Here is a 144,179-nt window from a genome sequence, read left to right as displayed (position 1 = left end):
TTGGACAGGAGTATAAAGCTTGGTACTCCACATGACTCCAGACTTTTTGAATTGAGAAAGCTTCCTGGATAGGAAGCGAAACGTCTTCAACTACGGAAAACAAGTCCAGTTGCTTTGTTTTTTACTTTTTTTGGAATGGAGATGGTTAATGTTTCCATGGGGGTATTTGGGATATATGGGGGAGATGATCAGCTTTAACTACAGAAGGAGTTACAGAAGCCCACCAAAATGTGAAAAAGCCTGAAACAGCTCAGCAGAAGTCAGTGCCAAGACTGAGCTCTGAACCATCACTGCAGAGAATGGCTCAGTCACAAGACCATTCAAGAGAAACCTGGCAAAATGTGTGTCTCACGGTCATTGCTTGTGACCTGAGAGCAGTGCGCATGTGTACTGCCTAAAAGCCGCTGTCATGACCCGGCTCATGAGGACATAACGAAAAGGGAGATACGCTGTCTTTGAGGCAGATTTATGTTTTTATCAAATTAACATGTGTTTTAAACCCAAAAAAAAAACTAAATTAAAGTATGGCAGGATACCAACCCAAAACAAACTAAATAAGAACCAAGACTAATAAGTAACGCAACACCTAACTAATTTAAGAAAAGCAAAACCAGATAGACATAACCAAAACCAACCCAATAAAAATGCCAGGGCTGCCTGGGGAAAGAACACGCAGCCCCTGTCGTAAGGAGCAGCCAGATTTAAATAGACTGGGCACAATGGCCCAGGAGCTCTCAGTCAGCAGCTACCTCCATGACACACCCACTTCACCTCAGAAACAGGAAAACAATTACTCAGGGAAAGACAGGAATCGTCACACTGCCAGAACTAATAAAGTTTTCCAATGGACAGACGACAAGGTTTAACTGCTGCTTAAGGTATGTTTTAATTCCATGCCCAGCCGTGGTTATATTCAAAAGAGTCAACAGCCAAAACAGTGATCTGCTATCAGCCTTTTTTTTTCTTCTTCTGTGGTTTTGACAATTGCAAGCAGCCGTAATGTTATGCCTGTGCATTCATTTCTTCCCATCTCTGTCATGGTGCGCATGAGCAAGGGATTTCCTGGAAGAAAGGTTCCATTTTCCTGTTTACACAACAGAAACCAGGACGCTGTGCCGTTGTAAGAAAAACCTTTGGTGTTGTCGGGAAAATGAACAGTACAAATGCAACTTAACTGTCCGGTTTTCTTTTTTTTTCCCTGTGAAAACTGTTCTATTTTCACCAAAAAAACGTTGTGCAAACGAGGCTTTAACATAAGCAGATTTCCCTACCTTAAACTGGTAGCAGATTATACAGCATTTCCTTAAATCAGTTTTTTTTTTAAAGCAAATTAAAAGAAACACCTCAAGGTGGATATTAATTGATGAATTATTGACACATTGCAAAAAGAGATGACTGCTTTTTCTCATCCAAAAAGGTTCATCCAAATATTGTCCCACACTGTTTTAATTCAGTCATATTGGTGACATTTGAGCTTGAACAGGCTGTTTATGTCAGGTCTCAACATCTCAGCAAGATTAAGTCAGGACTTTGGCCAGGCTATTCAAAAATAATGTTCACTTAATCTTTTTAAGCCTTTCAGAGGTAGACATGGTGATGTGCTTTGGATCACTGTTCTGCTGCATAACCCATAAGTGTGCTTGAGTTTAAGCTTACGACATGCTCCTTCAGGATTTTCTGGTAATTTAAAGTAAGTTATCCAGTTCGTGAAACATCAAAGCAGCTTCAGACCATCTTACTAAAAATACCACGTTAGACTGTTATGATTTTACTTTTCCTAAATGCGTTAGTTTTCAATTAGATGTAAAAAGATGCACTCCTTTTAAAAAAATGCACCTTCATTTTTATTTTTCCATCAACAGAATATTTAGCAAAAAGTATCAAGATGTTTTCTTGCCAAATTTGAGAGGGACTTTTGTGTTCTTTTTAGTGGTCAGTGGTTTTGGCCTTGCATTCCATGGATGGATGGCCTTTTGCCCAGTCTCTCTCCTACTGTTGAATACTGAACACTGAACTTAACAGAGGCAAGAGTGCCTTGCAGAGCTTTAGGTGTTTTTCTTCTTCATTTAGTATTTTTTGCGACCTCTGGGATGCATTGTTGATGTGCTCTTTGGAGTGATTTTAGTAGACACTCCTGGAGAGGTTAAACACTATGGGGTGCTCTTTGTAAAGCTCCACCGTCAAAAATTAGTTGCAATATTTTGGGGTATTTAACTTATCATAAGGGGGGAAAAAAATTGGGGAGTTCATATTTCAAAGCATTATTTTTTCACCATGTCATTGATACATTTATAAATGTCCCCATTTCAAACAAATTAGCTAGCTATATTTAGTTTGCAAACAAAAAATTTCCTCAGCAAGTGAAATATTTAGTTTGCACGCTATAGCTTGCTGACTAGTTATTTAGTTTTGAAAAATTAACGCCATTTTTTTCTCTTAAGACAGGCTGATTAAGCGAAAATAGTTTTATTAATTTTCGACTGTGTAACTTTACAAACAACATCCCATACAACACTGTTTCATGGTTTCTTCATTTGTGAACAATGCCTATCATTGTTTTTTGCTTGAGTCGGAATACATTGCAAATGGCTTTGTAAACACTTTCCCAGATTGATAGATGTAAATTAATCTGAATTTCTTTAGATCAATGCTTGTTCTGATGCTTCTTTGTGAACTTTTGGCCAACTTAGTCATAAAAACTGGATTGTTTTTCCATTTCTGTCAGCACAGCTACATGTCAACTTTTCACCTGCAACACATTAGAAGAATCACTAAAAACTGTGCAATTTCCCTACCTCACTTCTGGCAGGCGGTGTGTTCATTGAAACTCCCAGCGGGGCTGCCGCTAAATAAAGGAGCTTAAACGAGGAGGTTCAACGGTTGCTTCAGGTGACTTTGAATTATAAAATGACGATTGTGATTTATAAACTAGTCGGCATCTGTCATGCTCTGCACGTTTGCAATCATTTCTACAGATTGCAGTCATGCTGCGCATGTGTCATGCGGGGGTTCCCCATTCTGGCTAGTTCTGTATCTCCTGCGTACATGACAACTAAGACTGGGACGTTTTTGAATTTTTCCACTCTGAAACCTTTGTCAAATTGTGCCGTTATCAGAGAAAACCAGCGCCATTGGGGTGTACACAAACAACAGATGCGCAACAAAACTTTTCCATTTTCACCAAGAAACATAGTTGTGTCCATATGGCCTTATATTGTCAGATAGGTTATATGTTAGGATTTCTTGATTCTACATGTTATGGGTTATAATCAGACATGGGTGTGGCTATTGAAAATGAACTAAAATAATTTTTTCAAAGAAGGGCAGTAGCTTTGGATAGCATATTTTGCTTTAGTATAAGAAATCTTCTGAAACACCACATTTTGTATTTACTCAGGATATTATTTTTTTATACATCAAAATTCATTTGATGAGCTGAAACACTGAAGTATGACAAAATAAAAAGCAAAAACAGAAGAAATCTGTCAGTGGCCAAACACTATTTCACAGACAAGGGAGATCAGTCAGTGGTACAACGTTCAATTGCAGATCAAAAGGTGGAACAATTATCTGGTATCAAATGAAAATAGAAAATTACCTACTTTATAAAAGGTGCTGAAAAGCTCCGGATTCACTTGAAGGGCTCTCTTCCTTTCTCCATCATAAACAAGCTTTGTTCCCACTGGAGTGTTTTTCTGGGTAATGGTGGCCTTCTCAAAACCATGGCACTTGGTGTTCAGCTGCAATCTGGGGGGACATAAATACTATGGCTCTCACAATGTATTTAACAAGATAAGGTTTCACATTTTAGATAAGATATACCTGGAGTGATGCGCTTATTTAGATTTTAAATTTGGGAGATTCTCATTTAAAGACATGTTTTCATTCCTTTTAAATAATTGATAAAGATGTTAGGAGTAGTTCTCATAAATTCTTTGCTCCGTTACCACATAAAGGGAAGTTAGGAGGTTATAATCATACCATACATCCCAGTTCCCCTTTTACAATCCTTGTTTCTATTCTACTTTCCTTCCCTGTCTGGGATTAATCTTTCTCTTATCTATAAAAAGAAAATCTAATTATAATTATGTCTTTAACATATCCAATATGTGGCCCCAATAGTTTCATTAATCTGACTCAAGCAGAGAAAAAGGATGCAGATTCAGTAGTAGTAGGGAATTTAATTTCTTACCTGAACTTTTGGAAACTGGTCTCTTCTTTCGTCCAGGCTTTTGAGTAGAGCTCTAACACTTTGTTTATAGTCTCCCTGTGATGGATAAACACATCCAGATACACAACAATGTCTGTATGCTGAGGATTCCTGACATGACTTGATTTGATTATGGTACAAACAAGGCAGTCACGAAAAGCAAAATACACTGCACAAGTTCGTTCTCACCTGCAGTCTTTGCATGAAGCAGAGGATTGAGGAGCACTTTTCTTAGGAGGGCTTGATCGCTTAGGTTGCACATTACTGTGAAAAAGGATAAGCTTTCATGAGACAAGAGCTTCATCAGTGCAGATCTGTTGTTGGTTTATATGGCATCTTCACGTATAAACTCTTAAAAATGCACTGCCTCACCAAAGTCTTCTTACTTCTTGAACTCTTAACTATATTTAGTCACGCTTCAACCACATAACTGTCTTTCGTGTGACAGGCTCATCCAAAGTGGTTGTTGAACAAAGTAAACGGGCATATGATAGGATCACCGAACAGTGGTATGCATTGGTATCAAGCACCTTTTACTCTGATGCCCTTTGAAAAAAAAAAAAACAATCCAGCACTATCAATTGCCTTGAGAAATCAGCTAATCTGTAAATATAGTGGACAAACAAAATCATAAAAGTCAAGAAAGATAGTTGACAGGTCATGAATGCAGTTTTGGAGAAGTATAAAGCAGGGTTAGGTTAAAAAAAAAACAATATGCCAAGCTTTAAACATCTCAGAAGACCCTGCTCAATACGTTCATCTGAAATTTGAAAGAGTATGGCACAACTACAAACCCACCGAAACCTGCCACCCACCGAAACCTGACAAGCCAAGCAAGGGGAGCAATAATCAGAGAAGCATATGGACTGATTGGCGGCTTCTCTGAGTCACGGAAACTCTGCAGGAGTTGCAGAGGCCCACAGTTCAGACGTGTGAATTTGTGGACATGGCAACTGTTAGTTGTGCACCCCACTGTTAAAAGAAAGCCATAGGAAGTCTTGTGTAGGAAACAAAAATGTGTAAGAGGCAGGGGCTTGTTGGGACCAAACCTGGACTCTTTGAAAGCTAGCATTCACAGCACTCCAGAAAACAACATCTCTACAGTGAAACGTGGAGGCGGCAGCATCATGCTGTAGGGGTTAGGGTTTTTATATTTTATTTTATTCAGCAAGGACAGCAAAGCTGGTCGAAGTTGATGGGGGGGGGGGGGGGTATAAATATACAGCACGATCATGGGGGGAAATGGCCCTGTCAAAGTCCATCCAATCTAATTGAGCTTGAGATGTTTTACATAGATATTTTGGCAAAAAATTCAAAGTGTTATTGTGCAGAACTGGTAGCGAAGTACTCCCAAAACTTTTTATACAAAGTATTACTTCAGGTACTATCAATACAAATGCATACCACACTACTTTGTTTAGGTTGATAACATTACATTTCAGTAAAATACAGTGAAGGTTGTGGTTGAAATGTGAAAGAAATTCTAGCAGCATGATGTGCTTGAACACTGTAAGGTAAATGCCAGTCTCCAAATTCTGATGCAGACATGCGGTTGTTAAGTCACGTCTCAGTTGGAGACTTCCTTTGGTCTGTGATGTTCACATGACTTCCTCTTCCTGTTTTTGAACCTGAACCAACTAATCACGACTGATTTAAGATTAGTTGTTTTTTCTACTCGGATGTTTAACCGGTTGCATGAACTGGGGTTTGTTTTATGCTGTTCTAAAGTTGTTGATTTCTTTGCTTTTGTTGTTGCTGCAATGAATCAAAATGTTTAGCAATGTTTATTTTTATCAATCACACAAAATGTTATCTAAAGTCTTTTGGTTTTACAAACCGTCGGGTGTTTGCACGCAGACTGCAATGAATGGAAGGGGGGTTTCTTATGCATGACAACAATCGTAAGATTCATTCATTTAGCCTACGCTGGGAGCCATCATTTTCTTAACAACTATTTCACTTCCACTACAACGCCTCTTGGACTTCTGCTGTCAAAACCCAGCAGCATTCCCTCTATTGCACATGATCAACATCCGCCTCGACCACTTCTATTTTTACGTTAAAGAGGAACTTACTTGTTTTCTTGCGTGTACCAGATGAAGCTGGTCAGGAAGCTCACAAACAGAAGGACAGTGATCATCAAAGTGAGGAGGGGCTTCAGGAGCTGTCCCCTCATACCTTCCTCACCCGTTGGCCGCCCCCACACACCCCCTCCTCCTGTTTCCCTTCTCCTTGGCAACTTCTGCTGTCCCTCACCGCTGCTATGATTTCAGATTTTCTTCTTCATGCCGGGTTTTCTCTGAGACTTTTTCTTTGTGTCTAGCCGTTCCTTCTAACACTTTCCCACAGGTCCGCTCTTCGTCTTCCTGTCTGTCTGGTGAGACTGAGGTTGTCTCTCAACTGTGAGAGGCACAAGTCGAAGCCTGCTCAGTCATTTTTTTCCCCCTCCCTTCCTCTTCTACAGACAAGTACACAGCCTTCTCTGTAGCTCAGCTTTTGCTTTCTCTCCTTCCCCTCCCTGGGTTCAGATGAGCTGTGTTGAAAATGCTCTTTTGTCCATCGTCTTCATCGCAAGTCCTTTTTCACGTCCAGCCCAAGCTTTTTGTCTTCTTCCCACATTTGCCCTCACAGACAAACTCAAGCAGCCCTACTTTCCACCATAGTCCCACAGGCAGAGCTCTGTCATTTCTCCGCCCCCATCCCAGAGCCTCAGCCTTCTCCCTCTGTTTGCCCCTCCCGCCCCCATCTGTCCTCCGCCCACACTCCCCAAAGCCCCCTCTCCCTTCCCCTGTTTTCACAAAGGGGAGGCAGGGCAGTAACATGAGTTCCCAGGACTGAATTAGTCCACGATTTGCTCCTTGGACTCCTAAATCTCACCTACACTTGCACAAGCCACCTTTACCCCAATGCCAAACTTTCCCAGCTGCATTATAACTCAGCATTTTTCTTTTTTTCATTGAAAAGGAAGGAATCCTTTTCAAGAAATGAGAGAACCATTAAGCTAGAGCTCTAACTTATTGGTTGCTGCAGAGCTCTGTAGCAGTGCTGGGAAAAAAAATAGTTAACTCTTGAAGGAGGAGGATCTTGGGAAATATTTCCCCCCACATGGACTGCATTTCACATAAAACTCCCACTAAAAGACAGAACTTCTAAGACTCCCCACATCTGTACCTGGTTATTAGAGCTGTAACAGCACAGCACTGTGAATAAGTGAATCATGTTTCATGCCTGCATCCTGAGTAAGCACCCCCCACACACACTGACAGCCACCCAAAACAGAGGTCTGATGGGTATGCATAACTGAAACTGCCCTCTTGCATTTGGTCCTTACAAAATCCTACAAATCTGATCCTTCGATTTCACTGAAAGTCTAATACATCCGCTGAGATCTCACTCAGACTGAATAAAATTTAAATTAGAGAGCGAGGGGAGGAAAAGGCATCGCCACTGATGGAAATACATTATTTGCATGACCTTTCATGCATCATGAGACACTGCCAGACATGTGAAAGTAAATCAGAGAAGCCTGTCATGCAAATGTTGACATAATAGACAGAATCTGGTCAAATGGAGCCAGCACTACTGAATATTTGTATTTAAAAAAAGGGTCTGAAAACCCTTTTGTTGCAGAAAGAATATCCTGATATAACATCTGATTTCAACTAATTACAATCTGCCATGTTGCTTTTCTCTCTCATGCTAACACACACACACACACACACACACTAGCAAGTGATTAGTGACAGCCCCATTAGCTTTTTAACTATAATAAACCCAAATAAGCTATTTTTCACGATGCCATTCATAATCTCGTAATGCAAAAGGCATCCGAGCATTGTTCGACTTTCTTGCATGTAGAAATCCCTTCGATACTCAAACTATGAGGAATGATGGACGGTTGTGTCATCAAGGCGAAGCTTTTTGTGTTTCATCTGTCATAGAGAGACAGAAAAGGTCAGAGCAAGATCTTGTACTTACTGAATTTGTCGAATCGGAGGGGAAATGCTTTAGACTAGACAAAATGTCCTTACATTTCATAGTATGCGGCTGGACAAGGGTGACAAAAAGCAAAACAAAAAAAATAAAAAAAAATCTATACATGTGCTTACCAAGTCTTAAAGTAGAACAAATGTATTTCTCCAAACAGACTGACTGGCCTTTGTTTTGTCTTAGTTCCTGGCTACACTGCTGTTGCATAAGCCCAAAGTTATCTGTCACACAGTTAAGCAGAAGTAATCAGAGAATCAACAAGCTGCTTGTGAAATAGGTTTGCTATCTTATGCTCACTGTCTGAGTGTCTGTTTGTAAAGAGGTTGTGAAAGAAGTACAGACGATAAACTTAGATCAAGTAGAATTTTGTGTAACTTAAGAGGAAGAGTAACCTTTTCAGAAAAGGAGAAGTTTTACAGAACCATATATTTTTTTATTCTTTCTACACGAGAAACATCACGTTAAAGTAACACTACTCTTAATACTCTACCCACCTCGATTTACTCCACTTAATTGAGAGCAAACATGTTTTAATAATAAATGCCCCAAGCACAAAAACACGCTATTTATTTTACAAGTTAGATTGATTGTTTTTACAAAAGTTGTAATGTGTCATTTTCTAGCCTGCCTTGCCATTTGGAGGTCAACTAAATATACAGGAATATATATGGCCACTAATATAGAGTAACTGTAAATATTAGTTTAAAAAAACATAGATTTGTGGAAAAACATAGATTTAAAATGTGTTATTTTGTAATTATAACTATTTTTTACTAATTTATGTTTTTATTCCTCAAAATACCAAAATTTGCTAATAATTTCATATTCTCGTCCATCTGATTACATAATTTTTGACCAATTAAATGAGATGTTATGATCAAAAAACCTTTAGTAATTGGTTACTAGTTACAAATACTAGTTTTTGTTACTGTAGTAACTTTTATCATGACTACTTTTTACTTCTACTTGAATAAAATGAGATTAAAGCAATGCTATTCTTAATGGAGTAAAAGTTTTGGCTTCTCCACCAACCTTTGTTTAGGGGGCATTTGAGCCACATTTGTTAAAGGGAACATATAATATAAAATCCACATTTTTATCCCTTAAATACATTTTGTTGTGTACTTGGAGGCTCTAGGTTTACCGCGGAGCTGCTAAACAAGATCATGGACTTATCAATTTCACAAATCTGTCATTTTATTTGTCTTTCGCACAATTTTGTTGTACAATTTTGTTATACTGTCAACATGTGGTGCAATCTCAAAGGAATGTTTCCAACACCTTGTTGAATCTATGCCACAATGAATTATGACACAAGTATTCCTCTGTTGTTGTACTAGCAATGTATACTCAGTAAAGTGGCCAGTGAGAACAGTAATCTAAAAGTATTTCATTCATCATTTTGATTGGTGCATATTTATTAAAGACACAAACTACAAACACCTTCACGAATTTCCGCAAAACCATACAGTTTTTGAAAGTCAAACAAACAAACAAAAAAAAAGGCTTTACCTTTCACATGATTGTCTTAGGAAGTCTATTTGTTTATTTGTTTCACTTTCACTGCTACCTACATATGGCTTGAAACCTCAAAAGTTAAATATAAACAAACATGGTTTACATATATGCAAAGTTAGCTGTACAAGGACATCAAAGCCTATGTTTCAGCATTAAGCTCTAGCTTTCAATTCCTGATAGTTGTTTGGGCTTTTTATGATGGTTTAATGTGTTTGGCCTTGTTTTACAGCCATATTGCTGTGATAGTCAAAAACATTCCAGACAACCAAGGTCAAGAAAAACTCACAAAAATGTATTCTGACTAAATAACTTTTTGTGTCATTGGATGGGATAACATGTCTCCAAAGGGTATTCAGCATCTCCATAAGGGCAGCTGCAAATAGATTTGTGAGAAAATTTAGCATTTTTATGCCATTCTCTGTGTCCAGCACAATAAAATCTGCTCCACAGTGAACTGTATCACAGGGTTTAACCTATGCTTTGGTAATTCTTTGGTTGTTCCTAAGCATCCCAATGACCTCTTGTCACAATATGGCATATCTGTCTTACATTTCTACATCGTTAGAAAATTACTTGTTTTATGTAAATAATGCTTCAGCATCACATTTCCACAGATGTGAAACTGTAGCATTTGAAATTTCATGTTCAGTTATTATTGTAACACAAGCTCCTTTCACATAATACTTCAAGGCCTTTTTTTGCCCTCACCGTGTGTTTTGTGAAATGACAACACCAAAGAATCATGTTGGACGAAAAGAGTAATAATGTTCAATGGGTTCCTTCCACAGTCTAAAAACATGTTAGGTTAATTGATCTGTCCAAATTGCCCTTAGGTGTGAATGTGTGTGCACATGATAGTTTACCCTGTTTCTTTATGGTGTCCTGTGACTGGCAACCTGTCCAGGATGTGCCCTGCCTCTTGCCTAATGGCCACTGGATATATATATACCAGCCACCCCGTGACCCTGCAGGGTTAAGTGGGTATAGATAATGGATGGAGAGTAAGATATACTATTTAAATGTGAAGCCTTTGTTCAGCCAAAAACAGGATTAGTACACTGAGTTTGCACCCCTCCATTAAAAAGAATGATATGGGGAGACTTCCGAAGCAGATTCTATGCAAAGTGCTTACACTGACGCCACTTCTGCCTTCCCGCGCTGCCTGCTATAATTTTTGTAACTCACAGCTGTGAGGTCTATTTAAAATATTTACCTTGAATAATTATGATTTGTGAATGGCCAAAGACAACTTTGATTCTGATAAAGTTCTTTATTCATGTCCGAATGGGCAATTATTTTTTATAGAGGGGTGTCTTTGCAGGTTCATGATTTAAATATTTTATGAAAGCACATATGGTTTGGTCAAAAGTCCAATGAGCTTTTTAGAGTAACTGGAAAGCTCCAATGATATACAGTATATTACTGGATCGGAGATCCGCTATTAGTGACGTGCCGGTCCTCAACGCCAAAGACAATGACAGCTGCTCTCCACTCTTGGTTCCAGCTCTCTGCCTTCACCTCTTGCCTCCAAGTTTCATTTGGGGGGTTTCGTTGGGAATAGATCCATCTCACTTTTACGACTTCCCAATCCACACCAGCTCAGGTAGAGCCAGGGTCAACATCATCAGGAGGAGGCTTCCTGCATGATTCTGTTCTTCCTGCTGCTGCTTCCTCCTCGTCACCGATTCCTGTTGGACCCACACCATTGCTAGATGCTGTCGAGTCGCCCAGCACTCCACCCAGTCCTGCTGGGCCTTGTCCATTACCGGCCATTGTTAAGTCACCTAGCACCCCTCCCATCTGCTCCTCTGATGCCATTTATGCTATATTGGAGGAGAAGATAAGATCATTTGTTCCCATTATTAAGAGGTTGTATATTCACCTGTATTAGAAGAGGAAATAAGAGATCTGCAGGAGGATTACAGGACTGCCTTAAAGGCATTTTATTCCCACCAGTCCTCACCAGGCATTCTTATATCTGCCACCAAGGGGCAGTCTGATACCAATATTCAAGCCACAGAGTCGGTTCATGTAATGGAGAATCCAGGAGACATCTCAGATCCTGTCCCCATCATGGAGGATGCCTCTGATCCTGTTCACGTCATGGAGGGTTCCTTGTACTCTGTCAAGCCTGCCAATTTTTGGGTTGGTTTTTGTTTTGAACTATTGCCCTCCTTCTGAGGCCCCTCCATCTGGCCTGTCTGGGTTGTTTTTGTTTTGGCTTTTGGACTTTTGCCTTCCTTCCAAGGCCCCCTCCACCTACCCTGTCTGGGTTGTTTTGTTTTGGGGTTTTTCCAGTGTTTTTGGACTTTTTGGGGTTTTTGGCCGCCTGGAATCCTACCCTAGGGGAGGGGGTTATTTCATGATTTGGGCTTTTGTTTATGTTTTTGGACTGATTATTTTCCACTTATCTCAGCCACTTCCAACTCACCACTCATTCACCATAATTATTCTCAATCCGTTCGACCTGGGATTCCATGTACTTATACCTTGACTCACTCACCACTCCCTGCCAGAATGTCTTTCCTCGCTGCCTGCAAGTGTTTTTACCCCAATGTTTTTGTCACTCAGCCTGTGGATCCTGTGGACCTGTTCTTACCCTGCCCTCGTTAGTTGGTTTAACTAGTGCTTGTGTGCACCGCCTGGTTAAGGTTGCTCCTGGGGATTCTGTGTCTCTCTCTGCCCATGCTGGGAACACGTCAGCTGCTTCTGGTCAAGTCTGTCTCTGTCTGCAACACCTGGTCAACTCAGCCTCTGCCTGCGTCTTCTGGTCAAGTCAGTCTCTGACTGAAAGTTCTGGTCAAATGTGTCAATGCCTACATCTTCTGGTCAGCCATTCCTGCCTGCTTGTCTCCTCTCCTTTTACAAGAAAGGTTTTAAAAGACAAAACACAGTGTCTGGTTTGATTCTCAGGTTCCCAGAGCTCCCAGTCAGTACAAACATAGTCAGGAGGAAGCATATTCTGACAGCGTGCACATCCATGTTAGCTTTGAGGATATCACTTCTACCTATTACCAGAAAGCAACTTAACAGTTATACATCACAGACTGAAATCATCTGAATTTGTACTTTGGAAAAGGCTTTTCAAAGACTTGCATACTACTGCAAAAGCTGCGCTAGTTTTCCAGTTACAAACACTGAAGTGCTTTACATTAGAGCCACGTCCACCTAATCACACTCAAAAACTCATGGAAATGTATACATTGATCAACTTGGGTTTAAGTCCCTTGTCTACGGGCACATCAACATGTGGCATGAGGAAGTAAGAATTAAACCCATGACTTTCATGCTGCAAAACAATCACTATACCCAGTGAGCCACAGCCACACTGACTTAAGCTAATGTTATGCCATGCAGAAATACTGTGGGTCTAAAATGAAAACAAATGAAAATAAAAGTCAGTCAAAATAGATTAATTGTAGAGGTAGCAATTTGTAATCAATTCACATTTGATTAGAAATTCTATTGGATCCAACAGTGAACGATTATAGTCGACAGGGCAGCACTTTGATGTAACAGCATTGAAGGAATTCTGGCTAAATAGCTCTGAGGTAAGGAAAGGCTGGTATATAAAACATGTCCGAACCTAAGATGGCGGAAGCTTCGGCAAAGCTAGCCGCTAGCAGTGTTAGTTCATGCAACAGTTAGCCTCTAAACCATTCTAACTTGGGTCCTCAAGGTGGCGATCGGCTATTTATAGCTAGTCAGTTAGCAGCGAGTGACTTCACAACAGCCTGCAGCTAAGGGGAGAGATGTGGGATCTTCCAGTTGAATCAAAGATGAATTAACGTTAAAGTCTAGACCTCTCTGATATACAACACAGAGATAAAGTGATGCTCTGACTTGGTCCTGCCAAGAATTCGATCACGGCATAATGGCATAACAAGTAGTTCACCGATCCAATTCTTCTCTGCGGAACCAGAGGAGCCGCTTGTTAAGACCAGTACAACCTCCAAGTCATTGAGAAGGTTAGTGGCTTTCATTTAGTGTCCATTTCATCCCACTGAGTGGGTCTTGGCCACCAACCGGTGTCTCCTCCTTTCAGTGGTTCCAGAGTGTCTGACTGAATTATTGTGTCTCCAGCATCTGGTGCATTACACAAAAGGAACTGACTCTGTCCTGGCTGTACATGTTCCACCCTTAATCACACTATGGAAATTTGCTGTTTAGAAATGGTCCCAAAATGTTTTCCCATTTGGTGTTAATCTTCAGTTCTCTTTTTGTCTTTACTGAGTTCCTTGGATTTTCCCATTTTTCTAAATATTGACAGTTATTGGAAGTCATTAGAACTTGGACTTGACATTCTAGCAATCCCATATTTATCTATCTATCTATCTATCTATCTATCTATCTATCTATCTATCTATCTATCTATCTATCTATCTATCTATCTATCTATCTATATATATATCTATATATATATATCTATATATATATATATATATATATATATATATATATATATATATATATATATATATATATATATATATATATATATATATATATATATATATAAACATAAATTCTCCATCTGTTGGCTCATCAGTTTAAAACTCTCTGTGCCTTACTCGCAATGTTGCAACCAGTAAGTTGCTTCACAGGAGGTGTGATGGAAGACACGGGCTTAAGGGGGACAGTAAGAGGGTCATGTGGCTGAGGAACAGCTGATCCCTCTGCATTCCACAGCTGCTTAGCATGAGGCCTGCAAGCCCGTGCCTGTTTGACCCATTGACACCCTGTATGGCTAAGAAACATTCCCAGTGAAGATTCAAAGCTGATAATTGTCACTAACAGACAAACCCACACTTGGTTGCAGAAAAACACCTTGTGTAAACTATGTAGACAGTCAGTGTTGCGCGTGTATATTTTATGCAATGGTTTTAATAGCCATGGGAACCTTCTTTCTGAAAGTACAGATTAACCTTTTTATTGTTTTGCATAGCTTTCATTGTGGTTGTTTAGCACAAACAAAAAGAATAAGTAGGCAACAGGTAAAGACACAAATTGTAAATGTTTAGATGTGTCAAAAATATTTTGACACATATTTCTTTTAAAATATTTAATTTTAAAAGAAAATGCAGACTCTATTGGTTAGGGCTTTTACAATTCTCAATTTTGCTCTTTTATTTATTTATTTATTCTTTATCTGACCTACTCACAACACAGAATACTGTACGTTTCAGGTACTCATACAAGCCTCAACCACTAGGTGGGGGAAAACCCTTGAACGCTATTCACTTTTTTTTTTACTACTCCTTTCTACTTTCTTACTACTATCACGCTTTACAGATTTAACACTTTAGTTTAAATTATTAAACATAAAAATGGTACATACTATATGTAGATTAGAATGTCAGGTGACTAGTGGTCACAGCACTGTTTTGGAGAGAAAGTTAAGTGAGAGATCATTGTTTCTCAACAAATAGGAATCCAAATTAAATGTTTATTGAGAACAAGCATGCTGGAAAGAAGAATCCCAAGCACTGTTTTTTTCTCCTTGTTTCGTTTTTTTTACCCCACTGTCATGTTCAGCTTCAGGGCAAGCAGAATGGTGCTCTGATGCTTTGGTGATGCCAAACACATTTGCTTCACCGAGGGAGGATGTTTATGTATATATATATATATATATATGCACTCAACCCTTGATTATTTATTTTATTGCTGTTAAGGTATTATGTGCAAACTGATGCCAAACCTGATAGGGGAGCGGGAAAGAGAGATAACAAGGACAGAGTAAGAGAAGGAGAAATATGACAGACATTTAAACAAAAATTTAAAAAAGCCAATAACCAGCTGCGAAAATCCCCTTACAGTCACCATGAGGAAACCGGCAGTTCTATTTCATTTCAGTGAACCTGTAACCATGTAATTATGTAACTTACATCCTGCCTCGGGTTAGGAGCATTATGCCAAATTAATCCCACCTGTGGGTGCACAATCCACAGTATATGAATGATGTGCATGCACATACACTCTTTCTTTCAGTTTGTGCCGTGGTCCTCACGTCTCGTTGCTGTTTGGGCTGCTGTTTTCCAAGCACCCCTTTACCATTATGTGAGTTGAATTCTGCTTTGTGGTTAGTTTTTTCCTCCCATTTAGACTGCTACAAATTTTGTGTAGCAGTTAGCCGACTGAGCTAATCTGCTGTTTGTAGCAGGGTATTGCAATGCGTTGAGGGTGTGCCCCCAGGCGTGGAGGTATTACTTTTCAGATTACTGTGGTTTGCTCTCCTTGTTGCCTTATATTTAGGTGTTTTGACAGCGTTATTTCTTTGTCAGTGGCCTTCTTTGCGTGTTTTGCCTCTATAGAAGGTCTGTTTATACTCCATCAGGATGGCCTCAGAGCCAGATGATGACCACATGGAGGGTGTTACAGAGCGCCCGGTGCCACCTGTTCACCTGTTGGATGGGACCTTGCAAGTGGGACCATCATTCACACTCCTTGTTGGGATGTCCCCTGATGGGAAGTTTGCTAATCCCCCTAAAGCCAGGCGTACACTGTACGAGTTTTTCAGTCGTGGTACTTCAGTGTTTCCCGCAGGAATTAGCTTATGCGAGGCGGACCGACTCGTCGAGCGGGGGGGGGGGGACGACACGTTTTCCGCGGACAGATTCGCGGAGCGGGGGTATCCATGTGTTTTTTGTGCCTCCTGCGAAGCCGCAGGAGGCACCGGGCGTTGGGGGAACGGAGGGGAGAGAGGAGGGACGAGACGCACCGGCGGCCGCGCGGCACGGCAGGTCGCCCCCCCGCCCCCCCCCCCGCCCGCGAGCGGAGGAGTGCCGAAACAGGCGGCCAGCGCGTTGCGCGGACCGGACAGCTCGCCCTCCCCAACACCGGCCGGAGGTTGCTTCAGGGACGCCCGCTCCCCTCCCTCCGCTGGCGGGGACGGAGAGGAGGGGAGGGCGCCCCCTCGTAGCTCTGCTTGAACAGCAGGATGCGCTCACGAAAACCTCACGACAGCCGACTGAATTTCAAACATGTTTGATTTTCACCGATCGTCCGATTCCTGATCGGGAGGTAGTCGTGAGAAGCCAGTCCCTCCTCCTCCCCCCCTCTACGATCAAGCTGAAATTTGGCGCGATTAAAAAAAATGCCCGCACGACTGAAGAATCGGCCCGAATAGGGCAAAAACTCGTACAGTGTACGCCCGGCTTAATGGGATGTGCAGAGCCACTGATGGCTTTGTGGCCAAGACCTATCTGTCCATTGCCATGGCTACGAGACTAGCAAACACTACTCAAAAAAAAATAAAGGGAACACTAAAATAACACATCCCTAATCTGAATGAAAGAACTATTCTTAATAAATAACTTGTTCTTTAGCTATTTGGTTTACCTCGGGAAACCAAAGCTTGGGACTTTAAATCATGGGGCTTTTAATGGAAAAGAGGATATAGTCTCTCCAGTGTGTCCTTGGCCACCCCCTGGGCCTCCTCCTGGTGGAACATGCCACAAACACCTCCTGAGTGAGGAGTCTATTAGGCATTCGACACAAATGTCCAAATCACCTCAGCTGACTCCTTGCAATACGGGAGCTGCTACTTCTAAATTTTGAAGCTCACCACCCTATCTCTGAGAGAATTCCAGCCACCCTGCCGAGAAAGCTAATTTCATAAACTTGTACCCAGGAGCTCATTCTTTTGGTCTCAATTTTCATGAGGGCAGGAATGTAGGCAGACCAGTAATTCCAGAGCTATGACTTTCGAATCAGCTCTTCTTCATCGCAACGGACCGGTGCAGTGTATGCGGCAGCACAGAATGGTGCCAATCTCCCACTCCATTCTCCACTCACTTGTGAACAAGACCCAGAGATACTTAAACTCCTGTCAGGAACACCCCACCCCCCTGTAGAGGGCATTACTTTTGTGTCCTAAAACACAAAAGTAATGTTTTAAAAATAAATATAAAACAGTAAAGACAGCTGCTTTACTGTCATACAAGCACAAAAAGTCCAAAGAAAATTGCTGACATTTTGACTGTGTTTTATACATGTGACAATCACATTTGTTTTTGATCTCTGTGTGGTTCAAGATTGAAGGTTTCTTCATTATTATGGGTAAATTTATTTTGCAGTTGTTTAAAACAGTCATACTTTATTATACAGTTCAAAACTTAGAAATGGGAGGAATATATGAGACATCTTTTTTCATAAAGCCATAAAACAGAAATAATCTAGATTTGCACAAATCAGTTACAAATATAAAAACACCACGAGGGTGGTAGTATCATTTCAGTTTGTTCCGTTCAGTAACAGCAGTCAGAACAAAGCTATTTTGAAAGCATGTGGTCCTACATCAAGGAACTAAGAATTTTCTTCCTGAGGGATGAAGCTGAAACTCCCGGTGAAGGGGATGTTTGTTGTTTTTTTTTTTTTTTTAACAGAAGTGGCTATCTGCTTTATCTGCCTGCTGTAAATGGATGTGACCAATTGTTGGGGCTCACCAATCAGTCTAGACAACAGTCTCTTTCACAGTTGTATAACCAAACGATGACCAGGGTACCCACGGGGTCTTAAAAGTATAACATTTCTATTATATTATAAAGGGCCTTAAAAGTATGACATTTTGAAGACAACGTATTAAACGTTTACAGAGGTCTTACATTTTTTGTCATTTTGTAGGACAATAAATGCCATAATGCCATAAATAACAGTCGTAAAATGTGTTGTTAGTGTCTGTGTGTACAATATTAGAATTGACGTGCCCAATGATATATTTGTTTTACAAAGTGCACGTCAGCCTGCTGTCTTTTGAGGGGTTTATGAGTATTGGGGAAACAACACAAAATGTCTCTAACCTTTCTAGTAAGTTAGCTTAGTGTGCTTCAGAACGGGCAAGTGCTGTTTTAACCCGAAGTGGCAGCAGAATCCTTAATACAAGTGGATTAAACTTAATCCTGGCAATGACCATGATGACAATAGTGTTTGTACCAAAAACACGTTGCTTGGTACATATCTTACATTAAAAAATAGTGTTAACTTGTTTTGTTTTTTTTATTCTTTGATAAGGTGTATTTTTTGTCTTTGCAGGGTTTGCTCAGGCGATTTACCAAGTGAGAAATTCTCCATTACATCACACCTCTACAAATGGTCCGGCTTGATGTCATTGACATTCACTCGAGAGCTGTTGGCATTTGAGCAGAGTCTATCATAAATGTATTTTGGAAAAAATCCTGTATGTGTGTCTCTATTGTGGAAATTACATGCCCAGTCTACTCACTGGGTCAGCTGGCACAATTGAGGAGGGAGAGGAAAACGTTTATTTAAGTTAGTGCCTATTTAAATCTTTAGCAGCTCCAGCGGCAGTGTAGACGCATTGTAGAGCTTTTGTTCCTCCAATTCAGAAAGGAATGCATGGAGGCTCTATCCAGAATGGTGAAGAAGATTCAAGAGAAGAGCCCCTTTACTTACCCGACTGTGAGACAGATGACATGTCTTAACCCACCCATGATGTATTCAAATCCAGATTTGTGCCAGGGCAAAATGAAGTGTGTAGTCAAAAAGTTTCTTCAAGACAAGCAGTTGCTGCTGTTACATAATTATTACATTAATAACATGTCAACGTTGAGAGGAGCCAGTTGAGGTGGCTTGGGCATCTGGTTAGGATGCCTCCTGGTGAGGTATTCTGGGCATGTCCCACTAGGTGGAGACCCAGAGGAAGACCCGAGACACACTGGAGGGACTATGCTTCTCAGCTGGCCTGGGAACGCCTTGGGGTTCCCCCGAAGGAGCTGACCCAAGTGGCTCGGGGGAGGGAAGTCTGGGCCTACTAAGGTAGGTATTTGTTAAAATGTTAAAACTCTTGATGGCTTGCTCTTTGAAAAAAATATATTTGTGCTTGTAAGGTTTCTCCTAAGATTATAATCATATATGTAGTCTTGTCAGTATTAACATAACAAACATCAATCATTGGGCCATGACATATTTTGGGAGTAAACTAACAACAACCAAAATCATCAGCATACTTTATGAAGAAGCTTTTGTTTTAACTGCTAGCGCAAAGCCTTGAGGTAACCTAGTGGAAGTGCATTTAAAATCTGAGAGACAATTGTTAACGCTCGCTCACTCACTCTGTCCAGTTTGTTAAAAAAAACTCAGAGTATGGCTGGATTTATTAGGAGTATTAACTAAAACAGACATTGTTCTGTTTGATTTTCCTGCCTGAAATTCAGAACTTATGAATTCAGAATACAAATGAAGCACATCAAAAACAACATGAGACAAAAATGTCCATAAAACAGGTTCTGCTGTCATTTCAGAGAAATGAATGTTAGTGCGGTAACTGATAACAATCAGAGACGAGTAACAGATAAGGATTGTGCAAACACGCAAATAAATCTCAGACATGAGGGTTTTTTTCCCTTTATGCAGAAAAAAAACGTTAATGAGAATCAATATGAGCGGTAAAACATTTGAACAATCTTCACTTAAAGATTTATTGTTGCAAATGTTGTTCAATTACACACTGTTTTAAAGTTATTTAATGTTTAATAAATAATTCTCTGTCTATTAGGTATTGTCTGGTGAATATCAGCCCAAGAGATGATATCAGGACAATAGTTTAAAGGGATGATTCAAGCACTGCCGTTCTTTTGACAGCAAACTCTCCACACATATAGAATAAATGAGTGACAACTTCTCTTCAAGTTCAAGAATTTATTAATGGAAATAAAACGAAAATCCAGAGAACATCACTACTGTTTATCTGAATTAACACTATATTTCAATCAACAAATTATCTCTACAAGGCTAGTGAAACGTAAGCAAAACTACTAAGCAAAATTAAAATAAAAAGAAGCTAAGGAACTTTGTAGACACAGAAAAAAAAAGTGATTGAACGTCATCAGCGACATCAGAATAATTCAGTGAATCCTAGTTCACTGCAGATCTGAGTTAAAGAACCAAAGTTCATCTTAAAGAATGTGAATTGAGGTAAAATTAGCTAAACTAATTCAGAACAACATTTGGTATGTGTTTCAACTCATTCACGATGCAAATCCTGAGTTAAACAAAACATTATTTGATGAAATAACATTTTAAAGAAGGATTTTCTGATTAAACTTCTAGAACGCTCAATTTTATTGATGCAATTATACCTCCGGGAGGCTAGGGGTCGCTGTAGCGATCGGTCGCTAAAATCGGTTGATCCTAGAGTTACACAAACAACCTTAATTCGACATTAATATTCCATATTGCAATAATGATCATAGCACTATTGAACGATGGTGAAGCAAACGAAACACACCTTATGTTTGAAACAAACTGTAGTCGTTTATCCGGGAGAGCGGAAGTTACCGGAAGTTAATAGCATTAGGCTAGCGGACATTCGGTGCTAACTTTAAAAAGCTTTGGCTTTATTCTGGTCGTAATGAGGGCTGGATAACACAAACATTAGTATCCCATCGATGTATGAAATCCTTGTGGAGATAACGTTTGCTATAACCTTAAAACACACTCAAATTACATCAGCAATGGCATGGTACGAAGAATGCTAGCAGGAGCTATGTCAGTTAGCTCCATGTGTTTTAAAAACACTGTGTAATGCATTACGTAAACCTTCTAAATAAACCATTTAGCTTTCCCTGTTTATTTCTCTGCCAAACCTGTCAGTGTCTCTGTGTCAGTTTGCTTTGCTTTGGGCGTTGAGATGGAAGCAGTGGAAGTAGAGAGGGTGAACTCAAGGGGAAAGCAAAAGGCATGCGGCTATGAGCTAGTCAGAGCGTGGAGATTGGACCAGGCTGCTCCAGGGTCCTTCATGTGGGTCTGTAACCCGGTTGCAACGGCAAGTTCAGCTCGGCTTTTGCTCTCCGCTTGGGAGAATGGGTCCTTTTGGCCATTCCGTCCGGAGTCAGCTTCCTGCAACAGCTGAGAAAAATAAACAAAGCTGGTCTTGGCATGGACAGATTCTTTACTCTGGTATCTGACGCAGAAGTTCAGACTGCAGACTTAGCTCGATACAGTCGGTGCTCCAAACCCAGCCGGGTCCTCGGCTCGCAGAGGACGAGTTTCCCCCCTGTGTTGCTCCAGGACCAACAGGCAAATGAGTTTCACAGAAAGCACATTTTACTCAGCTTGTGAGTCTTTGAGCCCCATGTGGCCCACATGGCTGACTGGTCCCTCAGCGCGGATCCTCTCCTTGAGAGTCCACAGGCAAGAAGTAAAGATAAGTGGGGTGTATCCTGGCTTCATAGTAGGGCACCCTGCTGTGAGAAGGTGTCTCTGCATGGATGTGTGAAATTCCTTTGCTTACAACCCATATTGATTTATCCTCAGGTTACATGTTGTTCCCAATTCAATCTGATTTTTGCCCATGGCCTGATGGCACAATACAAAGGAAAACATTGTGAACAGCAGCTAACTCCCAAGTTATCACATCACAATCACAAAATTTACATCAGACTGAATATTGCCTTTATTAATACACTACAACAGCACCGGTACATGTGTTCTACCAACTGCGGGGATACGTACAGCACAGACAAAGTACTTCATTAATATTTTACCTGCTTCACTATTTGTTTCTATTAATTTACAGTATTTGCAATAACGTTTGTAAATGTGCAGAAGTTAAATAGCGCATATTTTTGTTAGTGCAGTACCTTCTTCTCAACTAAGTTGCACTTTCCAATTGTTTAAACCTGTTAAATGCTATCTCAGGGAAAAGTGGCAAAAGAAGCTTCCCAGTACAGAGTACATAATTTGGGTCCAGCATGAGCCACTGGAAAAAGCAGGACCACACTGTGGCTGCAAGACAGGCCAAATCTCCACAAACCTCCATCACACCTCTCCATCTCCATGCTTTACAGCTGGTATGACATGTTTGTACATGTATGTTGTTTGATTATTGAAAATAGCACTGTACATTGTGTTGGTGTTTCATCAAGCTGCAGCTTTGGAAACTTACTGCATTGCCATGTTCATTATTTAAAAAGAATGGGCTTTTCTGGCAACTCACACAGTCAGAGACAATGTCTTTAAATTACACATGATTTACAAATCAAAATGTTCCACATCCACATGTAGCTAATATGCAAAGTCAGTTTTTTACACCTGCTTTACATGTGATTTCAACAAATACAACCTTACATGCGGTAAATTGTAACCACTTGTGAATTTGCACGATAACTTCATTTGTTGGATCTTTTTAAAATTCACTTTTTTTGTTTTAAAATGTTTTCATGGCTTCTCTCCCCCACTCTCTCGCTTGCTGAGGTTGGCAGATAAGTTTTTATCAGTCACTTCAAAAACAAAGAGATTGTGAAGAGATGACCGTGGTTTCTCCGTCATCACACCAAAACTCTGGAATTAACTACATTTCCATATTAGGCAGGCTGACTCACTTTTTGTTTTTAAATCTTTTCTTAAAACATATTTTTTCTCTGTGGCATTTAACCAGTTATGATTAAATTGAATTGAAATTTAATTTAATTGAAATTAAGCTTAAGTGTTTCAATGAAACACTTAGGCTTAATTCCAACTAAAAACTAAAATCGAACTAAAATCTAATTAGTATCTAAAGCCATGAAACCACTGGACGGCTACAATTATTTTATATTGGGACATATGCACCAGCAACCCCCGCGACCGCATTAGGGATTAAGCGGGTCAGAAAATGGATAGATGGATGGATGGATGTTCAGACATGTTTGTGTAACATACGAAAGCGGAGTTGGACACAGACAGCGCCTCAGCAGAGAGGAAGACCCGCCACCATTAGGTTAGAAAAAAACATTGTTCACTACGGATTATTTTGGTGTTTTTGTCTTATTAATCCTTTTCACAGACTCATGCCAGAGGGTTTGCATACATTGTACATGTACGTATATTATTACAAAACGAACGTTTACGTCTTGACTTAAGTATATATTCTAATTTTTTTATTTATATAATTATTTAAGTAGAACAATGACTAGTGCAGAATTAAGTTGTATTTACCGGAGATGAAGTGTAGACTGCAAATTCTGTCGTGGTATGACGGCTCCGACAGTTGATTAGGATTGTCTGCCTGCGTCCTTTTCATTGAAATTATCCATTTTTTTCCGTGTTTCTTCGTCCTTCGGTAAACGAAAGAAAAGTACATCCGACGATTTGGAATGCCTCTGTGTGCAACCGGGAGCACAACAAGTCGTAGGCATTGTTTAGATTCCAAAAATAAACTAAAAGCACGCTCTAATTCACCCGTTTTGTCACGATAGTAGACGAGAACAGTTCTGTTTTTTGCCTACCCGCGGGACCCGGATGTAGCGCGGATGTAACTTGTGACGTCACGCGTGAACTGGTCTACAACAGAACACTTTTTTCTTTGCCCCCTTTTTAAAATTTCAATCCCTTTAAGAACTATAGTTGGCATTTTGTTTCATTGGGGGTTTTGTTGCCAATTGTTATATAATCAAAGTTCATCTCATTTCAAGACAACAGTACATTATGGTAGTTTGGCTGCAAGCCTAGCAAAAAAAAAAAACAGTTCCTAGTTAGGAATGGTCAAGGTTCATTCCTTTTAAAAGGATTAAGCATAAAAGTCATTGGTAGAATCCTCGCAATCTCCCAGGTGTAGACGTAACACACCTTCTCTGTGCAGTTGCAGCAATGTGTTGAACTCAGATGGCATTGAGTGAACATGTGTATTTGGTTTCATGTCATCATAATAGTGATTAGTCAGATTTTTTATCTTGTATGGATGAACACTGAAGGGCCAAAATCCATAAAGATGCACATTGTCACAAAGCTCCAAAGCTAGGCTTGCCATTATGACTCCGGTGGTGAGTCGTCCTTCTTGCAACCCTTGTGAGCGCCAAAAGAGAGAGAGTTTATGGAGGTAGTCGGGGTTGATGAAGACAGGTTGGATGTCTGCTTGAAAGTCCTGAAGGGTGTAAAGAGTCCGCAAACATACATCAGTGTTCATGCCAAAAGAGAAAGCAGGGAGGAGTAGCAGCGAGCTGCCGTAGCTACTCAGCCTTTCCATTATCGGACTTCGACGTTCTGTTAGAGCCTCATACCTACAAATATTAATAGAATAAAAAAAAAAACACAACTTATATTTTAAGGTAACAGTTTAATCTCAATAATAATTTATGGTATCTACTCACTTGTTTAAGAAGATGGACGGATTTGCTGTCACAACGTCTGTCTTGGTACCAACATCTTTCTCATATCCATTTGTCAAAGGGGGTAGGTTGCACCTGAAGAATAAAAATAAATTGACATATTTGTTTTTTATTTCTAAACATTGGTTTTAACCCCGACAACTTTCTCACCTAATAACAAAATCAGCTGAATTTATCATTTTTCCACAGCTGCTGTTTGCTATGATCCCAGCGTTCCCGACGACGGCACACGTGTCCCATCTTTTGTTTGAGAAAGGATGCCCCTGGAATCATCACAACAGAAAGTTTGTCACTGACTTTATCGTTCACAATGCGTTAAGAAACTGTTTGTGGACCAGTTAGCGTCCACTTTACTGGGTCCACTGTCCTGGCTGTACCACTGTCCTCTCACCACACAATACGCACAGACTTCTCCACACAACAGTAGATGTCACGGCTCCACAAAACAAACACAACAAAAACAGTCACAAGTCACACCCAGACCTGTACAATTCAGACATTTATTTTTTCTCCATCTATGACCTGATTTAATTTGCAAAGCAACAACGCTGGTGAATCCCTAGGCTTTATTACCTAGAAAACGTTTTTGTTTATTTTTCTTACTTTAGAGTTGAATAATGTAACTTCTTTGGAAATGGTAAAACTAATTGTTTAAATACCATCATGGTGATTCCTGGAAAACTTATTATTTACTGAGGTAGTATATTTGAAAACCATTGGCTTAGGTCACTTTGTAGAATCGTGTGACTTCAGTGGAAGAAAAGAGCAGTTGTTTACTCTGTCTAATTGTGGGAGAGTAATGTTAAAAATCTACTTGAAATATCAATACATATACAAAATAAATGCCATACAAAGAATCCCAAGCTTGTCTAGGTAAAAAATACTGAACACTGTTATATTATATGCAAAGCCTGTTAATTATAACCAACACTTCTAGGCAGCTCTGTTTCTCAACTGTCAGTTTGTCAACTTGAACTAAAACGAATTCCTGATAGAGATTTTTGAAATGATATCTAGCCTGTTTGACTTGCATACAAAGTTTTGGAAGACTGACGTAACTTTTTTTTTTTTTCCTGAATCGCTGAGGGAAAGACTGATTTCTTTTTAGATTACAAAAGGGTGTAACTAAATTGAAACCATCAGACTGTGGGTTGTATGTTTGGAATTATGGAAAAGGTTTACTTGCTTTTATAACAGAATATTACGTTTAAAATCCACTGTCCAGTGCTTGTTCTTCCACTGTTTATTATTTTTACACAGAGCATTTGACTATGGCTCAAGAAATTCTCTGTGTTTTACAAGTTGTTAAAATATCCATACATACCAATACCTTTTTCATTTGAATTTAACTTCTTTTTGTTTTGTTTTAGGGCAAAAAAGAGGGCTTTAGAGAAACAGCTTTTGGTATACACTATATTATTATTATTGAAATATACAGTGTATTTTAGGTTTAATTAACAAGATTAAAATATTTTTGTATTTTTCACCTAACTGTTCTGAAAAAAGTGTAGCAGCGTTTTAACAAATTTGAATAAAAAAAAACAGATCATGGCACCCAAGGGTTAGAGGAATCGTATTACTAAATCTTGAGTTTCATCATGTAATGTTTAGATTTAAATTGTGAAGTGTTAGGTCTCTTTTCATTTCCTTTTATCTATAATAACATCTGATACAAACCAGGAGGTTTCCCATCTTAAATCTGTATTTTCCTATATCTGTCTAGCTCCTCTCACAAACATGCCAAAGTGGGATTAAAGCACCTTTGTGCTGTTGCTATGGGGCTCTGATCACCTGTCTATCATTAGAGGCCAGCCAGTTTTACAGGTTGCTCTTGCCATAGGCCATAACGACAGTCAGCTAGAGTGGAAACTGCTGAAGGGGGTGCTTCTGCAAATACTCAGTTACATCATAAATTAATAAATGAAATAAGAAATAGGTGTCCTTGTGCCTTGTATTAACAACTAAAGTATTACATTCACAAAATATTAACAAACTTTAGGCTTAACTATATAGTTTCTGAAGGTGCATGGTGACCTTTATAAAAGGTTACCATGTACTATCTAACAGCAGAAATGCCAAAAAAGTTAAACAAAAAAAAGTACAGAATGGTTTGTAGAAGGTATCTGACTACAGAGAGCAATGTGTATTATTTTATTTTATTAATTTATTTTTTACTGTATGAACTGCTGAACTTGATAGGATTTTTGTAATCTATGTAAACAGCGGACGGTCAGTCACAACAAGAAGTCTGGAAGATTTTAAGACTTTAACTATGCACCAAAGCATAATCTCTCCCAGGGCACCAAAGAGGCAAGAATTGCTTCTGTTGTCTCTCATGGAAGAACATTAAGGAAGAAAAAAAACACAATGATGTTTAAAAAAAAAGTGTTGCATTGTATGTTGTAAATACAAAACAACTTACCTTTGGAAACAAGTCGAAAATCTCTGGGGTCACATTAAAAGTCCTCTTTCTCTCGCCGGCATAAATGAGTATCGATCCCACTTTAGTGTTCGCCTGGGTTAGTATGGCCTCATCAAAACCGTTGACGTTGGCTTTTAGGTCCAACCTATGAAAACACACAAAAAAAAAATTATATTTTCTTTTTTGCGCACAGTATATTAACAACAAAGTTAATTTTTACTTGCTTAGGGCCCTTATTGTAAAATAATGACAAAAAAATTTAAGAAGCTCCCATTAAATAATTAAGTTCTTAATCAGTAGATAAGTCACCCCAAAACCTTTTAAATATCCTGAAAGACATGGGGGCATATGAGAGGACAATTAATTAAAAAATATATATTTTCAGAAAATAATTATTGATTAATGGATCATCCTTACCTGAATTTTTCACTATTGTAGTCTTTTTTTGTCCAGATTTCAGAGTAAACCTCTAAGGCTTTCTTTATGTTCTCCCTTAGACACATAAACACATTCAACGAGAAGGAAAGATTTATTTCCTTTTGTGCCAACGTAACTTGACTGCAACATGACATAACCAAAGATAACACAGCAGTAAATAACTACAGGTTTTTTTCCTCTTACCCGCAGTTCTTACATGAAGGAAAGGCGTGAACACTACTCATCTGAGGCTCTTCTCGGTAACTTTCTCCATCACTGTGACACCAACCAGAGAAAAAAACACCCAAAATATTAGCAAAATGATGACCAAATATAGATGGAAATAAAAATCATGATCTCTATTTGTTTCATTATTTAGAAATGCTGTTATCATTAGCTGATATATTAAAAGAAAAAAACTATTTTCCATTCAACAACTCTGAGGGGATCAGATAAAGGTCTATAGTTGTGAAGGGCTGCATTAAAAAGTACTGTGCATGCTATTATTATTTTTAATAATGTACCTAGTTTTACAGTTGTCAAAGTAGGGCATTATGAAGCATGAACACATCTTTGCATGTCAGCAAAGGTCAGAATTTTAGCTAATAATGATAAACAATCTGTTAAATACCAGACCGAGGAAGTTAATGTTACTAACATGGAAATATTTCCCAACATGATAATGCTGGCATTTTAGGTAATGCTAGCATATTAGCAATTATCGATGACTAGCTAACATGTTATTGGCAAATGATCTAATATAAGCATGATAGATAATGTGCTAATGATTGCGGACATGCTGATGTTATCGCTCCTAATGTGCCTTATCATCTTACTGTGGTTCTCCAGCTGCACTGTGGCAGAGAGGAAGCAGCTCCAGAGGGTCATTACCCATAGACATTATATACGTAGACGCCCCATTGGGTGCAGGTTTGTACGTCAACGTCACCGCCATATTGTATGTGGCAGAAAGTAGTGAACGTCTTTGTTCTCTGTATGTTTTAAGTATTCAGATAGAAAGATATAAAGGGAGCTTACATATACTTGCAAAAAAAATATATAGAGATTAATTGATAAAGATTGGCAGCCAGACTGGCTTTTGATCGATGTTTTGATTGATGTGTATATATAGATTTTGAAGTATTCTAAATAAATATGTGTGTTTATATATAAATATATGTCCAGATTATACATCTGTGTATATACACACATATACATACACACACATGTGTGTATATATATATATATATATATATATATATATATATATATATATATATATATATATATATATATATATATATGTATATGTATATATATATATATATATATATATATATATATATATATATATATATATATATAGATATATATATATATATATATATAGATATAGATAGATAGATAGATAGATAGATAGATAGATAGATAGATAGATAGATAGATAGATAGATAGATAGATGGGGGGGGTTCCTGTGGGGTTTACTCCGGGAGTATGAGGTACTGGGCCCTCTAAGAAGTGCTAAGCGAGAGATATAGATAGATAGAGAGATAGATATACTTATCATATATTATTTTTTATTGTTTATTTATTCCTATCTAGCTGCTTTCTTGCACAATGACAATTACATAATTCTGAATTGAATTCTACTGATTATCCATCAGTCAACAAAGGAATAAATTGTTTACTCAAACCCAAGTTTTGAAATGATTTTTTTTAAGCCCAGTTTTTTCATAGGATACTGAAAAACAATCACCAAATACATTAGAAAAAAATCTTTCTTTTTTAGGTTTGCTGCCTGACAGGTTTTACATTGTTACTTTTCAAAATAAAGCTCACAAAATGCCCATGCAAATTCTCAGCTAACCGGGTCGTCACAACAGCAAACAGACTTGAATTGGAGACAGCTGGAATTTGAGGGAAAGTCCGGTTGCCTCCGAATAAAGTTCACAAAACCTCACAATAAAAGTATTTTTTATGCTTTAAATGTTAGAAATGTGGGCTCCAGAATGAGCTTAACTAAAAGCTGATTCATCTTGAATTTTACTCAGCAACAGCTCTATGTATTACACTGCTAGGGGGTATGCAAAATATGTGCTACGTGAGTGTTGCATGATAATTTGAGTGGATGATTTATTTATTTTGTTTGTTTAATATTGAATCACCACGAGCTACCCTGTTTGTGCTCATGTTTAACTGAAATTTATTTTTCTATAGTATGTCTTTGTGCATGCTTTAAATATATTTGGTGCTTGTAACAACTTCACATTAACAACAGAAGATCTTCAGATGAAAAAGGTTTGAAACCTTGTCAAACTAGTTTGATGGCATCATTACAGTAATTTACACTGAACTTTCTTTCTGTCAAATGATTGTATTTAATGTATATGTCACAAAAATGTTTATTTACATCACACTGCAAAAAAAAACCCACAATTAGTAGTTAATCCGTTGCTTTTTTGACAAAATCTGTTTGTTGTATTCAATCAAACAAAAAACTGTTGGGAAAGCCAGAAAAGGAAGAAAATCTAAATTGCATGTTAAATCACAGAAATCTAAAAGGTTGTTTTCGTGGATACAGTCAAAAAACCTAAAAATGTTGCTTTTGTACAATGCGCTGTGAAAGCAAAGTTTACCATTTTCTTAATAAAGCACAAATAAACACTTTCTAAAAATGTGAAATGTGCTTACTTGTCGTCCAATGTGTACCATGTGACAGTCAGCAGGCTCCCCATAAGGAACAGAGAGAAAGTCAAAGTGAACCTCTGTTTCTTCATATCTTTTTTTTCTTCTGCTAACCTTTCCAGCCGGTCTGTCTGTCTTTCTGCATCAAATAACTAGCAGGCTGTTAGTGTACTTCGTGTCACGCCTCTGATGAGTGCATGCAACTTCCCCCGCCTTTCAGAATTACCTACTCCAAGATTGCCAAAACTACATAGTAATCATTCCTGTTAATATTTTTAATTATCATTGTAAATTGGTCTGGGATTGTGTAGTTTTGCACAGTAAAGGTTCAATTAAAAACCTGGATCCTGGTAAACACCAAGTAATTTAAACATAAAACTGCAGAATACATATCCAACTGGGTATCGATCGATCGATCGATCGATCGATCGACCGACCGACCGACCGATTGATTATTTCGAGCCATGCAGAAATAAATACATTGTTCTTTTAACAACAACCCACACTGCGTTCAAGAAAAGGAAAGGAAAAATTTTAAATTAAAACACACACACACACACACACACACACATATATATATATATATATATATATATATATATATATATATATATATATATATATATATATATATATATATATACATATATATATATGTATATATATATATTGTACTGTATATACAGTATTTATATAATCATCCAGATCACAAGATAATTTTTTATATATATTGCATTTTATACATACAAACAAGACAACAATTGTGCTCAAAAAGGAGTGGAGAGAAGACAAGTTTATTTAATCCCACCTCCTATTTCTACATACATTACATGGTTGCGCTATGATAATTTAAATTTTATTGATTTATGTCTTTTATAGGTTGCATGCCACTAAGCCAATATTGTTTTTATACTTATTATTAGATTTTGTTTTTTACTGTGTGTATTTATTACTCTTGTATTGAATGATTATGATTATCTATAATTATAATCATTAATTTTGCATATTTTCATTAACAGTATTTCGGGTATCCTCCATTATCTCATTCTCACATACCAATGACTTCATATATCGTATTATAATTTCTCTTTTTTTAACAATTATGCTCGCAGAGTGACTCTGGATGAGTGAATTCAAAAATTGGTATTAATGGTAACCTCAAAATTTTACAAGAATTATGAATGTGGTGCATTAAAAGCGGGAAGGTGTTTTGTGGCAACCGACCCTGATCCAGGTTCACCCTTTGCCAAGTGTCCTATGCTCTGCATTAAAAGACAAGATTTTGGTAATTCCACTGCCAGAAGTGGGTGATCTTCTGGCAACAAAGTACCACTTGCCAGCCCTGGTCTGGTTATGATGTGAGATGTTGAAAAATAAAAACAAATGTAGTCTGTACATATTCTTTTCTTTTCCATGTATTTATCCATATTTTTAGCTATTATCACCAGCACCGTAGCCTCTATCAGAAATGTGTTACAACGTATGTTCCTGCATACAGGATATTGATTTGTTGGATTTTGATATAATAATGATAACCATAATAACAACAACAGCAGCAACAAGAATGAATATCGTGCACGTATATGGTTCTAACATGGGAGTAGTAACATCATATGCAAAATACCAATCTATAAATCTACGAATCTTACATCTGCATCTGCGGTCTTACTACACACTTCTGTACTTATGACAGAATCAAAATATATAGTTAAATCAGATTGCAATTGTGACACAATAAAAATATTATATACTATAATCTACAGTTACAGCTATAGTATAAATTAGTATACAGTACAACTGTTGGTATTTCATAAATATGTGTATTTATGTATTTTATAAATATTTAAAAATGGTGAGTAGCTTTTGTGTTTCAACATCAGTGGTTGGTATTTCCCCCTTTGGCCAACTTATCACCCCAGCAGGGAAATTTGACATTTGCTTATAGTATTCCAGGGTACTTATAGCTCTCTTCAACATCTGCTATTCTCCCTTCTGGGGAGAATAGCATATATGTATATAGAATTATCCATTTCCTGACTTTCTGGTAAGCGTTTTCATTCTGAGAGGAGTATGTGCGAGATTTGTTTGTTTGTTTGTTTGCCTTTTATTTGATGACTAGTCAGTCATCCTTTAAAGTCTTTTTGGCCATTTATTGGCTGAACTCAAATATTACTGTCCTCATACATACTTTCCAAATGCTTTCAGCAAGCACTCAATTTCAAGCCACCTCTCATCATGGCTTAACCAGTAGGTGGTTAGCACCACCTACTGGTTTGTGTTGAGTATACTTTTTTTTTTTTTTTTTTTTTTTTTTTATAAATTGTTGCATCTTTTGTCCAATATGAAGATCCCCCCTTTTCTAGTGCCATTAGATACACAAAATAATTAAATCTATGTTTATATACCCAGGCTTGCTTTATTTTCCCTCAAGGGGGTTTGAATCATACCAACCAAAGTAAACACACAAAAAATTATGTAACAGTGAAACTCATAACCATTGGAAAAAAATAAAATAAATGTAAGTAACATTTCTTCCAGTCTTGGAATATTACAAATAGCAGATTCATCAGTACAACCAACTGAAATGAAATGCATTTCCTCTGGAAACAAAATTAATCAATGTAGAATACAAAAATGCTTTACAGCTTTGGTAACATCCCATTGCAGAAAGTGTTTGATATAAAGCGCCTCAAAACCTATTTGCCATCTTATAGATTTATTTAGTTTAGTATCCCTCTTATATTTTTTTGAAAATTATACTAATATCAGACATCTTGAGTAAATACAACATATAGTTTTAAAATAATTATCTTATTTATTAAGGGAAAAAGCTATTTAAACCAACCTGGCCCTATGTGAAAACGTAATCGCTCCTGAAACCTAATAAAATGGTTGTCCCTTGGCACAGCACTGTAGAAAGTGGGCCCGGCAGTGTTTTAGATGTTGCTCTGGGTTCATGAACTACTGAATGAATCGTTCATGCAAATTTTGGAGTAATCTTGGTTGGTCAGCCACAAATATTTATTGTTGTCTCTGTGTGGATGTTGGCTTTCACAAGGGTTCAGGCAGTTATAAAAATATTATTATAGCATTTGTTTATGCAAACTGCAACTGCTTAAGACATGAACCTAAGTGGACTGTATATCACACTGGCAGATTTTTTGCCACCATTATAAAATCAAAATATGTAAGAATGAATCAAGGTTTTATTCATCTTCAAGACGCTAAACTGTGTGATGGCAGTTTAATTACAAGCACGCTGAAAAAAGCTCATGTTTACACAGGGTATGCTCTGTTTATCCCATCAAAAGAAGTTTCATTTAGAAGAATATGATCTGCCTTTAATGATCCCAGTGATGAACAGTACCCCACTATCAAGAGTTGGAGACTAGCACCAGCAAGATTACCAGATTGATGTCTATCACAAATTGTTGCATTTTGTTGAAAAGAACAAGTGTAGCAGTCTTAAGTTTAAAAAAAAAAAAAAAAAAAAAAAAAACAACAACTGATATTCACTTTAATCATTTCATATGATTCTATCCCTTAACCCCAATCACACAAAGATAACTCTAAACTAGAAAAATTTGCATTTCCTGCGAAAATGCACTGTGAATGCAGATAGCTGAATGATTGAGCAAAAGATGCAGAAGATCTTTGAAGAAGAGAAAAAATAGCTGAAAAGCATTGAAGAATTTGAAAAAGTTGAAGAAGTTGAAAAAGTTGAAGAATTTGACAGAGTTGAAGAATTTGAACATGAAAGAACAATGGCTGAATGATTAGAAGAAGAAAAAACAGAGGGAAAGGCACCAAACATTTCCTAACTCATTCTAAACACTGAATCGTTTAACAAAGCATAAGTAGAATTTCAAACTTGAATATACTGTTGCCATATGTGGGCCTGCATTTCTAGGGAGTATAAGGGGTTTCGCCCCCATTGAAAAGCATTGGATGTTTAACACCTCCTAACTTGGAGATGCTTTACGTGACGAATTTTTTCAGAAATTCCTACGTTTTGATGTATAATTCATGTGGATAGGTTGAAAATTGAGCGAGTGAGAAGAAGTTGTTCGGAGAAGAAGAATTTGTTGAATTTCTAGAGTGCGCACTCTATAACTGCCTCCTTGACGACCATAGCAACGCATGTTATTTGCTGAATTTCTTGAAAAGCCAAAATTATTTTAAGGAGGTACTATATGAAAATGGTAAAAGATATGAAAAAGCTGAAATAGACCATAATAGCTGAAAGATATCACTACATTTTAAAAGTTGAATGACGTTTCTAGCTGAAAGTAGGCTGAAGCAGTAAGCTGTCAAAAAGCAGCTGAAATGAGCGGAATTTTAGTGAATTACATTCATTTCCTGTGGGAGAAAAAAAAGCTGAAAATGTGCAGAAAAAGCTGAATATTTTAAAAAGTTGAAAATATATAAGTACAAAAAGATATAGCCATCGATTCCAGAAGAAGCTGAATAGTTTAAAAGTTGAATGGTTGAAATCGGAGAAAAACTGTAGGAGGAGAAGCGAATCAAACTTTAAACAGTAAAAAGGCGGAAGAGGATCTTAATAACTGTGAATGCCTACTGCATTCACAGTAATGAACCGCTGTTAGAATATACCTACTACTATCTTTTAGAATCACATTTAGTAACTAATCCTGACTGTAGACTTGGACTAATTATTTGAATTTGCTTTAAATGATTGGCTATCAAAGAAGGAATGAAACCTCTGAGACGTGGATACGAATTAAAGAATGTGTTATGAAACCAACAGCATCCGGGAAAATACGCAGCGCGATTTATTTGCATGCGCAACGAGGTAAGAAGCACGAAATATTACCCCCGTCCATTAAACACGATTGCGTCAACTGTGTGGTGCCATATTATGTTTAAATAACACATGTAGTGTTCTTCAAAAAAAACTGCAAATAACTGCGCTCATTATTAGTCTGTGACTACCGTGGGCGTCCCAAAGGGAGCTGCAAGGTGCCACAGCACTGCGCAGTGCGCACCAATGGCAGGGCGCTACGTGGGGGGAAAAAATAGTGGCTGATGAAAACCAATAGCAATAACCTTCTCAGGTCGTGTGAACCTTTTTAAAATAATAGAAGAAAATACCTGTGTCAGCCTGGCTAGGTTATCGTTTCGTTTTCTGAATGCAATCTCAGTCAGAATCTGCCGCCACATAATCTCTCCAGAAACCCACGAAACTGTTTTTAATGGAGAACTTCTGCTATTTGACTTCTTCTGTTCTTAAAGACATTATTTGTTATTATAAAAAAATAAAATAATTTTTTTTTTTGTTAACAGAAGTTTAGCAAAAACTGTTCAACAATATTACAACAAAGCAGAAGAAACAACTTTGATTTTATTTCTATCTTTCTGAGTTTGATAAGAAAATCTTTCAGCTGTGAAATCCGATTTACAAAGGCAGCGAAAACACCCTTGTTCTACCTGTTCGTGTGTCAGTTACGGTACTCATGTTCCGTCGACTAGAGAGCTCCATCTGGTCACCAGCGTCCAGCTCCTCGCATCCACAAACACCTGACTGACAGCCTGGAGCTGAACAAAGTGCGCCGCAGCTACTGCTTTTTGTGAGGAGATTTGGACTTTCTTAAGTCACTTCCCACATCAATTATGATTCCACATACTTGCAAATGACATAAATGTTACTTTTGCGCATATTTGCTCGCTGTGTTGCAAGCTTGACAACGTTTATGTTGTTTTAAGATTCTGTGATCTGAAATGGTTCCGCCCTGTCTGCTGCCCCCGCATCAACCAGCCAAACGAACCATGCGTGCTGGGGTGACGCCAGAGACTCGGTGCTTGTTAACCGCCAGATGATTAATGGGAAATCAGTTATTGAAATGAATAAACTCTTGTGTTAATTTTCCTGGGGTTTTTTCCATCAAAGTAAACGTTGTCGTTAACCACCTTACTTGGATTTGGGGCGTCTTTTATTTACAAACCATCACCGTACCCGACCCAAACCAACACCACTCCTCCAACATGATGCGCGTGGCGCACAAAAAACAGCAACATCGTATCAGAAACCTGCAGGTCAGGTCCTCAACCACACAAACGGCACATTAGTGCGATACGCATGGCACACAGAAACAGCGCAGCGACCCACGCAATGGCCCAGTGCGCACGTCGTGACACATAGTCTCGCAAAATACATGGAGATATGCCTACATAGTTTATTTCCAACCAAGCATGAAGAAAACCCGTAACCCTTCACGCACAGGTTAACTCCTAACCCAGATTGACCTGATAAAGTCTGCTTGGTCAGAAGGAGGACTGCCATTGCCAGGTTCGGGCGCCGTGTCTGTCAGGAGAGGAGGTGAAGCGACAACATTCGCTTCATTTCTACTCTTTTCGGCAAACGTTTAAACCAGATTTGACTGCTTCAAAATCTGTTTTCTTATTTTTAGTTAGCTTCACTACACAGTCACTGTAAGCTCGTGGAAAAAGCGTCCGCCGCCAGATAAAGAAAAGTAAACTCACCAATTAAATTTTACAAAGGACGTTTAGGTTTTGCCGCAAAAAGACTATTTCTAAGTTTAGTTTCTTTACAGTTTTGGTCATAATTAATAAGCGGGAGGGGGGTCAATAGAAAGTAAAATAATTATGCTAAAATATTTTTTTTTAAATCAAGTGGGGTATGATATGTAACGGCAGCATAGTTGCTGGCGGCACTGACTCTTTTTCTTTACTCACCATCTCCCGTGTTAGAAGATCGGACAAGTTATTTTTTGCACCGCAGCGCCAAACCAGTGTTGATTATTTACTTTTGTCGTGGTCAGTATTTATCTGTTGCTTTTATTACTAATGGTCATCATTCTTAATAAATGACCTGGATGACAATGACCGGTGACGGAGGCATTTTCAGCACCGCATACGTGTGAACAGCAACGAGGAGAGAGCGACACATTTTTATTTCACCAACGAAACACTTCGCCGCTGATGAACACAGAGAAATACCTTTCCACCCCTTTCCGTAGAAGAAGAGATCCTGACATTCCTGCGCTCTGCAGCTTGTTACATAATTTCCATTTAAAAAAAATGCTTTTTGTAAATTACTTTTCGAATTCTTTTGATAATTAAAAAGCCACACGTGAACATTTATTGTGTGACAACAATGTGCAACGGTAAAGGTGCCTACTAACAAAGTGCTAGTTGGTGAAACATCTCCATCTCATTCGTCCTCCTCTTGTAGAACTGGACCGGCCAGCCGGCATTTCTGTCAGGTGATCTGTCTGCCAGAGCCTCTTGCTCTGCTCTCTTCCATTGCTTTTGTCTGAGCTCCACAGCAGTGACGTCGACATCGTCGCTTGGTTTTCCCCATCTAAGCTCTGATCACGGCGTGACATTCTGTCCCTCACTAGACATCATAAGAGAGTTTCGCTTTAGCAGAGGCCCACAGCCGCCTTTGTCTGCTGAAGCAAAACTCTTTAAGCTTTTAAGATTATCTGTAGAGGGGAATCAGGTGTAGTCTAGATAGACAAGGCGGTGAAAAGGGGACCGCCCTGAGCTGAACTGTTTTGCAGCCGTGTCTGCTCTGGCATTGCAATGAGAAACATCATCAGAAAGAGACAGGCAGTAATGGAGCCGGGCAAATGTATTTGCCTCACTTTTGAATGGTTCTAGATAGATTTTCCATCAGATTTGAGGAAATGTATGTGTTTCCACAGAGCTCCAAAGTCATGAACAGCACCAAAACCAAAGAAAAGGTCATTACTGACATACCTGCTGTCAGCATGTTTCAGAGAGAGCCACTAACTCTGGAGTCTGAGAAGAAAAGTGTTTAGGAAGAGAACCATAGACGAGAGTTTCATGCAGTGAACACATTGTAAATTCCATGCCGTTCACACCTGTGGCTAGGTCTCTGGAAGCGGAGCGATGGATAAAAGGAATCAGATCAGGCTTATTAAAAAATACATCAGATAAATCTGGCATGAGGGTGCAAACTGCTGTACACTAAACAACAGGGAAAAATAATGAATAACAAAAAAACAGCTTCACAGACTCAAAGACCAATTAGATAAAGCAATAAAAACAGAGAATGCAAACATAAATAATAAAAATAAAAATAACTGAGTTTAAAACCGAAGAGAGACGTAGCTTCTTTAATGCACACTTGAAAGGACATTCCACATTTTTGGAGCTGCCACAGAAAAAAGCACGTTTAGTTTTGTAACTAATCAGCTGACCTTAGAGAAGCGGAGGGTGCATGAAGATTCAGCGGCTCGGAAAGATAAAGAAGGAGCAAGACCACGAAGAGACTTAAAAACAAATAAAATAACTTTAAAATGAATCCTAAAATGTGCTGGGAGCCAGTGGAATGAGACTAAAATAGGAGTACTGTGCTCATTTGCCGGTGCCAGAAAAAAAAACACAACAGCATTTTTGCCCGCTCTCGAGTTGGGCAATACAGGAGCAACTAACACCCACATAAAGTGCAGTACAGTAAAGTAGTTATTAAGGCATGGATTACTGTCTCTGTATGTTCTTTGGAAATAATGCGCTTTATTTTGGCCGTGTGTGTGCGAGAGAGAGAGAGAGAGAGAGACAGCTGAGAGGAGAGACAGCTCTCTACTTGCTCCAGGTTGCTTCAAGGAGTTAAACTGTAAAGTTTTACGAGATTTTTGCCTCAGCCATTGTCAGAGTAATGGGAACATGTTAATAGCTCAAAAGATTTTTAATCGCAGTGAAATTATTTTTTATAGGTTTCATTTTGCGCTGACTTCAAGGCTCCAGGCTGCTCTTGTCAGGGTAGAGAGCTTTCAAGTATTTCCGGAGTTACGAGCTGCTTTTAAATAAGATGATTCAACGTGCTGTACAAAATAAAAAAAACGGAGGAAAGAAAAACATTACAGCTACAGAGAGGAAACATTACAGAGGCAAGCACATTGCACTGGAATAGTAGCAGCATGTCAGATACAGTATAAGACAAGTTGGACTATAAACTTCAACATTAACATTTAAAGGCAACTCTAAACAAATTGATTTGTAACCTTGATTTAAAGGATATCGGGGTTTCAGCACTTTGTTTCGGATAAGTGGAGCACATGAACTAAATGCTGCTTCTGTGTTTGGTTCTGGTTCTGGAAATGCACAGTAGACTTTAGCCAGAAGACCTGAGTGGTCTGGAGGGTTGATACACTGATAACAAGTCTGATGTATTTAGGTGCTAAGCCATTCAGGGATTTATAGACTAATAGACACGTTTAAAATTATATTCTCTGTGATCCACTTTTTTGGCAGACGTGTGAAGACTAAGTTGCAGTCATCGATTCAACAAAAATAAATGCGTGGATTAGTTCTTTCAGGATCCTGCTGAGACATTAGTCCTTAAATCCTGGAAATGTTCTACAGGTGATAGAAGGTCGGCTTTATAATTGCCTTTAGATGCTTTTGTGGATTCAGGTCTGAGTCCATCACTACACCCAGATTTCGGGCCAGTTCAGTGGTTACTAGCTGAAGCAGCTGAAGCTGTGTGCTTAGTTTTGATTGCTCCTCTATCGGCCCAAAAATAATTATCCATTAGGCATTGGAAACAAATGCCCTTTTCCCCACAGCTGACTCCTTGTGATAAAGAAGCAGCAGCTCCCATATTGTCAAGTTCCTGCTGAGAAAACTAATTTTAGACACTTAAATCCGGGATTTCATTCTTTCATTCTTGACTCAATTTTCACAAGAATAGGAATGTAGACCGACAAGTAATTCCAGAGCTATGACTTTTGACTTATCTGTTCTACACCAAAATGGGCCAGTGCAGTGTACACGGCAGAACCAAACAGTTTCAATCTCTCACTCCATTCTCCACTCACTTGTGAACAAGACCCAGAGATACTTAACCTCCTCCCCTTGAGTCAGGAACACCCCCAACCTTTAGAGAGCAGGCCAACGCTTTGTGCCCTAAAACACAAAAGCAATGTTTAACAAATATGGTGTGCTGTGATTGGAGAATATGAATTATGTAGAAAGACAACCTAGGTAGAAAGATAATCCATTTTCTGGTCTGACCAGTTTTGAGCAAAGAGACAAAGCTGACTGCCCCTGAGCAGGTCTTTTGGTACTCAGTGCTGACTTTCACACAGCCTCATTAGTACTCAACATATCATATTATACCCCCCAAACCTCATAAAAACCGCATCTGTTGTCATGGCCTCTTTAAAGATCATACATCACAACTGCATTTTAGTTGTTCCGCAGTCTAGAATAGAAATATGGAAACATAAAATGTCCTTTTCAGAAGATTTATCAATGTCAAAACCTTGTGTTACCTTTGAAAGCAAAATTTCCAAAATGACTCTTTTAGCCAGAGGGACATCATAGGAAAACACACCTTTAAGGACACTGTCACATAAACTTTTAAGCAATCTTACTCTTCTACTTCAACCTTATGAGGTAACTCAGTAGATTAACTAACAGATAACTTTCACTCTAAAGTTTCAGACACCATTAATGGCATTGCTTCAATTAAAGCGAACGTTGTTCCTGGGGAGAAAAAAAATCTCAGTGGAGAAGTGCTCCAGCAGTTAGAAGGGAAAAAAGGGAGTGTCGAAAAGCTGAATGCAGGTGGAGAAAGACTAGACTCCAGGTTGACTATGACATCTACAGAGAGTCTTTACAGATATAACTTAAAACTGAAAAATGCAAGGGAATCTTTCTTCTCTGAGATTATCAATAAAAGTTATGTAAAAGTAGAATGGGAGGCAGATCCTTTAGCTATCAGGCTCGTCTCCTGTGGAACTAACCCCTAGTGAGGCTGACACCCTGTCTACTTTTAATAATAGGCTGAAAACTTTCCTTTTTGACAAAACTTATAGTTAGAATGGCTTAGGTTACCCTAAGCCATTCTATCTCTTCATTTATGCTGCTATGGGCTTAGCCTGCTGGAGAAGATCGGTGTCATGTCACACCTGTGCTTGAATCAGATACAAGTGCAGAACAAAGGCCCCTGTTAAAACAATAATTGAGATCAAAAGAAATAGTTGCATTGCCAGTAACAACATGGATTAACACAGGTATTTGGGTGCGGTAAAATGTTAACCTGGCAGGTAAGAAAACTACTCAACTGCTATTCTATTTCCTCCTTGACGTTAGAAGTGACATCCAGGATAAATTAAATTGCACAACATGAATGGTAGCAAATAGACTGACTTGTCGGAGTTGAGCTTTCTGAAAGTGGGCTATATTGTTTTAAGATAAATCCAATCCAACTTTATTTGTACATTTCTCAAGGGCCAAAGTGCTGGACAGTAAACAACATGGTAACAATAATTATAAAAAGAACAAATACACAGACTCAATGACATAAATCTGACATAACAATAAAAGCAACCATAAAATATGAACTTCAAAAGTCTGTAATAAATATAACATAATCTCACAGGCTAAAATCAACATCTCACATGGTGTCAGGAGAAACATATTATCTGCTCACAGTGCACAGGCAATAATCCTGACAATTATATTCACGCACTGTGGTTATTTACACCTGTTCAGAGGTTCTGGGGCCAGATATGTGAAGAGTTGTCAAAGTGTCTGAGATGTAAAATTTCACCTTCCCCCTCAGTTTGTTTGCTGAGTAACTTGGTTGATAGCACTTTGGGAAAATAATTAGTTTGCATGGCTTTAACTGCCGTAGGTATCACTAAGAAAACTATCCTCCTGAATTGGAAAAGCAATATAACTCTCAGTATCAATCAGAATAGAGATCTTTTGTTGGATCATATTAGTCTTGAGACAGCATCTGGTGGAAGTTCATTTAAAATGTGATTGATAACTTTCACTCCGTCTCTTCTGTTGGTTAAAAAAAAAACACACACTCAGTCCTTCTCTGGGATCTCAGAGTCTGAAGTATTAACTACGATAGCCGTTGTTTTCTTTGATTTTACAACCTGAAACTTAGAAATTATGAATTCAGAATACAAATTAAGTCCATCAAAAATCACATGAGTCAGACATGTTCATAAAACAGGTTCTGCTGTCGTTTCAGAGAAAGGAACATTGGTGCAGTTACTGATATCAGTCAGGTACGGCTCACAGAAAAGGATTGCGCAAACATGCAAATTGATCTGATACATTTCTCCTTGTGCAGAAAAAAAACCTGTTAGATGATAAAAACTCATATGAATGGCAAAACTTTTGACCAATCCTCATGTAAAGATTTATTGTTGCAAAAGAAAATATTGTGAACAGCAGCTAATTCCCAAATTGTCCCTTCACAATCATATACTTACATCAGACAGAATATTCCATTTATTAATTTACTACAAACTGTACCATGTGCTCTACCAACTGCGGCGATATGTACAACACAGACAAAGCACTTCATACTTTGAAACCGTCATAATTTACTTGCTTCACTATTTGTTTCCATCAATTTACATCATTCTTCATAAGGTGTGTCAATGTGCAGAAATAATAAGTGAAATAGCCCGTATTTTTTATAACGCAGTGCCTATTCCTTAACTAAATTGCACTTTCCAACTGTTTAAACCCGTTAAATACTTTCAAGAAAACATGCCAAAAGAAGCTTCCCAGTCAGTGTGAAAGTAAATTTACTGAAAATGCTAATCCCACGGTACTATTCTAAAAGAGAAGGTGGGCTATTGTGACAATACGGTAACTGGGATTTAAAACACAATAAATAGTAATTAAATAACAGGTATGACTGCAGAGTCCTCACAGTGACAATGAATAACAATACCTCCTTCCATACCAAGAGTATTTATAATAAAAATAATAAAACCTAATGGAGTTAACCTTTAGCCCTCTGGCTTGTTCTCTTTCAATGACGTGTAGCAGCATTGTGCTGGTGTAACTTGCGTGAGATGGGTTTTGAGTGCACAAAATATGCCAGACAAAGCCTTTAATTGATCTTCCTCTCATGAGCTGGGTGCGTATCCTTATTAAAAAGAACTTTACATATCCAGCAGCCATATCTCTTAGCATTCACTGTGTGTTTGAGTCTTTGTGTCTCATGTTTCAGAGAGAAATTTTGGGCCATTCTCCTTTACAAAGTTGTGTTGGATCATTGAGGTTTGGTCTTTTTGCACCATTTTAATAAGATTGAGGTCTGGACTTTAAATTCTCCATCACAAACTCATCCCTTTGTGTTTCAGCCATTCTGCTGGTGATCTGCTGCATAGTTTGACACTTTTGTAAGGCTGAGTACATAATTTGGGTCAAGCATGAGCAACTGGAAAAAGCAGGACAACAGGTATTGTGGCTGCAAGACAGGCCAAATCTCCACAAACCCTCCACCACACCTCTCCATGCTTTACAGCTGGTATGACATGTTTGTACATGTATGTTGTGTGATTATTGAAAATAGCACTGTACATTGTGTTGGTGTTACATCAAGCAGGAGCTATGCAAACTTACTGTATTGGCATGTTCATTATTTAAAAAGAATGGGCTTTTTCTGGCAACTCACACAAAGTCAGAGACAATACCTTTATATTACACATGATTCATACATCAAAATGCTCCACATCCACATGTAGCTAATATCAGAGCTGCCCAAAGTATTCACACTCATTACTCAAGTAGATACCAGGATTTAAAAATACATCTGTAGAAGTAGAATTATCAATTCAAAAGTTTTACCCAAGTAAAAGTATAAAAGTACCGGTTTCAACACTACTTAAAAGTATAAAAGTAAAATTAATAGTTTTGAAAAAAAACTAAGACCACCCACACCACATGGGCGTTAACTGTACTCCTAACCCCCCCCAACAGACATATTTCTGAAAGCCATTATCACTATAATGGTATAACAAGATGTTAATGTTTTAAAAAAAAAATGGGATAGGCTGTTTACCCACATATGTGTCCATTAAAAATTAACCATTTAGTACAATGCTTATAAAAGGACCATAGATGTGCAATACTGAGCATCAACATAGGTTTCACAAAGCAAAAGATCTGATGACTGGTTGCCTGTATGTGTTGTAATGGTGCAAAAAGTCTAACTTCACAAACTATCAATAATCTTTTTTTTGTTTTATTGGAATGTAAATAGAAATCCAAGCTTAAACAGCAGGGTATGACAAAGGCAACAGATGTCAGATAAGAAAACTAGAAAAGAATATGAGTGGATTACCCTCTTATAACAATTAACCTTGTATGGCTATATACAGAAGACAGTGTTGACAAAATGAATTATTAATCCAAATGGTGAATCACAAAATGAAAAATAACTAATAATCTTGGTTGGTGAATTTCTGATATGTACTATAGATAATGACAACAATGTGAAATTTAACTTTGCATCAAACTATCTTGGCAAACTCTTGCAGATATGGCCAGAGATTTAAAAGAGTCCGCTCTACTTGGCTACCAACCCCCACACTAGTGCTTGATTGGCCCATTTTGCTCACATTCTGTAAACTCTCTGCTACAGACATCTTCATGCTAAGCTGCATACAGCTGCTATGTTGTTCTTCCTATTATTACCTATTGTTATTTTTGGGGGCATTTGGCAAACAACCTGGTGCAGTGCCGCCTCCAACCACAATAAAATCCCTGCTGTGTGGGTGGTGCTATTTATCTGAATAGTTTTTTTTGTTCTTTGTGTGTTTGTTTCTTTTGACAAGCTGGAATGAAAACAAATTAAATAAAACATTACTAGCAGCTATGTAAGCAGCAGAAAGTAGAGATAACTGGTCTGAAAATGTAAGGAGTATAGTAAAAAGTAGGCTAAAAAAAATAATCACTCCAGAAAATTATGACTAACCAAAATTTCTATTTACGTAAGGCAACAAAGTATTTGTACTTTGTTACTTGACACCTCTGGCTAATTTGCAAAGTCATTTTTTTTTACACCTGCTTTACATGTGATTTCAACAAGTGCAGCCTTACGTGTGGTTAGTTGGATCCACCTGTGAATTTGCATGTAAATTCACAGGTTTCATATGATCCAACAAAAGATTAATTTTTTTTTATTTTATTTATGTCTTCATGGCTTTGCCCCCCAGTATCTATCAGACCTGCTTAACCCCCACTCTCCCGCTTGCCCAGGTTGGCAAATTAGTTTTTATTAGTCATTCCAAAAATGAAGAGAGTGCCAAGAGATGACAGACCTTTCTCCATTATTGCACCAAAGTCCTGGAATGAACTACATTTCCATACTAGGCTGGCCGACTCACTTTCTGCTCTTAAAACTTTTCTTAAAATACGTATTTTCTCTTTGGCATTCAACCCAGTTTGAGGTGTTGGCTCTTTGTTTGACATTTAACTGTATTTGCTGCTTTTACTGATATTATTCTGTTTTAAATTACTCGGTTTTTTTGGGTGTGTGTAAAACATTTTGGTCAACCGAGTTGTATTTTAAAGTGCTATATAAATTTCAGTTGAGTTGAGTACGGGCAACTTAATTTAATTAGCAGCACTTAGCTGCAGCCTGCCCGGTTAAATGTGCGTGCAGACAGCAATCAAATCTGATTGTATTGAAAGTATATTCTATTACTTTTTGTACCAAGCTATGGTGAGTTAATAATCTTGTTAAACATAACAGAATTATAACTTTTTCTGTGCACCTTTTTTTTTTTTTTTTCAATCCCTTTAACAACCATACACTGCAAAAACAGAACTAAAAGTAAGTGAAATTTTCTTGAAATCATTGTATTTTTCCTTGATTAGAGCAGGTAAATATGACTATTTGCCAATGGAATAAGATTTTTGCATTTAAAATAGCAACAATTCATCTCTATCGTCTTATTTCAAGTGCAGGGTGTCTAATTATGTTATTTTAGAGATGAATTGTTACTGTTTTAAGTGCAAAAATCTCCTTCTATTGGCAAATAGTCTTTTCTATCTGCTCAAATCAAGGAAAAATACACTCATTTCAAGACATTTTTACTTATTTTTAGTTCCCTTTTTGCAGTGTAGTTGGCCTTTTGTTTCGTTGTTGTTTTTGTGATACATATCATCAACATAGACAGAGTGCTTCTGTGTGGTTATGGCAGTTTGGCTGCGAGCCTAGAGAGGCTGCATGGTCAAAGAGCATTCATTTCAGAAGGATTAAGCTTGACAGTCGTTGGCATCCTGACAGTGTTCTGTACTTTACGTGATTAATAGGTAGAACGCTCACAGTCTCCCAGGTGCAGGCGCAACACACCTTGTTTGTGCAGTTGCAACAATGTGTTAAACTCAGATGGCATTGAGTGAAAATTTGTATTTGGTTTCATGTCATCATAATAGTGGTTAGTCAGATTTTTTAGCTTATATGGATGAACACCGAAGGGCCAAAATCCATAAAGATGCACATTGTCACACAGCTCCAAAGCCAGGCTTGCCATTATGACTCCCGTGCTGAGTCGTCCTTCTTTCAGCCCTTGTGAGCGCCAAAAGAGAGAGAGTTTATAGAGGTAGTCGGGGTTGAAGAAGACAGGTTGGATGGCTGCTTGAAAATCCTGAAGGGTGTAAAGAGCCCGCATACATACAGCCGTGTTCATACCAAAAGAGAAGGCAGGGAGGAGTAGCAGCGAGCTGCCGTAGCTACTCAGCTTCTCCATTAGTGGACGTCGACGTCCTGTTAGAGCCCCATACCTACAAATATAAATAGAGTTTAAAAAAAAAACACAACTATAGGTTATATTTTAAAGTATCAATTAAATCCTATCAATAATTCACAGTATATTCTCACTTGTTTAAGAAGATGGTCGGGTTTGCAGTCACAAGATTTGTCTTGGTACCAACATCTTTCTCATATCCATTTGTCAAAGGAGGTAGGTTGCACCTGAAGAATAAAGATGAATTCAGATATGACCATTTGGCTTTTATTTCTAAAGATTGGTTTTAACCTCTACAACTTTCTCACCTAATAACAAAATCTGCTGAATTGATCCTTTTTCCACAGCTGCTGTTTGCTATGATCCCACCATTCCCGATGACGGCACACGTGTCCCATCTTTTGTTTGAGAAAGGATGCCCCTGGAATCATCACAACAGAGAGTTTGTCACTGACTTTGTGTTCAGGCTCATGTGAGATGATGAAGAATATTCCAGCAATTCGCAGCGGTAGGCACATACAAGCTAATCTGCAAACAAATAACTGTAGAGCTAACTTTTCCTTCACCACATTGATGGTTCACGATAAGTTTGGAAACTGCTTGCGGAACGGTTAGCGTCCATTTTACTGGGTTTCCGATACCTGTAAAGGCCCCCACATACTCTTGCGTACTCCACTCCGCAGAGGTCTGCGTGTAGTCGAAGCAGACGTTAGCTGGACAGGTCCGCACAAACATAGACATTATAAAGAGTAGCCGCCTCATTATGTGCTGGAGCACATTCTGTCTCGCCGCCATATTGGATGGGTCTCTCCTATTCAAGGCTGGCATAGGAGCCGACGGGAGTAAACGCAGAGGGAGCAACTTTAACAGGATTTTCTGCAGAACAATGCAGGAACCCAACAGATGGACCATCATTTTATGCTTCTTAATTTTTTTAGCGCTGTATTTCGCAAACTAGGGCTAACATTGCCAAATTGAGTACCCTGGAGTTAAAGAGTGCCAGCACATGCAAAAAGCTGTGCAAAACAATTATTTTTTAAGTGTCTTAAGCCCCAGCCCTATTTGCAAGCAGTGTGATGTAAGACACTGGAATGACCTTGAAATTTTAAAGAACAGCTTTACAGCCCTAAATAACTCTGTATGTGCATGTGCATGCCTAGCATGCAAAAATATGAGGAAGTTATTGTTGGTGTGTAGAGAAGGCTCAGCATTGTACATGTGAGAGATAGTGGAACACATTTAAATGAACAATCCAACATGTTTCTTTATTAAAATGTATAATATATTAATTTATACATTTATCACTATGTAATACCACACATCTATATGCTTGAGAGCATAAAACAGTATATCAGCATGAAGCACATATTTATTTATATGCCATAACACATGTAAGTCTTTGTTAAATTACATAAACCAAAGTATTTCTGTATGAAATCACCTATTTATAAATTAACATGACATATTTTGAGTAAGGCTTGAGAAATGGAAAAAGATCCAGCCCAACCCTGCTGGATGGATGAACACATTTACTTTTGACAAAACCTGTTAAATATAAATAACTTTTGTAGGTGGCTCCGTTTCTCAACTGTCAGTCTGTCAACTTGAACAAAAAAAAGTTCCTGATGGAGAATTTTGAAATGTTATCTAGCCTGTTTGACTTGCATATAAAGTTTATGAAAATTGACAATAGCTGGCATTTCTTTCAGAATCACTTAAGGTGAAGAAAACTGATTTCTTTTGTATAAATTTAAACAATCAGACCACAAAATGGTGGATGCTTGGTTGTATGTATAGAATCATGGAAAAGGTTTACTTGCTTATATAACACAAAATTACGTTTAGAATCCACTGTCTAGTACCTGTGTTTCCATGTTCATATTTTTTACAACGAGCATTTGACTATGGATCAAGAAACAAGTTTTCAAGTTTTTAAAAATATCCATAAATACCAATAGGCTTTTAATTAATTCATTTTCATTTTGTTTGGGGGCAAAAAAGAGGGCATAAGAGGAGCAGCTTTTGATGTTAGACAAAGAAAAAAAATTGTTATTCAAATATACAGGTAATTTTTAGTCTAACTAACCAGCATATTTTTTTTAAATGATTCCCTTGTTTTTGTATTGTTAGCCTAACTGCTCTAAAAAACTGTAGCAGCGTTTCAACAAAGTTCAATCAGATAACAGATTACAGCACCCAAGGGTTAGAGGAATTGTTTTATTACATCTTGAGTTTAGACTTTAAATGAATGGGAAATTTTAGATCTCTTCATTTCCTTTTACCTAGAGCCATAGATTTCCCAGATTACATCTGTATTTTCTCTTATCTGTTTAGCTCCTTTCACAAAAATGTTAAAGTGTGATCAAAACACCTTTGTGCTGTTGCTATGGGGCTCTCGTTAGCTGTCTATCATTAGGGGCCAGCCAGTTTTACAGGTTGCTCTCGCCATAGGCCATAACGACAGTCAAAATAACAAAGAGCAAAATAAGAAATAACATAAATAATAGATGTCATTTCCTCATGCTCTATATTAACTACAAAAAGATTACATTTACAAGATACAAATAACAAACAATAAGGCTTAATAAAACTTATTAAAACGGTCAGCAACGTGACTGGCTCACGTCTTTCTGAGACACACTGAACGTTATCTACCTTCCCCTAACAAAGCTTATAAATATATCATGCATACTTTTTGCTACAGATGTCATCCAAATTTATATAACTGCAGATGTTTTGCTTAAATCGTTTCATATGTACCAGAATTTTCGTGACACTCGGTGACAAAGGTAGGAAACGTCACTTCCTCACATCTTTCTGAGAAAATCTCTGTTGAAGCTAACAAATGAAAGATTCTCTAACTACCCTGAATGAAAATTATTAAATTAATATATATAGTTCTCGCTAGAAATGTAATCAAAAACATATAAATGCAGTTGTTTTGCAAAAATGTTTACTTTCCCACGGGCGACTGCAGCCATTTTCTTTTTGTTTTCGCTGGGGAAAACTTGATAGCCACGTAATCTGGTCGCAAGCCAATGTAAACAAATAGGCCAAATAAATCGTAGGACTGAAACGAATTGAGGAGCTAAATTGTGACAATAGTACGTTTCCCCCCGTGGACCAACGTGGATATTAGATGTTTTTCAGTGAGACTGGAAGCGCTAAAATCGTCTCACTGTTTTTAGGTGATTGAAAAAAGATAGGTGCTCATCATCAAACTTTACCTTCCATCTCATCTGTTTTATTTTACCAAAAATACCAGCATTCTGAATGAAATTCTACAGAACAATATTTTCTCCTTGAAAAGAAAACTAGCCAAATGTGAGAAACAAGCTGTAGTAAATGTTTGGTTGTATAACAGATTCCTCCCTGCCATGTGGTTTGTGATTTTTGGATGTAGGACTAGGTGCGGCTTGGCTTTTTGTTGAATGCTCAGGTTCTGATCTTCTGGACGTATGTAGTGCAGCATAGTTTGTAGAATTATAGATTGTGTCTGACTACAAAGAGCAATTTGTGTTATTTTTGCTGTATGAGCTGTTGACTTGGATACGATTTTTGTAATCTATGTAAATAACGCACGATCAGTCCAAACAGAAATCTGGAAGATTTTAGGCATTTAACTTTGCATCAAACCATAACCTCTTTCAGCGTATTAATAAGACTATATGTGTCTCTGTTGTGTCTCATGGAAGAACATTAAAGAACAACTAAAGAACATTAAAGAACAACTAAAAAAAAAAAACGTGACGATTTGGGGGAAGAAATTGTAAATACAAGACAACTTACCTTTGGAAACGAGTTGAAAACCTGTGGGGTCACGTTATAAGTCCTCTTTCTCTCTCCATCATAGACAATTATCGATCCCACTTTGGTGTTTGTCTGGGTTATGAGGGCCTTATCAAAACCATTGACGTTGGTTTTTAGATTTAACCTGTGAATACACCAATAAAAATTAGCAGTTTTTTGGGGGGGCATAGTATATTTACAACAAAGTATATTTTTACTTAAGGCTTTCATTGTAAAATAATTATAAATAGAAATAAAACGGTGCAATAAGCCATATTTCACCACTAGGTGGATCTTGAGCACTGTTTATAGACCAAAATAAGATGTATATCAAGCCACGCCTTTCTCTAACTCGCTCCAGCACTCAGCACCCACCTCCCCTTCTCACCTATCGTCCCATATGACCATATTTGCAAAGGATAAATATACATCAGAACAGCATCATCTTTCAGAGGAAAGTGTCAAGTGAAAAAGTAAGTAACTCATTACTTTATAATGCTGTTAGCAAGAGAACGTTTTGATCCAATGGGCATGTTCTCTGCCATTTTGCGCCTCGCGGTGGCTTTTTAAAGGCATGGAGGGGCTAAACCCTGAGTAGCAGCTGTTCGCGTGCGCGGCCGGCCTGGCTATGTAAACGAGATTGGAGAACAACACAAAGAGATAGTGTGTGACGTTTAACCATAGTCGATCTAAAAAGATTCTTTTAGCTCTTCGCAAAAAAATGTTATTAGTTATTTCTATTTAAAAAATGAAATTTAGCTTATTGCTCGTTTAAAGAAGCTCCCATTAAATAATTTTGTTTTTAATCAGTAGATGAGTCAGCCAAAAACCTTTAAAATATCCTTAAAGACACAAGGACATATGAAAGGACAATGAATTAATTTTTTTTTGATAAAATAGCTAATTAATAGATCACCCTTACCTGAATTTTTCATAATTGTAGTCTTGTTTCGTCCAGGGTTCAGCGTAAACCTCTAAGGCTTTCTTTATGTGCTGCCTTAGAAACATAAACACATTCAACAAAAATGTAAGGTCTTTATTTCTTTAGCACTAACATGACTTGACTGTATTATGACATAGCCAAAGATAGCACTACAGTAAATAACTGCAATTTTTCTCTTACCCACAGTTTTTGCACGAATCAAAGAATTTAGCATTTCTCACTTGAGGCTGTTCTTGGTAACTTTCTTCATCACTGTTATACCAACCAGAGGAAAAACACCCAAAAGATTAGCAACATGATGACCAAATATAGATTGAAAAAAAAAATCATAATGTGTATTTGTTTCATGTTTTTTTTTTTTTTTTTATCATTAGCTGATGTATTTTCAAAATACAACTATTATTCATTCAACAACTCTGATGAGTTCGGATAAAGGCTTATAGTTGTGAAGGGCTGCATGCTATTATTAATTTTAATAATATGCCTACTTTTATTGTTGGGATCTGCCATAGAGGTGCATTTAGAAAAAACCCAGTCTCACTGAAAAACATGTAATATCCATGTTGGTCCACAGGGGGAAACATAGTATTGTCCCCAGTACATTCAGTCCCACTCATTTGTTTGGCCTATCCAGTTACATCAGCTTGCAACCAGGTCACGTGACTATCAAGTTTCCCCAAGCGAAAAAAGAACATTGCTGCCATTGCCCATACTTTATGTTGAAAAGTGAACATTTAAGCAAAAAAACTGCGTTTATACGTATTTTGATGACATTTGTAGCGAGAAGTATTCATGTTATTGTCATCATATTCATTCAGGGAAGGTAGACAATCTTTCATTCATTAGTTTTGGCGAAGAAACTAGACATATATGGCAAAATGTATTCCCCTACTCATCTAAATAATGTAAATCAGATGTTCTAACCATTTTCATAGCCAAAGGTGTATAAAATCAAACACCAGACATGCAGACTGTTTCTACAAATTTTTACGAGATAATAGGTCACTCCCAGGTGCTCAGAGCACTTCATTGTGGTTTTCATAGAGGAGGCCACCTGTATGTATTATATATCATTCACCCTAACTGCATACTTCTTGCTATTAATTTCATTAAAATTTATGTAATTCTATCTTTAAGTTTTGCATTTCCCGCTATTAATACGTGGGATGGATACAGAGTAAATGGAACGCACCGCTGCTTTGGTTCTAGCCTACACGTGGTAGAACACGTGACACGAGCGAAACTAATAAATTAAAGATTGAATACCTTCCATGAACGAAGATCATCAATTTATTATGCATACTTTTTGGTAGAGGAGTAATCAAAATTCAATTTTTTTCTATATTTTTTTATTAACGCAGAAGTGGGCACACATTGGTGACTTATGTAGGAAATGTTACGACCTCACGTCTTTCTGAGACTGCACTAACATCTTTGGTGAAAATAATAAATGAAAGATTGTCCACCTTTTCCTGAATGAACGAAAATAATATGCATACTTCTTGCAAGTAATGTCATCAAAATACATCTAAACACAGGTGTTTTGCTTAAATGTTTACTTTTCCACATGAAGTAAGGGCAAAAAGATCATTCATATCCAGTTTGAAGCAAATCGGTTCATGCATGTCTAAAGTATGCAAATGGCGTGCTATGGAAATACGTCGCTCAGCCACGCCCTCACTGTCCAGCCAACTGTTACTGTTCAGACCATAATTCAGCATCAACATGTTTTGTTGGATCGCACTTTGCTTGAAAATTGTGAGTAAGCTTTTTAAATAAGGAAATCCAGCTGTGAAACAAGCAACTTTCTGTTTTAAGTGTGTGGGTCTAAAGTAATGTAATCAAATGAGCACATGACTGTAGTGAGAACTTACGTGATACGAATCACAGAACGTTTATTACAGTTTCGTCTTTCATGGCGTGAAGTCAGATTTTGAGGCTTGGCCATGCCCACATGGTTTCATGCAGCACAAAGCTTTTGATAACATTTGATCCCCAATGGGTGAAGACTATGCTGAGTGATTTTGAAGTCTGTAACTCCAAAGCTATAGGAGGAGTTTGCTCAAATACAACACAAGCGAACAGCACAAAATGGCAGCTTTGATTCAAAATGGCCGACTTCCTATGGGCTTTGGATTATTGCTCCAAGATACTTTTTTGTAGGTCCTGAGAAGTTACATATGTGTACCAAATTTCATAATTTTCAGACAAAGAATGGCTTTGGGCTGATTCCTTTAGTGCTACTAGAGGGCCATGGAGGAAATATAACCTGACGCCGCCAGATAGATTTGCTTCGCATATCCATCTGGAAACCTTCCGTTGAAGTAATTTTGGGAAGGGGCGAAAATACTGGTTAGCTGATTGGCTTATGTTGGTGATAGACGGGCCTAATAAACCAATCAGATCAACGAAGCATATGACGTACTCGTCAACATGCTTCGTCGTCGCTCGTAACAGAGCGACAATGAAAACACAACCACAAGCCAAGCTACTCTTGCTGCTGCAGGTAAAGGCTCGTTAGCTCAGCAGAGAAATACGCTGTAATTCCGATAAAAATTGCTCGATAGCCACGCTAACGCTAGTTTCATCGGCTGAAGCCGCCATGTTCTTTAGACTGAACTGTCGCTCCTCGTTGCGTCACACCTCAACCCGCCTCAAAGCCAACGCTGATTGGACGTTCGTTTGGTGAACGGCTCCAAATTTTCTTTAACGGAGAGTAGCCAGACTGATCTGCGAGTGAAACCTTGAAAGCTCGCGAGATCAGGATGGTCTGACGAGGCTAGAGGAAATAGGCCCCGCCCACCAAATGTTGGTGTGGATTCTTGTGTGGGGCTGCACTAGGATTGATCACACTGATTGATTTTGGTGCCGATCCAGTGAACATGTTATCTACTTTCTGGCACAGTTTCAAGTTGATTAGGTCAATAAGTACTGAGAGGGTCCTTTCCATCCAAAAAAAAAGTAACTTCCTGTTCCCAGGGGGCGTGGCTTTGATGATGTTATTATTTTACATCATCAAAGCCACGCATAGGATCGTTGGATATCTGAGAGGGATCAATAATACAAAAATTTGTTTGAATTTGGCCATTCCATATAAAAGTTACAGCACTTTGAATTTTCTGACAAGAAGGTCATATTTGAGGCCTGGCCCCACCCCTTCAACATGCACAAAGATTTTGATAACTTTTAATCCCCCGTCCCTGAACTGCATACTGACCAGTAACTCAAAATCCCTAGGAGGAGTTTGTTAAAGTTCAACATGTTTGAAAATGCCAAAAATGACTCTTTGAAAAGCTGGAGATAGGCACCGGCAACCCATGTGACCCCATGAGGGATTAAGCGGGTCAGAAAATGGATGGATGGATGACTCTTTGACCCAAACGGCTGACTTCCTGTTGGCTCTAGGTCATACCATAGGCCCTCGCAGCCAAGCGCCGCTCCGGCCTATTGGCCACCGCGGGGGTTCGCGCACCGCCGGGCGCCAGCCACTGCAGAAGCTGTCACGCATTTTCCTTGCCCGTCCACCGAGCGATACACACGAGCACGTTGGGCAGCGCTCCCCCACGACTCACAAAAAATCTGGTGCAGATCGGTCGATGCAGCGAGGAGATAAAGCTGACGGATTAACCTAGGGGGTGCAACGGAGTCAAATTACATTTCAATACTGTCGGGCTCTTCAGAGGCGAACAAAGGTCTTACATATGGAGATTGGTGCCAGTCAAATTATTCCATGTGTGATTTAAAGACAATCGTATGAATACGGCAAGGGACTGATATTAGCCATTTGGCCATGCCCACAAGGTTCAGCCAGCAGCCAGCAATGAGTTCATCATCATATAATTTTATGTCAGACTGCACAGCAATAAATCCGTATTAAAAATACAGTAAAAGTAAGGCGTAGAGCAGAAAAAAACATGACACTTCCTGTTGTCAGGGGGTGTGGCCTAAGTGATGTTGCAGGTTTACATTATTAATAGACTTTTTAAAATAAAATTCTCAGTTATCTGAGTCATCGTAACAGCAAACAGGCTTAAATTAGATGGTACCGGACTTTGAAAACATAAGAGAACCACACAGTTAAAGTCTTTTTATGCTTTGAATGTTAGAAGTGAGGGCTCCATAATGAGCTTAACTCAAAGCATTTTAATTTTGAATCTTACTCAGCAACAGCTTCCGTCCGTCCGTTTTCTTCCGCTTATCCGGGAAGAAAACAGACTTTCTCGACTTTGAATCGTCTTGTTCCTGAAAAGTGCTTTACATATAAATTTGCCTTGCCGAACGTGCCTTATGAGGGGTATGCAAAATATGTGCTTTGTAGTTGTTGGTTGCTAATTTCATTTTATTTTATTTACTTTAGCAGGGACAGTACAACTAAAACATTGTCACTGATAGGCAATTGATGCAGCATACATAGAGCTTCTAGCAGAAGTCAAGGTTTTGATCCAGGAGAACAAATTAAAAATGTACAACTTATTTTAAATTTGAGTGAATGATTTATTTATTTAGTTTGTTTAATATTGAGTCACCATGAGCTACCCTGATTTGTGCTTGTGTTTAATGGGGAAAAAATCTATAGTATATCTTTGTTTTTGTACGTGCTTTAAATATGTTTGGTGCTTCAAATAACTTCACTCAGAAGGGCTTGAAGCTACGAAGGAAACAAAAGGGGTTTTTCAGAGGAAGAAGGTTTGTAACCTAGTCAAACTAGTTAGATGGCATCATTACAGTAATTTACACAGAACGTTGTTTCTCTCAAACAATTGTATTTAATATTGCTATAAAAAGTTTATTTCCATCACACTGAAAAACACAATTAGTTGTTAATCAGTTGCTTTTTTTGGCTAACTTTGTTTGTTGTATTTAATCAAACAGAAAATAGTAGGGATGGTGAGGAAGTAAGAAAACCGGATTCCTATGTTAAATCCCAGAAAAGAAAAATGTTGTTTTTGTGGATACAGTCAAGAAACCTATAAATTTCGTTTTCGAACGATGTTCACCATTTTGTAAATAGACCACAATTAAACACTTCCTTACAAATTGTTTTTTTTTGTCTTCTAAAAATGTAAAACCAACTTACTTGACGTCGAATGTGTACCACATGAGAATCAGCGGGCTCCCCACAAAGAACAGAGAGACAATCAAGCTGAATATCAGTTTCTTCATTTCTTTTTATTTCCTCTGTGAACCTTTCCAGCTGGTCCCTTCACCGTCCGTCTCCCTTTCTGCATCAGTTTACCTCCAGGCTGTTAGTCTACTGTGTGTCACGCCTCTGATGATTGTATGCAACTTCCCCCACCTTTCAGCAAAATACATAGACATCATCCCTGTTAATTTGTTAAATTGTCATCGTAAATTGATCCGGGATTGCGTAGTTTCGCACAGTAAGGGTTCAGCTAAAAACCTGGACCCTGGTAAAGACCAAATAATTCAGACATAAAACCTTAGAACACATATCTACGCATATATATGTATATCTATATCTATATATTGATATAGATATCTATCTATATCTATATATATGTATATCTATATACATATAGATATACATATAGATATATATCATCCATTTTCTGACTTTCAGGTTAGTGTCTTTGCTGTGGGAGGAGTATGTGCGAAATATGTCAGTCGTCCTTTAAGGTTCATGACAGTGTTTGACTCTTTAAAGAATTTGGAGACAGACACGCCCGCATACTTAAGCCCGTTTAAGATCATCATCCTTTGGAAAATATAGGACTGTGGGGTCAAAAGGCACATAGAGTGTCTACTCAGCAGCACTTAAATGAGAAATATTCATAAGATGTGTATTGGGGTTTTCCATTTATTTAGCTGAGCTCAAATATTTACTGTCCTCATGCATACTTTCCAAATGCATTCATTGCTTTAGAAACATGACACGTTGGCTCTTCTAAAATATACAAACCCCTGTTAAAATTTGAGGTGTTTGAAACTTAATGAATGAAGGACATAATAAATCATTTTAAAATGTTTTCCACCATAGTGTGGTATTTCCTGTACAATTCAATTGAAATACACTCAAAACTGTTATGGAGGACAAATTATAAATATGTACAAAATGCAACAAGCTGTTTGCTTAAGTGTGTTTAGATTAAATTCCAACATTCAGCTTTTGTTATCAGGGCTGCAACAAGGACTCAATTTCAAGCCACCTCTCTGATGAGTGGTTAGCACCACCTACTGGTTTGGGTTGAGAATAAAAAAAATACTTTTACAACCTGTTGCACCTTTTGTCCAACATGAAGATCCCGCCTTCTCTAGTGACATTAGATACACAAAATAATTAGATCTATGTTTATTTACCCAAGCTTGCTTTATTTTCCTTCAAGGGGGTTTAATTATTCCAACCCAAGTAAACACACAAAAAATTAATGTAACAGTGAAACTCATAACCATTAGGAAAAAGAAAATAAATGTAAGAAACATTTTTTTTTTCCAGTCTTGGAATATTACAAATAGCAGATTTATCAGTAAAACCAACTGAAATAAAATGATTTTCCTCTGGAAACAAAATTAATTAATACAGGATACATTTTAACACATATAGTAAAACATTCTCTAAAAGAAGATTGCAACCAATTCTGGAACAAGGCATGATAATCTTACTGGTTATGACAAAACATAGCAGTTGTATCAGGCATAATTGTACTATTGTGCGGAAAGTCACAAAGATTTGCTCAAGATGCGTCAGAAGCCAGTTAAACAAATGGGGTTTGCAAGAGCAAACAGACTTAAATCAGAGGCAAACAGACTCTTGTTCAGTCCTTTCTGAAAACATTTTGACACCTATCTAGTAGTCTTTGTCACTTCTGGAGGCTCGCACTTTAGCAACCTGCAGTTGATGCGCTACTGCAGAACTAACTGAATCCGATTTAAGCCAGTTTGCCTTCAAGAAGAAGTTTAATTTAGAAGAAGATTATGTATCTCCGTAGTTGGATCTATTCCCCATGTGACTAATTATAATAATCTGGTTCACACTCCCCCAAGTGTAGCTGTAGTACACCCTGGTTGTGCAGTTCCAGCAACAGGTTGAACTCGGTTGGCATGGCATGGACATTGTTTTTAGCTGGTTTATTGTCATAATAGTGGTTAGTGAGGTCTTTGAAGCTGTGTGGGTGACTACTGAACGGCCAGAATCCATACACCTGCACATTGTCACAAAGTTCCAGCGCCAGGCTGACCATCATGATGCCAGTGCTGAGCCGTATCGCCTTCACGCCCCGAGAGCGCCAGAAGACGGCCAGGTTCTCAAGGTACTGAGGGTTAAGGAAGACAGGTCGGATTGGGCTTTCAAAGTCCTCAACAGTGTAGAGAGTCCGCAGAGACACAGGGGTGCTCATACCGTAGGAGAAAGCGGGAAGGAGCAGCATGGAGTCACCATAGCTACGCAGCTTCTCCATAAATGGACGCCGACGTCCCATTAGAGACCCATACCTAAAGATTTAAAGCACATATGAAGAGACATGGGTATGTCTATAATCGTAAAGGTTACAAATCACCTCTTGGATTAATTTAATTGCTCACTTATCTAGGAGGATGCTTGGGTTTACGGTCACGAGGCTCGTTTTACTACCCACATGTTTCTCATATCCGTCTGAAACAGGAGGTAGGTTGCACCTTAGATGCAAAACAAACACAGATACTGTTAAATGGATTTTTTTTATTGCAGTCTTATCATCTTCACTGGGCAGCTTTCTCACCTGATGACAAACTCAGCTGAATCAATCATTTTCCCACATGTGCTGTTTGCCAGGATCCCACCGTTCCCGACTACAGCACAGGTTTGCCTTGTTTTATTTGAAAAGGGATGCCCCTGAAATTAAGATACGAAGAATAAATCATGATATAGAAATATACATTGTTGTATAGAGAGAATTGCTGAAAGAGCAATAAAGAAAGATAATTGCTTGTCTTTCATTTTCCATTTTTTTAAGCCTTTGGTTACCCTTTCTGCCTTGAGTGTTGTTTGATATACTTGTCATGCTTTTGCATCTTCAGAAAAGTTTTTTGTCTTTGACATTTAGACTTTAGGTGTGGTTTTGACTGAGCTCTGTGCTTCTTTGATGCTTTCTTGTGTGTAGCTGTGGTTTCATAAATCCATTGTTTGCTCATATCAGTTTTGATTGACATGCTCCATAGTGTTGTACTTATCATTCAGTGCCTCAATGCCTCAGCCCTGTGTTTGAAGTCTGTTGTACTTAAGCCCCTTTGTAACTATTTTGTCTGTATGATTAGGGTCATTGTACATTTGGAAGACCCATTTGTGTCATGGTTTCACTTCCCAGCTGATGGCTTTAAATGTCCCTGGTTTGTTTCCACGTTTTGTTCCATACTGCACAATGGTGGAGTTGGTAACATTGAGAAGGTCATGGGTTCAGAAACCTGGCCTGGGGTCCTTCTGCATGCAGTCTACATGTTCTCCTTGCACATGTGAGGGTTCTCAAATTAATTATGTCATAAGCTTACGAAGTCAATTTATGGCTTTCACAAATTGTCTAAACATGTAGTATTCTTATGTGTGCACATGTAAACTTCTAACATATGTAATTGAAACAACCCCCCACCCCCCCCAAAAAAAATAAAAAATTTAATTTCTCTTTTTTTTCTGACATATTGCAAATAGAAAGAGAGAAACTGTTTGGCCTCATTTCATGTCAAATTGTGAGTTAAAAAAGTTTCCGATGTATGCACTGATAACCCTCAATTTGTGTTTATTTTTTCAGATGGGCCCACATGTAGGATAAGCTGAGAAAGGAGTTCATACTCTGCCTATAAACAACGTGAAACGCAGTTGTTGTTTTTTGTTTTTTGTAAGTGGCAAGAGAAGACTTTAATGTTTCCGAAAGAATACCCTTATTCTCTTATTTTTCTTGCCTCTCTCTCTCTCTCTCTCTCTCTCTCTCTCTCTCTCTCTCTCTCTCTCTCTCTCTCTCTCTCTTGCTCTCTCTCTCTCTCTAGTTTTTATTTATAACGATTTATTTTTCTATTGTTTACCATTTCTTGCAGATTTATTTAAAGTGTCAATGTCGCAAACAAGACATAGGGTGTGGTTGGGGGCTAAAGCCAATCCCAGGAGGCGTTTACCTCTACCAGGCCGAAACACAAACCGTGCAGGGTAAAACTGAGCGGGAAGCGCCAAATCAAGTAGGGTCGGTGGTAAAGGTCTTTAATTGACCTATAATTTTAATACCAACTGGGACCTTTTGTATGTTTTTCTTATTCATAAGCGTAATCCCTTTTGGTATTCCATAGTTTTGCCCACAGAACAAAGGCACTTTATGTTAAATGGCCTCTTTGAAATTCCCTAAGGTGTTAGAGTGTACATACATGGTTGTCCTGAGTGTATCTCTGCCTATCAAACTAACGGACATACTGACGGAGGGATTGGCAACTGAGTACGTCTGTAAATACAAACTGATGCTGGTTTTTAAAAATCTAGACAGGCTTTTATCAAGATATACTGCATGTAGCGTATCAAAGACATCTTTGAAACACACATACGGTAACTAACTTTTGGGAAGGTGCTGAAGAGCTCTGGGCTCACTTGGAGGTTCCTCTTCTTTTCCCCATCATAGACAATCTTCGATCCCACCGGAGTGTTCGTCTGGGTAATGATGGCCTTGTCAAAGCCATGGCACTTACTGCGCAGCTGAAACCTGGGCAAACGTAAAGACCTTTTTGACACTCAAGTGCAATTATCAAAGATGTTGAACTGAAATACCAGGCAGACAAACAATTTTCTGTTATAAAATAAATGTATCTGCCTTTAATGATCCCAGTAATGGACAGTATCCTTCTATCGAGTGTTTGATACAACTACCAGCCCGCCATCAGCAACTTTACCAGATGGATGTCTTCAATGAATTGTTGCATTTTGTCCAAAGGAACAAGTGAAGCAATAGGAAAAATCTCTTGATACTGTTTCACATAATTGTATCCTGTTTTTTGTTGTTAGGTATTTTCATGAATACAGGAAATAGCTAAAAACGCTAAAACTTTATACATTATTCAGTTTTCCGATAAGCTGACAGGTTAGGACCCTAATCACAAAATCACTCTAAATGAACCACTGTTAGAATATGTTATCTATTAGAATCACATAGAGTAACTAATCCTTACTGTAGAGTGTAAGTAATTATTTAAATTTGCTTTAAATTATTGGCCATCAAAGAAGGAATTAAACTTCTGTAACATGGGTACGAATTAAAGAATGATCAAAATAAAATGTCCTGGGACAGACAGCTCTCTGGGAAACGGCCGAAATGACCAGTACCCATTTTTATACTGATTTAAAACTACACAGCTGAATTCTATATTACCAACTATGTGTATGGTGAAGGGAATTTGTTACACTTTTTGTTTGTAAATGTTTTTTTTAAATTACAATACCTCTCCAAAGGTAAACTCCTCACATTTTACTTCATATTTTTACTGTATCTTTTCAAGGGACAACACTAAAGATATGACACATTAATACAATAAGGCAGTCCGTGTACAGCTTACATAAGGGTATATTAATATCTAAACCGCTGGCAAGAAAAGTAAGTACAGCCCTACATTAAAATACCTAAATTGTGATAAATCAACCATTTTCCCGCCCTGGTGAGTCAATAGTGTTACAAGGTCAAAGGTGTTAACGTGGAGCAGATGTTCTAACTTTGATCTTATCGCTCTCACACTCTCATGTACTGGTCACTGGAAGTTCACAATGGCACCTCATGGTGAACTCTGTGAGGATTTGAACAAAAGAATTTCTGCTCTATATAAAGATGGCCGAGGCGATAGGAAGATTGCCCTGTTAACAGGACAGGTTCTACTCAGGACAGGTCTCGCCATGGTCAGATAAAGAAGTGGAGTATTGAGTGCATGTGCTCACGGCAACATCTGTGTGTAGTGGGAGGTTCATGGAGGTCCATGAAGATGATGCACAAGAAAACTTGCAAACAGTTTGCTGAGGACAAGCAGACTAAGGCCGGGCATACACTGTACGATATTTTCAATCGTTGTACTTTACAACAAAACCGCAGGGTTTAAAATTTCACAGCTCACCATATCTGTTCTTAAGCTGTACGGCCAGACGCTCTGATGCGATCTAAGTGCTCACACTGTACGTCTAAAAAAACACACGTCGGACTGAGCTCTGTAGGAAGATGGCGCTACTCGGACTCGTCTATCTGGAAGCCAAATGTAAACAGTAGAAGAAGAAAAAGACGGAAGTGTTAATGTTCACCGATAAATATGAGGCTTACAAGAACAAAACGCGCTGCCTTGGCAATTCAACGAGTTGCTCCTCTGTAGTTTAACGCCATGTCACACGTACCGACGTCATGCTTCTCTCTACTCCTATGTTTTCGCCTGAGAAGAAGAAGAATTCCCTTGTTTGCACATGCGCAGTGCACAAGGTTGGGGGAAATTGGTTCGTAGACACTCGTAGCTCTGCTTCAACAGCAGGATGTGTCACCATCGCTCACGAGTGCCGACTGAATTTCAAACATGTTTGATTTTCATCCGACCGTCCGATTCCTGATTGGGAGGTGGTGGTGAGAGGCTAATCGCCCCTCGTTACCCCCTGTATACTACACGACGCAGCTGAAACTCGGCCCAATCCAAAACATTCTCCCACGAGAAAAAGGGCAAAGAGTTGTACAGTGTATGCCCGGCTTAAGTGCATGGATTATTGGAACCGGGTCCTGTAGTATGATGAGACCAAGATGGTTCCAAGTTTGTGTGGTGGCAACCAGGTGACAGAGTACAAAGATGAGTGAGTCTTGCCTACAGTCAAGCATGGTGCTGGGGGTGTCACGATTTGAGGACACATCGTGCTGGCTGTGGAGGAAGGTACAATTCATTGAAGGAACCATGAAAACCAACATGTGCTGTAACACAGGAAAGCAGAATAAGAGCCATCCCCTCAGAAAGTGGGCTGCAGGGCAGTGATCCAACATGAGGATGACATCAAACACACCTCCAGGAACACCACTGCCTTGCTACAGAAACTGAGGGTAAGGGTGCTGGACTGGCCAAGAATGTCTCCAGACCTTAACCCTCTCAAGCATCTTTGGGGCATGCCCACATTGAAGGTGGAGGAGTACAAGATCTCTAACACCCAACAGCTCTGTGATGTCATGGAGGAGTGGAATAAGAGTCCAGTGGCAATCTTTGAAGCTCTAGTGAACTCCACGTCCAAGAAAGCTAATACAGTGCTGGAAAATAATGGAGGTCACTCAAAATGTTGTCACTTCTGGCAAAATGTGGACATTTTCACTTAGGAGGGTACTAACTTTTGTTGCCAGAAGTTTAGACATTAATTGGTGTGTGTTGAGTTATTTTGAGGAAATAGCAGATTTAAACAGTTATACAAGCTGTACATTGACTACACTGTATTGGTTGCATCAGTCCTATGAAGCAATATAATAAAATATTTGCAAAACGTGAGATATGGAGATACTGTTTGTATCCTTTTTCAGCCAGTTGCACTAAATCACATTGATGTCTGTGGCTCCAATGTGAACAAAATGCAACAAGGTGTGGAAAAGTTCAAAGGCATCTGAATACAATTTTAAAATTTAAATGGCTGATCAAATTTTGGTTTATATCTTTGCTTTATTTGTCTTTTCCTAGAAGTGTGATACTGTACATTGGCCATCTGAACTGATTGATCAGCTGCTTCTGGAGACACATTCCAGCAACGACAGTAGAACCATTAGCTTAAATTGACTCCATATCACACATAGGCTACTCAGCTGTCAGACTCATCTTCACAAGACTGTACATGGATTCAAGGTAAAGCAAACGTCAGAAAACCAACAACAAAAACTTAATAGAAGAGACATTTACGTAAAGTTGTGAAAATTGTCCTCCTTTTTTTTCCAGGTTTTGAACGAGATCTCTAATGCCTTCTTTATATTCTCTCTGCAACAAATCAACAAAACAGATTATGTAAGTATACAGAGGCCCCTAAGCAGACAGAACACAAAACAAGGCTTCAACAGTTTGTTCTCACCCGCAGTTTTTACAGGAATCAGTGGACCGAGGGGCAATTTTCATTTTTGGCAGGTGTCTCCGAAATTTCGGATTTCTGAGATACAAGAGAGAAAAAAAAAAAAAACTTGTCAACTGATTAACAAAGTCTTTAACAAATATTCTTTCCCACCTAATGCTATTTTATCAGCTCTCGTGCATTGTTAAGAGAAGAAACTCTACCTTAAAACAGTTTAATTGAGTGTGTGGACTTGATAAAAGCACCCTAGTAAAGAGAGCATTGTAAATGAGATTTTGCTCTTCTAACAACCAAATGCAATGTTAGAAAATGTTCCTATAAACTTCCTTCTGTTTTTTTTTTGTTTTTGTTTTTTTACATTTTTTTGATAGCGAGGTTTGCTGCTCCTGCTATTTCTCATTTCCTTTTTTCATGTATTATCATAATATCATTTATGGGAGAGTCTTGAAATACTTACATACAATTTGTCATTCGAAAATTTTTTTTTTTTTTCCAAACCATTTTCAACCAAACAGCTTCTTGCCTGACTAATTTTATGATATCATGAAAAACATCCCATCCAGAACAAATAACACACATACATAATAACTGGTTTGGTGACATGACATATTAGATATTATTTCTATAAAATGAACATATGTCATGTGACATTTGGATGTTTGTTTGTTAAGGTCTGTTCTTTGCTTACACATAATGGAAACACAAACATGCCAAAAAAAATTTGCATACAGAACTGTTGGCTTAATGAAATATATGTTTTATACCTGCTTAACTGATGTTATTTTCCAAAGGGACGTTTAATCAGAAATGAGCCTGATATACTGTATATATATATATATATATATATATATATATATATATATATATATATATATATATATATATATATATATATGTATGTATGTATGTATGTATGTATGTATGTATGTATGTATATACGTACATGGAGCTGTCTGTCCATAACATTATGTTTTTGTCTAACTGATTGTATAATTTTTTAACGTGTCCTGTCTGGCTGTATGGCACTAAGCATTGCTTTCTTATTGCCAAAGAGAGCCCAAAAGATTTACTCACAAGTGGAGCATTAGCGAGGTTTCGCTATAGTGCGCCGTTTGATATGTTTGCAAAATACTTTATTGGATATTATTTTGGGATTATTTTAAATATAATGGACACAGAAAGATACAAGAGAAAGAAAGGAAGAGAAAAACATGAGGCAAAATGTTAAAAAGGAAAAAAGGTGACAAAAATAGAGTAGAGGAAAAAGAATGTGAAAGATAACGTCCTCAATCCAAGTCTACTTCTACACTTGCAGATAGAGCAATAAAAACAAAACCAAGCAATAGTGGTTATGACTTCGGCTAGGTGGCCCACTCCTCCTCCAGGCCTCAAACTCCGGATGACAATTGGTGAACAAGGGTGTGAAAATACCCCAAGCATGCCCCCACCTGCAAAAATGTGGTGCAGAACCCTCAGTGTTTACATGCAGTTTGACACTGAAGGCTGGGGAAGACACCAGGAGTGAGGCCAACGCCGTCTTACCACTATCCAGCTTTACAGATTTAACATTTTAGTTTAACTTGGTACGTATGCGTGGTTTTGGGATGTCAGATGACTGGCGGTAATAGCATTGTTTTGGAGAGAAAGTTAAGGGAGACATTGTTGTTTCAGGTCTAACAGGAATCTAAATTAAACCTGATTTGAGAACAATCGTGCTGGAAAGAAGAACCCAAAGCACTTCTTGTTCTTTTTTTTTGTTTTTGTTTTTCTGTGGTTAACCCCATTGTCATGTTCAACTTCAGGGCAAGCAGAATGGGCGCCTATGATTATGCTAAATATATTTGCTTCACCAAGGGAGGATGTATAGGTACATATACACCTGACCCCTGATTATTTATTTTATTGCTTTTAAGGTATTATTTACAAACTGATGCCAAACCTGAAAGGGGAGAGGGAAAGAGGGTTAACGAGGACAGAGTAAGAGAAGGAGAAAAATGACAGAGACACAAAGAGAACAAAAAAATCAAAACCCAACAACTAGCTGCAACAAAAAAAAAAATACCTTTACAGTCACCATGGGGAAACCGGCTGTTACTTTCTATGCAGTCATTTTCTGTGTGGGTCAAAATTTATTTGAAAGACTGATGACTGAAAGAACTATGGGCCTATTCAGCTAAAAAAACTTTCATGTTTCTTTTTTTGTTGCCTTTGCAAATTGTCAGTAATCCGGGTCATTGTTTTTAAGGACATGGAGGCACATCCTCGTAGGCGTATTCTAAGTCAGATGTACTTAAGTCAATGACCCACCCACCACTGTCCTGAGACCGTAGAAGCTATTGCTCTGTGTTGTTTGTAACATTTTACTGTGTCACAAACTCTCTGGTATTGTCATAATCCATAACCTGTGCAGTAAAAACGTACAAACGAAAAGCAAAGTAGCAGTTTTTAAATAGCATGAATTTAATTAAACTGTCTCTCAAGGAACACATTTCTTATGCTCTATTATGTAGGCCACAGAAAGAAAAACTTTATTAGCAAAAGAGGATGTAGACAAAGTTAAAATATGGCCAAATTATGATGATTTCCCCCTATATCGTTAAAATCACTTTCCACCACTTTGGTCAAACTGCAGCAGCATTCACAGCAAAAAAAAAAAAAAAAGACAACTTACTTATTGTCCTGGGTGATCCACATGAGAGTGGTCAGCAGGCTCCCCAGAATGAGAGTCATCATCAGAGTGAATAACTGGCCCCTCATGCCTCTCCTCTTCTGCTGACCTCACCCTTATGCTCCCCTCATGATCTGCCTCTTTCTCCGACTGTTTCACAAGCATCACTCGCTCTCTGTCTGCTTTCAGGCCTGCTGTAATTTTCAGAATATGCTCCACCCTCCCCCTAGGGATTCTCACTCCTTGTATGAACACAAACATTCATAACCATGCTAGTATGTTGCCACTTTTAGTTGTTTTTTTGTTTTTTTTTTTCAATGTTTTTACTTTAAAACTAATCTAATTGCATGATCTTCTCCTGATCCTGACTTTCCTTCGGGTCTGCCACTTCCTTCTGGTAAGAGTTTGTCCAAACGTCTTCAGTGTTTTTTTTTGTTGTTTTTTTTCATTGCGAGGGTTTGCATGTCGACATGCGTCCGAATGCTGTGTAAAAGCACTGCTGTCGACATTTGGATAATATGTAAACATGGGAGCGTACACACCAACGGACAGACAGAACAAAGTGAAAGCATCAAGTTTATTTATTTTTTATCAACAGCATAAAAAGAGCAATGTGACCTGAGCTCCCAGCATTTAATTAGTTCAGATTGTCTCTCGTCAAGGCTGTTTCTAATGTGAATGAATGCAACTGTGAAAAGCAACAACCCCTCCTGATTAGGTATTTATTGAAACAAAAATCTATTTAATGTTGGGTTTTTTTTTTATCATCGGGTGCTTGAGACTTGATTCGTGGTGTAACTGGTGCCAACATGTCATGTACGCAATCACAAAGTGTGACAAAAGTTTGACAGTATGCAGAAACCGGGGGATCGATACGGCCTTGAAAAGATCCGGAAATGAAGTCTATACCAAAAGCCAAACTTTTTTTTTTTCTTCTTTCCAAATTAAGGCACTCTGTGATTTTAAGAATGATACTGTGTGTACTACAGGGTTTACTCATCAAGCCCAAATGTCACGGCTGTGTTTGTCAGTCTCCCCTGGCACCGAGCCCATAGCCTCACATTCTTAAACTAAAGCATGAAACACACCACATCGCCACTCCTCATACTGGAGAATTTTAAAACCACTGCGGCGAGCATTTCTAATGAAATTGTTTTCACTAAAAATCATCCGCACAAGTCTGTGAAGAGAAATGTAACAGGGTAAGAGCAGAGGAGTAGCTGTTGATGCAGAGCTTTGTGCAAGGTTTCTCATTTCGTCACCTTGCAACCCCAAATATGAATTCATTTTAGTGGGATTTTATGAAGGGCCGACACAAAGTAGGCCATTCTAGTTGATTGTACAGGAAAATGTTAAAAAAAATTGGATTATTTGATGATAAGATTTTAAAGCGTGCAGAAAACATGTGTGTTCAGTCTCTCTGAATCAACAGTTTGCTGAACCACCGTTTCACAGCACTGTAATAAGACGGAAATTATCTGAAAGCTAACTTAAAACTACAAGCAATGACTATTACAACCGCGTTTATCAATTTTTACTAAATAGATCACTTGTGGCCAGCAAGCTATTATAACATTTTGAAAAAGTTTATTTTTTGCTGACTTGCCTAAACTGCTATAGGCAACATGTCAGTGAATACATTTGTCATTGTCCTACTAGGATATCCTTCTACTATTAGAAACCAAACAGTGGAGGCAAGAATCTTTTGTTATCTCTGTAAATACAGTGTGTTCCAGGGTATTTGCTTACTAGTCTTAGGCAATGTAAATGGAACATGTCATCTTAAAGATCTGTGGATATAGAATACAGAAGATGCCTCTGTACAGGCCAAACATAAATGTTTCAGCTCATAAAACAACTTTAATACTGAATAATGAAAACTTCAATAAATAGTACTTTCATCAATCCAACATTTCTCTAATTAATAACCTCCTAAACCGCATAGCTGGTTGTGCTACTTTTGGCAGCGACCAAAAACTGCCTAAACTGCTATAGGCAATATGTCAGTGAATACATTTTTAATTGTCCTACTAGGATATCCTTCTATTATTAGAAACCAAACAGTGGAGACAGCAATCTTTTGTTATCTCTGTAAATACAGTGTGTTCCAGTGTATTTCCTTACTAGTCTTAGGCAATGTAAATGGAACATGTCATTTTAAAGATTAGATTAGATTAGATTAGATTAGATTAGATTAGATTAGATTAGATTAGATTAGATTAGATTAGATTAGATTCAACTTTATTGTCCTTACACAGGTACAAGGCAACAAAATGCAGTTTAGGTCTAACCAGAAATGCAATAGCTGCAAGTGCAGGATATACAATGATTCCATAAGTACAGGACAAGGGTTTTTACTGAATAAATATAGAGATGGATACTATTATAAACAGAATGTTACTGATAGATTTGTTCTATGAGTATAATATATAGATAACTAGTATTGTGAACTAAATTTACAGCTGGATATGTACCGAATATAATATACAGGTGAATATTACTATGAATAGAGTAAAGATCTGTAGATAAAAAATACAGAAGATGCCTCCTTACAGGCCAAACTTAAATGTTTCAGCTCATAAAACAACTTTAAAACTTCAATAAATACTACTTTCATCAAACCAACATTTCTCCAAATAATTGCTTCCTAAACCGCATAGCTGGTTGTGCTACTTTTGGCAGCAACAATTACCATCAAACCTTTGCATCGACTGAAAACAAGTGTTTCATATTAGGAGGAATTTTGGTGCACTGTTTTTTTTTTTGGGTTTTTTTTTTGGAGACATGTTCAAATTCAGCCACACTGGAAGGTTTTTCAGGATGATTGGCAGGTTTGAGATGATGCTGCAGCATCTCATTGGGATTTAAGCCCAGTCTTTAACCAAGTAATTGAAATCCCTTTATGATGTTGGCTTTTCTTTAGCCATTCACAGAGGAAGTTGATGGTGTTCTTTGGATCATTTCTTCCTGCAAAACCTCCGATTGAGCTTAACGTCACAAAAAGCGATGGCCCTGATCGTTTCCTTCAGGAGTTTCTGGTAGACAGGAAACCCAAATGTTCCCTTAACTGTGGCAAAGGTCCAGATCCTGAAACAGCCAGACCAATGCACCGCTACCACCTTGTTTGACTGTGGGTGTGTTACGATGTTTTAAATGCAAAAGGGGGCTAAGCTTCCAAGTTACACTAATGATATTTATTTCATTTTTGGCATTGTTTGCAACGTGTTGGAAGAACTTTAATGTGAACATGTTTTGACATTCAAATCGTCGGGGAATTTTGCATATGTCATGCACTAAATTAATGTCTGATAAACAATTGCCTTTTCAGGAGGCTTTTCACAGCATGAGTGTGATGTTCAGGACTGTCATGGAATCAGTAAAAAATGTTGGCCATGTTTGACTGTCAGTATGAAGTTATTTTCTCATATGGTGTATTGGTTTAAAATGCTACACTGCAAAAATAGAACAAAAAATAAGAAAATATTTCTTGAAATGAGAGTATTTTTCTTTGATTTGAGCAGGTAAATAAGATTATTAGCCAATGGAATAAGATTTTTTACACTTAAAATAGGAACAATTCATCTCTATCATCTTATTTCAAGTGCAGTATATCTAATTATGTTATTTTAGGGGTAAATAAAACTCATTCCATTGGCAAATAATCTTATTTACCTGCTCAAATCAAGGAGAAATTAATTAATTTTAAGAAAATTGTATTTCTCTTTTTGCAGTGTATACTTCCAAAACGTTTTAGAAGTCTGCTTATGTTTTCACATTTTGGCTTAGGGCCTTGCAACTCAACCAAAGATGACATTTTTATCCCAGTCTCTTTTTCCTGTTCTTGAAACATGAACCTTAACTGAGGCAAGCAATGCCTCCAGTGAAACTCTGGTGCCTTATGTGTTGTTCTGGATTTTTTATTTTTTTTTTTGTTCCTTCTTGGATGAGTTGAAACTGCATTATTAGAGTAACTCTTAGGAAGGTTTCCTACTGTTTCATGTTTTCTTCATGTGTAGAAAAGCCTTAGAAATATTGTTTCCAGACTGATACATTTTAAGATCATTTATCTGCTGGTTTTGAATGTCTTTAACTGAAGGCATGACGTTTTGCTTTTAAAGATTGTATTATCCCACTCCCTGTTGTCAGGCAGATTGTTGAATTTATCTTTGTGGTTAATCCCAGTTCATTTATGATTTAAAAAGTGAGGCAGTTACATTTTCACAGCTGGCCAGGTTGGTCTGGATGAATTTTTTCTCTTGTAATAAATTAAAACGTAATTTGAAAACTGCATTTTGTTATCTTTGTCTGGAATTACAATGTGTTTGATGATTTAAAACATTTACGTGTAAAAAGAGAAAAAAAAAATTCACAACCACGAACAATGCGGTTATTTTTTATTATTATTATTTGCACATGCACACTTTACATTGCATGCATTCATATTCCCAAAAGCTGCATTTTCTATGTACTGACTTACTTTTGATAATGAATTTTAAATAACATTCAAGTAAAACTTTAGGGTTTACGTTCTTAAAGGCGTATTACACAAAAAAGATGGATGAGAAGATTAATCTCACTGTTGTGAATTTTTAAAATTGGATCAAATTTTGCTAAGTCTACTGTTGGAAATTGATAGCTGCAACCTTGTTGCTGCCATACATTAAAATAAAGGACTTTCTTTGCTGATTTTTATTTATTTATTTATTTTTTCCAGGTAAGAATAGATATGTGTGGTTTTCTTCTTATTTATAGAAGTGTGATTACTTCCACCGATGCCGGCCATATGACTGGCGTCTGGCTATGAATCCCCTTTGCAGCAGGTCTTAACAGCCAAAGGAGGCGGAGATAACTGCAGAAGTGTTTATAAGTGGCATTTTGTGTTTAATTTGGATGAAAACTACATTTAGCTAAAGGTACTGAATCCTTGATCAGCTGAGAACAAGCAGTGTGTGATTTTAAATTACATTTTCAATAAACTGCTTAGTCTAGGTTTTATTTAAAAAATAGTTACATCAGAGCAAAACATGAACACCTGACATGACCCTGCAGGGGTGGATGGATGGATGGATGGATGGATGGATGGATGGATGGATGGATGGATGGATGGATGTTGCGTTTATTGTGTAGATTTTGTAAACTCACGGTAAACTTAGTAATCTTTTTGTCACTCGTCCAGATTTGTTCAATTTTCTTCACAATAACTTGCGGGGTTTTTTGGTTCTTCTGAGTGAATACTTTTTTAAATGATTTCTAAAATTATTCATACCGTGTCCCTGTCTGATTTAGATTTTAAATTATTTCCGTTCAGCCAAGAAGCCTTCAGACAGGAAATGGGTTGGGCATCTCCCAAAAGATAATTAACCACTGTTAAGGGACGTTCAAGTTTTGAAAATATTTTTACACTTGCATTTATGATTATTCAAAACATTACATCCCGAAAATAACTTAACACTCTTCTCAATTGTTATTGGAAACATTTGAGGGCAATATACAGATTTAACCTTCAGTTAATTGCTGACCAGCTTTCTGCATGTTCCCAGTGGGATTTGGAAAATTTATCTTTGGTGATGAACCCCGACTCTTTGAAGGCCAACCTGCCATCACCTAATCTTTAGCTCCCTCCATACATTCTGCTCTGTATTCAAATCAGGTCTCCAAAATGTTAATATTGCATCCAATCAAAAGAAACATCTTTAAACCTTAATATGGCAGGGGGTTGAATCGTTTGGGTCGAAGTGTATATCCAAGTATTGCTATGGAAAGGAAAACATTAGGTTCCAGCCATTCATTTTCTGCACCCACTTAATCTGTTTAAGGCCGCTGGGCGTTGATGCCCGTCTCAAGCTATCAAGAGGAGTTCGCCAGTCCGTCACAGAGACACGGAGACACACAGGGCCAACAGCCGTGCATACACTGAAGTATAAAGGCAATTAAAGACCAATTAACCTAACCAGCATGTCTTTGGACTGTGGGAGGAAGTCACAGTACCTGAAATGCTGAAAGAAAATAAAGAATAAAACTCCCTTCTATGCATGCATCGTGCAGTTTTAGCTTTGAAACCAGATTTAATGAATGCAGCATTCAGAAGGAGAGAGTTGTGTGGTTTTTGTTTTGAAGCTTCATTTACCTGTGTTGAGTAAACAGCTGTTGTTCACATGTCAGTAACTAGGCTGTCGCCCAATAACTCCTTTGATTTACATACTTGTGCCTGTTTTATCTGCCGCAGATCAGTTTCATAAACATGTAAATAGTGACATGAATGTTGACTCTGAATTTGAAGAGATGAAAATGCTCAACAGAGTATGTGTGAATGCACACATTTAGGAATGTTTAATTTTAGCTTTAAGATCTGAGAATTTTTCTCTAAACATAGGCCTTTTGATACTTGAGAATTATGTTTCTCTTCCAACCTATATATTCTTTCTCCTGACAGATTTGTAAATGAGGTTGACAACTGCTCAGACACATTTGTTTAAAGATAAACTTATGTTTCCCCCCCAGGTGTCTGATAGCCTGTGTCTGGGCTAAGATTATCAGGATTTAGGAGGATGAACACAATTCACGCACTTCAGTAAGAACAAGCAGGTTTCCTTCATATATTAATACAAATCATTTTTTTTTTCTTTTTTTTCCTTTTTTTCTCTTTTTTTTTCTTTTTTTTCCTTTTTTTCTCTTTTTTTTCTCCTTTTTTTCTCCTTTTTTTCTCTTTTTTTCTCCTTTTTTTCCCTTTTTTTCCCCTTTTTTTTCTTTTTTTTCCTTTCTTTTTTTCCCCTTTTTTTCCGTTTTTTTTCCTTTTCTTTTTTTTTCCCTTTTTTCTTTTTTCCCCATACAAATCATTTAAAAAAAAACGAATATCTTCTTGAGAAATGTTCAGACACGAAGCTTATCAACAGATAAAACAGCAGGTGGCTGAAGAGCAGCTTACCGAGGAACATATAACCCTTTATTAGATGACGCACACCCAAATCTTGCTCTTAAAACTCAACATTATTGTATAACCATTCCACCCCGGAAAAAGTACTAAAACGCCTCGAATAAACAACTGAAAGCTGCCAACTGCCGACTTTTCTGCTCCAGAGTGCCTGCGATCTTAAATCTGACAACGGACACATCTAAGCCACACCAAACACTTTTTAGATTTTCCAACTAAAAAGATAACAATTTTGTGATAAATAAGTTCGGAGACAATATTTTACTGAGCGTTAAAGCCGAGTACATGCTGAAATTTCTTTGCATCAAGAGGAATAATTTCTTCCCGTGATACAGGCACACATTTTCAGCTGACATGAAAATCCCTTCCGGTTTAGCTGAATTTCTTCTGTAAAAGACAAAAGTCAAACTAAAAATGTTAGATTTTATAGGACATTCAAACCAAATTTCAACCCGGTGTCAACAAGCTTGAAGTTTTTTTAAAGAGGTGCTTCACTTTCAAGGCAGTCCTCAGTCTCTCGGTACATAAGATGAAATCTGCAAAGTACACAGAGGTGGAAATGAAGGTCTATTTGTTGGCTTTTACTTACATGTGATCACAGTCACCTTAAGTAAACTGAAGAACAATAATAGTCTACTAAAGGCTGATGAACTGGTTGCGTTATCATCTGTCGGTATTTGTTCTACTCTGGGAATCTGCTTAGCAAACTGTTCTTGCGGCAAATAAAAGTATCTCTGTTTTAATTTCCCAAACAAATGGAACCGTGTCAATATCGGCCTGAACAAGCCTGATGGCTTATTATTAGATAAACTTTAATTCACACGGAAAGTTTTGAAGGTAATGCGCCATCACTGCCTGAACTAGAGTTGATATCCAGTAGATATGACCCAACACACGCATCTGGTAGTTTTCTTGCTTTTTTTTTTTTTAAGTTAAAAGACGAAATGTCAAAATAATGTGGTTAGAAAACTTTTTTTTTTCCACTGGAGATTCTCAAATATTTAAAGCTCCTATTCAAATTGTAATTTTGGGAGGCTATACATGCCAAACCTGCCATACTACTAAAAGGACAGATGGAAGGTTTTTATGAAAACCAGTACTAAACATTTCTTTATCATATAGATTACAGGACAGGTGATGAGATCTTCAAACATTTTATTTTCCACCCTTATGCATATGGAGGCCCAAAACTTACATTTAATGCAGGAATATATGAATGGCCCATTGCATAAACCAATACACCTAAAATGTACCGGTTTTTAAAATGAGGAATAATTAACTTCCTGTTTACGATACTCCATTTACTTACGTTTTACATAACTGACCATATTTTACTTTCTTCTTAACCGTTACTAAAATAAAACTTGGTTTTGCTTATTTTTTTCTCTCCCTTGAATTCTTACTTCTTCCCCACAGTTTCGTGTATTTTTACTTTTGTCTCTTTTTGCCAGTTATGCACTCCCTCCGACTTAAAACCTGCAGTAACGGAGCTGACGCAAGGACAGTGAACATTATTTGCATGTGGCAGAAATTCATTTGGATCAAGTAACAAATACACGGAAATAAAAAGGCCTGCGGGACAAAAACAAGGTAAGAAAATTAACCTGGGGCATAAATGCATCTACAAAACAAAAACATGGGGGGAAAAAAATCTGTAAAACTCAAATCAATGCTTCAATGTGTTGGAAATAGAGAAAATATGGTAAATAAAATTATAAAATGTGGGAAATAAATTGTATATTTTAAGACAATTTTTTTTTTTTTTTTTTTTACATGGTACATTGTGGTGTACAGCCTATTCATTTATTTATTGCACCATTTTAGATGTGTTTGTATTGTTAAAATAGCTCCAATTCCAAACTTAGACTAAATCTTTGTAGGAATCTTGATTGACAATTTAAAGCCATATGTACATTTGACCAATAGGGGGCGTAGATCTGTAAGTTGCAGGTTTAGCGCCTCTGTGGATCACTAGCATGTGGCAGATCTCCTGGGTCACTACTTTCTGAGTGACGGATCCACGCCTCAAGTTGCATAGTTTCTAAGAAGGGCCGCTCATACAGAGCATCATGGGAAATCAAATACTGTCTCAGATTAGACTATGCGGCTCAAAAGTTACGTATTGGGGCTTTAATGATAGAAATAAAACCTTTTTCTGGCGATTGAGCCATTAAGACCTAACAAAATAAATGTTAAAAAGGCAATATTTAAACTTCCATACACGTCCAAAACTAAGTAATTGCATGTTGAAGAAAAACAGCAGACGGCGACTGTCTTTATGTACACTTTTTATTATCAGCACTCGACAGGTGGCACAGTCAGGCGGTACATAAAGAACCAGATCACTTCTTGGTCTCCTCCTCCTTGGACAGGTTCTTAATGATCTCCTCCTTCTTGGCCTGGAGGCGCTCCTCTCTGCGCTTGCGAGCCTCCTTTGTCTTGGTACGACGAGCCTCGGCCTGATCGCTGCAAAACAAAAAGGAGAACGGAACAATGTTAATTTGACAGAGTTTGACAGTTCCTTTCCTAAAACCTTTCTGTAGACACAATAAAACCTTTACTATTATAAAACTTTACAAACGAAAGATGAAAGAGGAAAACTTACGCCAGCAGCTTCTTGCGGGCCTTGTCAGCCTTCAGCTTGTGGATGTGCTCCATTAGGATGCGCTTATTCTTGAAGACGTTACCCTTGGCCTTCAGGTAGAGGCTGTGGTACCTGGAGGAATTCAGATGGGCAAATAAACGTGTGAGCAGATGCTCATACGCCACAACAGACCAACCAGCTCGAGACGAGTGAAAAACGTCTCCAGACCCAGGAAACCTACATGTGCCTGTCGATCTTTTTGGCCTCCCTGTAGCGACGCAGCAGACGACGCAGGATCCTCATGCGACGCATCCAGCACAGCTTCTCGGGCATACGGGCGTTGGCAGTACCCTTTCTCTTACCTGGATACACAAGTTGAGCATATCAATTAAAATAAATAAAGGCTATATTTGCAACTCTCCTCTTGCAAACACAAGCGCCAACGTACCGTAGCCCATGTGCCTTCCCTTGCGGCGTGCCAGTGTGTTCTTGCGGCACCGGGCCCTGGAGTGGACCGTGACAGGTTTGCGAATGATGAGACCATCTTTGACCAGTTTCCGGATCTGCTGGCCTGAAAAACAAAACAGGGCAATATGGAATACCACATGAGCTAAACACCACAATTAAAAAAATAAATTTATTTAAAGAACTTGGAAACTGGAGGTATGAATACAAAGTGCACAAAATCTGAACTCAGTCATGGTAATCCTTGCCTTTTCCAGCTTTGATTTTAACAATCTGCGACCATTAAAATCCTGTCGCAGGTGCCCAGTGTGAATGACTATCAAAGAGAGTTCATTAGCTGATAGCAGGAAAACCGTCAGTGTTAGGCAATAATAAGCTTTGCTTCAGCCTATTCCTTTTTTTGGTAAATTGTGGGTTTGTTTATTGTTTTTTTTTTTTACGTTTTCCTGTGTTTAATGTTGGATAATTTACTAAAAAATAAAGTGAAAGTGTTTGATTAAGATCTATTCTTGGCTAAAGGTGCAAAATATTTTTCAATCCCAAAGTTTTTATACAGTCAATAAACTGAAAACCAGTCAGAATAAGAGTTAATTGAAGGTTCCTATAACTGCCTATTAAGAAAGTCTTTAGCTTGTTTTTTAAAGCTGAAGTCAGTAGTGCATCAGTGTAAAATAAATACACGTAAGGACATTTAGAACCCATAAAGGCAATCCATGAGTTGTACTAGGAGACACTCAACACATCTGCAGCGCCTGGTTTTGATCAAAATTGTATAATACTGAGCAAAAAGCAATTATTATATAATATCTTAATTTCAAGCATTTCCTAGGCTAATGCTAAGTAAGCATAACCAGAGTTAGACTCATCCTATTTCTTTAATTTCTGTTAAGAACAAAACAAGAGCTTTGGTTTAGTAATGTTCCGGTTTACCTCAACATAACTAGTTTTATAACCAAGTTTAACTATCCGATTACTAAAGCTCATCCAATTTAAAATGTGAGCACATGTCCCATTAAGGTCCAGACGCAATTTAAAAAATGTAAATAATTCTGACTAAATTACTTGATTTGGCTTTCATAAAATAAAAAAAAATAGAAATTACAAGTCAACTGAATGTCATACAGTAAGAGGGGCGACTTTCTGAAAGTCAAACACCTCACTTTGTGCAAATTCTCAGTTACTTGGGTCATCGCAACAGCAAGCAGGCTTAAATCGGAGGCGAAATTTAATGACGATATCTTAGCCAAATGTTTTGATACTGACTAAACGTATGAAATCAAATAAACCTTGACTTAAGGGACAAATTATCCTTAAATCTCAACATTTAAAACGATTACCTGTATTTTTTTTTATTTCAAATTGAAATCCATGATTTTTGTCAAACATTTTTTTTATGAAAAAGCGTTTTGACATTCAAACATTTTACAATTTCAACTTAAACCACGTTGCATTAACGCTCAACAGCTGCCCTTTCAAGAGGCTACTGTGAAGCTTTTCACTACGGGACAGTGTAGTTTAGGACTTTCTGAGCCCAAAAAAAAAAAAATAATAAGTGCTCATAATGCGGTGCTTACGGGAATTGGCGTTAGCGATCTCATTCGTCTCGTTGGGGTCCAGCCAGACTTTCTTCTTCCCGCAACGCAGGACGCTGGAGGCCAGCCTCTTCTGGAGCCTGAGCATGCTAAACAACAGCGACAACACTTGTTCAAAATACGGGAACTACAGCAGGAGTATTATCTCTTAAGACAACATGCAGGATGATATACGTATGTGAATATATAATAAACTAAAACACAGTCGCAACAGATGCTAGCCACACAGCTAACTTTCAACTACCCGGTAGCTAGCAGGTTACCAACATGGCCTCTCTCTCGCTACATCGTGCTACCAAAAAACGCGACAATGTGTCAAATTTGAGCTTGGGAACATGCCTGAAACCCAGATAATGATTCAGAAGGAACCCGGCTTCCTTATTTTAGCAAATAAAGTGACGATGTGTGCATTTAAACAGTCAATTTGTGAGTTTTATTATGCTATCAGCAGCGGTCCTACCTCATGGCTGCTACTTCAGTAGAAAAAGGAAGGCTGGAGAGACAGTCTGGACAATACCACTTTTAGAGGAGAGTCCATCTGAAACAACTTGGTTTTAGTCAGAGTAAAACTTAGCTGTTATACTATATATAATTAAGCACACTTATATACATATGATATATATTTTTTAAGATCAAAAAGATTTAAACAGGATATAGAGAAAACGGCTTTACTAGCAACTCCCACCCCTCCCTCTTCTAAATATTGGTATGAACCAATGTGTTCACAATGCATTATGGGTCAAACGGCTCAGCACTGCATTCTTATCTCTGAACACCAGAGGGCGGTGTTGAAGCAAGATTTAACGAATTCTACCCCAGCATGAAATTTGCACATAGCCCCAACAGACCCCTAATAAAATCATTTCATATTTTTTAAACTATAAAGCCACATCATTACTATAAACAAATATCCAAGATGGACATTTTTAAATGATAAAAAACACAAAATCCTGGGTGCACAAGTGTGCACACCCTTAAACTAATATTTTGTTGAAATACTTGACTTGAGATCCAGGGCTTTTGAGTTAACATCAGTTATAGTGAACCCAATTAACCACAAATAAAGTGTAGCTAGTTGATGTTTCATTATTATTATTATTATTATTATTATTATTATTATTATTATTATTATTATTATTATTATTATTATTATTATTATTAATAATAATAATATTATTATTATTATTATTATTATTAGTAGTAGTAGTAGTAGTAGTAGTAGTAGTAGTAGTAATAGTAGTAGTAGTATCATTATCCATCCATCCATTTTCTAACACGCTTGCCTCTATTGGGATCGCGAGGGGTGCTGGTGCCTATCTCCAGCTGTCAATGGATGGGAGGCGGGGTACACTACTATTATTATTATTATTATTATTGTTATTATTATTATTATTATTATTATTATTATTATTATTATTATTATTATTATTATTATTATTATTTAACTTGCTTAAACCGTCATAATTGCTGAAAACTATGGGACAATCCATCACAAATATGGATTCTTCTCCAAAATTATTAAAAAGAAAAAACAGAAATATGTCAGGGATGCTGTCCAGATGCCCACAGGACCACTAAAGAAGCTGCTCTTGGAATCTTTATCAAGCGACAGTTGTGTTCATGTGAAAAATATTATACTTTTTTAAAAAAAAGCTTAAAATGGATAGCAAGAACCTGACAGAGGCATCTGATAATTATGCGCTTTGAGCTGGGGCTCACTTTGTTGATATGAAAATGCTATTCAGTGCTTGCCCACGTGTGTAATGATTGCCATGCTTCTTTGATTTGCGAAAATAAATAGGAACACATTAGTCTGTTGCAGGCGTTTGATAACAAATCAACTAAAGAGCAAATCTAAAATATTCAGTATAAAGTTTCCTGTTATGATAATTAAGTATTTCTGTATGTTTGTTAATGTGTGAAAGAAGTCTAGTCAAGGATTGATTTAGCTTATTCCTTTGTTTTTCCTATATCTGTGATGTACAGCACTTTCAAGACTAGTGATAGTATCTCTGTAAGGAAGGAAAATTCAAAACCAAATCATGAAAAATACCTAAAACAGTGCACATAATCTCTTATAGTCTCATTCTGGACCTTTAATCGCTGTAATAAATAAATAAAATAAAATTACTGTAAATTATGAACATTGAACAGAAAGTCCGAGTCTATATCATGCATCTTAACAAGAGCCAGTATATGTCTGTAAAAAAAAAAAAGCCTTACCATCTCTTAATAGCATTTTAAAACAGCAATAATAATAATAATAACAATAATAATAATAATAATAATAAATAGGGGGAAAATACTCTTTTTTTTTCTTTCAGTGGCATCCATTAAGAGGAGGATGTGGAAACAGTGTGTTGGTGTAGCGGATGGGTACTTATAAAAACTCCTGTAAAAATAGCAAAGTGGTACAGCACAAGTTAACCCAGCTATCGTTGAATCCTCGACCTGCTGGAGCACCATCCCATCACCACATGGAGGCTGTAGGCTTACAGTGTGGGCTCATAAGGACCTCTTTTCTGACGTCTTCACCTCATGTAACACAGGGCAGCGAATAAAATCGCACAAATGACACAGAGTATTCATCAGCATCATCATTTCAGCATTCATCAGGAGCTTTAAAAATGGGGAGCCCTGCGGTGAGGACCTGCTATCTCTTCCAAAGAAAGATCTATTGGAACAGGGCTTATTGAAGTATATAAATACTTCTTGAATTTAGACTGGATATGGTGTGTCCCCCTTTAAGTACAGAAAGCCCAGTATTAATAGAAAGAAAGGTTATAAATTACACTCAAGGACATGTTTCATTCTCAATAATAACATGGAATGCAACCAACTGACTTATATTTAAGTATAAAACATAATGTTTCTCCCTTTGCTAAATATTCGCTAATATTACCAGAAATAGCACAAAAATGACTAAACAGCTTCATTTCAGTTTATTTCCATTCATTATACCAAGTCAACGTACTTTACAACAGAAACTGATCCAGTGCAGCTTTAATTACCTGGAATCCAATTTGATTTTAACTTTAATTCAAATGAATGCTATTCATTGCGGTCCAGTCCAGTGATAATCCTCTGGCCAGACATGTACAAGTCAAGCCAAAATATAATAGAGCAGAGTAAAATTCACTCAAATGTTTATTGCTAATTGGTAAAAAGGGATCCATCTCAACAAGCTCAGCTGATGTTGAGCTTTCCGACAACCTCTCCTCCCGACCAAGAATGTGCCGGTGGAGAGAAACCCCTTAATTTTCTCACAGGACGGCACCTCCAGCAGAACCATGGCTGGCTCAGCAATGAAAATACAGGACGTACAAACTGAAAAATAACAGAATCACTGCGCACACAACTTATACGTTCAATGAGAAGAAAAACAAAGAGAGTACACAAAGGTGATGGCAGCAACAGCAGTTCAGTCACCATCCCCAATCCAGCCCAGAGACACAGTGTCTTTTCATTCTGAGAGAAAGCTCTCCTGGCTCCCAACATATATATGGCAGTAGTTAATGGCGTCATCCAAGATAGAGGCATCACTGGATACAGACTGAAGGGTATTTTATTTTGCAAGAAAGTGTAGAGTAAGTTCAAGGAGGACATATGACGTGAGTCAATGAATCACTGCCTCACTTGATTAATACAAAACAGACAGAAGCCCAAGTCGAGTAAAGCAAATTTTCTTGTATGAGACAATGAAGACTTATAAATGATAAAGAAAAGTGAGGAGAGAGAACGTGGGATTAAAATTCAAACTATGATAAGAGGAGCATCAACAAACTACATGTAATTTTTCACTGAAGGCGGCCATTGCTGACTCCCACACAGTTACCTTTGGCAACGCTCTAGAGATTTTTTTAAAAAGTGAGCGACCCAACCTGAAGCTGGAGCCACCAGAATCAGCCACTGTGCTAAAGTCACATGGAGTCACTGAGATATCTGCTTCGATTTCAAGTTGCGTTTTCTTCAAAAAGCGTAGTTTTAACAACACGAAATTGACAGAAAAGAATAGAGACACGATGAAAAGAAGAATCTGGTGGTAAATCCGTAACAGAGATTAAATTTGGCCTAGATGTTCCGGCATGCGGACAGAGTGGGCCTGGCCTGAACGGCTGATATCTGTATTCGTGTAATGTCTGAAAATCTGTAAGACGGTATTAAAGTCCAGCAGTAGTAGCAGCAATAGAACGACAGCTCATCGCACTCGGCAAGTGTTTTCACAGAGAAGGAAGCTCAGCTTACAGAGCTTTGATAATTTCTTCTTTTGTCTTGTCCACACTCTAAAGCCTTCATCTTCTCCACAGTGAGGTCAACGCTGGGTCATTGTGTCCCTGGAGAAAGCGGTGCTGTTGTGCTCAAGGTAAAACCACATGTTTTTTTTTTTCTTCCCATCATAATGGCCTCAGACAGCGTGCCTTCCCGCTCTACTTCATAAACCGAAGGAGAAGCCGAACCATTTTCTGCCCCATTACAGCCCTGCAGGACCTCTGTGGATCTGTGTGGCCTGGCCTTCATTACTCTGATGCTCTGATGCTCTCTCATCACTCCCTCCGTGAAGGTGGAGTCTTCTGATTGGGGCGTGGACCTCAGCTCCCAGCTGGAGGCTGTTGATCGCTCACAAGCAGCACAGCCGGTGTAAAGGCGGACAAAAAGCGCAGAAACGCGCTAGCTGCGGGAGGATGCTTCCTTAAAAATAAAAGCATCAGGGCTTACAATATTAATGGGGCAGGAGGGGTCGAATCCCCTCTCGTTGAAGCTGACGGGCACAACAGCTCAACTCAATAGAGACCATATCACAGCATCAGAAGTAATCGAAAAATAATTTTTTTTTTTATCATCTAGCTTCTTTTGTGCAGGACACCTACAGTATTTTACAGGAAGTTAAAAAAAGACTCAGACCCACACAACTCAATAGTTCTGATAGTTTTTTTTAACTATTCAATATTTTTTAATTATGCTATTTTTGGGGATTAAAAGCCAACAAAATCAATCTTCCAGTAATGTTCATTGTTCTACAAGATCGTGAAGACAATGCTGTTATTGAATGAGCCATGCACGCAATATATGTTTAATATATCTTGCTAAGATGAACCTAGAAAAGCTGTGAGTACCATGTTGTTATCAATGTAATTACCGGTGGACCTGAAATCTTCTATAAATGTTATCTTAAAGGGCCACACAGCTGGTTAGTTGGTAGCACTGTTGCCTGGCCCTTACAGCAAGGGGGTCTCTCCTTGGAGATAGGCATTGCAGGCCATAGATATCCATAATAAAGGCTTTATTATTGATATCTATGTTGCAGGCCCCCTGCAACCCTGCACGGACAAGCGGTAAGCCTGTTGATGATGGATTTTACTTTATTTTGTCAAATGAAAACATTCAGAATTTCTTCAAGTCAAAGCACAAATGCACTCTCGATTTTCATGTATTCATTTAGAAGGATTGTATACCATAGCATACCATTTTATTTCTTCTAGAGCGCTTTAAAGTGGGCTTACGTAGATTTACGTAAAAAAAATAAAATAAATAAATAAATAAATAAATATATATATATGTATATATATATATATATATATATATATATATATATATATATATATATATATATATATATATATATATATATATGTATGTACATAAAAACACTATAATGTAGACACAAAAGAAAAAAACAGAACAACAAGCACAACTGAAACGTCAATTTAGAAATTGGAGTGAAGGGCGAGTTTTATACATGTTATTATTATTATTATTATTATTATTATTATTATTATTATTATTATTATTATTATTATTATTATTATTATTATTATTATTATTATTATTATTATTAGTTTGGTCTTAAAATTATTTTAATTGTCTGACCGGAAGCGTCCGTGCGTCATTGCGCACGCTTGACAGGCGTGTCGGCGCTCAGTGCGCCAGTGTGTAACGCTATAGGCTGGAGGGAGGCAGCTGTTGCCATTATTTTAACCAGCCAGCGCAGATCCATCTCCGACTTCTCCCCTCCCCTGGACAGAAAAAAAAGATGATTCCGTCCACACCATCATAAACATACGGCCACTGAAAGAGATTCTTTAAAAAGTGAAATCAAATGGTACAGAAAAGTAGTAGTATGTCCAGGACGCCTTCGACCCCGAACCAGGAGATCCCAATGGGCATGATCGACCACCATCAGCACACGCAGGTAAGACCAGAGAACCAGGGGGGCGAAAAATATAATTTCATTTTTGTCAGAGAGCTGTTGATTTTAGAATTTGGAGCGAGGGGCGAGTTGCTTTTTAAATGCGCAAAGCTGTTTCACTTCTGGAGATTAACAGGTTGTTCGGCTCTCCTGTCGCTTCAGTTGCCTGCGCGCTCATTACAGCATCAACTGAATAAAAAAAAAATACTGTATTTAGGGTAAAGGAACAATAACATCCGAGTGGTTTCATTTCGGATGGCAGCTCTGGTCTGTGTTTTCTCGGCAGTGTTTGCTGTTTTCTTAATCAAGTCACCCGACATAGAAAGCTATGATGTAACGCTAGTGTGTTCTGGCTGGCCGAGTGATTCTGAGGAAAACCACACCTCTGTTTAATTAATCTGCTAAAATCCAAACAAAGTGCCCGTCTGATCAAACGGAAGACACTTGTTGTTATCAGCACGAACAAGAAGAAATGTTCTGCTTTTAAACCTGATAAATTGTAACTTGGAAATATTGAATCCATTATTTATAGGGATTAGGATAAAATAAAACGTGTTTTTTTTAAAGTGTCAGTTTTTAAAACCACAACCAGGCAACGATTGTGTGTAATGTGGACTTGTTTACATAACTCTTTAAATTGATGAAGAAATGAGAAGAGAATATCTAGAACAAACACACCCACGCTGAGCTCAGTTATTGTCTCTCCAAAGAAGGGGGGGGGGGGCTCATCAGAGACAACCAGCGCTTCAAACCACGCCAAGTCCTGCTCTCTCCACTTTACTCCCACTCTTCCCAGCTTCTCTCATCTCTCTCACCCCCCCCCCCCCCCCACACCCTCAGCTCCTTCTAGTTCCTCCCTATGAGTGTCCCACTATCACCGTCACCATCTCACCTCATCATGTCTGTTTTTAGCGATCTGAGCTTCATCAGCGGACAGACTGCAGCGAGAAACAGATGGACGACCTTCTTGTACAGGCGGCACGCCGTTTGTATGATGTTGTCCTTTTTAGTGCGTTTTAAGTGTGCTCCTCCTATCAATCAAACAGAAAGCTCATGCCAACCGTGTGTGTATGTATGTATGTGGTGTGTGTGTGTGTGTGAAACGGGCAGCTTTAATATCCTGAGAAAACAAAGCCCTTAGTTTTTTTCAAGCCTTCCCGATGAAGCCAACTGTGGGCCGAGCTCTCATCCGAATTCAGAGCTGGAGGGCGTCTTAGATTAAAGATCGCGTCCACAGACTGCACTGAGATTGCAGATCAGAGCAGATATCTGAGTGGAATAACGGACGGGGGATTCTGCCTGAAAGGGTTCAGACGTTTCCCAGTAAGGATGGTGCGCTCCCGAGCCACCTGTCGCCCTCCCAGTTCGAAGCCTCCTTCTCACTCACACACACCCCTCAATTACGCTCCTAATCTGGGAGGATGTTTACCAACAGGAAGCCTACCCGCCCCACTTCCTCTGGCATTTCTCTGCCCTTTCCTGACATGAGCGCAGCAGCTCCGTTCGGCTGCAGTGGGTTTTCACACTGCAAAAAGGGAACTAAAAGTAGGTAGAATCCTCTTGAAAATAGCGTATTTTTCATTGATTTGAGCTGATAAATCAGACTATTTGCCAATGGAATAAGATTTTTGCACTTAAAATAAGAACAATTCATCTCCATCATCTTATTCCAAGTGCAGGATGTCTAATTATCTTATCTTAGGGGTAGAAATTCTCATTCCATTGACAAATGGTCTAATTTAGCTGCTCAAATCGAGGAAAAATATATAAATTGTAAGAATATTTTACTTACTTTTAGTTCCCTTTTTGCAGTGCACAGATCATCTGTGCTCCACATTGAACATCTTAACAAAGCAGGAGTTGGCTTCCCATCTCCTCTCCTCCTCCTTCAGCTGTGATATTGCTTCATCTAACATCTTAATTGCTAATATATTTGGTGGCAATGCATCATCTCCCGCTCGACAGGCGTTCAGACTCTAATGGGTTGCGACCAAAATTGCTGGATGTGATCTGAATCTTATCTGGCAACCCTCGTGACATCCTTTTTACCTGTGAGATTTAAAATAATATATACATATTTAACCTTTCTGGTGGAAATGTTTCAGACTGAGGTGTGTTTATCACTCTTCCTAAACAAGCTGCTGCAGCTTAGCTGCGCTGGAAATTAGTTGTGTGTCTGGTTATTTATTTATTCTGCGCCTGTGCCAGCAAGCTGGTTCAATGAGATCTGAAAGGACTCACAATGCGCCTTTAAATTTGGATCAAAAAGCAAAGTTGGACCTTTCTTTACACCTTTGTTTATATTTATCATATTACCCTTAATTAACATTACAGTGCCTTGCAGCAGTATTCAAACTCTTTGGATTTTTGTTTTTTTTTTGCCACAAACAACCACAAACTTCAAGGGATTTTATGATAGATAATCAAAATGTAATGCATACACTGCAAAAACAGAACTAAAAAATAAAATTTTCTTAAAATTAGTGTATCTGTCCTTGATTTGAGCAGGTAAATAAGATGATCTGCCAATAGAATAAGATTTTTGCACTTAAAATAGGAACAATTCATCACCATCATCTTATTTCAAGTGCAGGTTGTCTAATTATCTTGATTCAGGGGTCAAAATACTCATTCCATTGGCAAATGACCATATTTTCCTGCTCAGATCAAGGACAAAAACACTATGTTTAAGAACATTTTGCTTATTTTTAGATCCGTTTTCACAGTGTAGCTGTGAAGCGAAATAAGAAAGATTCATGATTTTCAAAAATGTTTCACTGAGAGGAATTTTAAAAAGTGTGCATTTGTATTCAGCCCCTCTACTCTGATACCTGAAAATCGAGTCCACATGATTTCACATAATTTCTTCTATGTATAAATCACACATTCATGTGGAGGCTGCAGAGATTTGTTGGAGAAAACTGAACAAACGGCATCATGAGGGCAAATTAACTAACCAGAGCGGTCAGAGGTAGAGCTGAGGAGAAATCTAAGGCAGGGTCAGGTGATAAAACAATAGCAAACCTTCTATAAAGACCAGGTTTATGAAATGCACTTTATAGCAGGGTGGCGAGAATGCTGGATTGTTGACAGAAAGCCATAAGAAGTCCTGTTAGCCCAAAGCCACGCAGGAGGCAGCCTGTGGAAGAAGAGGATCCGGCTGGTTGGATGAGGCGTATTACGCTGAACCTTCTGGCCTACATACAGAATGTTATACGTGGCAGAAAACCACCACCAGACAAAACCTCTGAACCAGTGGCAGGGTCATGCTGTGGTGACGCTTGTCTTCAAAACAAGCAAAGAAAAATCTAGATGGGAAGATGGATGGTGCTAAATGGAGGGCAGTGTTGGGAGAAAACCTGCGGACAGAGGTTCACCTTCCAACGGTTCAACAATCTCAAACATTCAGGAAGAGCTCGATCGGATTGCTGTGAATCAGAGCATGTTCACGTGTTATAATGACCTCGACGTTATTTGGGCAAGACTTTAAAATGGATGCATGCAGATGGTCTCCAATCTAATATGACCAAGCTTGATCTTCTTCGACAAGAACAATTGACAGAATATTTTTTTTTCAGCTGAAACAACTCAATGGATATTCAGTTGTAATTGAAGCAAAACGTCATTCAACTAAATATCGACTCACAGTGGGTTGAATACAAGTGCAAGCCAAGCTGGTTTTAGTTTGTAAAGGGAAAAAAAAAGAAGAAAAACACACATATTAATTACCTTCACATTTTTTTTATCGGCTTTGGTTGCACTATTACAATAAATCAAAATAGAATATGTTGTAATAGATACTGTTATGTGGTTAAATGTGAAAAGGTCAAAGGGTGTGAATACTTTTGCAAAACAGCATACTGTATGGGCTTTTAGTATAAAGAGAACAATCTACAAAAAGCGTGAAAGGTTTTCTGCATCATTTCTTTGCTTCAGTATCTCCAAGCATTTTAGCAGGGATGAAATAGCAGGGAGTTTATTTATTAAGAATATAGATGTTAAAATGACTTAGGGAACATAAATATTGCAAAACAATTATACACAACAAAGGGCATAATTGATGCACCACTTACCCAGTCCAGTAACTGAAAGGATTTCAGGAAGGAATTGTATGAACATCCTTATCTTGGCCTCGACAGACTAACTAGAAACCCGTTCAGCCTACAATCGTACAGACAGGTCCACACGAGTAACCCTTTCATACTTAAAAAAAATACTAAAAATAAATGTATTTTTTTTTTTTCAAAAGAAGAATTTTGTACTGTAAGGATTTTACTTTAGAAATTCTTGTCTTTACTTGCCTTACCCTTCACTGAAACTAAAGGTGGAGCAAAGGGTTTCATCCTTTTGAGGGAAAAACAGGGTGTGGGGTGTGGGGGGGATTATTAGCACTTCTAAACACAAGATTTCTAATCACACATCAAGAAATGTGGCAAGGCAAGGTGGAGTTTTAAGGGGGGAAACAAAGAGTTAACAGATAAACTGAGCGAAGAGTAAAAGCTTGAGACGATTCAGGAATAGATGGAAGTTGTTCCAAAACTTAAACACAGGGAGGATGAGTTTTAACCTGAAAAGGCTGAGAGGGGGAAACTTTTGGCCGTTACACACAGCTTTCATTGCTCAGAAATAAATGGCTCTGCTACAGTTTTTAAGCAGTTCCACTAATTGGTACAAATGGAAATGTGACCCCCCCCCCCCCACACACACACACACACACCACCACCACCACCACCACCACCTGTTTCTTGCTCACTGTACGCGTTGAACAGCAGCTAAAATGGAGGCAGCAAAACCTTGTGCTCTTCTTCTCCATCTTCTGTTTCATTCGATGAAACGGCGCTTCTATAATGTTTAAGCTGCTCTCAGGACAACAGGAACCCTTATTGCTTTTAAAAAGATATAAAAACATTAGTGCAAACACAAAAAATCAAATGTTGGTAACCTTTTTGGGGCCCACAAATACCACAGACCCCATGTTGAAGCTCCTTTTTACCATTTGAATTTTCTTTTTTCTTTTGCATCTTTAACTATCAGATTTTTCTGTCAATGCTGCAAAAGTAGCAAATGACAAAGGGATGGAATGACCTGCAGCGGTATAATTTGACATGTATATTTTAATTTGAAAAAATCACTTTATTCAATTATCTTTTATAGGGTTGTCAAAATGATTGGTATTTTAAAAAATAAAAACTTTCATGGGACAAACTGAGCTATCACAGATGATATGTCAGTTATGTTAGGGATTTAAAACGGTCAGTATCTGCAGCATTAAAGGAGTAAACATGTCGGCCAGCATCAGCTAATATCATCTGTTAAATAAGGATCTTTTACTGACGTTAGAAACAGCGCAGCCTCAACATGAACAAACGGCGGACAGACTGAAGCTGACATAGAAACCTGCCAGAACCTGTTGCATCCTACCCTTTCTGACTGTAGCTGTAAAAATGTAACTTTTTCTACAAATCCTATTTTTGTTTGCATTGGAGAAAAAAATAGCTTTCTGTTTAGACCAGGTCCATGCTTCTACTGTGAAAAATTATAATTTTGTACAAACTGGGTGCACGTAAATCCAGCTGCATGGACCAGATCCATGCAGCTGGATTCTCCAATTAACTGCACAACGGGAAGTAAATACTTCCAAAAAAGACATTAACTCATGCAAACTGCACAGGAAAGCAACATAAAAAACCCTCCTAAATAGATGCTTAATGGCCCACAGCTTAATTGTCTTTTTTTTTAATGAAGACAATGAAAATATTGTACTGTAATTTGGTCCATGGTTGTTGGTTTATTTGTTTGATCTTTGTCAGAAAAACTGCTATGCCTTCAGAAAAAGTTGCTGCTGATTTGAAAATGGTATCCAGTATTTATTTATTTTTGTTGTGTCATCAGGTTTGTGATTTAGCTATCGTTCTTCTTAAAGTAATAAACTAAAAAAAAGTCCCATCAGCCTGCCCAATATTAAATTATGACTAAGCAGCTCTAGATACAAGTAAATATGGTAATAACTAGCAATGAATAAATGAATAATTTGCAAATATATTTTTCAGTGTTATTTAGAGCTTCATTCGACACTTTTCTTTATCAATTAAAATGTCAGCTTGAGTCAAAGAATGCATCATGGTCATATTGAATACATAACCCTTCAAGTTGAAAAAGAAAACTTCAGGTATACACATTTTTTATTCTAGGAACAATGAATCAGCTTTTGACTGTCAGGAGCTGAAAGCGTGCAGCAAGAAGGAATTTGACTCATAAGATACACAATGTTTGACGTATCTGACATGATGATCGAGGAAGAGGAAGGAGAAACATCTCATCTATCAGAAATCTTCCTTTTGAGGAATAACACGTCTATAAATAAATGTAACACTCAACAAGTTCAGTAACTAGATACTAAAGCAAATGAAAAATGTATTTAAGTGTTTTTTTCTTTTCCAAATACAATCTTATGTGGATCTGAAGATATTTTTTGTTAGTAGGGTTATTTTTAATTGTTTGAGTTCAGAGATTAATGTTGTCTAGACAGACTGTAATTAGTAAAGCATTTAGAGATTGCACTTTGGTTTGATTATGATTAAAAAAAACATGCAAAATGGAAAGTGCATTAAAGGGCGGCTGTATTCCTTAATAAGTTGGATAAGCGTCTAATGTGGGTGAAGTTTTTACAACCCTTTAAAACACAGTGTGGAAGATATATGCAGGACTTTTTTATGGAAAGCAGGGATATTCACTCAAGTGATTTCTGAGAACAAGTCAGTGTTTAGAAAAGTAATCGTAACCCAAGCAAAACAAGAATTCATCGCAAGTGGCTAAATATGGGGATTTAAAAAAGATAAGTAAGATTCATGCCGGACATGAATAAGTCCATCTGGGCTGCCTTTAGAAATGTGTTGCTTGCACGCGGCTCTAGAAGAATCTGCACATCCTGACAGGTGCCCTAAAAGACAGAAAACAGCAGAAAATGTTGATGAAACACTGATTTTTCCTAACGACCTCATTCGTAGCCATGCTGGCGAGGAGCATTTCTGAAGCCTCTCTGACATCTTTCTACAGTCAGTGTAGGTGGACAGTGATATCATGCTCTATTTCTGCTCCTGAACAGTACAAAGTACAGTCACTCATGTGCCTTTTGAAGATGGATTATCCATTCATACACCCTATTTCTGACTTACCGTTGCACCAGAAAGTATTCACACCCTGTCGTTTTTTCCCCCATATTTCATCAGATTACAGAATTATTATTAATAGATTGCAGCATTTTTTTTAAGATTGATCAATTGCAAAATAAAAAGTACCTTAATTTAAAGAGTTGTTAACTTTTTACTGGAATCAGGTGATTTAAAAGTATTCACCCCCATAGCCTAATATTTTGTTGATGCGCATTTGGCCACGGTCACAGCATGAAGTCTTTTTGAGTTTGTTTCTATAAGTTTTGGGGTATTTTCTCTGATTTTCTTACGCAGAACCCCTTGTGCTCGTTTAGGTTGGATGGAAAACATCAGCAGACAGATTTTTTTGCCTTTTCCAGACATTTTCAATTAAATTTAAGTTTGCACTCATGCTGACTCAAGGACAATTTAGTCTTAGATGTCCACAGACATCTTCTTTTACTTCACTATTTGGTTCCTGCTCTGATACGTTGGGTCTTACTCACTACTGTTAAAATCCCAGTTAGGCAAAACATGACAACTATTTTTTTTATTTAACCACTTTAAATGTAATATAGATCCTGCAGAGTTTAAATAAAACTCTGTTTGGTGTGTCCACACTTTATATCCACTAAGATAGAACAAGTGAGGCCTTATATAAACAAGTGTCTTTCATTTCACAAGTGAGAAGTGGACTTAAATCATGTTACAGAAGCATCTCAAGGATGATTGGCGGAAAATAAAATGCAACTTTTTACTCATTTAATATTCATGTCAATTTTTTTTTTAACAATTAAATAAATAAATAAAAAAAATACCAAAAGAAAGGATATTTTTTTTGTTAAACAGAACATTTGAGACAAATTAGCTAATATGTTTGTTTAGTATTTGTTCTCTCTGGAAACCTTTTGACCAAGTGTAGTTTTTTCCCCCCAGCTGCACAAGTCATGTTTGATTTAAATGGCTTAGCACCTAAATACATTACAGACTTGTTATCAGTGTATCAACCATCCAGACCACTCAGGTCTTCTGGCTCCAGCCTACTCTGCATACCTAGAACCAGAACTAAACAAGGAGAAGCATCATTTAGTTCCTATGCTCCGCTTACCTGGAACAAACTTCCAGAAAACTGTAAAAGTGCGGAAAGCCTAAGTTCTTTTAAATCAAGATTAAAAACACATCTGTTTAAAATTGCCTTTGAATGTTCTAGTTAAACTGTTTTTTTAATGTTCTTTTTTGTTACTACATTCTATCCCTACTTGCTTTTATTCTATTTTCTATCTACATTTTATTATTTTTCTATATCTTAATCATGTAAAGCACTTTGTATTGTCTTGTACTGAATTGTGCTATATAAATAAATTTGCCTTGCCTTGCCTTGCCTTAAGGCAGCACGACAGCCACCTTTATGCGCATTGGACACCGCGCGCCCAAGATGACCGCTGTAGGTTACTTATTATGAGTTCCTTGTTAATCTCTCTGTGTAACCTCCAATTCACACGCAGGGAACTTTTGAGGCGGTTTGTCAACGCGTGTATTATGTGTGTAGGACATTGAAGGGACGACTGGCTCACCGTAATGAAGTGTGTGCGTTCAGTTGTGTGTGGATATAATTGCCTCTCGGGGCGTGATTAATAAACCAAACGAAGCTTACGTTAAGAACGTCCATTTGAAAGGAGTATGTGAAGCACCTGTTATGAATAGTTATTGTTGCTCGCTGTTTAAATGAACTGTAGGCTGGTGTTTTGAATGCATTGCATTTGTGCATGACTCATGTTAGGTGCAGGATATTTGTGTAAACAAGATAAAATGTACTCCTGTCGTGCTGTTTAATGTGTAATGCACTTTATGGTTTTAGAGCTATAAAAGCAGGGGGCTTCTGAATTTAAACATCTTGATCTGCAGTCAAACGCTCTGCTACTGAGCTATGCCTCCTGTCACATGAGCTCACAGGGGGAGGGTATAGACCTGTACCTGGATTATGTGTACAGGCTGTTGGTGTATTGATCTCTTGTGTTTGTTCTTCGCCAGCTGTCCTCTTTTCATGCTTAAATAGCCAGCCATCCTAATTGTCAACAAATATGATTAGGCTGTCTTGTGTAACCATGACAGTATGAGCTGGGCACGCTCGTAATGCAATGTGTGGCCTCGGCCTAACCCGGATAGGCCATCCGCCGGAGGTCTTCCAATCAGATTACAGGCTCCCGGTTTGAATCACGGCATGAGAAATGGCAGCTAAAGGAGGATGGTCATGAAGGCTCTGGGCACATTTTCTTTGGTCGACTTCCTCTGTGGTCTGGGACTCTTGCCGCTCTATCTCTGGCTCCATCTGACTGCCTGATCCTTTTTCAGAGGCTCTCTCACAGATGTTAATGGCTGTCAAGCTTCCCGGAAAAATGAGGGATTCTCAGAAATATGTCAAGTTAATTATTTGACTGAAAGATGACTCAATATTTTTTTTTCTCTGTCCTCCTTTTGTTTTCTACCCCCTCCTTCCTGTTTTGCTCTCCATCTTCTCAGGGAAAGTATGCTAAGAGGAAGAGCCGATTCAAGCGCTCAGATGGGAGCACCTCTTCTGACACCACCTCCAACAGCTTTGTCCGACAGGTAAACACTTCACACCTAATCTTCTCCCCAGACAGGTAACCAGGGCTGCAGGCTTTAGCTCTCCTCTCAGCCTATTTAATTGGTTACATTGAATGTAATTAAAGTAGACACGTCTGATGTCAAGAAGTGAGCAATTGCAGTTAATTATGGGAAACTTTCATGTCTTGGTATTTTTTTTTAACTTTAGGGTGGCGTGAAATGTTTTAAATACACACAATGCACCTGGTGACAATGGTTTACATAAATTTTACACACGAAATAATAAAATTACAATTTTTTCCTCTAATATTTATAAAAGACAAGGTTGTTATAAGATTTGATTGAAGTAGGGTACATCTGCAGAGTGTAAGTGGGAAAGTGAGGCGTTTTGTCTAAACATTAATTTCAATAATGTAGCCCTGTTTTCGCTAGCTTTGTTTTCTATTTCCCCCTGTTTTCTTGACTTTCAGCAGTTTAGAGGCAGGACAAAAATAATAACGGTAAAGCACTTTACAATGATATAGATGGTGTTTCTGGATTTAAAATTATATTTAAAGTGTCAGTTTGTGTGAATATTTGTAGTAGAAAGGTATCTAATAAACTCGTGTCATCTATCAAGGCATACTTAAACTTCATCCAGTCAGGTTTTGAACAAAAGATGCACCATTTAGCGAAACGGATTCACCCATAGTAACATGCTCATCCATCCACGTGTTTCACTTTAATGAGGTCACGGCTACCCTTTACTACACCTTGGTGCAGATGCACCTACTTTCATTCTCTAAACAAGCCGTAGCTCAAGTTTTGCATTTGGTAGCTTGAATAAAATTTATGTTTTCACTGAAATTGCAAAAAAAATCCCAATGAACCATAATGTAAATACTTATAGACAATGCATAAGCAAACAATATAGGAACACTTTGTTAGCTATGTATCGGATCCAAAATGACTGAATTGAAACAGGAAAAGACCAGAGGATCTTGACCGGGAATGTCTACGATTCTCATGGTTAGTAGCTATCATGGAGGACTTTTGGCGTTTTGTTACCCAATTCATGGGGAAAACACAAAAGTTTAACAGGCAATTAAAGTTTTTTTATTCACGAAATTGAACTTAAATTTTGCCTAAATAACTGAGAATGGCATGTGAGCATCAGTAAACCAGCCATGTGCAGCTTGAATGTGGAAGTCTGGTTGTGTTTGAAGCAAAGTAACAGACCCAACCAGATAGAAATTAAACAAAAAACAAAAACCAGAGCCAGAAAACGGTTTAAACAGACCGGGAGATATAAGTTCAGGTGTTTCCGGTCAGGCACGACTTATATGTGCAATCACAATCATCATCTTAATATCGGTGTGTGATGTGAACACACTGAGTGCACGGATCGCTGCTTGGAAGCAATATCTGGTAGGTTGCAGTAATTCAGGTGCCATGCATTCAAACTTGGCTTTTGGGTAATATTTAGCTATTTGTCTGGAATGAACTTGTTTAGATCTTCATGACTAAGATTAGAAAGCTTAGGGAGAGTGTTGAAGACAGTGAAAAATTAGAAAAACATATATTGTTATTGTAATAATGAGCAATAGTATTGGAATATGAAGTGTTTTTTGTTAAATGTTCTGCAGCTCTAGCACATAAAGTCCCACCAAAATCCTATTTTTAGTGGTCCTCCTTTTGTAGAACATACCCCGAAAACATCCATGTTAACAAACACGCACACATTCATACACCAAGACACAACTTGGGGTTAAGTGCCTTGCCCAGGGGCACATCGGCATGTGGCAAGGGGAAGCTGGAATCAAACCCACAACCTTCTGATTGCCAGGTGACTACTCAGCCCATCAAGACACAGTCGCCCAAGAGAGCCCAACAGATTTTACCTTCACAAGCTTTCGCCGTAGTGCTCTGCTTCATTTATACATGCAAGGAGCTTTATTATAATTTATGCAGGGAATATTTAATGTTATATGGACACTAAAAAAAGAAGATAGAAGAGAAAAAAAAGGAGAAAAGGTGAAAGGAAGAGGACAAAAAAGGGAGAGAACGATACAACATCGTCAGTCTGCTTCTTCACCTGCAAAGAGAGATATAAAAAGAACAGCACAACCAGCAGATAAAGTATTTAAGATACAATCAACCAAAGCCTTGATACCATCACTGAATAATATACGGTATTAATCAATACGACATGCATAAAGTGACAGGAGAAGATAATAATAGGGGTTTTCTGTATGGAAGTGCATCTGTAAGTACTTGAAATCAAGCACCTGTAGTTGTTGGTGAGAGTGCGCTTGTGTATGAAAGGTTTATCCATGAGAAAGATGTTCAATAGTGGTTATGAGGAGCCAACCTCCTACTGGAAAATCTAAGCCGCCCCCTTTGAAGGACATTTAATTCAGGCTCCTTTCTCTTGCCTTTTGGCTCAGGGGAAACTTTGTAATCGCGGACTAACTTTATCTTAGACCAAGTCAACGTCCATCTGTCCGTCTCCAGCTCCATTCTGCCATCTCTCATGAACAAGGTATAGTTTTTTTTCCTCACCTGACTGCAAAGAACATTTTCATGCATAAACAATTTATTGGAAGTTGAGTTACTTTGACTTCTTCGCTTGAGGCAGAAGCTCACCTCAGCCCAGGAGAGGCGTTCTTACTTTTTTTCCATCTGAGAACAATAGCCATGTAGGAAGTATTTCACGCTCATTTGGAGATTTTCCTAGTTTAGATTAAAATATCATCTAGTAGAAGCTCATCCTCACCCTTTTCTCCACAATGACTCTTTTGGGAGGCTTAAGGAAGGACGAAGAACCAATGCAGATTTCAGCAAACGTCTGTGTACAGACAACCACTGTAATTATCTTGCTTGTTACAAAGCTTCTGGCCTGACATTAAAATCGAGTAGGCTAGTTTCCAAAGCATTAACTCGAAACAAAAAAAAAAGTTCTTCAAAGGTAAACTGACTTTTGAGACTATTACAATGATATAATGTACGACTCCCCGGAGAGAAGATTGTATCTGCACTGTTGGCATTTTCTTTTTTCTGCTTTTACCAACATGGTTTTCATCCTAGAATGCCTGGTATTTAGATAATATTATTTTCTTTGAATGAAAGACCTCTTCCTTCCTTAACCTGTATCTTTAACTGGGAGCAATAGACATGGAGATGGCTTTGTTAACGTGCGGCTAAAGCTACGTTCACACTGCTGCCTGAAGTGACCCAATTCCGATTTTTTTTGCCCATATGCGACCTGGATCTGATCTTTTCATGACAGTTTGAACAACACAGATTGGATTTTTTCAAATGCGACCCAGGCCACTTGGGTATGTGGTCCTGAATCCGATACGTATCTGATCTTTTCAAATGCGACTTGTGTCTGTATGGCCGGGTCGCATTTATCCGACCTGTACGTCACCGATACTCGACAAACGTCACTATTCTGCGTCCTGCTATGCAGAAGCTGGAAGAAAGACAGTCAATGGAGGGAAAGCTCCGGTTAGAAAATAAATTAATGACTACAAAATGCGTGCCAGCATTATAATCCATGTTTACTTCCGCAAACACTGAGGACGCTTGCTACGTGTGATGTCATCGCGTCCTCGAGTGCGCATGCGGGACACTTAGGTTGAACGCGTTCAGTTCACACAGGAGATCACATACAAGTTGCATAAATTTGGAAATGTGAACGACCACGCAAAAAAAATCAGATTTCTCAAAAAAAATCTGAATTGAGCATCAAGACCTGCAGTGTGAACGTAGCCTAAGTTTCAGCTCAGTCAGAGCAGAGATGCTCTGGATGGTGGATGGTGGACTTGATCCGGAACGATCACTTCAGCGCTTGATCCCAACCCGGCATGCGGGCGTCCCGGTTCATACACTCATCGTGACCAGTGCAGCTTTTTTTTTCTTTTTTTTTTTCCCATGTCTGGACATGACATTTCTGAAAGCCGTGTGGTGTTATAGCTTAAAGAGCCACCCTGTATGACATTTAACTGTTTGGTTTGGTGCTGCTTTAAAAAGAAAGAAAAAAAAAATCCCACCACTGTCGGGGAACACAGGGAGCTGAAGCCTCCCGTGGTTTCTAAAGGTTAGCAGCGTTCTCGCCTGCACACATTGCCCTTCCCACCGCCTTGTCCTTCATTAACTCGGAGCAGAGAAGACCCACGTGCTCCGCAGCCCGGCAGCAGATAGTATTTATTGCATCTCTCAGCGTGTAAGCGGCACATTATCTTTTAGAAGACTTATTTTCCACCTCGTCTCCTGTTGCTGCGTGGCCTTCTGAACGTTATTCTGACACTGCAATTTTAGACTGTAACTGGAGGTCCTAAACGCACAGACATTCGCTCAGATAAGGTCAAAACTGGCAGGGGGAAAAAAAACACCCTTTCAGGCAACATATAGGATTTTGTAAATATAGCCTCGCATAACAACTGAAAGCATAGCCCCGTATAGGCTTTACAGTCTCACACACGCCCACGCAAGCGCACACTCGCTCCCCGCGTACACACAAACGCGCCGGAGCCACAATCAACCAACGGCTGGTACACTCGGCCTGGTTCCTATGGCAACCGGGTTGCTGAATCTCCCCCTGTGCGCGAGCGACGGTGGGATGGAGAGACGAAGCAGAGGATGTTTTCCACGGGTTGGTGTTTGCGTGTTTTTTCGCGCCCCGCTTGTGTGTTTCTTTCTTTCTTTCTTCATTTTCTTTCTCCCTCTGCCGAGGGTGGGCTGAGGGGCGCGGCCTGCGTGCTCACTTCTTGTAAGTTTGTGTGTCAAGTTCAACAAATGCACACTCTTGCCTGTAGGTGCGCAAAAAATAAATAAATAAAAATGACCAGGTTCTCTGCTGCTGCAGTGTGCTTCCTGTTGCTCAGACTGAGACCGGGGAGGCTGTCAATGAAACAAAACCAAACAAAAAAAAGCAATTTCATGTTTGACTTTACAGCACAACACACAGACACAGACTCGTTAAATGATCATGATGCAGCATAAAACTGAAGGGTAAATTACAATTTATTACGCACTGAAAAGAGATGAACTGTCCAGCAACTTCGCAGAGGTCCTCACTGGAAGAACAGGTTGAAGCTAATGTTTGAAATCTGCGTACAAACACGTAGTCGCTCGGATTTCTGTCATCTCCCCTCGAGAGGCTGAAAATGCAAATCAGACGAAGATGTATGAGATGTAATTTAGGTGATGGAAAGGATATTGTTTTTCGTCTTAATTAGAAACATGCATAGATAATATTCTTTTATATGCATAGGGAAAGGTAGAATGAGATTCTGCAGTATAGAACATTTCTATTAGATCATTTTAAACATCATACAACTATATGCTGGACTGTACTTTATATTTGATGAACTCCGTCTCACATTTGTATCCCTTACTGTATCTTTATTTTTTTATTTTATTTTTTGTTGTCCTATAAATGAATGGGTAGAAAATGTCAGATTAAGGAGTAAGAAACCTCCCTCCACTGGGTCAGAGGTTGCCCTCTTGTGGACAGAGTCAATTCTTTTTTAGTATTGAGGGCAACAAGTTCCTCTATCTATCTATCTATCTATCTATCTATCTATCTATCTATCTATCTATCTATCTATCTATCTATCTATCTATCTATCTATCTATCTATCTATCTATCTATCTATCTATCTATCTATCTATCTATCTATCTATCTATCTATCTATCTATCTATCTATCTATCTATCTATCTATCTATCTATCTATCTATCTATCTATCTATCTATCTATCTATTATTTAATATAAGGATATTTATTTGAGAAATGATTTATTGGATTGTTGTACTTTTTTGTCCCTAAGCAATATGATTTGATAGCATTCAACTGATAAAGTCAAATTTAAGCAATTTCTGTGCATCTGTGACTGCTAAAATTTACTTCAAGGGCTCAAATCATGAAGTGTCAGTCGCTTTGAACTAGGAAACTGAGCTTCATGTGTACAGTTTGCTGCTGCAGCACTGAATCCCCCTGTCGCACATCTCTGCCTGTCTTCATCCCCAATGAAGACAGGCAGAGATGTAAAAGAGATCTTTTTTCAGAAGACACACAAAGGGACAAAAGGAGAGGCTGGAAAGAATGACGCTGGAGGAGAGGTGCAGTAATGGAGTAAAAAAAAAAAAAAATGGAAGCAAGGGGATGTGGGTTCCATGCCACTGCCCAGTTTTCTCTCCCTCTCCGGTCAGCTGGGCCACTGAACGGCTGACGACTGCATACCAAACCTCCTTGTGGGTCTCGGTGTGTCCGCGTCTCTGTTTCTGCCCTGCCAGGGCTAAATATATTTACCCAGATTGCAAATGTAGCACAAGTCCTGAAACCCGACCCCCCCTCATCCTGCCCCTATAGCCAGCCTGGGCTCTGTACGCGCTCCTAGGGGGGGGTTGTGGTGGTGGGAGGTGGGCATGTGCGCGTCCATGTATGACAGGGACTGGAGGTTAAGCGTGCTCTCTCTTACTTTCAAACACTTCTCTGGCTGCCTCCTTTATCATATGCACACACACACACACACACACACAGACACACTCATGCACTTGTTAAACTAACATAGAGGCATCTCACGGACGCGCGCACACTCCAGCAGAGTGGACTCTGGCGTTGTCCCCTTGGTTTGCCGGGGTGCGGCGAGCGTGGCAAACGAGGTATGGAGAGGACCGAGAGGATTCCAAGGCCCGTAATGGTAAGAAGTATCCGGATAAATTTACGGGCCGTGCATGTTTGGCCACATCAGACTGAAATGGAGGCGTGTTACACAAGCCGGTAGCCCTGTGAGCTTTAGCGTGTGAAAGGACGGGGTTTTTTTTTTAAAGTTCACTGGATACAGTACCATTTACATTTGACAGCTCAAGCAGATCTTTCAGTCCCATCCGGGCTCGTGTCGGTCTTTGCTCCCCCTCTTCCGACTGTACCCAGCGATTCCATTTTGGGCCGGGCCACAGCTGCTCAAAAGGCGCTGTGTTTTTAATTAGACCTCCAGTCCCGGTGGCTGGGCCGGTACACCAGCCTTCCCAGCCCTGTCGCCATTTCAGGGGGCTTCTCTCACTGCTGTCCCCCCCCCGTCGTTTACTCACAGACCCAGGTTCAATATGCTTGTTTGGAACTTCGAGCTATTCAACCTTTTATGCATTTCAGTATCCACCTGTTGCTGATTGAGCTTTTACTGTGTAACTCTTGGAGTTAGAAATGGAGGATATATGCATTTAAGACACAACCTAGAGTTTTTATTTGCTATCACATAATGTGTTATATGTTCCAAGCAATATATTTAAAAAGTTTCAGTGCTAAAAGTGGCAAGCTCAGACTTGTAGCTTCATTTCTGTCATAAACCCTAAAATAGTCACATCTGAGAAGCTGGTTCCCAGAAAGAGTTACCATATTTGTTGTTTGTTTGGCAAAATCAAATAAAGATTGTTTTAATTTAATGGATTGCTGCAGAAATGTACTAATTATTGTTTAATATTCAGAAGAGTTCAACTTTTAAAATTGATTAGCCATTACATTATGACCAGTTGTCTGATACTGACTAGGTTCATCGATGTACTGAATCCGGTAGATCTGAAAGTGTCTGCATGCTACCAAGCTGTCAGTGGCAGATTTTTTTAATTTTTTTTATTAAAGTTTGGGGGTTTCCAAGTGGGGCCTGCATGGATCAGGCCTGTTTGTTAGTCCTATTCAGTGGATGCTTAATTTGAGTGGCATTTGAAGAATTTGAGAGGTCTGGCCAACAGCTTAGCTGGTTTTGCTCCTTCGGCCAAGTTTACAGTGTGGTGAAAGACAGTGAATGTAATGTAGTAATAATTTTCAAAATACAACATAACATGACAATTTTAAATTAGAATTGTTGCTTCTGACTGATAAATGATAAATCATATGGAAAAAATATATATTTTCTCCCTTTTTTCAAATACATCAAAACTGAAAATGTTCTCCTTTTTCTGTCTGTAAACATAGTCTTAAACATAACTTGTGCTTTGAAGCACTTTAATTGTTAATTGTTGTAAAAATCAGATTAAGGTTAGGGACATGTACACGATTTATACATTTTTTGTTTGATTCAAAGCGACTATTACTATAAATTTTTTCGTTTGTGTGTTATTGCCCTGAACAGGCATAGGCCTTTATTAGATTCTCACATTTTAATAGTACAACAGCTTTATTTTAATGTTTTTTACACAAAAAATTAAAACAAAAGAATATTTAATTATGTAATTCTTATGTAGAGAAAAGCAACAAACATCCCTAATATAATTATAGTTATAATAACGCTTTCTGTGACATTTAATTAATGGTGTCTTGGTTTTAAAACGTAGATTTACATCTCTAGAAACAATGTTTAGGCATCAGGCGACAAGTCTTCTAGCAGAATGTGGCCCAAAACCTCTGATTGTCCTGAACCAGCAATGTGCCACCCTGAACCCGTGTGTCTCCCTCATGTTCAGCACACACCAGGCAAAGATCCACTCGACGTAAAAGCAAAAGGCCTTCTGCTCACAATGGGCAGCTTGGGCTCCCACATGCCAGTGATGCCTGGTGTTTTCTGACACCTTTCTATCAGAACCAATACCATTCTGCCATTTGAGCTGCAGTGGCTGTTGGATTTTTTTTGGACTGGATTGGACATCCTTCCCCGCCAATGTGGTATTCCTGGGTTTCTTTCCTTTTGAAAGTCTCTGACCTCTGAAGCCAGCGAGCATCCCTCAAGTTCTGAAACAGCTAGATGGCTAGCACAAGTTGGTCTCCGTCAAAGACACCTTAATCCTGCCTTTTGGTGCTTCTTACAGCAGGTTTTAGACCAGGAAGTCCACTAGTTTGCGAATAAATTACACTCCCAGCTACTGACCATAATAAAATAATAAATACTGGGCAAGAGACAGGAGCCAGCACATTTTCATCAGTAGAAAACACAATTTTGCCTTTGAACTAAACCGCCCTTTGAGTTGAAAAGCTAAGCCTGAAAAGATGTCCACAAAAACGTTGAAGTTCAAGTTTTATTTTGTAAAAAAGATTTGCCACCTTAAAGGTTTCAGAGTTTGAGTTTGGATTGTGAACTTGAGCTTAAGATCACAAACTGATGGGTTCTCCTTCAGGACTTCCTGGTAGAAAACAAAATGTATGGTTTATTACACTCCCACCGCCACGTTTGGCTCTTGGAATGATGTTCTTTCTCTGAAATGGTTTCTCAGTTTTTAGGTTCAGGTGACTTTATTAATACTCAAAGGTAAAATTACTCTACAGTGAGATGAGAAAAGAATCACATCAGTTGAACACAACACTAACTCTCCCATGGAGGCCATTTTTGCCTGTTCTCTTTCTTATTTTTGAATCATGAACACTGACCTTAGCTGAGGCTACTACTTTACATGTTTTATTATTCTTCTTTTTGACCTCCTACATGAGTTGTTGATACTGTCTTGTAGTGATTTTTGCTAGACTGATGAATCCTGTGATGGTTCGCCACTGTTCAGTGTTTTCTCCATTAGTGGATAATGGTTTCCACTTGCGGTCTGCTGGGGTCCCAACAGCCTTAGAAATGGCTTTGCAACCCTTTCCAGACGGATAGAAGTCAATGAATTACTTTCCCATCAGTTCTTGAATTTCTTTAAATCAAAGCATGGTGTGTTGCTTTTTGAGATGGTCTGAGCTACTTCATCTAGCAACTCATGCTCTGGATGTATGGATAACAATCACCGCTTATTTCTTCTTTTTTACATTAAGTCAGGTTGGTTTGGGCAGTTTTTTCCCCCCTCCCTTGTTATCAGAATTATCAATATTTAAAAATGCATTTTGTATGTACTCGGGCTATCTTTGTCTAAAGTAAAAAAAAATTTAGGGGAGAATTTATTACAACAAAGCAAGAGGGGTGAACACATTTTCGCAGCCCTGTAATTGTGATTGAAGGACAGTGAGAGTTGATCAGATGATTCTTATGAATTTTACCATTACTGTTAACACTATATTTTGGACGGAATCTATACAGTAGAAAAGTCCAATTTGAACATATTTTGGGACTAAATAAAGACTAGTACTGGAAAAGCCATAGAAGATGTATGGTGTTTCAAAGTAAAAGCCTTTGAGTAAACTCGTTTTATACCCTAAAACCTGATCTAAACCATGATTGAGTTTCTGCATGATGGTGTCTTTTACAGACCATAAAATGACAGAGGGCGGCTTGTGTTAGATTTTCTACAGTGACGGGGGGATTTCGGTTCAGTCGAGTCCATCCCTGACTCATCTTTCTAGTCATTTCCACGCCGTCCAGCTGGTTGCCATGATGTGACGAAGACGGGGAGAAAAGGCCGTTTGCAGCGACCAGCTTAGCGATCCAGCTGGGATTCTGCCCTTTGCACACATGGCCGTCCGCTGGGACTCCCCTTCCCTTTCTTCTCCTTTTAATCTGTCTTTCTCCACCACATTGTGTCCTGACTGAGCCAATTTTACTCTATTTCTGAAGTTAGAGCGGCAGGGCTGAGGAGTGGTGTTGCTGTCTCAATTCGTTTGGCAGGAGACGTCGTATTCCTCTTCTTCTCTGAATTGTGTGATACATCTCAGAGATAAAGCAAGAAACGGATATTCGATGTTCTCACTGTTCCTCTTTTTTTTATTCATTATCACATCATCCAGCGTGATAAGTGTGAAGATATTTTTATCTGTTTAATTATCAGGGTAAGGGGTTCGCAGTACGTGTTAGCTCTCTGATGGTAATCACCTCTTAGTCATACAGTGTGGATTCTTTCAACACCTGCTGCGATGTTCCTGTTGCCCCGTGGCAGTAACAGATTAAAATCTTTGAACTCTGCCCTGTTTCTTTGGCACTATTACGGAACGGCACAGTTGAGAATTTGTTTAAGATGATAAAACAAAAGAATGAATGATTACCATACCATCACACCATTAATGCCAAGTCACTATAATCTTCTTCCTTTGCGTCGCAGCTTCAGAAAACTATGTGTCCACTCAGATCCCCCATTGGTTGTGGAGTTGGGTGGGGGGGGGACTCTTTTGAGCCCCCTTCGTTTTTCTGAGCCGCTCATCAGTTCCCATCCTGGCCTCTCTCGTTGGTTCATTACCCTCCTCCATTCTGTGGCTCTCGTTTCCCAACTTCATTAAGTGTTTCTCAGTGAACAATCATATTTGGTAGCTTTAATGAGTGAAGAAATGATGGACGTTCGTAGTAGACGGTGTAATACTCTCAGTAAAACACCCGAAAATGTGAGCGATGTCACAGACAAATCATGGCGTCCCAAAACCCAGCCGTGATTTCAAACTTGCCCCAAACTGTTCCCACTGAAAATGAAGAAAATATATATAAATGAAGAAAGGTAAAATGTTTTGGGTTTCCTTCCTCAAGGTTCTCACAATAGCTTGCTGGAATCTTGGCCCGTTCCTCCTGACAGAACTGGGTCAGCATATTAGCCCCCCCCCCCCCCGATTGTTTACACCTTTTTGTCTAAAAAATGTCTGTAAGACTGAGTTTACATTTTTATTTTAAGCCACTTCAAAACTTTGTTGTCCTTAATCCACTTTGGAACTATTTTGGTGGTATGTTTAGGGTCATTGTCAATTTTAAACACTAATTTGTTGACTAGCTTTAACTTCCGAACATTTTAAGATGTTACTTGAAGGTATGGTGTCCTGATGACACCATACCTCTTGTAAAGTTCACTAGTCCCTCCTCCATATAAAATAATGCCACCACCCTCGTACTTCACTGTTGGGATGGTGTTCTCAGACTTTGCAGTCGTCCTTGTTCTTTCTCCAACTGTAGAAAGAATTAGCTTTATTTTGCATACAGCAACAAGGAATTTGACTTTATTAGACCTTTGGTTTCATTCACTCTGACCGTTAAGTGTTCATCAGAGAGACAGCTTCAGGGAAAAGAAAACTGTCTCTGCAATGGTTGGTTTCTGTAAATAGTCTTGCGAGTTTGTGTCGAGGATGTGTGGGACCTGCAGAGATGTTAGCTGCCCTTTCCTGACCCTAGACCTGTACAAGCCCAGATGGAGGGATCTTCTCTGCAGACCTGATTGTCCCCTGTAATTCGGACCTGTGGTGTTTTGTGGATGAGCCAAACCACATAGTGATGTATGTGCACAGGTCAGACTGAATAATAGTGTAGATGATGACCAGCAGCTCCTGTAGAAAGTTGTGCTTCCTGAGTTGCTGCAGGAAGTACAGTCTCTGCTGAGGCTACTTTTCAAACGGTGTCTATCTGTAAAACAACGGGGTCTCATTTATAAAGCTTTGCGTACGCACAAAATGGGGCCTGAAAACTTGTGTACGGCACTTTCCACGCAAAAGTTGGGCTCTATAACAAAAAACCTGACAGGGAAAATGTGCGGTCCTAATGGCAAGTCTGGCCCAAGCGTACGCTCATTTTGGAGACGGGGGAAATTTGCTGACGCAGATGGTAAAGTCATGAGTTGCAGCCAAACTGCATCATGATTCCTCTCAGACGTTCACTTTCACTCCATATCAGAGTTTAATCATGGATCAACTTTATCATAAGCATTCAAAACCACAGCGTCATTCATGTTTACGCTGGTGACACATAACTATACCAAAAGACCTTTCAAATAGATTAAAAAAATGCAAACAAGCCAACTTAAGTCTTAAATAAAAGTCAGCACAACATTTGATCAGCCGGGGTTTTCCACCATCACACCCTCTACCCGATGATCACCGGGGTGACATATGCAATGGATTAAGAAATCATTGTGGTCACTTTCATTGCTGTAAATGGTCAAATATACTCATGAATAAAGCTGAACGGTGGATGCATTGGCACTGTTGGAAGAATTGGGAGGAAATGCGGTTTTAGGGATAAAATATCTCCTGCCCAATGATGATGACTGGCCAATATACCGCTTTATACTCTGAGCATTTCATTCTGCTATAACCTATAGGAGAACGTGACTATACTATATACAGCTCTCCAGGCCCTCCAGAGAAGTCCACGTACCGCTCAACGCTGTGCAGCAGTCAGCGACCATCAGCTGCCTGAAAATCTTTTTACATTGTTTATTTTTATTTACTTATTTTTTGGAGGGATGGTGGTCTTTATAATCGCGGGGGAAACCTCTCATTCCTCCGGGTCAACCTCCCTCCTATGAATGTTGATCTGAGCTCATTGACCATTTATGGTTGAATCTGGACATGTTGAGGCCTGAACATGAGGCGCTACCTAAAGCGCAAACATTCAGGTACAGCTGTGATCTATAAAGAGAAATTGCGTGCCTGTGTGCGTGCGTATGGTTTTATAAATCTGAGTATTTTTTGGGTGTACGCCATTTTCTTTTTCTTGGCGTACATACGCTTTAAGGATGGGATTCCACCCAATGTTTTACAAATGAGACCCCAGGTCAGGTCCTGAGAAAGGGTGGTTCCTTGACCAATTGTAGCGAATTTCAATTTCATAGCAGAACGGCACAAAAATTTAAGTTTAGTAATCTGTCTTTTGAAGCATTTTCTTTCTTCCAGCTCAGATACAGGAATTGTTTCACTTTCCTTTCTCTTTCTCTCTTACCAGCTCCAGCCAGCATCTTTACAAGGTGTTTTACATATGTTCTGGGTTTATTATGTGCACTTCTCACCAAAACACATTGACCTAGTAATCTTAGTTAATAAGAAATTTAAAGTGTACGGTGGTGGTGCGGGGGTAGAGCATGTGACCCATGATCAGAGGACTCGGTCTTCACGTGGCTGTCCCATGTCTGAGTCCCAGCCCACGGACCTTTGCTGCATGTCTTCCCCCCCCCCCCCCCCCCTCTTTCAACCCCATTTCCTGTCCGCCTACTGTCAAATAAAGGCCACTAGATCCACAAAAATAAATAAAAGAATTTAAAACACATGTCACTGTTCTGGCATTTAATAAATAGAAATTATTTTGGGTAATCCCGACTGACCTAAAACAAGGACAAGTGTTGTCTTATTTACTCTCAGACTGAGAAATCAAAAGGTTCTGCCTTTTTAATCTAACCAAAGATTGCCTGCTTGTCCATTTCTACATCATCACAGTAAAATGCATAACAGGTACTGCAGACTTTTAACAATATAGTTCATAAATCCATAAAGTGATATCGTCATGAATTGTCATTATGCCTAACCAGTGTACGGTAATGGGAAATTATAAAAATCCCAAGTCTGTGCTCCTGCTTTTGTCGTTTTAAAGCGGAAACATTCGGAACACCCTGGCCTTCTCTACGCCTTTCATGTCAATTATCCACCTTTTCAATTTGTTTACAATCGATTCCTACATGCTGGCCCTCGTTTTCTCACCGCTCATGTAGCCCTGACTCGCTCGTTGGCCGCCTGCAACAAGCTGCACCGATGGTTACTATGACACTGCTGAGGTCCCTGTCGTGACTCTGCCAATGGGAAGGCAGCTCCGCCGTCAGGTGGCCTGTAGCTATTTTGAACAGGAGCTGTCTGTGAAGTGAAGCAAGCAGCTAAATTAGAGACACAACCTAATGACATGGGGGAAGGAGGAGTGGTGGTGAGGGGGGGTGGGGGTCGGAAATGAAGAGTGTTTTCTCTCTGCGTGTGTCTCTCTTTTCTGGTTTTGTGTGATGTTAATAAAATAAACGGATGACTCAGACCCTCATCCACATTCAAAAAGTCATGGTTTATTGCTCTTCCTCCCTACTGTCGTTTCTGCATCATGGACCTGTGGTGGGTGGGTTGGATGGATGATGCTCGTGCCTTTTTTTTTTTTTTTTTTTTTTCCTTTAAAATGTTCCAGTGGGACCCCCTATTAGCTATTTCTTAGTCACTGCTTCATGTTGGGATGCACCTGAATGGCTCATGAGATGACTCAGACCCACTAAGTGGGGGTGCTGCTGTTATTGTCCTCATTAGATGGTGCTAGGAACTCACAGCGGCGCGGCGCTTTGACCTGTTTCACTACACGAAACAGGAAGTGGCGAGCTGCCGTCCAGCGCCCTGGTAACAGGGAGTGCCCACACTCATTGTGCTGTTGCCAAGTCACAGAGCGTCTCGGTGAAACAGGTGGCAGAGCGAGTATCGACATCAGTGTTTTGTCATTTGATTTCAAATCCTGCAGATACACATGGACGGCCATCAGAGGCAAAGACCAGGATTAATCACACATAAATGAATGTGCAAACATTGACTCACAGCAAAGATGCTTCACCCATAGCTGTTATTTTTCCTCCAGCCAAATATCCGCACTGTTTAAAATTCTTTTCATATAGTCGAACATTTTAATATAGCATTCTCTTTGAGTCCCCGCAGCTTTAAAAAGCAGCACCGAAAACTCCCTACAGTCTGCTGTTTGGGAACTTCAGGGTATCTTATTGAGCCATAGCAGGTGCGCCCAACTCCAGTCCTCAAGGGTTACTATCCTGCAACTTTTAGATTCATCCCGTCTGATGAATCTAAAATTGCCTCATCAGCGTGTCATTCTGCTCTGTAGCGCCTGATAATGAGCCATTCATTTTATTCAGATGTGTTGGAGAAGGGACACATCTTACATTTGCTGGATAGTTGTTTGGCAACCCTGAGCTACAGTGTCAACGAGGAAAGAAAGTTGGACGAAACCAAACCCAATGTCAGCTTTTTTTTTTTTTTAAACTGCAATAAGGTACACGGTTTACGCTACCCTGAGGGTATTTGCTCGTCTGAGAGAAAGGCAGGCGAAATGTAAACATGACTGGAATGGATAAAGATGACGAATATTATCCAGTTGCCTGTAGCATTCAGCCAACCCTAGATGCACGGGATTCCTCATAGGAGCAGACAGGAGCACCAACTTGAGGACTGTCAAGAGAGTTCATGCAATGACGGGGGGTTTCCCAACAGCGTCGTGAACTTTGTGACTTTGGGTTTGTGTTCAGCTTTATTTTGGTGTTCCTGTTTGATTCCAGTTACTTGCTCTCCCTCTCCGCTTCAACCAGTTTTTAACCCGCCATTTGTTCCTTGTTCAGTAATAAACTCTCCAATTAACATGTCTCTGTAAAGCTGGCTTCACGCTCACTACATTCCTTGTGCGCTTCGTCTTTTCATCGCAAAATGTGCCGCGCAGCAATTGAAACTGGGTCCGTTTATGCATCCAGACAGACCCGCCCCTCTTCCTCTTTTATTTTGAATTAATACCTTATCCGCTTTACACTTTCTGCGTCTGAACACTTGTGTCGCTCGTTTGGTTTTTAGAAACTGACATATTTCACACCGTCATCTGTCACAAATAGACTCGATCCGTATTTCTGACAGAAACCGAGGAAGGTTGTCTGTGAATGAGAAAAAAGACGTAGTCCACACGCCAGATCTCTGGGAAAACTAATACCTCTTCATGCAATTTGGTCTTTCAGCCACACAAAAACTCCATATTCCATCACTAAAAACAATTGTTTCTAAAAAAAAACCCGGCCAAAGTAGAGAGTTCTGTAAGCCCAGTTTTTGTCATTGCATGTGTATAAGGCAAAACAGAGTTTTAAGGTCCTGTGTGTCACAATCTACGACAAATAACGCGCCCGCTGACGTCACATTTGCACCCATTTTTATAGACTTGACACTGCTGTGGAGGAAAAAACTAATGGTGTCATAGAAGCGCTGATTTTTACGTTGGTGTTGTGATTGACGGCTTACAACAGTGGTCCTCAATCCCGGTCCTGGAGGGCCGGTGTCCTGCAACTTTTATTTGTTACTCTGCTTCTACCTGAGTCAAATAATGAGGTCATTAGAAAGACTCTAGAGAACTTGAATGCACCCTGGGGAGGTAAGTCAGGTTTGTTGGATCAGGGACACATGTAAAAGTTACAGGGACACCGGCCCTCAAGGACCGGGATTGAGGACAACTGGCTTACAATATGTGTCTAATCAATGTTTAACTTGGACAATTATCGTGGGGGTCCAGTCAGACGGCAAGCAAAACACACCACACACAAACAGATTTCACTCAGGATCAGTCAGATGTCAGGCGGGAAATCATGCAAAACCTCTCGAGATCAAACGTGAGTTCAGACTAAATAAACTTGGACAAGGAGGAAGAATAACGGCGATAGTTTGTGGACTAATTTTAACAGAGAAGAAACACAACAAAAACAAAAAGGCGTTAGTTAAAGGAGTGGAGACGGCACGACAGGGGGATGACGGGGGGCGACGGGGGTTGGGGGGCGCTACGTTTACTGCGCTGTGATATGGAGGTGAGCTGTTTTTTTTTTTTTTTTTTTTTTTTCCTGTCGGGGTTTCCCTCACCTCGCATTTTCATTGGCTACAAGCCACATTCAACAGTGTGTGCTCGTTTGTCCTCGGGGAACACCGGGCCGAGACAATCCAACACGTTGAATATCCCCGATTTCAGGTTGGAGCGGTCCCGATTACTCTTAACACACGACAGGAATATCTCTTAAGATAGACGGGGCCTGTTGGAAAGAGAAGATCAGGGAAAAACTGGGTTTAATTGTGCTGTCGTGTAAACCAGCCTTAAGACACCGACTATTCAACTTTACTTTTGTTTTATTCGGCATCAGTCTGGCGATGGGCAGCGTGGGCCCCTTCATAACCGTGGGCCCAGGCAGCACCCTCTGCCCCCACGCCAGCTTCGCTACAGACCCAATGTGTTTTGGCACCACACTCAGTGGTGTGTTTGTGCGGGTTTTTGTGCATGAAAACTTTTCTGAAAAAGACGATGTGGGGGAGATATCCGTTTTTATAAAGACCCGGCAACTTGTACAAAGCCCAGTCAGCTCTTGGTCAGATCAGCCTATTCTTCCCACCAGCCCGTTTCCCCGTGGTCCTCTTCTGATGTATCGTTTTGGTTTTCCCTCTACAAAAACCTCAGTTTTTGTAGTTTTTTTTTTTTTTTTCAAAATTAATGTTTTCAAGTAAAACTGTTTATTTCTCACCTGCCTGCCTCCTTCTTGCAATTGAGTCCTGCTCTGCACCATTTCCTGCCAGTAGCACATATGAAAAGAAAAATCTTCAAAACTAGCTTTGATCATTTCTGAATCAAAAAACCGTGGAGCGATTTCACGTTATCTGACAGATAGGACGATTTAATTGCTCTAAGTATTCAGTCTTATACATTAGCATTTCAAACTGCTGGTTCAGGACAAGTGTTGGGCCACAATTCTCTGCACTTCCTGGATTATTCACACAGAGACTGCAGCTAACAATGATCTTTACAATCATTGACCTTCATTGCTATTTTTAATCAGGGTCCACAAGCCTTGACTCACTAAAATATTGACACACTGAGCTTGTATGGCATTGGGGATAAATTATTAGAAAAAACATAATCGCAAAGGTTTATTGTTAACACCGTAAAGTTTAAGCCCTCTAAAATAAGTTACCCTCTTTTGCAGCCTGACACAGAAGCTTTCAACTTGAGCATTTAGACAAAAAAACAACATAATTATAAGAAGCAACCTATTGTACTGTAAAGGATCTCAGATTTATGTTAACAAATTGGTTTTGGACAAAATCACATCTCTTCCATCATCTTAGTACTCAGGACAAGGCAATGAGCATCACACCAATCCTCAAATGGCTCTGTTCTCCAGTTGGAAGAAAGGTTCTGTTCTGGCCCTTGCAGAGTAGGCCAAAAATGATGGTGTTAACAGAAAATGTAACACTGTAATTTTTTTAGGCTTTTTTTTTTAGATTTATATTCAGTTTTTTATGTTTAACTCACAGTTATTAGTGTAGTTTGTAAACAGAAGAGCTGACTCACCCCCAGACGAGGCCCTGTGCCGATGGGCCTGGGATCTGAGATAACTTTGTTAACCTTTACATACTGAGCTTCATTGTTAAAAAAGGAAAAATATAATTTTACAACAAAAAGACTTCTTTTGTTTCAGTATTTGAATAATAAAAAGGGTTGAAAAGAATAGAAACATGGATTAAATCTAAAAAAAAGTGCACAAGCTTTGGTAATATCAAATTTATTAAAATAAATAACTGATGCTACTGATACTGTTAGCAAAGACACCCTATATTTATCCAAACATTGCATTAAAATGGAGGTCAGTGATGTATTCTGTGTGGACAAGGCCTCTTGGGTAATGGAGTTTTTCCAGCGATTGCAGGAAGGCGGGAGAAGTTGGAACCAGATAGTAAACAGAAGGTTTGAGTTATAAATGGTTAAATATGAAATCTGCACACCAACCACTTATCTAGAAGGCATGATATGAATAAGCAATTTTGTCCTACCATGACAAATGTAACTTTAACTTCAACTAGGCTGTGACTAATATTTAGCTTTTAGCAACAAAGGCTAAGAGTGAGTCCAGATGTAAAACAAAGGATGCAAATGTGAAAAATAACCTATCGCCCAATGTTAAGTATGGAGGAGGATCAGTGAGGCTACAGGCTTGTTTCTCATATGCCCTGAACACCTTGTTAAAGTGCCTGGCATCATGAATTCCTTGAAACACCAGGAGATTTTAAATAAAAATCTGATGGCCTCTTTCAGCAAACTGGTAATGGCAAATTAATAGATAATAGAAATAAAAATCAATCAAATTTCAGGCCTACAATGCAGATCTAATAGGATGTGGGTCCTACTGGTGTAAACAGCTCTGCTGTCTGCTTTTCTGCCCAAATTGATTCAGCCTAAAAAAAAAAAACAAAAAAAAAAACAAATTTGTGCCAGAAGTAATGGAATCAAAACGCTTTTCTCCTTCACCCCATTTGGGCTTTTTAGTTAAAGTATTTAGAGCAAAATAAGAATAAAGTTGCACCTACAGATTATTACAGTGTGAGAATAAGTTACTGTTGTAGGTGCATACAATGTTTTTTTACCAGAATAATACCAGGAAACTAATAAATCTATTGGTTATATGTTTAATCTTCTTGTATCTTTCATTTTCAACGAGCTATTGGATAATTTTATTATTTAATGAAATACTGCACTGCTTTCAAGATTTAGAAGAACAGTATACTATTATGGCCTTCTTAACATTTGAATGGCCTTTGACATTTAAGATGATTTCTGTACAACAGAAGCTATTGAAAACAACTAAGTTGTAGTTTATTGTTAAAAAAAGTACATTACCCATTTTTTAAATCTTTGCATCAAAATGAACTCAACATGTCAAGTGAATATAGCGCAGAAGAGCACAGTGTTATGGAAATACTAAGGTAAAGTACATAAAAGCTGCACTTTTGAATGGCCCTTGAGGAAATAGAGCACTGTGAATTTAACACAGAGCAATGTGGTTTTAGATTTTTTTTCCCCCCCATCTGTAATTGCTTCACTGGTTCTCAAACTTTATATAACATGAACCACTTCAGTAAATACTAAGTTTTCCAAGCACTGTAATTTTCACAGACTTTTTAAAGTAGCATTACAACAGGACTTGGGCCTGTTTATTTATTGTATTCTTATTTTTTCATATAAAACTTAAAAAACAACAACATTATATCGATACAACCTGATTCGTTGAGGCATCAGGGTTGACGAGATACATCCGTTCTTACCCCTTTGAATTCTGGGAACCTTTGTGTCGAATTTTTCAACTACATTCTTCCAAGTTTTGCCCTCTGAGTAAATGAAACGCATAATTAACCTGGAGCACAAAATCCAATATGGCTGTCTGCTGATAAAACATAGCAATAGCCAGAGGAAAAAGCTGTTTATTTACCTCGTTATATTCTTTACACACATAAGTTGGTATTACTCTGTGAACATATTACAGCAGTATATTGAAGTGCTGAAAAATACAACTGAACATTTTCCACATTTTTAATGTGCATTTTTGATATTTGGTGTGCTTTTTTTTCATAATTCTGTTATTGCCCAACTGACTACAAGCGTAATATCCAAACTTGTAATTCCAGATAACTTCTCAAAAACAGGGACTGGGAACTAAACAAACCATCTTATGTGCTTATATGGTGCATCCAAAAAGTATTCTCTGCTTCTCCACGCGTTATGTTTTAGCCTTATTCAACAATAATTTAAATACTTTTTCCCTTTCATCTTTACACATTTACTCTAGAATGCAAAATACATTTTTTTGTTATTTCAGCAACTTTACTAAAATAAATAACTCACTTGTACATTGGAGTTTACAGCCTTTGCTCAATGCCTTGTTGAAGCACCTTTGGCAGCAATCACAGTCTCATGTCTCTGATGGCTTGCCACACCTTTTTATTTTTTGGTTATTTTTTAATTTTTTATGTATTTTCTCAAATTGTTCCATGCGGATCTCAAGCTCTGTCTTTCATGTTTCAGCTGTGAAGAGCCCAAATGCTTAAATTGACTGAAGTGAAAACTGAATTCTTTAACAAATAAAACAAGGAGAGCGTATAGATAGCCCACAATCCCAACAGGATGTAGAGCAAAAGCAGAATAGCAGATAGAATAACAGGCAGTAAAGGCATTCGATGGAAGAATCCAGCAAAGTGAACCAGGGAGTTTATACACTGGGGCAGGAGTGGACAATGACAAAAAAACAGAAGAGCTAATCAGAGGAAATGTGGAGGTTGAGGTAGATTGAATGCAGTGAAACTGAAGGAGGGAGACCAATTACCACAAATTAACACACAGAGATAAAGAAACTATGAACCTTTGTGAAAAGATAAACATTAATCTCAGATAAATAAATAAAGAACATGCTGAAAACACAAAAACAAAACCCAAACAATCATTCAGATAGATAAAGGCCACTCAAGGACATTCACAGCCTGCTACTGAAGCCACTCAATTTTGGCTTTGTGCTTCGGGTGATTGTCACGTTGGAGGAGGTATTATCGCTGTAGTCTTAGTCCCAGAGCACTCTGGAGCAGATTTAACAGAAGAATCTCAGTTTATTTAGCTGCCGTCAATTAACATCCTGTGTTGCTCCTGCCTACAGCATAATGCTTCTACCACTCTGCTTCACAGCAGGGATGACATTAGCCAGATGATATTTTCCTCCCGGTATGATCCCCGATTACTCAGTTTGATCAGGCAGCCTGAATTCATTTTGAAAGTGAAAAAGTGAAGAGCTCCCCATATATAGTGCCCATAAAGACCCCATAAACACACTGATGTCTGCAAAAATCATATCATTGTAATGGTTAATGCTGGTGAATGAAAAGGTTTATTGAAAAGGATGAATAAATGGAGGTAAGCCAACCAGACTTGAGTAGATGCAGGCTGGTAGAGCACATTACACTAGAAAAGATGAGATTAGAGGTTCTAGCAGGGATGAGCTGGCTGAGACAGGTGTATATGGTCAGGGAAACAGGTGAGCAGAGTTTACAGTAATTACTGGCAGCAGGTGGAGCTGATCTGGGCTAATTGGCTGGTGACTGAGGAGACTGAGCTGGTCGGATGATGGCTGATTAAGAAAAGTCCAGAAAAGTCCAAAGCGAAACAAACAAAAACCTAAATCAAGACAGTCATAATTAATTTATATTAGACTTAGCTCCTTTTTCTAAATTACGAATGCTAGAATATATAGTGAGACATAAATGTGCGTGTTAAATTTTTAAATAACAACAACAACAAAAAAAACAACAGATTGGATTTTTTTCTGAAACAAACTCCAGGAGAATATCAGGCAACAGACGATTGCTGAGCCTGACGGGTGTGATGTGTGACTACACTCAAAGGGATTTTTTTTTTTATCAACATTGCATATGGCGTATGTCATCTTTGTGCATTCTCAGAACTATTTTAAAAAAGCCCAACACCTAATGAGTCATTTCTTCTGCCTGGCACATTCATCTGTCCCGCATTCTTGTCACTACCTCCCACAGAGCGGCAGGCAGCCTGTCAGCTAAATAAAAATTATAAAAAATACACAAAACAACAAAAAAAGCTAGAGAACAAGTGGGACGGTTATATAAATTGAACACTCAAACTCTTTAGAAGCTGAAGAGTGCATTGGGGCCAGGCTCACAGGACGCGCATCTTTTTATTCTGGCATGCTTGTCTGGATCAGGGTCAAGTTACCGTGCATGAGTGGTGAATGTGCTGGAAACTTTAGCCACTTCATGAGAATTTTATATCCTAGCTGATATTATAAAGAGTTCCCGCACCGTGGTATTGTCCGTACTTGAGGCACCCACACGCTGAATCCCTTGTGTGTATGGATGAAGGGTTGAGACCTTGTGCACACCGCCAGTCACTTGTTATGCATCATTTCCACCTCAGATTATTTAGAGTCAGCTTACAGGCAGTAAGAAGGGGCCCTTTGTGTTTCTGTACGTTCACCTGAGGCAGACTTTACAGCTCAGGACATGAAGGTTTCCAGTGCCGGCTGCATTTAATGCCATTGCTGGTAAAGGTTTTAAAATAAATGTACAGCAGCTTTAACGTCTCACTAAAACTTGAATAATCAAACATTTGATAGGCTTATTTATTTATTGAAGCAAATATTATTCGAGAATATAAGACTGGTAAAAAAAAGAATCTTTTTTTTTCTTTTTTTTACAAAATCGCTATTTGCACCATTAGTGATGTTCCGAATAATTTCTTTAAAAATGAATGCAAATGAAGCATTTTTTTCCTACTTTTTAAATTTCATCGGTTTTTAGTATTCCATGACTTTTTGTTTGTTCCCTGCCAAACGAGTGTGACCTAAAGGGACATGTAAAAAAAAAAAGTCTGGGTCAGAGTAAACCTTTGGTCCCCTTGCAAAATAAAAAATAAAAAATAAATACAATAACTATGTAAATATCAGAAACTTTCCAGCACCCCACCGTCATTACTTTGAGTTCCCCCTAGAGGGCATTAGCCAAACTTTGGTTATGTTCACACTGCAGGGGAAATGCAACCCAAATCCGATCTTTTATGGAGCGCTTTTGGAGTTAGCGCTCCATAACAGACCATTTAATAGCTTTGCTACTTTCTTCTCACCTCACTTCATTTTGCTATGATGTGGTCTTAATATTGTCGGCTCCCACTGCTCTACAGCGTTCTAATAATAAGGAGAGATGCTGGCCGTTTTTTTTTTTTTTTTCTTTTCGAGGTTGTTTTAAAATTTTATTGAACACTTCTAGAAACAATTACATTCATCATTACTTTTGTAAACAGTGCGCTGCTCTGTTACGTCTCCTTCTGTTATCTGCGCAGGCAGGTCCCTTTGCGCCCTTGAACCAATCAGAGAGCAGTGTGACGGTGGTCGTATTTAATAGCAGTATTTACGGCCACCAGAAAAAATCTGATTTCAGGAAAAAATCGGAATTGAGCATCAACACCTGCAGTGTGAGTGTATCCTTAGAGAATTACAGGTCTACTGTAAAAAAAAAAAAATGTGTATGCAGAGAATAATCTAATTTCCGCTGTCTGGCTCCCTAGGCTTCCAAAAGCCTAGGGAGCCTTGTTTGGAGCCCGTTATGTCATGAACTCTCTAAAATAATAGGACAATGTAAATAAGAAATATTGTGCACAAAATAAGAGACCACCGAGGTTTATAGCAGGAAAATGGCTTAAAAGGACTGGCCGTATCAACACAGCAGACACAAAGTCATTGTTTCACGGCTGTTTCAGTCCCAAGAACCTGAATCCTTTAGAAAACATCCTGCATCATTTGCTGAGGAGAGTATGAAGGAGGCTGTGCAAAGACCCTCTCTCCAGAGGATTCAAACGTGTAAAACTTTATGTGAGAAGAATAATTAACATTCTCTGTGCAAATGTGGGTTGTACAAAATATTGAGAGCACAGCTGATTCTGTTTAAAACGTTATTTCTTGACATGGGATTTTGTTCTTAAATTGAAGGCAGGATTTTTCAAAAACATTCCCAGTGACTGATCATGCTAATGCAATAAAAATCAGATGTTTTATGGTGTTTTAAACATCTTTACCAGCTTATCCAATAGATCACGTACAGGACACGAGTGAAAACACGAATCCAGTAGGGCTAGAGGAATGCTAGTTGGGGGTTTTCTTATCAGCAGGCTGTGATTCACAGACAAGTATTCTCTTCTTGCTAAATATGTCCTTCTCACCTTCTTTAAAAATTAACTGTGAATTTCAGGGCTCCGCAGACTCCTACACCAGCCGGCCGTCCGACTCTGACGTGTCCCTGGAGGAGGACCCCGAGGCTCTAAGGAAGGAGGCCGACAGACAAGCTCTTGCCACACTTGAGAAAGCAAAGGTCAGCGATCAGTAGGATGACGTTTTGGCCCCGCTTGACCTTTGTAGCCTGAAATCTGTATTCCGTCAAGCGACTCCCAGCATACTCGTGGTATCTAATATATCGGTTCCTGCTGTTGTGATTCCAGACCAAACCGGTGGCATTTGCCGTGCGCACCAACGTTGGCTATAACCCAGGTCCCAATGATGATGTTCCTGTGCAGGGCATGGCCATTTCCTTCGAATCCAAAGACTTCTTGCACATTAAGGAGGTTTGAATATTGCCCACACGCTGCTAAACGCTTATCAGTTCACTAGAGAACGCGAGGTTGTAACTTCTGTGTAACGTGTCATCAGACCGTGATCTCTGTAGCCAAGTCCACAAATGTAATCTAAATGTAAGCGCGATGTCAGAGCAGCCTGGATGATGCACAGAAAGGGATGTCAGGAGCGGGGCTTCGGGCTTCTCAACCATAAAACAACTTGCTGTGATGGTGGGTGGAAAGCCAACCGGGTTTTTGCGCTCTGCTGCATCGTACTGCACTTCCACTGTCCGTCGAAACCGTGGAAAGCCATGAGTGGGTGTCGTTAGGAACACTATCTGCAGTGCGGTTAGAGATCGCCGCTTCAGTTTTTACAGCTTGTAAAAAAGAAAAGCCAAATACAATATACACAGAATCCTCGTAGTTCATGTTTATATGTTGTACAGTGCTGCACATAGGTTTCAAGTTACTAATGAGTCATCATGTCTTGATATTTTCCACCCAGGGGGCCAAACTTTCACTTAAAGTGGTCTTAATGAATAGCTCTCCAGGCTTTCTGAAGGGCTTTTAAAGTTCCTAGCACAAGTTGCTTTTTCACTCATTTTCCATTTGTTAAGCCACTTAACTCTGACCTAATAATCATCCAGGCAAAAAAACACTCCTAAACTTAAGGTTTAGTCCATACTTGAAACTTTATAATTAGCATGCTATCACAAAAAGAACATTTCCTTTATAATCTTTACAATTAAATCCCCCAAATGACTCCATTTTACAAAGATAAAATTGCATTTCATCACCAATAGGCTGATTCTCAGCCAGATAACTGAAACCTGGTTATGTCATATGTTAGCTGGATTTTATTCCTCGTAATTTATTTGTAATCAGGCATTGCACAAACTATTACCATGGTCAGGTACAAAGACTGGGCTGAAGATGCTAAAGACAAAAGGAACAATTTTAAAAGGCCGTCAGAAATCCTGGAGACCACTTTAAACGATTGAAAGAGTTTGACTCAAGATAAAAATGTGAAATAATGTGTGGTGCTTTGAAACTTTTGCACATGAGAGGATGATCATTAAAGGAGGAATTACAAGAGTGTCTTCTATTTAAGGGGTAATAGGAAGAGGAAACAATTTCAAGGTATACAGCCAATTTTCATATTTTGTCGCAAAAACATACGTTGATGGAATGTTTTAATAATAGACCAACAAACATTTGTTCATAATTGGGCAGTTAAAGGATGCATCGTTCGTGTTTTGGTATTTGTTGGTAATTAATCTAAAAATGGTGACATACATTTGTATTCAGCCCTTTTACTCTTCCACAATGTCCAGTGCTGGTTGCATTCAGACCCTAATTAGTAAATAGAGTCCAGTGGTGTGAAAATAAATCCAGCTGTTCGGAGAAGGCCTCCGAGGTTTCTTACAGGAGATTAGTGAACAATCGTCTTGAGGGCGAGGGAACAAACCACTTACATCAAGGATAACGCTGTGAAGATTAAATCAGGCTTAGGGTATAAAATAGTTAAACATCAAACAAAGCCATCTTAAATCCATCATCTTAAAATGTCTCAAACCCACCATGGTCATTTGCTTCAACCAACATGGAGAGCATCATCCACCGAAAGAGCCAGGAGGTCCACGGTAACTCTGAGTTAGCTCGAGGGGTGAATCTTCTTTAAAGGACATTTAGTCTTGTACAAATCTTGACTTTATGGGTCAACAGTGAAAAATTAAAATAAAAGAAAAGAAAGCTGCTTTCAGTTTGTGACAAGCCTTGCAGAGAGATCAGACTAAATATGAAATTGTTTTGTCGACATGCAAAACATTGAGTGTTTTGGAAAACTAACTAAAACTGATGGCAGCAACATGCTGTGGAGACGCTTTTCCTCTGCAGAACAGGGATGTAAATCCAGACTCAGAGGTGGATGCACCTAAATGTACATCTAGAGGTACAACAGAACGATTTAGATCAAAGTGCATCCATGCATTAGGATGACATAATTAAATCTCAGCTTTAAATTGCAGCAAGACTTAAACTTGACTTCATAGACTCCCTCCTTCCATTCCTAAATCCAAATCCTTTGACTTGAAGCTGAAGGATTTGGTCTCTGTTAATGTATTTAAGGGATTTTTAAACCAGTTTGTAAATAAGGTTTGTGTAGATATATTGCTATATTTTTAATCGTATTCTGCCAAAATTGTATCTTTAATGTATTTACATGTCTGTAGTTTTTGATTGGAATTGTGTGCTGCTGCTATTCTTGGCCAGCTGTCTCTTGACAAAGAGATTTTTAATCTCAGTGAGATCTAACTGGATAAATAAAGGTTACATACATACATTATCTTAAGGTTACAGTATCTTGAGGTCCCGAGCTGGTAGAGGCATATACACCAAACGACCTGCGGCTGTCATTGCAGTAGCTAGATAAATCAGGGCTCTCACTGCAACAACGAAACTAAAAATAAGTAAAACTTTTCTTGAGTGTATTCGTCCTTGATTTAATTAGGTAAATAAGATTGTCTGCCAATGGAATGAGTATTTTGACCCCTAAAATAAGATAATTAGATACACTGCACTTGAAATAAGATGGTGGAGATGAGTTGTTCCTACTTTAAGTGCAAACATCTTATTCCATTGGCAGATCATTTTATTTACCTCCTCAAGTCAACGATAAATACACTAACTTCGAGAACATTTTAATTAATTTTAGTTAATTTTTTCAGTACTGAATCCAGATTCAACCATTTCAGGTTTAATTTATTTTTTGCCAAAATTGGGGAATGCATGTATTCAGTTCACGTTTGTACACTAATAGTTTGATCTATCCCATAACATCCCAACCAAATATATTCAAGTTTTTGGTTCTTACTTGACAAGAAAAAAAAGTAAAATAAAATTTTTCTTTAAAGGCACTATAGTTAGTTCAGTTTTGACTCTGGTAAATTATGCAGTATCTGATTTTTTTTATTTTTTGCTTACTGACGTCTGGCTTGTTGCCGTGTGCGCAGAAGTACAACAACGACTGGTGGATCGGGCGCCTGGTGAAGGAGGGCTGTGAGGTGGGCTTCATTCCCAGCCCGGTCAAACTGGAGAACACTCGCCTGCTGCAGGAGCAGCGGATGAGACAAAATCGGCTCAGCTCCAGGTAACGGTGAAAGGTCCTCTGTGTCTACACTACCAGCAGCGCAAACAACAGCTCCGCTTTTCAAAAAAGGGGTCAAACATGAATCACTCCTGGTCCACCAGGCTCTGTAAAACATACAAAAATAGAGAGAAGCAAAGCTGTGAGTCACTTTATTCATCTGTGCTTCTACTGTACATACACACCAGCCCTCTTTTGTTGCTGTATTTAAAGATATTTACCTAGAGTAAGTAAGATTGTTTAGAATATGAATTAAAAACATACGTATTTCACCTCCTTTTACCTTCATAGTAAATCTGGTGGAAGTTCAAGTCTGGATGTTGCTACAGGAACTCGCAGGCCTACCCCGCCAGGAACAGGTAAGGTCATAAAACATTCTGCAGTGTTTGCAATCCTGAAGCAAGACCGTGTCAAATAAGACGGGCGCTTGATTCTTTAAAAGGAGACGTTAATAATTGGCTAGTTATCCAAGCATGATGATGAATCACGGCACGTCTCAGTGGGTTCCTGGGAGAAGCGAAAGAGGTCTTTGGAGGTCTGTCATTAGCACTCAGGACGCGACTGAAATAGATACGAGAATAGGCTACGCTCATTAGAGCTGTAAAGTATGTCTGGCTTGTGTGAGTCTGCATCACGGTGTCTCTGCGGAGACGCTGAAACTGAAATAAATCAACATGTTGTTGACTTTAACTGTGTTTATCAGATGGAGCCCCAAAGATGGGGTTCACACCTCTAAAACAGCTGCCCTGGGAAGAAATGTACATTTACTCATGATTGGCATGCGTTTGTGTGTTAAATGTTGGGGGTTTTAATATTTGGCATGATCACATAACATACAACTTCAACTTTTGAGAACTTTTTCTCTAATTCACACAGAAGAAGAACATTTAGCTGCTGGGAGATTCCAGCAGAAGGACGAGAAGGGGAGAGGCTCAGCTTTAGGTTTCTGAGTTTGGAGACAGCGCTGAGGTAGAAGAAGTGATCCTGGGGATTTGTTTTGGAGACGGTGAACACAGGGTGGTTGGAAGGGGTCCATGGGGTTTCCATGGAGGACATAGCTGGTGAAACAGGGTTCTTTAGAGCAGGCAAGTCATGGGGAAAAGGAGCTGCAGTGGACTATGGTGGATAAATGAGGTTACTGGAGAGAGTCCGTCACCGCGGGTGTGGCTGAGGAGATCCAGGACGAAGAATCGACTGAACCTGGGAGCAAAAAGAGCACAAGGGTATATAAGGAGATGGTAGGTGTAACAGTTATCTTCCTTTAAAGGGGACATATCATGCAAAATCTCGTATTTTAGCCCTTAAATACATTTTGTGTACTTGGAGTCTCTAAAAGTGCAGAAAAGTTGAATGTGGTCTGTGCCAGAGCTTTTTCAAGCTATTCAGCTTCCTCTGTTTTATATTATGTTTTTTGAACAGTCTCATCACAGTATTTAGTGTGGAACTGCAAAGAAAGGTCATTGAGTTCTAATATCCAAATCGGTTTCTCGGAGTGATGTTGTAGTCGAAGCTAAAGGATGCAGAAGCTACAAGTGGAAAAATCCAAATGTTCGGTTGTTCATTAGACCGTCCCCCAGTATACTACAAAAATGGCTGATCGGCGTGAAGTGGAACGCTCTGGAGACAGGCGGGGTGTGAAGTGCCTCCTTTAGATTTAAAGAGACAGCGTCAAAACGAGTTGCTCTCAGACGAACCTCAGACCAGGGATAAAAAGGAAGCATGTGGGGGTAAATTATTGAGAAATTCAGGCCAAAACATTGCAGTTCCACTTGATAAAGACCACAAGTGATGGATTATAACATGAAGAGGAAGAGCTAAAAAGCGTACTATGTCCCCTTTAAGAACAAGAAACTCTAAAATAGTCCTTCAGAGCATTTTCTATGGGGGCAGCTGCACATTTCAGTCCTCAGATCTTCGCTGATGTTCTTGGAGTTTCCCATTCTTGTGAATACTACTATGTGCTTTCAAACTAAATACTTTTGCACACCCAATTCTTGGTTTTAAAAATCAATGAAGTTGTATGTTGTGTAATCATTGCAACCTGGAAAATGATTGGTTAAGATGAATCCACTAAACCTCCAACATTTAATAAATTAATGCCTATGATAACCAAATGTCAACACACACCTAGATATTCCTGTGATTGTTGGGTTAAGTAAAGTTTGATGTTTTGGTAAGCTATTTACTCAGGTTTTGAGCCAAGAGTTGTTGCTTTACCGAATCTACAATAAGCAAGTGGATTTTTGCACGTTTCCAGTTTTTACAGCTGCCGTCCATGACAGCATGTTAAATAAATATGCTTCAGCATTCATCTCCCAGCCCTAAACAAACTCCCTTTTCTCCCAAAACCCTGGGTTGACCCCCACCATTATCACACCATCACTTAGCTTGATTTCTTCTCTCCTGTCATCTATTTTCTCCGTTTCTCTCGCAGCTCCTCCCGTATCCCACTTCTTTCACATCAACACTTCCAGTTTAGCTGCTTTCACACCGAATTCACCTTCTCCTCTGCTGTTCTCGCTGTTACACCTGACATCTGCGCTGCACTTCATGATGATCTGTTGTGTTCTTCTTTAAAAACTTTTTTTTTTCTGTTAGAATCACCTTTTCTATCACAGCTTATGTCATGTTTTGCCTCCCTCCTGGTTCCTCTCATGTTCTTTTCCTCCTTTCATTGTCTCTTATTGTTATTTTTCTCCCTTTTTCTTTCACTTTTCTTCATCCTGCTTTCTCCGCCTTCTTCTATTTCTCTGTCCGAACCGTCCACCCAACCACCAGCTCCCGTGGACACGTCCACAGCAGCCTTTGACATTGACCCCCTCGACCTGGATGACGAGGAGCCCCCTGAGTCCCAGGGTGACCCTCGTTCCCCCAAGGGCATGTCGGGCAGCGTAACTTCTCCCCAGGCAAACGCCCACCGACTGCCTTTCTTTAAGAAGGTAACGTTGAGAACGACTAGCCTGGGACATTTTGCTGTAGCCTCCCTTCTCCAACTTTCCCGAACTTGACCTCCGAGAGGTAGCTGGGGTAACCCTAATCTACCTTCCCTCCCTGTTTTTCACTAACTGCTCGCAGTTTAATCATCCCGGCTGCTTCTCCAATGTCCCAAATCTAACCCTGTTTGGCCCCAGAAGGCTCCTTCTCAAGCTTGTGATGCTAAGATACGTTTGAATGCGTGTTTCTGTGCTGGAAACGCTAACTCTGAATAAGAACGTCTCTTCTCCCATTGTTTTTTTCCTCTAATCTGAACTAAATATGCTTGTGTGTTTTGTGCTTTTCTTTTTTCTTTTTGTCTCTTTTTGCTTTTGTGTGGAATGATGCTGCAGGCGGCCCGGCTAAACAGAAACAGAAGTCGGTGAGTGTTTTCTCAACACTAACCTCTAACATGTAATCGACTCTTTCTGCTGTCTCATGATGTGCCGCTTGCTGAAGCTTTTAGCGGTCGTTCGACTGTTTATGCTTCCAAATAATCATTGTGGCAAAAACCGTCCACCGAAACAGGCTTTTAAATTATGTTGACGCCTCTGTCATTTCCCCTGAGCCCGTATTACAGCCATCAACGTGCAGATGCAGGTGCAGGCCCTGTTAGTCGGAGTCTGGCCGTAATGCATTCTGACATGCTTTCATTCCCATTTATGATACCTTATTTGAGTGACAGCAGCCCACAGTCAGTCAGTGTTTCATGCTTCTCTGTGTGATTTACGCTCATCATAAGCTTTCAAAAGGTTTTTTTTATAGCAGTGAGAGTAATGGTTAGCATTTTTGTTTGCAGTGGTGTTTACTGCATCAATGCTCCCTCCATACTGCTGGTGCAAGAGCAAAGTCTCACAGTGAAACATCGACACAGAGCCAACTCTTGTTTTGTGTAAACTTATTCATTGGGGGGGGAAATCCCACACTAATATAGATTTTATGCATTAAGTCATGTGTACTACAATTAGTGGCACCCCTGCTGTTTATTCTTCTTTTTAAATATTACACCAACCTTTTTGACTATTCAATTTTGCACAATCTCTGTGCTTCAATATAGCCAAGAAAAAAGGTTAAAAAAAGCCCCCACGGTGAAGACCCACCGGATTTTCAGATTTTCATTTAATGTATCCCAGTATTTCAGATAATTTATGATAGCATTCACTCCAACAAGGTAGTTAAACAGGCCCACAGCGTCACAGATCCTCCACTAAACGCATCAGTGGTCATGAGGGGATTTTCCATTCTTTTGTTTTTCACACCTCAGCCCAAATGGAGTGTTTGCTGGAAGAAACTTCATCTCCACCTCATCTGACCTAAGCACTTGGCTCCATTTAAAGTCCCGGTCATGTTTAGCAAACTCTACAGCACAGTTGCCCAAGTTCAGTCCTTGAGAGCGACTATAGGCTACATTTTTTGGATGCATCCCTGCTCCAACACACCTGAATCAAATGATTAGTTTATTATCAGGACTTACTGAGCTAAAAGACATGCAAATGAGGGAATTCATCCATTTGATTCAGATGTGGAGATGAGATGCAGCTAAATATTACATGACGGTAGCTTCCGCCTCTACTGTGCTTTCTTCCTTTACTCTGCTGCTTTCTGTTTTAGCTGTAGTGTCAGAAAGGTCAGATCAGAGACCTCAAGCTTTAGCTTTCTGAATATAAACAATTAGGCTTTGAATTTTTAGCGTTGAAGCTCGTTCCAGTGAAACAATGAAACAAAATAAGTTATTCTATTTCTAATTTTGGAAAGGTTGGACAAAATTAGTTTAGATCAGAAATCCCCAATAATATACTTATGGTAGCTTATTTCTTATTAAAAGAAACAATTAAGTCTTTCTGTATGTTTGATGTATAAACATAAATCAAGGATTTACTTATCTTATTCCTTTGTTTTCCCTATGATTGTCTCTAATGTTTTTCTTTTCTTTTCATGTGCAGCACTTTGATACTGAAAAGTGCTATATAAATAAACTTGCCTTGCCTTAGCTTTCTAGTATAGAACGATAATTTTGTCCCACAATGGGGAAATTTGGTGGCAATAGTGGCAAAAAAGGAGTTACACACACAATCAGTAATGAAAATACAAGCTAATCTAAACTTAAGTTAGTTCCAGAGCAACAGAGAACAAACTTATCAGAAAGATCCAAATAAAAGTATTGCACAATTATTGATAATATGGCCTATTCGGGTAAAAACAAAATACATATACAATGTTAAACACAGGAAAAACAGCAGCCGATTTACACAACAACAATGTCTGCAGGTTTGAGAATATGTTAGAAGTAAGGAGAATTTGGAGTGGGTTAAAGTGCTTGCTGCAGCACGATCAGGAGGTTGGATATTTAACTATTTCCCCTGTACTCGTTAAGTAACAAGAAGCTTTTATACTAAAGTGTGAGATTGAAGTGGCCCTGGTTTAAGACATTTTTTCCAATTCCCATTAAATTATTTTGTAATTCCACCAGCAGTGATGGTATCTATAGCTACTGAAAATATATAGTGGTCAGTCTGAGGTACGCTATCAATCAAGTTACTTACTGCTCCAATTTGTGCACTATTCCTGCTTTATTCATAATGAACCAGGAGATCTGATGCTCTCAGCTCTCCAGCTTTGCCCTCTTTATTGACAAGAACCATTTGGATATTTTTACACCATGCATTTTTGGCTCTGGCAAATAGAAACGAGAAGAAACGAGGTGAAACGAGCTTCCACTGTTAAGGTTTATGTAATGCAATGTTTGAACAGGTCGCTCTAGTGCTTTCTGGTGCCTGAAGTGTTATACTAGAACACAGAGGAGTGGGCACGCTAGGAACAAAAATCTAAAAAAAGGAAATAAATTTCATCCAGTTTCTTCATTACGGGAGACTAAAAGACAAATGATTGTTTTTATCCTAATTAAAATGGCTTGTAAAGATTTAGAGAAGTGCATGTATAGATACAAATACAGGCCTGCAGGCAATATAATGTTTTAAAAAAAACAGCACAAGAAGGTGATGCAAGGCAATTGAAAATTTGAGACTCGATAGGCCGTGGGTGCTGAAGAGGGCGACAGGGCAGTGATGGGGGGAAAAAAACTGCATAAAAAGAACAAAAAGCAGAAAAATCAAGAAGAAAACAACAAGAAAGCCAAAATTATGACGCAACATGTAGACTAGATCCAGAACTTGTAAAAGAATGATCATCCTGTCAGAAATTATAATTTTAAAATAAGCCCTAAATCACCAACTTGCAGTGTGAGTTTTCTTTGCGAGTCGACACATTAAATAATACAGTTTCAGTCATTTCAGTTTTATTTAAGAAAATGTTTGAAGAACTTTAGTTTGTACTTTTTACTTGTTTTGACTAAAACACTGGGTTTTGCATTTACTATTTTTAAGGACAAAAAATTGGTCTAACTGGTTGACACCTGGCTACAGTGGTAAAATATCTGCATATTGAAAACCAATTTTGATGATTAAGTCAAAGGTACTTAGTCAAAGGTTTTGATGATTAAGTCAAAGGTTGACTTATCTGTTTGTTGGTATTTGTTTTGTATCAGCCTGACCTTTAAATAGTCGTTTTTATTTCTCTGAGAAATTTTGTCCATCTTTTCAAGCACATTCATACAGTGCCTCTGAGTAAGGTCCAACTGATATACGTTCACAGACATGGAGAAGTATTTGGAGACCTTAAACCGGACTTATGAAGCATTCAGGCATTGAAAGGCCCCTAAATTAAAGAGATGACCCAATGTTGTGTCTGCACACGGAAAATAGCAAAGAACTCATTTTAAATCAGATTCTTAAGGACTTTTCTACCAGCAGTCTGCCATAATTACAGGTTTTGCTCATATTAATGTAGCTGAGTCAACTTAATATGCCAGAGTTAACAGGATTTGTATTAATATAATAGTATTTTAGCACCAACAAGGTGATATCCAGAGAGCTGTTGGCTGAAACCTATGAAAACAGCCAATGATCAGCTGAAGGATGATGCATCTCTCAGGTTGTCTTAGATCTCGCAGATATTGTTCATCTGCTGGGATTTCCTCTGGTGTCCTCTACTTGTCCTCTTTTATTATTATTATTTCATTATTATTACTGACAATAAATAAAGACAGCTTGACATTCATTCCCACTTAAAATAGCTAAAATACCACACAGCCGAATCACATCGGGCACACGCGAGGAGAACATTGTTAATCAGCACTTTGAAGGAGTTTTTTCCCCATTTAAACCTCAGACATTTGATTTTGTACACCCTCGACTGTTGAAGTGATCGTGGACTCCATGGTGGTAAAGAGCTGCCTGAGATCTCTGCTGTTGTCAGCATGAAAATGCATGTCTTCTCAATCAGAAAGACGCTGTGCAAGCTTAACTTACGTCACTGGTGTGCGAGGAGACCTGTGCTTCCTAAGAAAAACATCAACGGCTGAGATAATGTAGGAAAAGATCAGGACTTCTGAAATAAAGCTCTTTGGACAGATGATCTTAAGATTAAATAATTTGGACGCCAGGACATTAGATCTCTTTGGCGTAGACCTTCCAGCTGAAAGTTTGGAGTGGGATAAACTTTCCTCGTTGAGGTTATATCAGCTATAGGAGCCAACCGTCGCTGTTGTGGGGCGCAAGAGTGTTTTTTATCAGCTGGGAAAAATAATTTTTGCCACTTATATTTTATATTTTAGTAAAACAAAGTTCATTTTTGTTGTTTAAGAGCAATAAAATCAGTTTCTTCTCCAGACATAAATAAAATATAAGGTTTGACATCCATATGTGAACACTTCTTAATAGAGAGCTAAATATTTAATGGGTGTCCTCATTTTTTATTTTTTTTTTTACTTGCCTGTACAATTAGTAATATAATATGACTGCAGCAACTGTTCCCATCTGTAGAAGAAAGAGGGAAGTGTCGAGCACGACGCCTGTGTTCGGAGCGGCAGCCCAGTCACGAGAGCTCTCCTGACACTCGCGCTGGCGGCTGCTTTAATTATGGCCACGTTCATTATGGAGCCCAGGAAATAGAGGGCAGCGCTCTCGAGTTCAAAAATCAATCCCTCCCTCCTGAACGCTCAGACAGTTAATAAAACAAATGGACTCTGCCGTCTGAGACTCGCCATCCATCACTCTGACCTCTCACACAAGGAGGAGAAGGATTTATGTGTGAGCGTAACTCTGCATGAGCTTGGATTGTCCAATTCTGATCCTCTCCTTCCCCCGGCCCAGATGGAGCACGTTCCTCCATACGACGTGGTTCCCTCCATGAGACCCATCATCCTCGTTGGACCCTCACTAAAAGGTTATGAGGTAAGGAGGGAAAGGAAGCGACAGTTGCTATTTTCAGCCTAACCTCGGTCCCTTTCTACGTTCCTCATGTCTGATGTTGCTTCCTAGGTCACAGATATGATGCAGAAAGCCCTCTTTGACTTTCTGAAACACAAATTTGAGGGCAGGTAAGATTTGCAAAAAGCCATCAAGACCTACAAGTCTAGAAATTCTCCCTCTGATTAATTAAGGAAGTGTGTGTGTTTTTTTCCCCCAGGATATCCATCACACGTGTGACAGCAGACATCTCTCTGGCCAAACGCTCGGTCCTCAACAACCCCAGCAAACACACCATCATCGAGCGCTCCAGTACCCGCTCCAGCCTGGGTGAGAAGGCCCGCTTTAGTTATTACTTTAGGTTGGAAAACGCGCTTAGAGAACGCCACAGAATGCAGGATCTTTCCCCCCCGAGGTTAAATGACGCAGAGTAGAGAAAAGATCAGAATAGAAAACATTTCTATCCATCGTGTTTCGTTGCTGAGCATCTTTCGCTATCTGTGTTTCACATCTATGTTTTAATTCACGCCAACTCAAAGACGCCTGGTAATTATTTCAGACAAGCAGAAAAATAAACATATTTCTTTAAAAACAAAAAAAGGAAGCAAATTCTCTCCAGGTCAGGACTAATGGCCTTATTTCCTACTTTTCAGACAACTTAGGGGCATCAGACTCACAGAGGCAGACAGCTTTAAAATATCAACAGATTTAATGTCTTGTCTCTGTTCACAAATTAATCGAAATCATCCAGTTTTCCCTTGAGTCAATGCTGTGGTCATTAAAGGGATAGTTCAGGAGTTCTGAAGTCAGGTTCTGTTAAAAGCGTATAAGGGATCAATATCTAACATGCAGCAAGATATCATCATATATCCCTCATTTAATATTTGTCTAGATTAGTCCCCTACACTGTAAAACCAATGTCTGTACAATAAGAGCCCAGATCGAGGCCTTCCTCCATCATCTTAAAAGATCTGATCCCCAAAACGCCAATTCTTAGAAGCCGATTTCTGCCACTGGAAGACTTAAATGCAAAATTACAGTTTTTATTTACACTTTATCAAAAAGTGCCACTTTGAAAATGTACACACTTTTCCATAATCAATGGAAAAATCTTCGTCAGAATGATTGTGATCAAGCCCTTCTTATACTTGCTGCGCAGCTTTTTGCGTATTTCCACTGGTATCACTGCCTTAATCTTTAGCTTCCTGCACAGATTTTCTATCGGGTTCAAGTCAGGACTGTAGGTCAGCCACTCCAAAATGTTAACATCACCTCCAGTCAGAAGAAACATGATGGTGAAATAAATCTTTAAACCTAAATCTGCCAGGGGTAGGAATGATGTTGGGCTTAACTCCATCTCATAATTATGAGATTTAAGGTTAAAATGTTGATTTAGCTATCAGATAATCAGCAGTACAATCTCATAAGAGATGCTAAGTCGAAATTATGATATAGTATAGTACCTTCTAACTATAAGATAGATGAGTGAAACGTATACACTCATTGGCCACATTATTACGTACATCTTGCTCCTTCCTTATTTTACTTTCAGAACTACCCAAATTCTTCATGCCATATAATTCAACCAGGTGTTAGAAACATCCTTTAGAGACTTTTATCTAAACTGACCTGATAGCATCATGCAGCTGTTGCAGACTTGTCTTCTGCACAAACATGGGTGTCTCATCGTTGTCTCTGTTATGATGTGAGATTTCTGCAAACCCAAAGTGCGTCAAGGATGGTTAGATTTAACGATAAACTGAGACTTACCAGTGCAGGGCCATGCCAGCGCTAGGAAAACCACCGAAATAAACAAAGAATCCGGAGTGGAAGAAACAAAAACCAGGACTGGGAAACAATCTACTGTAATGGGAATCAGGTGATGATCAACCGAATACCAAACAGCTGAGGGTAAAGACCAAGGTGGGGAACTGAGGAAGGAACAAAACAGAATTTACAGTTTTGGCCTGAAAATATTCACTACTGGGATCCCGCTTTTAGAAATGCAGGGTCGCGTCTGCTGCATGACTCCTGCGTCAGTACGGACGTCGCTGCTGCATACTGGGAGGTAGTAGCAAGTGAAACATCTGAAATTTTATACAAAAAGAACACAATCAATACAATTATCACATTACACACGTAGATAAACCTGATCAACGTTGGCCAAAAGATGCTTTAATAATGCACATAGCCTGGGATCAGTGGGGTACAACGATGAGATGATTGGTCTTTGATGCTTCTGTAAAGATGCTCATCAATGGCACCTACTTTTATTAAGGTGAGCTGAAAAGGGATCATTTTCTTGGGGAAGTTTTCGTTCCCGTCTGATGTGACGCATTATAAGGACTCCCTGGGTGTAGATGCAGTTAGACGGTAAAGACGGGTACAGCGTGGACTTCAGGCATCACTGTTTGTCATCAAAAAGACCTATAAGCTTTTATTCCAGCTCTGGTTGAGTCTGATCCAGCATCCTCTCTCTTTTCATCCTGTCTTTTCTGCCCTTCGCCCATCCTCCTCTCCCACCACCACGCATCCTCCTCCTCCTCTTCTGTCTTTTGATTCAGACGTACTGGGTACGTATGCTCCCCTCACAGCAAAACAATGAAGCTCCTCTTCCTCTGCCGTTTTCTTTTTTTCTTTTTTCTTCCCCTCCTAACTATATTCACAATATGCTTATATTCATCTCTGCCTGTCTGCCTGTCTGCTTGCCTGTCAGTTTATCTGTTCCTCATACTTCTTTGTGACAGCCCTTAGTCGGGAACAAAAAGGAAAGAATCACAAAACCCCAGCAGAGCGGCTAGAAATTTCTTTAGCAACGAGGAAAAGGAAGCCTTAAAATACTTCCCCAGACCTTAAGCTGTAGCCTGTGTTTCTACCACTATTTTATATGTCTGCCATCACACCACTGGCTCTTCCTTTATTAACTCATGGCGGGGAAGTAAGTTTATCTCAGCAGTCAAATGTATGAAATCCCAGTCCTTTGTTGAAGTTAATGAAAGCTTTGCCCGCTCTTCCTTTATATGAGCCGAACTTCAGACTTCTTATCAACATGCAGAGACCCTGTTTGGCCTCCAGCTTTAATTCTCTATCGCTCAGAACCCGACGGGAGCGGCTGGAATGTGTGCCTGCGGCATCTCGCTGCCTCCGTTATCTGCCTGTGCCACTGGGTTCGCAGCTCCTTGAGCTTTTTGACCAAGCAGGCAGGGAGTTTATTCGTGTTTTCAGGTGTCCGTCGGTCTCTCTCCTTCAATTAGAACGGTGGTCGAAAGGCTAGATTATGACGGGCTGTTACCGAGGAACTGCAAAAACATAACACACAAGCCGTCCACAGACATGAATGGTCCGCATGGTAGAGTAGTTCCTGCCGTGCCTGTACTCTGTGACAAAAAAACAACAAAAAAACGATGTTTCATGCTTCTATTTTTCTTGTCATGTTTCTGTTTTAGTCACATAGTGATAAAGTGTGGCCTTATTGCAAGCTACTCACAGTACCACAGGCATCTCATTTCTAAGCGCCTCTCAACATCACAGCCTTGAATTAGCAGTGATCACAGAGAGAGAAAAAAAAAACTTCATTTAAACTCTAAATATCCGAAGGCGGCAACTGAATGAGGATGCTGCAGCGTTCCATTTAGCGTTGCATAAATGGAACTTGAACTGTGGTCCAAAACCGGTTTACGTGCCTGGAAGTTTGTTTTTTCCCCCCCACAAATGATTCAACATGCATGAGTAGTTACTAACATCTCAGTTATGTACTTGTGCACAAGTTAAAGAAAGTCGGTCTCCTTAAGGAGAGATGTGTTTTTTTTAAAAGAAAGAAAGAAAATATGTCTGTTTTGTTATGTTTATGAGCTGTTTTCGCTTCCTGGGCTTTCAGCTGAGGTGCAGAGTGAGATTGAGCGTATCTTTGAGCTGGCCCGCACCCTCCAGCTTGTTGCTTTGGACGCAGACACCATCAACCATCCCTCTCAGCTGTCCAAGACCTCCCTGGCTCCTATTATTGTTTACATCAAAATAGCCTCACCCAAGGTAAGATCACATTTTATTTATCGCATCCCAAGTCATTAGGGGTAGTTTAGATCAGTGTTTTTTCCAACTTCAAAGCACACTGCCCTGCGTGCTTTAGATGTTTCCCTGCTTCTGCACACCGGATTCACATGATTGCATTTCAACAAAAACCTCTTGATCATCTGAAATCAGGCGTGCTGAAGCAGGATATCATTTAAAACATGAGAACAACAAGATTGAAAAAATGTGGGATCATGCGGAGTTCCTATAAGCAGTCAGTATCTTGGGCGGTAGACAGCAAATCACTCAAAAATGTTTTAGGAATTCAAGATTTTAGCCTTAGCGCAAACATTTTTATAGTTCAAAGCTAAAGTTTAAAGGGTAAAATCAGCCCTCCACTGACACGGGTGAAAGCCACTCAGAGAGGAAGAAGTCGTCACTCCAACAGCAACTAGAAGTCAGGTCACAGTTTGTCAATGCACTCAGGGACCAAGACATGTCCTGGTCTGATGATCTTAAAGCTGCTTGGCGATTTGGAAGAGAAAGCTGAAGACATGACACTTTAGGCCCGTTTACACGACACTTTTTTAACCGAGCCGAGACCAGTCCGAGCTCGGTAACCGTGATAATTCTTGTGTGTAAACAGTTAGCAGACTGAACTAGACTGCGCTAAACATAACCGGACCGCGCTAACTGCAGACCAGTTCCTGAGTAGGTCTCGGCCTGCTTTTTTTTTTTTTTTATCTGATAAAGAGCGCATGAGCAGACCGCGTCATCCCCTTAGAGTCAGCTGACTGTCCGCGGTTTTTCCGGCGTGTCTGGCTACACGTCCCGATTCACACTTCATTCAGACAAATTTCAGACATTCATAAAAATACTAGCTTCCTTACCGTGCCTCACGATTTCCAGAGATGATTCTGCTTAGCAGTGTGATAAACCTCAGCGTCTGTCGTTGTTTCCTGCGTCTGTAAATCCTTATTAGATGTTCGTTTGTCTTATCCACGTCCCGAAAGCCGACTCTGTTTAACCATAACATCCTGAATGTTTTGTTTTGCTGCTTCCGCCTTCAATCCCAGAGAGTAGTAGTACCACAGATCGCCACTAGGAGGCGAGGAGCAACCAAGGAACTGGGACAGTGTGGTGTGTAAACGGTCGTCTTGGCTTGGTTAACTGATCCAAGCTCAGACTGGTCTCGGCTCGGCTCAGTTAAAAAAGTGTAGTGTAAACGGGCCTTTAGATAAAAGGCGAAGAGGCCAGTGTTAAGCTTTTATAATGGTGCTAATTTTCTATCCCCTCATAATAGCTCAACCATTAATATCTAAACCTCTACACAGGAAGTTAAAGCTTAGGCAACGTGAAGAACAAAGAGTTATCAGCCTCTTTGTTCACTGTCCATACATTTGTGCTTTCAATCAAATGTAGTGACGGTGTTGGGAACGTTTACAGACGCTTTAAGGCTGGTTCACACGGCCAGATTTTAAAAGACTCGGCTGATTTCCAAAACCTGAGCGACACCACACGTAACAATGAAAAATCATAGCTATAACAGGTTTGCTCGTACGGTGTGTGGTGTCCGGTCAGACGGCAAGAACAACACATGAACAGATTTCACTCGGGATCATTGAGATATCGGACAGGACTGGATCACGCTTAACGCATCACATTTAGGATCATCTTAATAATCCTAAGTGTGGTGTCAGCGATAGTCAGGGCCTGTCGCAAGGGGAAAATCGGGGCAAAAATCAAGCAAATTATCCTTCTGCGTGAATCAGTCTTTATTCAGAGTTTTGAAATCCACTCTTCCATCGCTTTGCTCTGAGTCGCTACTCGCATGACTCTCCTGTTAGCTTGGCTGCTCCATTAGAGTATTGATGCATTTTAACGGTATACCTTAGTTGAGTGAGTGGCGATTGTTTTGTCGATCAGCCGTGTTTTTTGCCTCCCTGCAGGTTCTCCAGAGGCTCATTAAATCCAGAGGGAAATCCCAGGCCAAACATCTGAACGTGCAGATGGTCGCGGCCGACAAGCTGGCTCAGTGTCCGCCTGTGAGTCCTCTGAGTGGTTTGCCCTCATTTGTCCTTTTGGAATCCGATGTAATTCATGCGGCTCAGTTTAATCATGGACATTTTTATTTTGATTATTTTTATTTAACCTTTTATATAACTAGGTTTTAATATAAACCATTAGGCTAAGCTTTCTTTCACAAAGATGTCCTGGCCAGGAGGTCAGCAGCACACACATCAGAAGCACTTTATTTTACATGTAAAGTGCAATCTGTTATAAACAGCAATTCAGAAAAAAAAATGCAGTTGTGGATATTAAAAAGTAGATGAAGTACAATAACTGTCAACAATATAGTATACAGTTAAAAACTGGCTAAAAGAGGCACTTTTTCCATGTAACATCTGGTGCTGTTTTGTGGATTTTGCTTTTTATGTAAGAAAATACTTAATGTTTAAAATGAAACAAGTTAAGAGGTTTTCAATTCAGCTCGGAGAATATTCCAAGCAGAATGAATGAAAGTCGTAAAAATGTTTGCTTTAAATATTAATTTAAATTATTTCTTTTCCTGTAAAAAGCTAGTACGTAACATAAACCTTTCATAGATTTTTAAAAACAAGGATTAAGTTTCTGGGTTTCAATTTATCATCAATTTTCTCTAATCCACTCAGGGTTAAAATTATACATACAGACTCAAATATATATGTTCAATTATATTTGGTTCAAATATTGCTTAGTAAGTTAAACCAAACAAACACGATTTTTTGCCATCAAAAAAAAAATCAAGAATAATACTTGCTGGGAATTTGGCCACAGTTATCGGCAGAACTAGTACAGTTCACTTAAAATGGCTGCATGGATCTGAAATTTAGGAATAATCATAACAACAACAAATTTATTCTCCTTCCTCAGACCTTAATGTTAATAATAAGTTTAAACTTGCTTTATATAGGGGTCATTGCACTGTGAAATTTTAGGCCTCCATCTTTTCTAATCCACCGAGATGGGCTACGGGACTGCCATGTTGGACAGATGGTTCAGTGCTTTTCCTCCAAACATCCCTTTTTTTTATTTGCTCGTTCTTCTTCTTCTCCGGCCATACAACTTTTCTCCAGAAGGTTTTTGGCTTGTCCATCCCGCTGTCCCTACATGCATGCTCGGTATGAGGGATTGCTGCAAAGGCGACGACGTAATGCGGTCTGCTGGGTTTCCTCAGATACAAAACTTTGGACAAATCTGTATGATTTGATTGAACTGACTTTGCAAAGTGCCTTCAGATGACGTGTTGTGAATCGGAGGTATATAAATAAATAAAACAAAAAATGCTCAATAGGGTTTAGGTCTGGAGACATGCCTAGCCACTCCAGCACCATAACCCTCAGTTTCTTTAGCAAGGCAGAGGTTTTGTTCTATCAACCTTAAGCCCAGGCCCACTTATTACCAATCTGAACCCATCTGTCGGCTGAGATGCGGGGAAATAAAACATCTGGGCTGAACCTGAGGGTGTCCTTAGACCCTCTCTGAGCTCCTTGGGCTCGCCCATTGCTACTGATATTTTGAGTTGAAATCTGTCTGTACAAATTTGACCCTCTGCATATTAGAGAACATCCATTTTAGACTTCCTGTGGCAGGAACTGTCCATGCTGCTTCTTTATTTCTAACAATTGCTTTGCTGCTCCTTAGGAACTGTTTGACATCATCCTGGATGAGAACCAGCTGGAGGACGCATGTGAACACCTTGCAGACTACCTTGAGGCCTACTGGAAGGCGACACACCCGCCGAGCAGCAACCCTCCCAACCCTCTCCTGAACCGCACCATGGCCACGGCCGCTCTGGCTGCCTCGCCCGAGCCCGTCTCCAACCTGCAGGTACAGGTGCTCACCTCTCTGCGCAGAAATATGGATCTGTGGCCCGACATGGACGGCGCAGTGGCCGGTGAGGGGAAAGTGGAGGAGCATGCTGTCTGAAGTCCAGCAGCAAGGAAGCGGGTTCTGAGGGGGGCACCCCGGTAACTTGACCCAAACTCAGCCTGAGCTCTGTAACCAAGAAGGAAAAGTGCAGTGAAACCGTGTCTATTCTGTATATAAAAACATAGGACAGGTGCAAAATACAAATGTTGGAGTAAGGAGCAAATTTCTCACATATGAACAGCTAGTTTAAGCACAACCACAAATAAAATGATGTAATCTGTCTGTTCGCCGTTTAAAGCTGTGAAAGTGAATGGTCTAGATCCCTCTGCCCTCGAGGCCCCTTCCACGAGCAAAATAATATCTGCTGCCCCAACCCTGCCCCTGTTAGCTCTGCGGCTTTGTTCCTCCTGCTCTTTTTCCTCTCCGAGAGGAGAATCCACTTTGCCGTCCTCCTCCGTGTTGCCATGGCACTGGCCCTGAAAACAGCAAGTCACATCCGCCTCTTCAAATAGAAAGGACTCGGTTTGGTGGAGGCCGTCTCTAACACTCTGTCCAGTGCAATCGATATGTCATACGGGTAACAGCAAAGGACTAATCAGTTTTCTTGCTCCTTTTCAATCACTGCTGGCTACTCATTAACCGTAATGACCTGCAGCCTGAAAGCCTGGCTGCTGCATGATGATGTAAAACCACACAGGTGTCCGCCACAGAACAAAAAGAAATAATATTTACAAAAAAGAAAAAGAAAAAAAAGCTTTATGTAGATTTAGAGAAATAAATCAGATTGAATATAATGATCCTGTGATGAATAATTGGCCTTGACGTGATCTGGAAGGTGGTGGTGCTATGATATCAATCAGCCAGTAGATGGCCCTGTTGTATTGTTCAATATTCTGATCTCCTTCTTGAATGAGGTAAGTCACATGGCTTTAATCTATGCAACTAACTAGGTTAATGTTACACATGTGTATGCCTGTATGTTAATACTTTAAACAGTACCTTGCAAAAATATTCATACAGCCTGAACTTCAGTATTTGTCACTTTGCCACAAACATCAACAGTTTTTCTTTTAAATTTTAAGTGATAATTGGGAACTGGAAGTAAAATAATGCAGGGCAATAATTTTTTTATGTACATAAAAATCTGAAGTGTGATATACAGGGTTGTGTTTTCAGCAACCCTGTATTCTTGTTACCAAATAATTTCTCGCTGCGGCGGCAAATCTTTTCTGGTCAGTGTGCAGAGTTTTCATATTTTAATTCATAGAGGAAAACCTCCACTTTTCCATGATGGGCTAAGTTGCGTTGATCTGTAACTTTAAATTCCATTTAAATACATTGAAATTTGTTGTTGTAACGTGACAAAATGTGACAAAAAAAATCAATAGGTGAAAAATATTTTTGCAAGGCAAAGCAAAATGTGTGAGAACCGAAAACTAACGTTTTAATCTCACAGCTAATCGTCAGTCTTTTTTATTTATTTATTTGTATGCTGATGTTGCTAACCCTGCTGGCTCACTTCTCACAGTTTGGTTTGCCGTTTGTGCATCTGCATGTCCTTGTTTTTTCGTGGCATGGGTGCGACTGGCTGCAGGGTCCGTACCTGGTTCACGGCGAGCAGAAGCGCGAGGGGGGTCTCACCGAGTGCGGTGGGAGCAGCACTCTGCACGACTATGAGACAGACCTGGGTGGAAAGCCTCAGCAGCAGCAGCAGCACCAGCAGCAGCAGCAGCAGGCTTACCTGCGCTCGTCTCGCGGCCAGCTACGAGGGGGTAGCGGGAGGGGCCTGTCCCGGCAGGACACCTTTGACTCTGAGACGCAGGGCAGCCGAGACTCAGCCTACACTGAGGCCGGTGACTCCTGCATGGACATTGAGACTGACCCATACGAAGAGCCCGACCCATACCGAGGTGGTGGAGGCAGCCGTCTTCACCTGGCGCAGCATCACGGCCGACAGGCCTCCTGGGAAGACGAGGGTGCTGAGCCGGACCAGGAGAACCTCAACCACCCCTCCATGCCGAGACAGACGCAGCCGCACGGACGGGCCAAGCTGAGGGAGCGCTACTGCCAGGACCCCGTGGACACAGGGTCCAACATGAGCCGCAACAAGAACCAGGATGATTGGGGAAAGGATGTTTACATCCGCTGAATGCCCACCACAGAGACTAGGAAGATGCAGACTGAGGACAGAGGGAGAGGGGACGGGATTCTGGTTGTAAAGGAACTGAAGTGTGGGTTTGGGGCCACACCGGTCAGGCTTACAAAAATGTGTTTACATCCCAGTAAAATGTAAAGGTATACGTCACCTGCCAGATGCCATTCTCATCAAGTTCTTGCAAATCCACTGATTTTTTTTTTTTTTGTTTGTTTAGAAGAAGAAAAATCTAGATCTGTTTTTATTTTGTTGTTTCTTCTGTTTCTTTAGTCAGTACTGCATGAATAAAATGGGTTTCTATGCTGACAGCACAGGTGATCTGTCAGACCCAACCTCTCCTTCAGTTGTAGAGTGTGAAGGGTGGTAGGACTGTGGTCTGTCGTGTCTGTCCTCCGCAGTCTTAAACAGGGTCTAACGTCGCCGTTCCCACATATGTATGTCGTCGGGGGTTTCTCTTTACATTCTTGTCACTCACAGCTTTTCACTTCCGGGATCTCCTCCCTTACTGGGATCCAGAAGTCGTGAGTCTCTCAGCGCCTCTCCCTTATCACCCAGACCTTAAAAAGCTGGTGGAGGAGTTGCCATATTCGCTACACTCATGACAGCTAGATCACAACAAAGATGTTTACTTCTTCCCTGAGCTGGTTCAGCTTTCAGTATTCGCACGCGGTGCAGCTTCACAGCAGCACTCGGTGCAACAACACTTATAGTCGTGAGAATGAAGTGTCCTGCCTTAGTCGCTCTCACCCCAAAAAAACACCTATATTTCAAGAAACCTACAATCACAAGTGCCGGAATGTCTTGCCAAGCCATGTCCACCAGTGGGTGGGATGTCTTAACTCTTGTTACACTTGTTTTCACGCCGTGTCCTAGTCTGTGTGTGTGTGTGTGTGTGTGTGTGTGTTTCCTGGCTACTCTGCAGCATAGCCCTGCTGCTGCTCCAGCACGTCACTCATCTCGTTTAGGTAACCTAACCGACTGCATTTCAGGGCTAATGCTCATGTAAAAGGTGTTTGTGCGTCAGGTTAATCACTCCAAGCTTCCACTTGAATTGCAAGCTTGTCTGACATTAAACATCACTCTCTTCTTACTCCTGATTTATGTCTGAATTAGTCTGTTTTTTTTCCCCCTCCTGTGAACATTTGCAGTTTATTTTTTAAATATACACTTTCTGTGAGGTAGTAGGAGGAGTATCATGTGGGGAGGGGGGGTAGGATCACCTTTGGTCTGTACTAAGTTATCTATAATGGAGAATCCATGAATGTCTTCAGTGGGCTGCTTTAGCCTGCCTCTGTCTTCGGTTGAATAAATAAATATTAATGATCAGTAAATAATGTTATTGTTGCGTTATCGCAATTTGTTAAAATGATAAGATAACATGTATCATTGGTGCCTGACTGTAGCTACATTTTGCTTTTTCTGCCTTTCATTTTTAATCTGTGGATAAATTCATATTTTAATTAAAAATTTAATTTAAAAACGTCACCGTGTCTCTCAATCCTTATGGAATGCAACTGTGTAAAAATGCAAAATCTCTGTTTGTAGGATTGATGTGAAGAAATATGTTATACTGAAGACTTTGTTAGGGAAAAAAGGAAAGTAATTCGTTAAAGCTTGTCTTTAAGTTATTGAAGCATGAAACTCTTGCTAAATGTTATACCTGTCCTGGAGTTTTGCTGGGTACAGACACATAAAGCAACGTCCAGACCGTCTGAAGATCAACTTGCCTCCTGAGGAAAAACGTGATCCTGAGCGGCCTTTCTCCCTTCACCATTTGCTCACTTCTGTTTACAGGAAGTGCTAACCCAGAAACATAAAGTTGCATGAGAGTCACCAATACCCAAGGCAAAAGTTGCATGCAGATAAGATGCGCATACCTATTTAAAATATGCAGGATGTGGTTTATCATTTCTCTGCAGCGTATTTTTCATATCTGCAGCCAGATGACATTGCATGGGTGGATATTGCAAAGTTGTGGTTTACACTCAAGCGGAACCTCACAACTGTGAGTTGAAGCAGCCAAAAAGCAGAAACCTAAAAAGGACACATCACAGGACATTTGTGGGGTTCATTATTTTTTTCTGTATATGTTTTATTCAGATTTTATGTGATAGACCAAAACTAGCACAGAAATATGTCATTTTGCTGCACATAATTAGCACACAGTTTCTGATATCACTAAATAAATCCTAGTGCAGCCAATTATCTTCAGAAGTTCCTAAATTAGTAAATAGAGTCACTCTGTGTTCAATTTAATTACAGTATAAACTAAGCTATTCTGTGAAGACCTCAGAGGTTTGTCAAAGAGAACATTAAGGAACAAACAGCATCATGAAGAGCAAGTAAAGTGGCAGAAAGGTCAGGCAGAAAGTTGTGGAGAAGTTTTAAACAAGCTTTAAACGAGAAATAAGTAAGAAATTTCCTGTAAAATTAACCATAATCATTCCCAGTTGCTCTATAAACAATCGGTTCAGTCCATCAACAATGTCTTAGTGATGTATTCTCCTTTCAAACCAAGAGGTAAGGTGCCAAACTACTTGGTGTGGTGTGTAGCCCAGGTTTACTTACTTTGGTCTATCTCAAAAAGCACAGTTCAATCCA

The 144,179-nt window shown here is 39.1% G+C and overlaps 7 protein-coding genes across 9 annotated transcripts in view; 2 read left to right on the top strand and 5 right to left on the bottom strand.

Moving 5' to 3' along the window:
• The window catches only part of LOC105932749 (alpha-2,8-sialyltransferase 8F), an 11,741-nt gene extending 4,820 nt beyond the window's left edge, over positions 1-6,921 (bottom strand). The window contains exons 1-4 of the mRNA XM_012872008.3: positions 6,286-6,921; positions 4,400-4,474; positions 4,193-4,267; positions 3,603-3,747 (exon numbers count right to left, since the gene is read on the bottom strand). Of these exons, the coding sequence (XP_012727462.1) occupies positions 3,603-3,747; positions 4,193-4,267; positions 4,400-4,474; positions 6,286-6,386 (396 nt within the window). The 5' untranslated portion in view covers positions 6,387-6,921. The remainder of the gene's footprint in view (positions 1-3,602; positions 3,748-4,192; positions 4,268-4,399; positions 4,475-6,285) is intronic.
• A 17,005-nt stretch (positions 6,922-23,926) lies between these two features.
• LOC105932751 (alpha-2,8-sialyltransferase 8F) lies at positions 23,927-30,505 on the bottom strand. Its single transcript, XM_012872012.3, has 7 exons — positions 30,354-30,505; positions 27,866-27,937; positions 27,662-27,736; positions 27,245-27,389; positions 24,973-25,085; positions 24,805-24,897; positions 23,927-24,714 (listed from the first exon to the last, which is right to left on the bottom strand). The coding sequence occupies exons 1-7, from the start codon at positions 30,437-30,439 to the stop codon at positions 24,225-24,227; spliced, it is 1,074 nt and encodes a 357-aa protein (XP_012727466.2). The 5' UTR covers positions 30,440-30,505; the 3' UTR covers positions 23,927-24,224.
• A 15,703-nt stretch (positions 30,506-46,208) lies between these two features.
• On the bottom strand, positions 46,209-56,832 carry LOC105932719 (alpha-2,8-sialyltransferase 8F). Its single transcript, XM_012871973.3, has 7 exons — positions 56,680-56,832; positions 51,783-51,854; positions 51,582-51,656; positions 50,660-50,804; positions 47,179-47,291; positions 47,005-47,097; positions 46,209-46,907 (listed from the first exon to the last, which is right to left on the bottom strand). Exons 1-7 carry the CDS (start codon positions 56,763-56,765, stop codon positions 46,430-46,432), a joined length of 1,062 nt encoding a protein of 353 aa, XP_012727427.3. The 5' UTR covers positions 56,766-56,832; the 3' UTR covers positions 46,209-46,429.
• A 1,079-nt stretch (positions 56,833-57,911) lies between these two features.
• Positions 57,912-67,423, bottom strand: LOC105932750 (alpha-2,8-sialyltransferase 8F). Its single transcript, XM_012872009.3, has 7 exons — positions 67,289-67,423; positions 64,621-64,695; positions 64,455-64,529; positions 61,129-61,273; positions 59,318-59,430; positions 59,142-59,234; positions 57,912-59,051 (listed from the first exon to the last, which is right to left on the bottom strand). The coding sequence occupies exons 1-7, from the start codon at positions 67,372-67,374 to the stop codon at positions 58,571-58,573; spliced, it is 1,068 nt and encodes a 355-aa protein (XP_012727463.2). The 5' UTR covers positions 67,375-67,423; the 3' UTR covers positions 57,912-58,570.
• Positions 67,424-76,487: 9,064 nt separating this feature from the next.
• Positions 76,488-79,458, bottom strand: rpl19 (ribosomal protein L19). Its single transcript, XM_012872044.3, has 6 exons — positions 79,318-79,458; positions 78,840-78,946; positions 77,249-77,371; positions 77,042-77,162; positions 76,822-76,932; positions 76,488-76,682 (listed from the first exon to the last, which is right to left on the bottom strand). The coding sequence occupies exons 1-6, from the start codon at positions 79,320-79,322 to the stop codon at positions 76,559-76,561; spliced, it is 591 nt and encodes a 196-aa protein (XP_012727498.1). The 5' UTR covers positions 79,323-79,458; the 3' UTR covers positions 76,488-76,558.
• A 5,339-nt stretch (positions 79,459-84,797) lies between these two features.
• cacnb1 (calcium channel, voltage-dependent, beta 1 subunit) lies at positions 84,798-139,709 on the top strand. 3 transcript variants are annotated; one of them, XM_036147786.1, is made up of 14 exons: positions 84,799-85,047; positions 94,716-94,802; positions 119,719-119,838; positions 119,966-120,088; positions 123,091-123,227; positions 123,516-123,583; positions 126,003-126,163; positions 131,408-131,488; positions 131,576-131,634; positions 131,724-131,833; positions 134,068-134,076; positions 135,381-135,532; positions 137,461-137,556; positions 139,196-139,709. In XM_036147786.1, the coding sequence occupies exons 1-14, from the start codon at positions 84,955-84,957 to the stop codon at positions 139,478-139,480; spliced, it is 1,581 nt and encodes a 526-aa protein (XP_036003679.1). In that variant the 5' UTR covers positions 84,799-84,954; the 3' UTR covers positions 139,481-139,709. The 3 variants fall into 3 exon arrangements, with proteins under 3 accessions (XP_036003681.1, XP_036003679.1, XP_036003680.1); XM_036147788.1 differs by lacking the exons at positions 126,003-126,163; positions 134,068-134,076 and adding an exon at positions 126,551-126,579 and having other exon boundaries at positions 84,798-85,047; XM_036147787.1 differs by lacking the exon at positions 134,068-134,076.
• Positions 139,710-140,044: 335 nt separating this feature from the next.
• Positions 140,045-143,063, top strand: LOC105932718 (voltage-dependent L-type calcium channel subunit beta-1-like). Its single transcript, XM_021321264.2, has one exon. The coding sequence runs from the start codon at positions 140,913-140,915 to the stop codon at positions 141,570-141,572; it is 660 nt and encodes a 219-aa protein (XP_021176939.2). The 5' UTR covers positions 140,045-140,912; the 3' UTR covers positions 141,573-143,063.
• The last annotated feature ends 1,116 nt before the right edge of the window (positions 143,064-144,179 follow it).

The sequence above is a fragment of the Fundulus heteroclitus genome, chromosome 16 (assembly GCF_011125445.2).
Source record: "Fundulus heteroclitus isolate FHET01 chromosome 16, MU-UCD_Fhet_4.1, whole genome shotgun sequence".
NCBI classification, from domain to species: Eukaryota; Metazoa; Chordata; class Actinopteri; order Cyprinodontiformes; family Fundulidae; genus Fundulus; species Fundulus heteroclitus.
The sequence above is the reverse complement of the archived record's forward strand: the minus strand, read 5'-3'. Positions and strand labels throughout refer to the sequence as shown.

Coding starts and splice junctions, on each gene's coding strand:
- LOC105932751 (XM_012872012.3), bottom strand. CDS start 30,439: ATGAAGAAACAGAGGTTCACTTTGACTTTCTCTCTGTTCCTTATGGGG. Junction 27,737..27,865: donor CCTTCATGTAAGAACTGCGG/GTAAGAGGAAAA, acceptor TATGTGTCTAAG/GGAGAACATAAAGAAAGCCT. Junction 24,715..24,804: donor CCGTCCATCTTCTTAAACAA/GTGAGTAGATAC, acceptor TAATATTTGTAG/GTATGAGGCTCTAACAGAAC.
- LOC105932718 (XM_021321264.2), top strand. CDS start 140,913: ATGCTGATGTTGCTAACCCTGCTGGCTCACTTCTCACAGTTTGGTTTG.
- LOC105932719 (XM_012871973.3), bottom strand. CDS start 56,765: ATGAAGAAACTGATATTCAGCTTGATTGTCTCTCTGTTCTTTGTGGGG. Junction 47,292..50,659: donor TTTTCAACTCGTTTCCAAAG/GTAAGTTGTCTT, acceptor TGATGATTCCAG/GGGCATCCTTTCTCAAACAA. Junction 46,908..47,004: donor CCGACCATCTTCTTAAACAA/GTGAGAATATAC, acceptor TTATATTTGTAG/GTATGGGGCTCTAACAGGAC.
- LOC105932750 (XM_012872009.3), bottom strand. CDS start 67,374: ATGAGGGGCCAGTTATTCACTCTGATGATGACTCTCATTCTGGGGAGC. Junction 64,530..64,620: donor GATTCCTGTAAAAACTGCGG/GTGAGAACAAAC, acceptor GATTTGTTGCAG/AGAGAATATAAAGAAGGCAT. Junction 59,235..59,317: donor TCAGCTGAGTTTGTCATCAG/GTGAGAAAGCTG, acceptor TTTGCATCTAAG/GTGCAACCTACCTCCTGTTT.
- rpl19 (XM_012872044.3), bottom strand. Junction 77,372..78,839: donor GATCGCTAACGCCAATTCCC/GTAAGCACCGCA, acceptor TTTGTTTTTCAG/GCCAGCAGATCCGGAAACTG. Junction 76,683..76,821: donor GCCCGCAAGAAGCTGCTGGC/GTAAGTTTTCCT, acceptor TTTGTTTTGCAG/CGATCAGGCCGAGGCTCGTC.
- cacnb1 (XM_036147786.1), top strand. CDS start 84,955: ATGGTACAGAAAAGTAGTAGTATGTCCAGGACGCCTTCGACCCCGAAC. Junction 119,839..119,965: donor CCACACTTGAGAAAGCAAAG/GTCAGCGATCAG, acceptor TTGTGATTCCAG/ACCAAACCGGTGGCATTTGC. Junction 131,635..131,723: donor AAACACAAATTTGAGGGCAG/GTAAGATTTGCA, acceptor TTTTTCCCCCAG/GATATCCATCACACGTGTGA.